The following is a 121522-nucleotide window of genomic DNA, read 5'->3' on the forward strand; positions in this document are numbered from 1 at the left end:
AGGAGAGCGGAGGGAACTCGTCTTGTATTCTACAAACCTCCGGATCAGCACACCAGACCTGAAAATAAAGAACATATTATGGAACATCATATTTAATTAAAACTTTATCAAACCTCAATACAAGTTTATTGTTTCTGCTTTAAGTCTGTCTGTGTTTTATGATTTTCTAGTCTGGTTTCCTTTTAAAATGCAATTTTTTGGCTGTCTCTATCATTTAACTGTCACTAACCATGAATTGAGACTCATTGCCATATTTTATGCATTCCTCCTGAGCTGCACCTGTGTTGGCTTTAAAACACAGTATGAACACCATTTATATTTTGGTTATTGTTCTCTTCTGTTGTTTTTATTCATTCCGTTATACCTCCATAACACAATGAGTGTCATTTGTTTAATTTTGGTTCTACATAAGTTGTATTTCATTTCCAGGGAGGCGGGGTCAGCACGACGGACCGCACGCCCCCAGGCCAGTGCACCAGAGCCCCATCTGGGCTTCAAACTTCACTCACTCCGAACCTAACCCTAACCCTAACCCTAACCCTAACCCTGGACCCTAACTAAGCCCCCTTGAGGCCCTAACCCCAAGTCCTAGGCCCTATTCAAATCTAGTCCCCACTCTGGCTCCAAAATACTGGCCTTAATTTATCTTTAAACCTCAGTGAAGGACATTCTAAGCTCATATAATGGATGAAGCCACTAAATAAAGTAGGCATTTAAATCCCATGGATGAAGTGTAGCCATTAAAGGGAGGCACACATACCCAGTGAACAATGTGTTAATCATAGATATGAACACTATTTAAATTAAAGGCAAAGAATTGGAACCAGAAACAAAGGATTTTAATTTGAAAAAGACATGGGAAATGGCAGTTGGAGAAAGTCACTACAATGGAGGAATAACACGAATTTTCAGAAAGGGAGGGGCTCAGAGTACAAAAGGGAGCAGCGGACATTTTTGAATTCAGTTTAGCACGGCCCTCTGAGGGAGCCACATCTCCCCAGAGGGGCTCATAGTTAGGGATACTCACCTCAACTAAACTAAATACTTACCTCAAATAAATTAAATACTTACCTCAACTTAAAGGAATACTTACCTCAACTAAAGGGGATACTTACCTCAACTAATAGGAATACTTACCTCACTTTAAGGGGATACTTACCTCTAAAATCACAAGAAAACCACCTGTATGTCATGGCAGCCTGAAGAAGTCCCAAGAAGCGGACGAAACGTCGCGAGCGAACGCCACCTGACATACAAGAGAGAGAACATAACATGAGAAAAGGAGGACCCACATATTTATACTTCATATAACAAAGGCGAACCAGTCTAATATAACTCAGATAGTGAGATTATAAAACCTCTTTTGAGAAGATGGGGACGGAGAGCTGGCCATCCACAGTGGTGGCGAGTGCACTTTGGGGGCCTCCACTTAGGTGGAGACCCCCCACCCCAACCCAAACCTAACCAGCCAGGGCCTCCTGTGGATCAATGGTCAGTGCTCCTACCCATGCTAAGCTATAATAAGCTAACCCAGTCTTAATCCCATCTAACCCCAGCCCATATATTTCTGAACTAACCCTAACCAATTGGACCCTAACTAAGCCCCCTTGAGGCCCTAACCCCAAATCCTAGGCCCTATTCAAATCTAGTCCCCACTCTGGCTCCAAAATACTGGCCTTAATTTATCTTTAAACCTCAGTGAAGGACATTCTAAGCTCATATAATGGATGAAGCCACTAAATAAAGTAGGCATTTAAATCCCATGGATGAAGTGTAGCCATTAAAGGGAGGCACACATACCCAGTGAACAATGTGTTAATCATAGATATGAACACTATTTAAATTAAAGGCAAAGAATTGGAACCAGAAACAAAGGATTTTAATTTGAAAAAAGACATGGGAAATGGCAGTTGGAGAAAGTCACTACAATGGAGGAATAACACGAATTTTCAGAAAGGGAGGGGCTCAGAGTACAAAAAGGGAGCAGCGGACATTTTGAATTCAGTTTGGCACGGCCCTCTGAGGGAGCCACATCTCCCCAGAGGGGCTCATAGTTAGGGATACTCACCTCAACTAAACTAAATACTTACCTCAAATAAATTAAATACTTACCTCAACTTAAAGGAATACTTACCTCAACTAAAGGGGATACTTACCTCAACTAATAGGAATACTTACCTCACTTTAAGGGGATACTTACCTCTAAAATCACAAGAAAACCACCTGTATGTCATGGCAGCCTGAAGAAGTCCCAAGAAGCGGACGAAACGTCGCGAGCGAACGCCACCTGACATACAAGAGAGAGAACATAACATGAGAAAAGGAGGACCCACATATTTATACTTCATATAACAAAGGCGAACCAGTCTAATATAACTCAGATAGTGAGATTATAAAACCTCTTTTGAGAAGATGGGGACGGAGAGCTGGCCATCCACAGTGGTGGCGAGTGCACTTTGGGGGCCTCCACTTAGGTGGAGACCCCCACCCCAACCCAAACCTAACCAGCCAGGGCCTCCTGTGGATCAATGGTCAGTGCTCCTACCCATGCTAAGCTATAATAAGCTAACCCAGTCTTAATCCCATCTAACCCCAGCCCATATATTTCTGAACTAACCCTAACCAATTGGACCCTAACTAAGCCCCCTTGAGGCCCTAACCCCAAATCCTAGGCCCTATTCAAATCTAGTCCCCACTCTGGCTCCAAAATACTGGCCTTAATTTATCTTTAAACCTCAGTGAAGGACATTCTAAGCTCATATAATGGATGAAGCCACTAAATAAAGTAGGCATTTAAATCCCATGGATGAAGTGTAGCCATTAAAGGGAGGCACACATACCCAGTGAACAATGTGTTAATCATAGATATGAACACTATTTAAATTAAAGGCAAAGAATTGGAACCAGAAACAAAGGATTTTAATTTGAAAAAGACATGGGAAATGGCAGTTGGAGAAAGTCACTACAATGGAGGAATAACACGAATTTTCAGAAAGGGAGGGGCTCAGAGTACAAAAGGGGAGCAGCGGACATTTTTGAATTCAGTTTGGCACGGCCCTCTGAGGGAGCCACATCTCCCCAGAGGGGCTCATAGTTAGGGATACTCACCTCAACTAAACTAAATACTTACCTCAAATAAATTAAATACTTACCTCAACTTAAAGGAATACTTACCTCAACTAAAGGGGATACTTACCTCAACTAATAGGAATACTTACCTCACTTTAAGGGGATACTTACCTCTAAAATCACAAGAAAACCACCTGTATGTCATGGCAGCCTGAAGAAGTCCCAAGAAGCGGACGAAACGTCGCGAGCGAACGCCACCTGACATACAAGAGAGAGAACATAACATGAGAAAAGGAGGACCCACATATTTATACTTCATATAACAAAGGCGAACCAGTCTAATATAACTCAGATAGTGAGATTATAAAACCTCTTTTGAGAAGATGGGGACGGAGAGCTGGCCATCCACAGTGGTGGCGAGTGCACTTTGGGGGCCTCCACTTAGGTGGAGACCCCCACCCCAACCCAAACCTAACCAGCCAGGGCCTCCTGTGGATCAATGGTCAGTGCTCCTACCCATGCTAAGCTATAATAAGCTAACCCAGTCTTAATCCCATCTAACCCCAGCCCATATATTTCTGAACTAACCCTAACCAATTGGACCCTAACTAAGCCCCCTTGAGGCCCTAACCCCAAATCCTAGGCCCTATTCAAATCTAGTCCCCACTCTGGCTCCAAAATACTGGCCTTAATTTATCTTTAAACCTCAGTGAAGGACATTCTAAGCTCATATAATGGATGAAGCCACTAAATAAAGTAGGCATTTAAATCCCATGGATGAAGTGTAGCCATTAAAGGGAGGCACACATACCCAGTGAACAATGTGTTAATCATAGATATGAACACTATTTAAATTAAAGGCAAAGAATTGGAACCAGAAACAAAGGATTTTAATTTGAAAAAAGACATGGGAAATGGCAGTTGGAGAAAGTCACTACAATGGAGGAATAACACGAATTTTCAGAAAGGGAGGGGCTCAGAGTACAAAAGGGAGCAGCGGACATTTTTGAATTCAGTTTGGCACGGCCCTCTGAGGGAGCCACATCTCCCCAGAGGGGCTCATAGTTAGGGATACTCACCTCAACTAAACTAAATACTTACCTCAAATAAATTAAATACTTACCTCAACTTAAAGGAATACTTACCTCAACTAAAGGGGATACTTACCTCAACTAATAGGAATACTTACCTCACTTTAAGGGGATACTTACCTCTAAAATCACAAGAAAACCACCTGTATGTCATGGCAGCCTGAAGAAGTCCCAAGAAGCGGACGAAACGTCGCGAGCGAACGCCACCTGACATACAAGAGAGAGAACATAACATGAGAAAAGGAGGACCCACATATTTATACTTCATATAACAAAGGCGAACCAGTCTAATATAACTCAGATAGTGAGATTATAAAACCTCTTTGAGAAGATGGGGACGGAGAGCTGGCCATCCACAGTGGTGGCGAGTGCACTTTGGGGGCCTCCACTTAGGTGGAGACCCCCACCCCAACCCAAACCTAACCAGCCAGGGCCTCCTGTGGATCAATGGTCAGTGCTCCTACCCATGCTAAGCTATAATAAGCTAACCCAGTCTTAATCCCATCTAACCCCAGCCCATATATTTCTGAACTAACCCTAACCAATTGGACCCTAACTAAGCCCCCTTGAGGCCCTAACCCCAAATCCTAGGCCCTATTCAAATCTAGTCCCCACTCTGGCTCCAAAATACTGGCCTTAATTTATCTTTAAACCTCAGTGAAGGACATTCTAAGCTCATATAATGGATGAAGCCACTAAATAAAGTAGGCATTTAAATCCCATGGATGAAGTGTAGCCATTAAAGGGAGGCACACATACCCAGTGAACAATGTGTTAATCATAGATATGAACACTATTTAAATTAAAGGCAAAGAATTGGAACCAGAAACAAAGGATTTTAATTTGAAAAAAGACATGGGAAATGGCAGTTGGAGAAAGTCACTACAATGGAGGAATAACACGAATTTTCAGAAAGGGAGGGGCTCAGAGTACAAAAGGGAGCAGCGGACATTTTTGAATTCAGTTTGGCACGGCCCTCTGAGGGAGCCACATCTCCCCAGAGGGGCTCATAGTTAGGGATACTCACCTCAACTAAACTAAATACTTACCTCAAATAAATTAAATACTTACCTCAACTTAAAGGAATACTTACCTCAACTAAAGGGGATACTTACCTCAACTAATAGGAATACTTACCTCACTTTAAGGGGATACTTACCTCTAAAATCACAAGAAAACCACCTGTATGTCATGGCAGCCTGAAGAAGTCCCAAGAAGCGGACGAAACGCCGCGAGCGAACGCCACCTGACATACAAGAGAGAGAACATAACATGAGAAAAGGAGGACCCACATATTTATACTTCATATAACAAAGGCGAACCAGTCTAATATAACTCAGATAGTGAGATTATAAAACCTCTTTTGAGAAGATGGGGACGGAGAGCTGGCCATCCACAGTGGTGGCGAGTGCACTTTGGGGGCCTCCACTTAGGTGGAGACCCCCACCCCAACCCAAACCTAACCAGCCAGGGCCTCCTGTGGATCAATGGTCAGTGCTCCTACCCATGCTAAGCTATAATAAGCTAACCCAGTCTTAATCCCATCTAACCCCAGCCCATATATTTCTGAACTAACCCTAACCAATTGGACCCTAACTAAGCCCCCCTTGAGGCCCTAACCCCAAATCCTAGGCCCTATTCAAATCTAGTCCCCACTCTGGCTCCAAAATACTGGCCTTAATTTATCTTTAAACCTCAGTGAAGGACATTCTAAGCTCATATAATGGATGAAGCCACTAAATAAAGTAGGCATTTAAATCCCATGGATGAAGTGTAGCCATTAAAGGGAGGCACACATACCCAGTGAACAATGTGTTAATCATAGATATGAACACTATTTAAATTAAAGGCAAAGAATTGGAACCAGAAACAAAGGATTTTAATTTGAAAAAAGACATGGGAAATGGCAGTTGGAGAAAGTCACTACAATGGAGGAATAACACGAATTTTCAGAAAGGGAGGGGCTCAGAGTACAAAAGGGAGCAGCGGACATTTTTGAATTCAGTTTGGCACGGCCCTCTGAGGGAGCCACATCTCCCCAGAGGGGCTCATAGTTAGGGGATACTCACCTCAACTAAACTAAATACTTACCTCAAATAAATTAAATACTTACCTCAACTTAAAGGAATACTTACCTCAACTAAAGGGGATACTTACCTCAACTAATAGGAATACTTACCTCACTTTAAGGGGATACTTACCTCTAAAATCACAAGAAAACCACCTGTATGTCATGGCAGCCTGAAGAAGTCCCAAGAAGCGGACGAAACGTCGCGAGCGAACGCCACCTGACATACAAGAGAGAGAACATAACATGAGAAAAGGAGGACCCACATATTTATACTTCATATAACAAAGGCGAACCAGTCTAATATAACTCAGATAGTGAGATTATAAAACCTCTTTTGAGAAGATGGGGACGGAGAGCTGGCCATCCACAGTGGTGGCGAGTGCACTTTGGGGGCCTCCACTTAGGTGGAGACCCCCACCCCAACCCAAACCTAACCAGCCAGGGCCTCCTGTGGATCAATGGTCAGTGCTCCTACCCATGCTAAGCTATAATAAGCTAACCCAGTCTTAATCCCATCTAACCCCAGCCCATATATTTCTGAACTAACCCTAACCAATTGGACCCTAACTAAGCCCCCTTGAGGCCCTAACCCCAAATCCTAGGCCCTATTCAAATCTAGTCCCCACTCTGGCTCCAAAATACTGGCCTTAATTTATCTTTAAACCTCAGTGAAGGACATTCTAAGCTCATATAATGGATGAAGCCACTAAATAAAGTAGGCATTTAAATCCCATGGATGAAGTGTAGCCATTAAAGGGAGGCACACATACCCAGTGAACAATGTGTTAATCATAGATATGAACACTATTTAAATTAAAGGCAAAGAATTGGAACCAGAAACAAAGGATTTTAATTTGAAAAAAAGACATGGGAAATGGCAGTTGGAGAAAGTCACTACAATGGAGGAATAACACGAATTTTCAGAAAGGGAGGGGCTCAGAGTACAAAAGGGAGCAGCGGACATTTTTGAATTCAGTTTGGCACGGCCCCTCTGAGGGAGCCACATCTCCCCAGAGGGGCTCATAGTTAGGGATACTCACCTCAACTAAACTAAATACTTACCTCAAATAAATTAAATACTTACCTCAACTTAAAGGAATACTTACCTCAACTAAAGGGGATACTTACCTCAACTAATAGGAATACTTACCTCACTTTAAGGGGATACTTACCTCTAAAATCACAAGAAAACCACCTGTATGTCATGGCAGCCTGAAGAAGTCCCAAGAAGCGGACGAAACGCCGCGAGCGAACGCCACCTGACATACAAGAGAGAGAACATAACATGAGAAAAGGAGGACCCACATATTTATACTTCATATAACAAAGGCGAACCAGTCTAATATAACTCAGATAGTGAGATTATAAAACCTCTTTTGAGAAGATGGGGACGGAGAGCTGGCCATCCACAGTGGTGGCGAGTGCACTTTGGGGGCCTCCACTTAGGTGGAGACCCCCACCCCAACCCAAACCTAACCAGCCAGGGCCTCCTGTGGATCAATGGTCAGTGCTCCTACCCATGCTAAGCTATAATAAGCTAACCCAGTCTTAATCCCATCTAACCCCAGCCCATATATTTCTGAACTAACCCTAACCAATTGGACCCTAACTAAGCCCCCTTGAGGCCCTAACCCCAAATCCTAGGCCCTATTCAAATCTAGTCCCCACTCTGGCTCCAAAATACTGGCCTTAATTTATCTTTAAACCTCAGTGAAGGACATTCTAAGCTCATATAATGGATGAAGCCACTAAATAAAGTAGGCATTTAAATCCCATGGATGAAGTGTAGCCATTAAAGGGAGGCACACATACCCAGTGAACAATGTGTTAATCATAGATATGAACACTATTTAAATTAAAGGCAAAGAATTGGAACCAGAAACAAAGGATTTTAATTTGAAAAAGACATGGGAAATGGCAGTTGGAGAAAGTCACTACAATGGAGGAATAACACGAATTTTCAGAAAGGGAGGGGCTCAGAGTACAAAAGGGAGCAGCGGACATTTTTGAATTCAGTTTGGCACGGCCCTCTGAGGGAGCCACATCTCCCCAGAGGGGCTCATAGTTAGGGATACTCACCTCAACTAAACTAAATACTTACCTCAAATAAATTAAATACTTACCTCAACTTAAAGGAATACTTACCTCAACTAAAGGGGATACTTACCTCAACTAATAGGAATACTTACCTCACTTTAAGGGGATACTTACCTCTAAAATCACAAGAAAACCACCTGTATGTCATGGCAGCCTGAAGAAGTCCCAAGAAGCGGACGAAACGTCGCGAGCGAACGCCACCTGACATACAAGAGAGAGAACATAACATGAGAAAAGGAGGACCCACATATTTATACTTCATATAACAAAGGCGAACCAGTCTAATATAACTCAGATAGTGAGATTATAAAACCTCTTTGAGAAGATGGGGACGGAGAGCTGGCCATCCACAGTGGTGGCGAGTGCACTTTGGGGGCCTCCACTTAGGTGGAGACCCCCACCCCAACCCAAACCTAACCAGCCAGGGCCTCCTGTGGATCAATGGTCAGTGCTCCTACCCATGCTAAGCTATAATAAGCTAACCCAGTCTTAATCCCATCTAACCCCAGCCCATATATTTCTGAACTAACCCTAACCAATTGGACCCTAACTAAGCCCCCTTGAGGCCCTAACCCCAAATCCTAGGCCCTATTCAAATCTAGTCCCCACTCTGGCTCCAAAATACTGGCCTTAATTTATCTTTAAACCTCAGTGAAGGACATTCTAAGCTCATATAATGGATGAAGCCACTAAATAAAGTAGGCATTTAAATCCCATGGATGAAGTGTAGCCATTAAAGGGAGGCACACATACCCAGTGAACAATGTGTTAATCATAGATATGAACACTATTTAAATTAAAGGCAAAGAATTGGAACCAGAAACAAAGGATTTTAATTTGAAAAAAGACATGGGAAATGGCAGTTGGAGAAAGTCACTACAATGGAGGAATAACACGAATTTTCAGAAAGGGAGGGGCTCAGAGTACAAAAGGGAGCAGCGGACATTTTTGAATTCAGTTTGGCACGGCCCTCTGAGGGAGCCACATCTCCCCAGAGGGGCTCATAGTTAGGGATACTCACCTCAACTAAACTAAATACTTACCTCAAATAAATTAAATACTTACCTCAACTTAAAGGAATACTTACCTCAACTAAAGGGGATACTTACCTCAACTAATAGGAATACTTACCTCACTTTAAGGGGATACTTACCTCTAAAATCACAAGAAAACCACCTGTATGTCATGGCAGCCTGAAGAAGTCCCAAGAAGCGGACGAAACGTCGCGAGCGAACGCCACCTGACATACAAGAGAGAGAACATAACATGAGAAAAGGAGGACCCACATATTTATACTTCATATAACAAAGGCGAACCAGTCTAATATAACTCAGATAGTGAGATTATAAAACCTCTTTTGAGAAGATGGGGACGGAGAGCTGGCCATCCACAGTGGTGGCGAGTGCACTTTGGGGGCCTCCACTTAGGTGGAGACCCCCACCCCAACCCAAACCTAACCAGCCAGGGCCTCCTGTGGATCAATGGTCAGTGCTCCTACCCATGCTAAGCTATAATAAGCTAACCCAGTCTTAATCCCATCTAACCCCAGCCCATATATTTCTGAACTAACCCTAACCAATTGGACCCTAACTAAGCCCCCTTGAGGCCCTAACCCCAAATCCTAGGCCCTATTCAAATCTAGTCCCCACTCTGGCTCCAAAATACTGGCCTTAATTTATCTTTAAACCTCAGTGAAGGACATTCTAAGCTCATATAATGGATGAAGCCACTAAATAAAGTAGGCATTTAAATCCCATGGATGAAGTGTAGCCATTAAAGGGAGGCACACATACCCAGTGAACAATGTGTTAATCATAGATATGAACACTATTTAAATTAAAGGCAAAGAATTGGAACCAGAAACAAAGGATTTTAATTTGAAAAAAGACATGGGAAATGGCAGTTGGAGAAAGTCACTACAATGGAGGAATAACACGAATTTTCAGAAAGGGAGGGGCTCAGAGTACAAAAGGGAGCAGCGGACATTTTTGAATTCAGTTTGGCACGGCCCTCTGAGGGAGCCACATCTCCCCAGAGGGGCTCATAGTTAGGGATACTCACCTCAACTAAACTAAATACTTACCTCAAATAAATTAAATACTTACCTCAACTTAAAGGAATACTTACCTCAACTAAAGGGGATACTTACCTCAACTAATAGGAATACTTACCTCACTTTAAGGGGATACTTACCTCTAAAATCACAAGAAAACCACCTGTATGTCATGGCAGCCTGAAGAAGTCCCAAGAAGCGGACGAAACGCCGCGAGCGAACGCCACCTGACATACAAGAGAGAGAACATAACATGAGAAAAGGAGGACCCACATATTTATACTTCATATAACAAAGGCGAACCAGTCTAATATAACTCAGATAGTGAGATTATAAAACCTCTTTTGAGAAGATGGGGACGGAGAGCTGGCCATCCACAGTGGTGGCGAGTGCACTTTGGGGGCCTCCACTTAGGTGGAGACCCCCACCCCAACCCAAACCTAACCAGCCAGGGCCTCCTGTGGATCAATGGTCAGTGCTCCTACCCATGCTAAGCTATAATAAGCTAACCCAGTCTTAATCCCATCTAACCCCAGCCCATATATTTCTGAACTAACCCTAACCAATTGGACCCTAACTAAGCCCCCTTGAGGCCCTAACCCCAAATCCTAGGCCCTATTCAAATCTAGTCCCCACTCTGGCTCCAAAATACTGGCCTTAATTTATCTTTAAACCTCAGTGAAGGACATTCTAAGCTCATATAATGGATGAAGCCACTAAATAAAGTAGGCATTTAAATCCCATGGATGAAGTGTAGCCATTAAAGGGAGGCACACATACCCAGTGAACAATGTGTTAATCATAGATATGAACACTATTTAAATTAAAGGCAAAGAATTGGAACCAGAAACAAAGGATTTTAATTTGAAAAAAGACATGGGAAATGGCAGTTGGAGAAAGTCACTACAATGGAGGAATAACACGAATTTTCAGAAAGGGAGGGGCTCAGAGTACAAAAGGGAGCAGCGGACATTTTTGAATTCAGTTTGGCACGGCCCTCTGAGGGAGCCACATCTCCCCAGAGGGGCTCATAGTTAGGGATACTCACCTCAACTAAACTAAATACTTACCTCAAATAAATTAAATACTTACCTCAACTTAAAGGAATACTTACCTCAACTAAAGGGGATACTTACCTCAACTAATAGGAATACTTACCTCACTTTAAGGGGATACTTACCTCTAAAATCACAAGAAAACCACCTGTATGTCATGGCAGCCTGAAGAAGTCCCAAGAAGCGGACGAAACGTCGCGAGCGAACGCCACCTGACATACAAGAGAGAGAACATAACATGAGAAAAGGAGGACCCACATATTTATACTTCATATAACAAAGGCGAACCAGTCTAATATAACTCAGATAGTGAGATTATAAAACCTCTTTGAGAAGATGGGGACGGAGAGCTGGCCATCCACAGTGGTGGCGAGTGCACTTTGGGGGCCTCCACTTAGGTGGAGACCCCCACCCCAACCCAAACCTAACCAGCCAGGGCCTCCTGTGGATCAATGGTCAGTGCTCCTACCCATGCTAAGCTATAATAAGCTAACCCAGTCTTAATCCCATCTAACCCCAGCCCATATATTTCTGAACTAACCCTAACCAATTGGACCCTAACTAAGCCCCCTTGAGGCCCTAACCCCAAATCCTAGGCCCTATTCAAATCTAGTCCCCACTCTGGCTCCAAAATACTGGCCTTAATTTATCTTTAAACCTCAGTGAAGGACATTCTAAGCTCATATAATGGATGAAGCCACTAAATAAAGTAGGCATTTAAATCCCATGGATGAAGTGTAGCCATTAAAGGGAGGCACACATACCCAGTGAACAATGTGTTAATCATAGATATGAACACTATTTAAATTAAAGGCAAAGAATTGGAACCAGAAACAAAGGATTTTAATTTGAAAAAAGACATGGGAAATGGCAGTTGGAGAAAGTCACTACAATGGAGGAATAACACGAATTTTCAGAAAGGGAGGGGCTCAGAGTACAAAAAGGGAGCAGCGGACATTTTTGAATTCAGTTTGGCACGGCCCTCTGAGGGAGCCACATCTCCCCAGAGGGGCTCATAGTTAGGGATACTCACCTCAACTAAACTAAATACTTACCTCAAATAAATTAAATACTTACCTCAACTTAAAGGAATACTTACCTCAACTAAAGGGGATACTTACCTCAACTAATAGGAATACTTACCTCACTTTAAGGGGATACTTACCTCTAAAATCACAAGAAAACCACCTGTATGTCATGGCAGCCTGAAGAAGTCCCAAGAAGCGGACGAAACGTCGCGAGCGAACGCCACCTGACATACAAGAGAGAGAACATAACATGAGAAAAGGAGGACCCACATATTTATACTTCATATAACAAAGGCGAACCAGTCTAATATAACTCAGATAGTGAGATTATAAAACCTCTTTTGAGAAGATGGGGACGGAGAGCTGGCCATCCACAGTGGTGGCGAGTGCACTTTGGGGGCCTCCACTTAGGTGGAGACCCCCACCCCAACCCAAACCTAACCAGCCAGGGCCTCCTGTGGATCAATGGTCAGTGCTCCTACCCATGCTAAGCTATAATAAGCTAACCCAGTCTTAATCCCATCTAACCCCAGCCCATATATTTCTGAACTAACCCTAACCAATTGGACCCTAACTAAGCCCCCTTTGAGGCCCTAACCCCAAATCCTAGGCCCTATTCAAATCTAGTCCCCACTCTGGCTCCAAAATACTGGCCTTAATTTATCTTTAAACCTCAGTGAAGGACATTCTAAGCTCATATAATGGATGAAGCCACTAAATAAAGTAGGCATTTAAATCCCATGGATGAAGTGTAGCCATTAAAGGGAGGCACACATACCCAGTGAACAATGTGTTAATCATAGATATGAACACTATTTAAATTAAAGGCAAAGAATTGGAACCAGAAACAAAGGATTTTAATTTGAAAAAAGACATGGGAAATGGCAGTTGGAGAAAGTCACTACAATGGAGGAATAACACGAATTTTCAGAAAGGGAGGGGCTCAGAGTACAAAAGGGAGCAGCGGACATTTTTGAATTCAGTTTGGCACGGCCCTCTGAGGGAGCCACATCTCCCCAGAGGGGCTCATAGTTAGGGATACTCACCTCAACTAAACTAAATACTTACCTCAAATAAATTAAATACTTACCTCAACTTAAAGGAATACTTACCTCAACTAAAGGGGATACTTACCTCAACTAATAGGAATACTTACCTCACTTTAAGGGGATACTTACCTCTAAAATCACAAGAAAACCACCTGTATGTCATGGCAGCCTGAAGAAGTCCCAAGAAGCGGACGAAACGTCGCGAGCGAACGCCACCTGACATACAAGAGAGAGAACATAACATGAGAAAAGGAGGACCCACATATTTATACTTCATATAACAAAGGCGAACCAGTCTAATATAACTCAGATAGTGAGATTATAAAACCTCTTTTGAGAAGATGGGGACGGAGAGCTGGCCATCCACAGTGGTGGCGAGTGCACTTTGGGGGCCTCCACTTAGGTGGAGACCCCCACCCCAACCCAAACCTAACCAGCCAGGGCCTCCTGTGGATCAATGGTCAGTGCTCCTACCCATGCTAAGCTATAATAAGCTAACCCAGTCTTAATCCCATCTAACCCCAGCCCATATATTTCTGAACTAACCCTAACCAATTGGACCCAAACTAAGCCCCCTTTGAGGCCCTAACCCCAAATCCTAGGCCCTATTCAAATCTAGTCCCCACTCTGGCTCCAAAATACTGGCCTTAATTTATCTTTAAACCTCAGTGAAGGACATTCTAAGCTCATATAATGGATGAAGCCACTAAATAAAGTAGGCATTTAAATCCCATGGATGAAGTGTAGCCATTAAAGGGAGGCACACATACCCAGTGAACAATGTGTTAATCATAGATATGAACACTATTTAAATTAAAGGCAAAGAATTGGAACCAGAAACAAAGGATTTTAATTTGAAAAAGACATGGGAAATGGCAGTTGGAGAAAGTCACTACAATGGAGGAATAACACGAATTTTCAGAAAGGGAGGGGCTCAGAGTACAAAAAGGGAGCAGCGGACATTTTTGAATTCAGTTTGGCACGGCCCTCTGAGGGAGCCACATCTCCCCAGAGGGGCTCATAGTTAGGGGATACTCACCTCAACTAAACTAAATACTTACCTCAAATAAATTAAATACTTACCTCAACTTAAAGGAATACTTACCTCAACTAAAGGGGATACTTACCTCAACTAATAGGAATACTTACCTCACTTTAAGGGGATACTTACCTCTAAAATCACAAGAAAACCACCTGTATGTCATGGCAGCCTGAAGAAGTCCCAAGAAGCGGACGAAACGTCGCGAGCGAACGCCACCTGACATACAAGAGAGAGAACATAACATGAGAAAAGGAGGACCCACATATTTATACTTCATATAACAAAGGCGAACCAGTCTAATATAACTCAGATAGTGAGATTATAAAACCTCTTTTGAGAAGATGGGGACGGAGAGCTGGCCATCCACAGTGGTGGCGAGTGCACTTTGGGGGCCTCCACTTAGGTGGAGACCCCCACCCCAACCCAAACCTAACCAGCCAGGGCCTCCTGTGGATCAATGGTCAGTGCTCCTACCCATGCTAAGCTATAATAAGCTAACCCAGTCTTAATCCCATCTAACCCCAGCCCATATATTTCTGAACTAACCCTAACCAATTGGACCCTAACTAAGCCCCCCTTGAGGCCCTAACCCCAAATCCTAGGCCCTATTCAAATCTAGTCCCCACTCTGGCTCCAAAATACTGGCCTTAATTTATCTTTAAACCTCAGTGAAGGACATTCTAAGCTCATATAATGGATGAAGCCACTAAATAAAGTAGGCATTTAAATCCCATGGATGAAGTGTAGCCATTAAAGGGAGGCACACATACCCAGTGAACAATGTGTTAATCATAGATATGAACACTATTTAAATTAAAGGCAAAGAATTGGAACCAGAAACAAAGGATTTTAATTTGAAAAAAGACATGGGAAATGGCAGTTGGAGAAAGTCACTACAATGGAGGAATAACACGAATTTTCAGAAAGGGAGGGGCTCAGAGTACAAAAGGGAGCAGCGGACATTTTTGAATTCAGTTTGGCACGGCCCCTCTGAGGGAGCCACATCTCCCCAGAGGGGCTCATAGTTAGGGATACTCACCTCAACTAAACTAAATACTTACCTCAAATAAATTAAATACTTACCTCAACTTAAAGGAATACTTACCTCAACTAAAGGGGATACTTACCTCAACTAATAGGAATACTTACCTCACTTTAAGGGGATACTTACCTCTAAAATCACAAGAAAACCACCTGTATGTCATGGCAGCCTGAAGAAGTCCCAAGAAGCGGACGAAACGTCGCGAGCGAACGCCACCTGACATACAAGAGAGAGAACATAACATGAGAAAAGGAGGACCCACATATTTATACTTCATATAACAAAGGCGAACCAGTCTAATATAACTCAGATAGTGAGATTATAAAACCTCTTTTGAGAAGATGGGGACGGAGAGCTGGCCATCCACAGTGGTGGCGAGTGCACTTTGGGGGCCTCCACTTAGGTGGAGACCCCCACCCCAACCCAAACCTAACCAGCCAGGGCCTCCTGTGGATCAATGGTCAGTGCTCCTACCCATGCTAAGCTATAATAAGCTAACCCAGTCTTAATCCCATCTAACCCCAGCCCATATATTTCTGAACTAACCCTAACCAATTGGACCCTAACTAAGCCCCCTTGAGGCCCTAACCCCAAATCCTAGGCCCTATTCAAATCTAGTCCCCACTCTGGCTCCAAAATACTGGCCTTAATTTATCTTTAAACCTCAGTGAAGGACATTCTAAGCTCATATAATGGATGAAGCCACTAAATAAAGTAGGCATTTAAATCCCATGGATGAAGTGTAGCCATTAAAGGGAGGCACACATACCCAGTGAACAATGTGTTAATCATAGATATGAACACTATTTAAATTAAAGGCAAAGAATTGGAACCAGAAACAAAGGATTTTAATTTGAAAAAAGACATGGGAAATGGCAGTTGGAGAAAGTCACTACAATGGAGGAATAACACGAATTTTCAGAAAGGGAGGGGCTCAGAGTACAAAAGGGAGCAGCGGACATTTTTGAATTCAGTTTGGCACGGCCCTCTGAGGGAGCCACATCTCCCCAGAGGGGCTCATAGTTAGGGGATACTCACCTCAACTAAACTAAATACTTACCTCAAATAAATTAAATACTTACCTCAACTTAAAGGAATACTTACCTCAACTAAAGGGGATACTTACCTCAACTAATAGGAATACTTACCTCACTTTAAGGGGATACTTACCTCTAAAATCACAAGAAAACCACCTGTATGTCATGGCAGCCTGAAGAAGTCCCAAGAAGCGGACGAAACGTCGCGAGCGAACGCCACCTGACATACAAGAGAGAGAACATAACATGAGAAAAGGAGGACCCACATATTTATACTTCATATAACAAAGGCGAACCAGTCTAATATAACTCAGATAGTGAGATTATAAAACCTCTTTTGAGAAGATGGGGACGGAGAGCTGGCCATCCACAGTGGTGGCGAGTGCACTTTGGGGGCCTCCACTTAGGTGGAGACCCCCACCCCAACCCAAACCTAACCAGCCAGGGCCTCCTGTGGATCAATGGTCAGTGCTCCTACCCATGCTAAGCTATAATAAGCTAACCCAGTCTTAATCCCATCTAACCCCAGCCCATATATTTCTGAACTAACCCTAACCAATTGGACCCTAACTAAGCCCCCTTGAGGCCCTAACCCCAAATCCTAGGCCCTATTCAAATCTAGTCCCCACTCTGGCTCCAAAATACTGGCCTTAATTTATCTTTAAACCTCAGTGAAGGACATTCTAAGCTCATATAATGGATGAAGCCACTAAATAAAGTAGGCATTTAAATCCCATGGATGAAGTGTAGCCATTAAAGGGAGGCACACATACCCAGTGAACAATGTGTTAATCATAGATATGAACACTATTTAAATTAAAGGCAAAGAATTGGAACCAGAAACAAAGGATTTTAATTTGAAAAAAGACATGGGAAATGGCAGTTGGAGAAAGTCACTACAATGGAGGAATAACACGAATTTTCAGAAAGGGAGGGGCTCAGAGTACAAAAGGGAGCAGCGGACATTTTTGAATTCAGTTTGGCACGGCCCTCTGAGGGAGCCACATCTCCCCAGAGGGGCTCATAGTTAGGGATACTCACCTCAACTAAACTAAATACTTACCTCAAATAAATTAAATACTTACCTCAACTTAAAGGAATACTTACCTCAACTAAAGGGGATACTTACCTCAACTAATAGGAATACTTACCTCACTTTAAGGGGATACTTACCTCTAAAATCACAAGAAAACCACCTGTATGTCATGGCAGCCTGAAGAAGTCCCAAGAAGCGGACGAAACGTCGCGAGCGAACGCCACCTGACATACAAGAGAGAGAACATAACATGAGAAAAGGAGGACCCACATATTTATACTTCATATAACAAAGGCGAACCAGTCTAATATAACTCAGATAGTGAGATTATAAAACCTCTTTTGAGAAGATGGGGACGGAGAGCTGGCCATCCACAGTGGTGGCGAGTGCACTTTGGGGGCCTCCACTTAGGTGGAGACCCCCACCCCAACCCAAACCTAACCAGCCAGGGCCTCCTGTGGATCAATGGTCAGTGCTCCTACCCATGCTAAGCTATAATAAGCTAACCCAGTCTTAATCCCATCTAACCCCAGCCCATATATTTCTGAACTAACCCTAACCAATTGGACCCTAACTAAGCCCCCTTGAGGCCCTAACCCCAAATCCTAGGCCCTATTCAAATCTAGTCCCCACTCTGGCTCCAAAATACTGGCCTTAATTTATCTTTAAACCTCAGTGAAGGACATTCTAAGCTCATATAATGGATGAAGCCACTAAATAAAGTAGGCATTTAAATCCCATGGATGAAGTGTAGCCATTAAAGGGAGGCACACATACCCAGTGAACAATGTGTTAATCATAGATATGAACACTATTTAAATTAAAGGCAAAGAATTGGAACCAGAAACAAAGGATTTTAATTTGAAAAAAGACATGGGAAATGGCAGTTGGAGAAAGTCACTACAATGGAGGAATAACACGAATTTTCAGAAAGGGAGGGGCTCAGAGTACAAAAGGGAGCAGCGGACATTTTTGAATTCAGTTTGGCACGGCCCTCTGAGGGAGCCACATCTCCCCAGAGGGGCTCATAGTTAGGGATACTCACCTCAACTAAACTAAATACTTACCTCAAATAAATTAAATACTTACCTCAACTTAAAGGAATACTTACCTCAACTAAAGGGGATACTTACCTCAACTAATAGGAATACTTACCTCACTTTAAGGGGATACTTACCTCTAAAATCACAAGAAAACCACCTGTATGTCATGGCAGCCTGAAGAAGTCCCAAGAAGCGGACGAAACGTCGCGAGCGAACGCCACCTGACATACAAGAGAGAGAACATAACATGAGAAAAGGAGGACCCACATATTTATACTTCATATAACAAAGGCGAACCAGTCTAATATAACTCAGATAGTGAGATTATAAAACCTCTTTTGAGAAGATGGGGACGGAGAGCTGGCCATCCACAGTGGTGGCGAGTGCACTTTGGGGGCCTCCACTTAGGTGGAGACCCCCACCCCAACCCAAACCTAACCAGCCAGGGCCTCCTGTGGATCAATGGTCAGTGCTCCTACCCATGCTAAGCTATAATAAGCTAACCCAGTCTTAATCCCATCTAACCCCAGCCCATATATTTCTGAACTAACCCTAACCAATTGGACCCTAACTAAGCCCCCTTGAGGCCCTAACCCCAAATCCTAGGCCCTATTCAAATCTAGTCCCCACTCTGGCTCCAAAATACTGGCCTTAATTTATCTTTAAACCTCAGTGAAGGACATTCTAAGCTCATATAATGGATGAAGCCACTAAATAAAGTAGGCATTTAAATCCCATGGATGAAGTGTAGCCATTAAAGGGAGGCACACATACCCAGTGAACAATGTGTTAATCATAGATATGAACACTATTTAAATTAAAGGCAAAGAATTGGAACCAGAAACAAAGGATTTTAATTTGAAAAAAGACATGGGAAATGGCAGTTGGAGAAAGTCACTACAATGGAGGAATAACACGAATTTTCAGAAAGGGAGGGGCTCAGAGTACAAAAGGGAGCAGCGGACATTTTTGAATTCAGTTTGGCACGGCCCTCTGAGGGAGCCACATCTCCCCAGAGGGGCTCATAGTTAGGGATACTCACCTCAACTAAACTAAATACTTACCTCAAATAAATTAAATACTTACCTCAACTTAAAGGAATACTTACCTCAACTAAAGGGGATACTTACCTCAACTAATAGGAATACTTACCTCACTTTAAGGGGATACTTACCTCTAAAATCACAAGAAAACCACCTGTATGTCATGGCAGCCTGAAGAAGTCCCAAGAAGCGGACGAAACGTCGCGAGCGAACGCCACCTGACATACAAGAGAGAGAACATAACATGAGAAAAGGAGGACCCACATATTTATACTTCATATAACAAAGGCGAACCAGTCTAATATAACTCAGATAGTGAGATTATAAAACCTCTTTTGAGAAGATGGGGACGGAGAGCTGGCCATCCACAGTGGTGGCGAGTGCACTTTGGGGGCCTCCACTTAGGTGGAGACCCCCACCCCAACCCAAACCTAACCAGCCAGGGCCTCCTGTGGATCAATGGTCAGTGCTCCTACCCATGCTAAGCTATAATAAGCTAACCCAGTCTTAATCCCATCTAACCCCAGCCCATATATTTCTGAACTAACCCTAACCAATTGGACCCTAACTAAGCCCCCTTGAGGCCCTAACCCCAAATCCTAGGCCCTATTCAAATCTAGTCCCCACTCTGGCTCCAAAATACTGGCCTTAATTTATCTTTAAACCTCAGTGAAGGACATTCTAAGCTCATATAATGGATGAAGCCACTAAATAAAGTAGGCATTTAAATCCCATGGATGAAGTGTAGCCATTAAAGGGAGGCACACATACCCAGTGAACAATGTGTTAATCATAGATATGAACACTATTTAAATTAAAGGCAAAGAATTGGAACCAGAAACAAAGGATTTTAATTTGAAAAAGACATGGGAAATGGCAGTTGGAGAAAGTCACTACAATGGAGGAATAACACGAATTTTCAGAAAGGGAGGGGCTCAGAGTACAAAAGGGAGCAGCGGACATTTTTGAATTCAGTTTGGCACGGCCCTCTGAGGGAGCCACATCTCCCCAGAGGGGCTCATAGTTAGGGGATACTCACCTCAACTAAACTAAATACTTACCTCAAATAAATTAAATACTTACCTCAACTTAAAGGAATACTTACCTCAACTAAAGGGGATACTTACCTCAACTAATAGGAATACTTACCTCACTTTAAGGGGATACTTACCTCTAAAATCACAAGAAAACCACCTGTATGTCATGGCAGCCTGAAGAAGTCCCAAGAAGCGGACGAAACGTCGCGAGCGAACGCCACCTGACATACAAGAGAGAGAACATAACATGAGAAAAGGAGGACCCACATATTTATACTTCATATAACAAAGGCGAACCAGTCTAATATAACTCAGATAGTGAGATTATAAAACCTCTTTTGAGAAGATGGGGACGGAGAGCTGGCCATCCACAGTGGTGGCGAGTGCACTTTGGGGGCCTCCACTTAGGTGGAGACCCCCACCCCAACCCAAACCTAACCAGCCAGGGCCTCCTGTGGATCAATGGTCAGTGCTCCTACCCATGCTAAGCTATAATAAGCTAACCCAGTCTTAATCCCATCTAACCCCAGCCCATATATTTCTGAACTAACCCTAACCAATTGGACCCTAACTAAGCCCCCTTGAGGCCCTAACCCCAAATCCTAGGCCCTATTCAAATCTAGTCCCCACTCTGGCTCCAAAATACTGGCCTTAATTTATCTTTAAACCTCAGTGAAGGACATTCTAAGCTCATATAATGGATGAAGCCACTAAATAAAGTAGGCATTTAAATCCCATGGATGAAGTGTAGCCATTAAAGGGAGGCACACATACCCAGTGAACAATGTGTTAATCATAGATATGAACACTATTTAAATTAAAGGCAAAGAATTGGAACCAGAAACAAAGGATTTTAATTTGAAAAAAGACATGGGAAATGGCAGTTGGAGAAAGTCACTACAATGGAGGAATAACACGAATTTTCAGAAAGGGAGGGGCTCAGAGTACAAAAGGGAGCAGCGGACATTTTTGAATTCAGTTTGGCACGGCCCTCTGAGGGAGCCACATCTCCCCAGAGGGGCTCATAGTTAGGGGATACTCACCTCAACTAAACTAAATACTTACCTCAAATAAATTAAATACTTACCTCAACTTAAAGGAATACTTACCTCAACTAAAGGGGATACTTACCTCAACTAATAGGAATACTTACCTCACTTTAAGGGGATACTTACCTCTAAAATCACAAGAAAACCACCTGTATGTCATGGCAGCCTGAAGAAGTCCCAAGAAGCGGACGAAACGTCGCGAGCGAACGCCACCTGACATACAAGAGAGAGAACATAACATGAGAAAAGGAGGACCCACATATTTATACTTCATATAACAAAGGCGAACCAGTCTAATATAACTCAGATAGTGAGATTATAAAACCTCTTTTGAGAAGATGGGGACGGAGAGCTGGCCATCCACAGTGGTGGCGAGTGCACTTTGGGGGCCTCCACTTAGGTGGAGACCCCCACCCCAACCCAAACCTAACCAGCCAGGGCCTCCTGTGGATCAATGGTCAGTGCTCCTACCCATGCTAAGCTATAATAAGCTAACCCAGTCTTAATCCCATCTAACCCCAGCCCATATATTTCTGAACTAACCCTAACCAATTGGACCCTAACTAAGCCCCCCTTGAGGCCCTAACCCCAAATCCTAGGCCCTATTCAAATCTAGTCCCCACTCTGGCTCCAAAATACTGGCCTTAATTTATCTTTAAACCTCAGTGAAGGACATTCTAAGCTCATATAATGGATGAAGCCACTAAATAAAGTAGGCATTTAAATCCCATGGATGAAGTGTAGCCATTAAAGGGAGGCACACATACCCAGTGAACAATGTGTTAATCATAGATATGAACACTATTTAAATTAAAGGCAAAGAATTGGAACCAGAAACAAAGGATTTTAATTTGAAAAAAGACATGGGAAATGGCAGTTGGAGAAAGTCACTACAATGGAGGAATAACACGAATTTTCAGAAAGGGAGGGGCTCAGAGTACAAAAGGGAGCAGCGGACATTTTTGAATTCAGTTTGGCACGGCCCTCTGAGGGAGCCACATCTCCCCAGAGGGGCTCATAGTTAGGGATACTCACCTCAACTAAACTAAATACTTACCTCAAATAAATTAAATACTTACCTCAACTTAAAGGAATACTTACCTCAACTAAAGGGGATACTTACCTCAACTAATAGGAATACTTACCTCACTTTAAGGGGATACTTACCTCTAAAATCACAAGAAAACCACCTGTATGTCATGGCAGCCTGAAGAAGTCCCAAGAAGCGGACGAAACGTCGCGAGCGAACGCCACCTGACATACAAGAGAGAGAACATAACATGAGAAAAGGAGGACCCACATATTTATACTTCATATAACAAAGGCGAACCAGTCTAATATAACTCAGATAGTGAGATTATAAAACCTCTTTTGAGAAGATGGGGACGGAGAGCTGGCCATCCACAGTGGTGGCGAGTGCACTTTGGGGGCCTCCACTTAGGTGGAGACCCCCACCCCAACCCAAACCTAACCAGCCAGGGCCTCCTGTGGATCAATGGTCAGTGCTCCTACCCATGCTAAGCTATAATAAGCTAACCCAGTCTTAATCCCATCTAACCCCAGCCCATATATTTCTGAACTAACCCTAACCAATTGGACCCTAACTAAGCCCCCTTGAGGCCCTAACCCCAAATCCTAGGCCCTATTCAAATCTAGTCCCCACTCTGGCTCCAAAATACTGGCCTTAATTTATCTTTAAACCTCAGTGAAGGACATTCTAAGCTCATATAATGGATGAAGCCACTAAATAAAGTAGGCATTTAAATCCCATGGATGAAGTGTAGCCATTAAAGGGAGGCACACATACCCAGTGAACAATGTGTTAATCATAGATATGAACACTATTTAAATTAAAGGCAAAGAATTGGAACCAGAAACAAAGGATTTTAATTTGAAAAAAGACATGGGAAATGGCAGTTGGAGAAAGTCACTACAATGGAGGAATAACACGAATTTTCAGAAAGGGAGGGGCTCAGAGTACAAAAGGGAGCAGCGGACATTTTTGAATTCAGTTTGGCACGGCCCTCTGAGGGAGCCACATCTCCCCAGAGGGGCTCATAGTTAGGGGATACTCACCTCAACTAAACTAAATACTTACCTCAAATAAATTAAATACTTACCTCAACTTAAAGGAATACTTACCTCAACTAAAGGGGATACTTACCTCAACTAATAGGAATACTTACCTCACTTTAAGGGGATACTTACCTCTAAAATCACAAGAAAACCACCTGTATGTCATGGCAGCCTGAAGAAGTCCCAAGAAGCGGACGAAACGTCGCGAGCGAACGCCACCTGACATACAAGAGAGAGAACATAACATGAGAAAAGGAGGACCCACATATTTATACTTCATATAACAAAGGCGAACCAGTCTAATATAACTCAGATAGTGAGATTATAAAACCTCTTTTGAGAAGATGGGGACGGAGAGCTGGCCATCCACAGTGGTGGCGAGTGCACTTTGGGGGCCTCCACTTAGGTGGAGACCCCCACCCCAACCCAAACCTAACCAGCCAGGGCCTCCTGTGGATCAATGGTCAGTGCTCCTACCCATGCTAAGCTATAATAAGCTAACCCAGTCTTAATCCCATCTAACCCCAGCCCATATATTTCTGAACTAACCCTAACCAATTGGACCCTAACTAAGCCCCCTTGAGGCCCTAACCCCAAATCCTAGGCCCTATTCAAATCTAGTCCCCACTCTGGCTCCAAAATACTGGCCTTAATTTATCTTTAAACCTCAGTGAAGGACATTCTAAGCTCATATAATGGATGAAGCCACTAAATAAAGTAGGCATTTAAATCCCATGGATGAAGTGTAGCCATTAAAGGGAGGCACACATACCCAGTGAACAATGTGTTAATCATAGATATGAACACTATTTAAATTAAAGGCAAAGAATTGGAACCAGAAACAAAGGATTTTAATTTGAAAAAGACATGGGAAATGGCAGTTGGAGAAAGTCACTACAATGGAGGAATAACACGAATTTTCAGAAAGGGAGGGGCTCAGAGTACAAAAGGGAGCAGCGGACATTTTTGAATTCAGTTTGGCACGGCCCTCTGAGGGAGCCACATCTCCCCAGAGGGGCTCATAGTTAGGGGATACTCACCTCAACTAAACTAAATACTTACCTCAAATAAATTAAATACTTACCTCAACTTAAAGGAATACTTACCTCAACTAAAGGGGATACTTACCTCAACTAATAGGAATACTTACCTCACTTTAAGGGGATACTTACCTCTAAAATCACAAGAAAACCACCTGTATGTCATGGCAGCCTGAAGAAGTCCCAAGAAGCGGACGAAACGTCGCGAGCGAACGCCACCTGACATACAAGAGAGAGAACATAACATGAGAAAAGGAGGACCCACATATTTATACTTCATATAACAAAGGCGAACCAGTCTAATATAACTCAGATAGTGAGATTATAAAACCTCTTTTGAGAAGATGGGGACGGAGAGCTGGCCATCCACAGTGGTGGCGAGTGCACTTTGGGGGCCTCCACTTAGGTGGAGACCCCCACCCCAACCCAAACCTAACCAGCCAGGGCCTCCTGTGGATCAATGGTCAGTGCTCCTACCCATGCTAAGCTATAATAAGCTAACCCAGTCTTAATCCCATCTAACCCCAGCCCATATATTTCTGAACTAACCCTAACCAATTGGACCCTAACTAAGCCCCCTTGAGGCCCTAACCCCAAATCCTAGGCCCTATTCAAATCTAGTCCCCACTCTGGCTCCAAAATACTGGCCTTAATTTATCTTTAAACCTCAGTGAAGGACATTCTAAGCTCATATAATGGATGAAGCCACTAAATAAAGTAGGCATTTAAATCCCATGGATGAAGTGTAGCCATTAAAGGGAGGCACACATACCCAGTGAACAATGTGTTAATCATAGATATGAACACTATTTAAATTAAAGGCAAAGAATTGGAACCAGAAACAAAGGATTTTAATTTGAAAAAAGACATGGGAAATGGCAGTTGGAGAAAGTCACTACAATGGAGGAATAACACGAATTTTCAGAAAGGGAGGGGCTCAGAGTACAAAAGGGAGCAGCGGACATTTTTGAATTCAGTTTGGCACGGCCCTCTGAGGGAGCCACATCTCCCCAGAGGGGCTCATAGTTAGGGGATACTCACCTCAACTAAACTAAATACTTACCTCAAATAAATTAAATACTTACCTCAACTTAAAGGAATACTTACCTCAACTAAAGGGGATACTTACCTCAACTAATAGGAATACTTACCTCACTTTAAGGGGATACTTACCTCTAAAATCACAAGAAAACCACCTGTATGTCATGGCAGCCTGAAGAAGTCCCAAGAAGCGGACGAAACGTCGCGAGCGAACGCCACCTGACATACAAGAGAGAGAACATAACATGAGAAAAGGAGGACCCACATATTTATACTTCATATAACAAAGGCGAACCAGTCTAATATAACTCAGATAGTGAGATTATAAAACCTCTTTTGAGAAGATGGGGACGGAGAGCTGGCCATCCACAGTGGTGGCGAGTGCACTTTGGGGGCCTCCACTTAGGTGGAGACCCCCACCCCAACCCAAACCTAACCAGCCAGGGCCTCCTGTGGATCAATGGTCAGTGCTCCTACCCATGCTAAGCTATAATAAGCTAACCCAGTCTTAATCCCATCTAACCCCAGCCCATATATTTCTGAACTAACCCTAACCAATTGGACCCTAACTAAGCCCCCTTGAGGCCCTAACCCCAAATCCTAGGCCCTATTCAAATCTAGTCCCCACTCTGGCTCCAAAATACTGGCCTTAATTTATCTTTAAACCTCAGTGAAGGACATTCTAAGCTCATATAATGGATGAAGCCACTAAATAAAGTAGGCATTTAAATCCCATGGATGAAGTGTAGCCATTAAAGGGAGGCACACATACCCAGTGAACAATGTGTTAATCATAGATATGAACACTATTTAAATTAAAGGCAAAGAATTGGAACCAGAAACAAAGGATTTTAATTTGAAAAAGACATGGGAAATGGCAGTTGGAGAAAGTCACTACAATGGAGGAATAACACGAATTTTCAGAAAGGGAGGGGCTCAGAGTACAAAAGGGAGCAGCGGACATTTTTGAATTCAGTTTGGCACGGCCCTCTGAGGGAGCCACATCTCCCCAGAGGGGCTCATAGTTAGGGATACTCACCTCAACTAAACTAAATACTTACCTCAAATAAATTAAATACTTACCTCAACTTAAAGGAATACTTACCTCAACTAAAGGGGATACTTACCTCAACTAATAGGAATACTTACCTCACTTTAAGGGGATACTTACCTCTAAAATCACAAGAAAACCACCTGTATGTCATGGCAGCCTGAAGAAGTCCCAAGAAGCGGACGAAACGTCGCGAGCGAACGCCACCTGACATACAAGAGAGAGAACATAACATGAGAAAAGGAGGACCCACATATTTATACTTCATATAACAAAGGCGAACCAGTCTAATATAACTCAGATAGTGAGATTATAAAACCTCTTTTGAGAAGATGGGGACGGAGAGCTGGCCATCCACAGTGGTGGCGAGTGCACTTTGGGGGGCCTCCACTTAGGTGGAGACCCCCACCCCAACCCAAACCTAACCCACCTTCCTTTTTTCTTTTCTCCTGCCAGTTCTTGTCATTTTCCTTTTTTACACTCTCCCCGACCCCTTACCCTAAACCTAACCATTCCCCCCTCTGACCTAACCCTAAGCCCCTCTCCCCTACCCCGTGACTGGGCTTGGACCCCTACACAGGCCGGCCCTGGCCATAGTCAGGTCATTTAAAAATTAAAGGGACACCTGGGGCTCAATTAAGAGGTCTGATTTGGACAGGATTGGAGGCAAAGATATGTGTATATAGTTCCAGGTGATTCATACATGATTGATTGTTAATTATTATACATGATTGATTCTTTGTAGTTACATGATTAGGGTTAATTATTTTACATGATTGGAGAAAAAGATGATTTATGAGAGGCTCTCAAACATGATTCACAAAGTATATAAACATATAAACAGTTAATAATTTGTATATATATGATCATTAGTTGACTGCTACTTAATTCAGAAATAGTTTAAGATAAGTAGTTGTAGTTATAGTAGGTTAGAGACTAAAAGAGAGTTGAAACAGCATAAAAAAACTAAAAAACACTTTAAAAACATATATAAAAAATACAAAATCTTTTCAAAAACATAAATAGTTCTTTATTTATTAATACATAGTTCATTACTAGTTCCTAGAGTGTAAATAGAGTTAAAAATAGTTTTTTTGTATTTTATATGGGTGTCCACGAACCTTTAAAAAAATCAATTACTTCTTATTTTACTTTAATTTATGGTTTGACTTTATACCAACTTCAAGTTGACAGTTCACAGGGACACACCTGAACATAATTTAACCCTTTATTTAACTTTAATTAACTTTTATTGCCCATAATTGGCTTATTGAGTTTGTGCATTCAGCATCGAACACGAACCTTACAAAATAAAAGCACGCTCATGTAAATGCTCTTACTGCAGCAGTCAAAACCCAGTTACAGCAGTGGGCGGGTATAAATACGAGTGGAGAGGGGACACAGCTCTCACTCTCACACTGATGTTGGTACGGACAGGAGCTCTGCCAAGTTAGAAAACAAGCCTTTTACATTTCAAAGTGTGTCTAAGCCTGAGGAAGACCTCTGACAGGTCGAAACGTCGCGATTTAGACACACACAATTGGATAAAACTTTTCTAAAAATTATATAAATTTAAAAATAGTTTTTTCTAGACCTTTTGTCTACGCTTTTAGTTCTTTCCTTTAATCCTTTTTAGTTTTAAGATTTTAGTTTTTTTTGACAGTATTATTAGATAACAAAGGCTACATTAATTCATATTATTACATAAATACACCGCTTACCAGCATCATCATAAAACGTGGTGTATATTTTTTATTGTTTCTTGCTGTACAACGTGTACTTGACCCATCAGAAGGTCACATCTGACTGTGCTGTTCAGAGACAGTTTTATTAAAAATTATTTTCATGATCAAGCACATCAGACTGATAAAACACAACTGGGTATACACACACACAGCACGTGACACAGACATGGACTACCACGATGACGGGGAATGGCAGACTGTTAGGAGAGGAAGGAGACAGGATCGCGCTAGAGAGCGTGCTTATCAGAACTATGATGATGATCGCGTGGGAGCGAGGGCCGGACGGAGGATGGACCGCGCACCGCCTCATCCTCATTCAGCGAGGGTGGGGCCTCAGTCCTATTTAAGGACTAATTCCCACATCCTAACCCTAACCCTAACCCTTTCTTTTGAAAAAAATAGAGGGTATAAAAGGAGAAGCCCAAGTGGGAGCTCACTTTTTATTTCTACCTCGAGCTGTTAACATCGCTCACCAGCCTTACTGACCATCATAGTTAATAGTGTGTCCTATTCGCCTGAAGAAGACTTATTTATAGTCGAAACGTTGCTGGGGACACACCTTCCTTAGTTCATTATTTTTATTTTTGACAACATTTTTGTTCATATTTTACATTATTAAAATTTTATTTTTTTACAAAAAAACAAAAAAATACAAAACAAACAAACAAAGACACAAACAAAGACACAAACAAATTAAAAGGACAACAACCATTTCCATGGTTGTTTACCTGGAGGATGATTGGACCCTGGTCCAACGGGATGGCAGACGCGGGCGAGCTCGCCAACCGTATCAGGACCGGGGAGGAAGAGGGTGGAAGGAGAGAGCACCCACTGTTCCCTACAGGGGACAGTCTTCCTTCCCTAGACCTAACCCTAACCCTGGGACCGGGGTTACGGGAGGTCCGAGGGGTTGGATGGACCGTGCACCCTCCTTCCCCTTTCGGAGGGAGACAGTTCCCTTCCCTAACCCTAACCCTAACCCGAGCCGAGAGGACCTGGATTAGGAAATTAGAAACATTACACCCCAAAGGCCTCAACTCCAAATAGAGCTTTCCTGATCTGGAGCAGGATGGCCTGTGCATGGAGCCTCAACACCGCTGCGCGGTGCCGAGACTCATCCACTTCCCTTTATCCTAACCCTAACACTTGCCTACACACAACCAACCACCTCAGACACTCCAAAACAGTCAACATACAAACCTGTCCCAATCCACTCCAAATGGCCCCAAACGTGCTCCTAAACACTTTCTGAAAAATCCCATACTAGGGGTGACACCTTCCTGTGAGGAGAAACATGCTCATTAGACCAATGTCTAATGTTGCACTCATCCCTATTCCCTATCGGGTAACCCTAACCCTAGCTTCCAAATGGCTGGCTGGCTGGCTGGCACACTCTTGACATGTCTATCACTCCAAATAGCACCTTTCCCAGTAGCCTTACCCTGAACCTAACCACTCCCACACTTGCCTACACACAACCAACCACCTCAGACACTCCAAAACAGTCAACATACAAACCTGTCCCAATCCACTCCAAATGGCCCCAAACGTGCTCCTAAACACTTTCTGAAAAATCCCATACTAGGGCTGACACTTTGAAATTTTCCAACAACCCGTCGCCCCATTGGCAATGAATGGACACACTCAAACGGGAATAACTCCGGAACCGAACGTCGCAGACACTTGGAAACGCGCTCCGTCTGCCATAATCCGACCCTTCTGAACACGCAGGACTTGTCCCCGAGTCTCTACGACCTACGGTTGCCGAGATACAAGGATTTTCACCTCTATTTCCGGAATTACGCCCACTTCCGGTTATCACCGGAAGTCGAGACTGACACCCAAAGAAGCGGAAGGAAAAAATGAACAGATTTCTTCTCAAAACCTGAAGAAACCGGGCAAGGAGGACAGTGAGGGCACCGTTGCGTTCGCGCGACCGAGGGCTTTCACGTGGACCGCTTCCCAGGTCTTTACACCCAACCGTTGCAAAGTTTGTTCCAGAAGAGCGCCACCTATACGGCGCTGACATATGTGATACAGCTCTTTGAGAGCTTTCCGACGGTGTCAGTCGCTAATCCCTCACTGCTTCCCTTATAGAGATACAGCACTTAACGAGGTGAAAAATCTCAAACTTTGGCGCCCCCTAGCTCTGCATTGTGTCTGTTTTGGCCACATAAACCCCCCAGGAAGGACTCCAAAATGTGCCCTAAAGTCAGGGGGGTCGCCTGCCTTAAATAGATTGCAATTGGGAACGATAGATGTAAATATGGACACACACACAGACACATGCACACACATAGAAACAGATGCAGACCATGACAAACCCGTTGTTATATATCAGCAATACGTACAGTTAACATTGGACTCTAGAACGCCTCCTAGGTTGACTCTTACTGTGCATAGAGTTAAAGTGACATTCCTTTTAGACTCAGGAGCAGAGGTATCTGTAATCCAAATTCCTGAAGCCCGTAGAACAACAAAACGTCTAAAAACGATAGGTGCATCAGGTATGCCATCATTTGAACCGGTATCTGATCTATTACGATTACAGGGGAGAACATCAATTTCTCCTTTCTGATGTATGCCCAGTGAACCTTCTGGGCAGGGATCTAATGTGTGCTTTGAGTATTGATGTACATTGTAATCCAACAGGGATAAAAGCAACATCAGTTATTGCGGGTCTGTATCATGTTAGGACTGTACATACACACATACATGGAGTCAGACTAATGCCTTTGACAGTTGAAGAGGAAGCATTGTTATCAACAGTACCGGAATGTTTGTGGGCTAAGAGTAAATTTAATTTTGGGGATATAATGGAGCAACCCCTGTTAGAGTACAGGCTAAATCTACTTTTAGACCATGTAAAAGACAATATCCACTTAGTCCAGAAGCTGTTGCGGGCATTGCTCCGGTCATTCAGGCGCTAATAGATGAGGGTGCCATTGTGGAATGCCCTAACTCACCATGCAACTCCCCCATCTTACCTGTTAAGAAACCAAATGGGTCCTGGAGACCAGTTCAAGATCTTAGGGGTATAAATGAAGCTGTGCAACATTTGGCACCAACTGTACCTAATGTTACAACATTGATGTCACAAGTGCCATCAGGGGCTTGTTGGTTTACAGTAATTGATTTGGCTAATGCATATTTCAGTAATCCTGTTCATCCTGACTCACAGTTCTGGTTTGCTTTCACCTTCAATGGCAAGAGGTATATGTGGACGAGTATGCCACAGGGCTATGCTTCAAGTCCAACATTGTTTTCTATAACTGTAGCTGAAAACCTGTCACATTGGCAGCCACCATGTGGAAGTACGCTTGTGCAGTATGTGGATGATTTGCTTGTATGTTCAGCTACAAGGGAGGATTGCCAAAGGGATACAGTGTCATTGTTCTGTTTTCTTGCAGATAATGGTCATAAAGTTTCAAAGGATAAGGTGCAGCTAGTGTCGCAATCAGTGCGTTATCTGGGTCATATAATTACACCAGAGGGTCGCAAATTAGTTCCGGACCGCATTCAAGCTATTTTGGATGTCCCAAAACCAACAACAAAAAAACTAATGATGTCATTTTTAGGTTTAGTAGGCTATTGCCGTCCATGGATTCAGAATTTTGCGGACATCTCCCAACCCCTGTATGACATAACTCACGGGGGTAAACACCTGGCCATGACTGACTGTGTGATTTGGACTTCTGAGGCAGAAAAAGCCTTCACTGACTTAAAACAGACTTTATCTAGTCCTCCTTGTTTAGGACTCCCAGATGCTACCAAACCATTTAATCTGTTTGTGTCTGAGAGGGATGGATTTATGTCAGCAGTCCTGACTCAACCCCATGAGGATAGACAACGACCAGTAGGTTATTATTCCAAACGATTGTCTATTACTGAGAGGGCTATGGTAGCATGTCTAAGAGCTGTAGTAGCCGCTACCGAAGCAGTCTTAGCCACTGCTGACATTGTTGCTATGTGCACACTAACTGTTCATGTTCCACATGCTGTCCATTCACTAATCCTTCAAGCTAAAACAGCTCACTTGACAGCAGCACGAATATTACATTGGCAGAATGTTTTACTAACCAGGGCGCATGTCACTCTAAAGCGCTGTACTGTCCTTAACCCTTCAACCTTACTCCCTACAGCTGATTGTAGGGGATACACTACTTTTTCATTATTATTAGTATTTAATCACTAGTGATTAATAATACACTCGTAAATGGGGCACCATCTCCTTGTTTAGCTACTGGAATAATCCGGAGGAAATTATTCCGCCGATCTAATCAATCAATTTTAAATCAATGTATTAAATTTCAAAATCTATATTTAATCTCATATTTCTGAAGTAGTGATTTCTTTTACACGATTCATCGATTTCCCCGCATCAAATCAAACCTGCACCAACAAGGACATACGGTTATATATGTTTATTAACTAAACTAATGAAGAGTAAATAGCATGAAATGATAAACAAACAAATGACAACAAGTAACAGAATATGTTGCGGCAGTAAGTTTAAAATATTACGAGAGTAAATTTTAGAACTGAGAGGCCCTGATCCAAAATTCTCTTAAACTTAAAAGATGGGAATCAAAGCTTACAGACAGACACCAGCTCTTCTTCATGTGTGTGAATCCGGCCGTGTACCGGAGAGTCAGCCTACTTTGTTTGTAGATGGAACTTGGAAGGATTTCAGGTCCTTGGCTTTCAGCTCAACTGCGGCTTTGCGTCACTGGTCCAACAGGCTGAGGGAAGTTGCGTCTCGTCCCTGGTTCCAGTGGCAATCTCTCCAAAAGGCCCAGCGCGGCGTGTGCGCTAGTGAGCGTTGGGGGCAAGGTGGCTGGAGAATAATGTCTTTATTCGGCTGGAAACGTTTATACGTCTTCTTGAGCAGTCAACTACTGCGACGTCCTTCTGGCTGATGATAAATGTCTTAGAGTGGTTGGTCTTCAGCTTTGACTGTAAACTAATTCAGCTTCTTGTTTGAAAATAACTGGAAGATGAAACGCTGGCCTGGAGAATTCTCCAAGAAAGTCCAAGAAGTTGATTAAATTCACTTTCTGTGAAAAGGCGACAATACTTGACGATAAGACTACAAAAATATAAAAGAAGAAATTCGTTTGTGTCTTTAGCTTTCAAAATAAAAGTACTTGAAAAGTACTTCAGCACGGCAAGTTATTACTTGAGGAAAAATTAACACGTGTCGCAAACGAAGTAAAATAAAGTACGGAAATTAAAGAAAAAGCGAGAATAAATAACGAGTTGATACAAGAGAGAGAAGAAAAGCGAGAGAGAAGAAAGAAGAGGAGAGTGAAGAGTGACCGGAGTCTATCTCTTATATCTTTTATTCTTGAGGCGGAACTGGACGAGAGGAGCTGACCGCGCGCGTCACTTCCTCTGATGATAATTTGATATACGTAACTTTATCAACTTACTCCTATCGTGTTTTAAAGTTTCGAGATCATAATTCACCGTTCACAGAACCCACCATGACTTAATACATAGTTCACATGTTTTAACATAACATAACCGAAATTACTTAATGTAAAAGAAAAGTGGAACTGATTAAAGTCATTAAATCATTAATCATTAAACACGCACATAAAACAGCACTGATGGACTGTACATATTTCGTATAGTGCTAGCTTAATCCTTGTTATAACAAATATGTGTCAGGCATTTACTTATTGTATTACTATACAGTTATCAAACAAAGTTCGTTTTGAAAGTACCTTACGCTATACCAGAACCTTACCAAAAGGTGGCACTGTGGCTCCATCAAACATTCAGAGATTTTACACATGATTTTGTAACTTAGTCCAATCTGATGACAGAAACATCAGACAAACATTACATTTGCGTCCTTCTCATGCTGGATGGCAATCTGTTAATTAGGAGGAGATGAAATTTTACCATAATACTCCAACAGAACTAAATCTATATCTGTGCAACTGCTGTTACTGCTTCCTAGATTGGAATGTCAACTATCAAAAGAAAACATCGTAATTTACACTTTAGAGGAAGGGGTGTCAGAATGCCAGATGTGGATTCCAGAGGAGTTTCTCTCTGGAGGTGGACCTGTCAGACTAAAAGAGATGTAAACACATTTCAGGGATATCTAACCCTGATTTACAATCAAAAAGGCATTTATGTTATCACACACGATCCACTTTAGGTGTAGGGTGTCGTTCTGATCTGTGGAGAAGTCAGTGTTCTGTTAAAGAGGATAAAACATATTGACACCTTAGAGATCCCATCTGAGATTCTGAAAAGAACCAGGCTCTCTGTGCAGGAGACTGTCGGTGCCACAGTCTCACCTCCCCTCCTGGGTCAAAAAGGTCAAAGGGAAAGAGGAGGCCTTGAAAACTCTCCTGGTGGAACAAAATCAAAATAATATGATGATTGTTGAATTAAGAGACAGATAAAGCGTCTCTTGTAGAGGAAGACGAGGACAAGGTCCTACATGATGATGGAGAACCACATGCATGTCTGGAGGTGGTGGACACAGTATCGCAACCAAGAGATGCACTTTTCGACACTCCACTTCCTAACTCTGATTCTGTTTTCTTTGTAGATGGTTCTGGCATGAGGCATCCATCCAATGGATTACCAAGTGTGTCCTGCTGTGTGTAATGAACATGCAATTGTTGAAAGTGCAAGACTGCCTAATAACCTCTCTGCACAGGCAGCTGAATTATTTGCATTAACCCGTGCTTTTATTTTAGGTGCAGGACAAAACATCACAGTGTATACTGACTCCCAGTATGCATTCAATGTGTGCCATAATTTCCATACTTTGTGGAAAAATCGAGGGTTTCTTACTTCCACAGGAAAGCCTATTGCTCATCACACTCTCATCATTAACTTGTTGTCTGCATTGCTACTGCCTGTCTCTGTTGCAGTATGCAAATGCCAGGCACACACAGGAGCGACTGATCCGGTGGCACATGGAAATGCGTCTGCTGATGAAGCAGCAAAGGCTGCTGCTCTTTCGCCTGTCTCCCCTATTTTGCAAATGCCCCTTTCTGTCCAGGATGATGTTTTTTCCCTTAATGATGTCTCGGTGCTTCGAGCAGGAGCTGACGCTGGGGAGAATGCCCTCTGGAAAAGGAAAGGGTGCACTAAACTCATGTCCGGAGTATGGGTAAACCCCAATGGGTTCCCAGTACTGTCGAAGTCTATATTCCCTTTTTTGGCAAAATTGACCCATGGGCCAGATCATGTGTCAAAACGGGGAATGTTAGATATTGTAAATAAATTTTGGTATGCACCAGGGTTTTCTACTTTTGCTGAAAACTTCTGTAAAAAATGTGTTATTTGTGTTACGAACAATGTAGGGAGAGGAATTTCACTACCTCTATCAGCCCATCCTAAACCTGAAGGACCATTTGAACACATGATGATGGACTTTATTGAGCTCACTCCATGCGTGTAAAATCCTCCTCCTCACCTATAAAGCTCTTCATGGTCAGGCCCCTTCATATCTTAAAGAGCTCATAGTACCCTATTACCCCTCTAGAACACTACGTTCTCTGAATGCTGGGCTACTTGTGGTTCCTATAGTCTCTAAAAAGTAGAACAGGAGCCAGAGCCTTCAGTTACCAAGCTCCTCTCCTGTGGAACCAGCTTCCAGTTGTGGTTCGGGAGGCAGACACCCTCACCACATTCAAGAGTAGGCTTAAAACATTCCTCTTTGATAAAGCTTATAGTTAGGGCTGGATCAGGTGAGTCCTGAACCATCCCTTAGTTATGCTGCTATAGGCCTAGACTATCGGGGGATTTCCCATGGTGCACTGAGCTCCTCCCTTCCTCTCTCTTCATGCACTCATTCATGTCCCATTAATGCATGTTACTAACTCCACTTCTTCCCTGGAGTTCTTGTGCTTTCTCGTCCCGCAGGTTCTCATGGATCCTGGTGGAGCCTCCTGCCATGGTCATGCCTGACTGCCATTGCCAATACTGTTGTTGCTGTGCACCTGTCTGTCTGTCTGTCTCTCCCTCTCTCTCTCTCTGCCTCTCTTTCTCTCTCTGCCTCTCTCTCTCTCTCTCTCTCTCTCCCCCCAACTGGTCGAGACAGACGACCACCCACCTAGAGCCGGAGGATCTGTCCTAGGTTTCTGCCTTTTAACAGGCAGTTTTTCCTTGCCCTTGTCGCCAAGTGCTTGCTCATGGTGGTACTGTTGGGTCTCTGTAATTAATGTTAAAGAGTTCGGTCTAGACCTGCTCTATTTGAAAAGTGTCCTGAGATAACTTCTGTTATGAATTGGCGCTATACAAATAAAATTGAATTGAATTGAATTCCAGCAACAAGATGAGAACTGGCAACAAATGGGGTCCAAAAGGTCCCATAAATCCACAACTATACAGGACTCAGAGGGTAGAAGTTGCATTGGCATGTCACCTACGCAGGATCAGGAGATCCCAGAGGAAGATGACATCCTAAGTCTTTATTCTAACTAGATGTAAAACAATGTCCTTGTTTGGATCCTGTAATTAGTCTAGTTCAGTATTTTGCAGACCAGCCAAACATGTACAGATGGATAGGGGGGGTAATTGGAGGAGGAAATTACACCAGTCTATGTGAAAATACCTTTGGAACAAAGTAATGATAGTGAAGAATGTTGTACCATAGCAGATTGGGCCCCAGGAAATCCATACAGTGAAAGTGATGAAGATGAAGTATTGGTATAGTCAGAGTGATATAATGTGTTTTTGATTTTTCTTTTTGTTTCTTTTGTATTGTTTGAGGTTAAAAATTTGTTCATAATAACTTGTAATTTTTAATCATTAGTAATTTTGTTAAAATGTTTAAAGGAAATATTGTGTCTAGTTGACACGTTGTGTCAAAAGGAGGGAATGAGGGAAAGAAACAGGATTTGGGGGTAATAAAATAGATGTGCCCCTGGTCAAAGGGTTGAGTTTTATGATAAGAAGAGCCAGGGGGAAGGCCCAGATGGAAGGACCATTTGGTGAGAGAGACCTGGATTTACAGGAGTAACATTTGCAAGACAAACGGGGTTTCATTGTTTGTAATGTAATGAGATGCACTGAAATGTATATAAGGGAGAGCACTTTGGAAGTCGAGAGAGAACATTCACTATGTGACCTTCTCTCCATGCTGCATGAATTAAAGTGACTTGATTATCACACCAGCTTGAAAGTTCTTCAGAGACTTAGCACCTCTCAACTTTGAGAAGAATTTCCACGACACCTCTCCTCCTCTCTCTTTCTAAGACATTCCTCTTTGATAAAGCTTATAGTTAGGGGTGGATCAGGTGAGTCCCGAACCATCCCTTAGTTATGCTGCTATAGGCCTAGACTATCGGGGGATTTCCCATGGTGCACTGAACTCCTCTCTTCCTCTCTCTTTATGCACTCATTCATGTTCCATTAATGCATGTTACTAACTTCACTTCTTCCCCGGAGTTCTTGTGCTTTCTCGTCTCGCAGGTTCTTATCGATCCTGGTGGAGCAACTGTTGTTGCTGTGCACCTGTCTCTCTCTCTCTCTCTCACCCCAACCGGTCGAGGCAGATGACCACCCACCTAGAGCCGAAGGGTCTGTCCAAGGTTTCTGCCTCTTGAAAAGCAGTTTTTCCTTGCCCTTGTCGCCAAGTGCTTGCTCACGATGGTACTGTTGGGTCTCTGTAAATAATGTTATAAAGAGTTCGGTCTAGACCTGCTCTATTTGAAAAGTGTCCTGAGATAACTTCTGTTATGAATTGGCGCTATACAAATAAAATTGAATTGAATTGAATTGTTATATTCAGATTATAACTGATAGTGCTGAGCAAAACCAGTTGGCTGTCATTTACATCTTTTAAAAGGTGTGAGGTGCCTTCAAGTACATCACATAAGATCTAATCTTAAAGAAGGTTAGATGAAATGGATGATGGGAAGTTTTCTCATGTATATTTACATTTTAATACCTTCTTCATGCTGTTTGTCTTCAGTAATGATAAATATGTGACTGCGAGAGATGTAGGCCATTTGTGACTTTAGACAAGAAAACTAAAGACATGTAATGAATAACACATTGCTGACATGACAGAAAAAGACTGAACAATCAATAAAGGTTTCAGCCAAACAACTGATTATTGATTATCAGAAACTGATCACTGCAGCTCCAGTAGGACAAAATGTTGAGGTAAAAGTAAAGGGTACACTCATTCATTCACTCATGTATTCATTAATTTATTAATTTACTCATTGATTAATTCTTTAACAGTCTCACAGAGGGAGTCTTTCCCAGCATGCACTGCACTAAAGAACATGACAATCTATATAATATAATATTGTATATGTACTGCTACATTATATATCTGGTTAGTAATGTATATGTAAATGCATACATTTACTATGTTATGGTAGTATTACTGTATACAGAGAGTATTAATGTATCACAGACCCATGTGAGGCACAGAGATTGACTGGATCAATAAATGATTAATCAATTAGAGCCGAGTGTCCTTCAGCTCTACAAACAGGAAGTAGAAATCAGTCCGTGTACATGTCTCCGTTCAGGTTTTGGCTGAAAATGTCTCACAAGCTAATAAACTGTCCTTCAAAGCAGAGTCCAATACTCGAGGTAGTGTGTGTGTGTATGTGTATATGTGTGTGTGTTACTGTGCTGTGTGTGTGACTGCGTCTGTCTGTCTGTCTGTCTGTCTGTCTGTGTGATGACATCATTTCTTCATCTTCTTCTGTCGGTCCAGAAACTTTTGTCTTCTTTCTATTGGAATCTCATCCAGACTGATACCATGGTTACTGGCCCTGAGAGTGAGATAGGTTACAGAGATAGAGAGAGACAGGTTAGAGAGACAGTTTAGAAAGAGAGAGACAGGTTATGGAGACAGAGGTTAGCGAGAGAGTTATGAAAAATATGTAAAATATTCAAAGAAACAGTTTTTGACCTCAGAGCAATCAATTTCGTTTCACTAACAATTCTTATCATATTCATGATGTGTTGTAAATGTCTGTGTGTGTCTGTGTGTGTTCTTACCCCCCAATGAGGTCTGGAGGAACAGGAAGAGGTTTATCAAAATCATCTCGACCCATCAGCCAGTACGTGTCCACCGTACCTTTCACCTTCAAAAACGTTTGATCACATTTCAGTTCTGTTCTACAACACATATAAGTGGCCTCTAAATTAAAAATGGCCAATGTCCTGTTGGATTAGGGGTAAAGCTTAGGGGGGTTAGGGTCAAACAGTACAGAACTGTCATTGTACCTGGGCCTTTCTGGTGTCTATGTGGTATCCCAGTTTGAGACTGGTCAGGACCTTCACTGTACTAAGACTGATGTGGATCCTGTAGGCTGGAGACCACAAACACAAAATGATTATTAAATATGAGTCATTGATCTTGACTCATTATTCAAACACCAACAGAAATATTTATGTCAGATTAAACAGTTCCAGTCATTTTCTACAGAATCACTGATTGTAACATACGCAGTCCGCTGGCTTCCATGTGAGAGGCTGTGGTCACTGTGTCTCCAAACAGACAGTACCTGGGCATCGTGAGACCGACTACACCTGCTACCACTGGCCCTAAGGACAGACAGACAGACAGACAGATCATCACCCAGTTGATGACTAAATCTAGCCCTAACCCTAAACTGTCAGGAACTCTTCACAGTTAATAAATCACAACTTTACAGATGAAGGATGAGTGTCTGAATGACAGCACAAAGTCAGTGTTTATCAGTCCCTCCAGAAAAACGCGATTATGAGATCGCATAATTCTATGCATAATCAGCCGCACCTTCGCCGCATAAATTGCGGATTTCCACGCAAAATATGCGGGGCTTGCATGATTTCATAATCCCCGCATTTTCGTGGCAAAAAAGTCACATATATCTTAGCAGAAAGTTGAAAAATGTTGCATTTAGTTCACACAAGAGCAGCCATTATGAAGTGACGTAATTATGCGATGTGAGCGTCATCGAAAAGCTGCAAACCCTGCGATGAAGCCTAGTGAGGAGAGGGTGTTGGGGGAATCACTTTTTTTCCCTCTTTTTCATCAAACCGCAGTTTTTGCAAGTTCTCGCAATTTTTTGCAAGTTCCCACAATTTTTGCAAGTTCCCGCAATTTCATCGCATAAAATTACATAAATATGACGCATATTTCTTCGCATTTTTTAAGAAAACGTGCCACATAATCAAGGATTTTTGCCCGCAACAATCACAAAAAAACGCCACATTTTTCTGGAGGGACTGGTTTATTATTGGTAGTCTGGCCGATGACTGGCTGATGTTTAGCCGATGTTGAACTAATAACTGGTGAAATCTCTACTTTTTTTTTTTACTCACTTTTCAGGGAGCGTTGCTTAAAATCAAAGTATTAAAAACTGTTTGTGTGTACCAGAGTGCAGTCCGATGCGTATTTTGACTTTAATCTCAGGCATGTGTTTGATCTTAAAAGCTCCTATTGAGTGCAGGATGTCCAGAGACATGTTGGCCACTTCAGCTGCATGTCGATTCCCATTTCTGTTGGGAATACCTGAAGCCACCATATAGGCGTCTCCAATAGTTTCCACCTGCAAACAAAACACACAAAACATGTTTATGAAGCGGAGCCTGCGAGCTGGTTCAGGCAGTCAACTCGAGCTGCGCTGATTACACACATGACATGCCCTGTTCCATAATCACCAAACAAGCGCTCCCCTCCAATCTGGCGGTCTATTTAAACTGCCCTGCTCTCCCTCTGCTCTGTCAATGCTGCTGTTGCCCTGCATCCGTATTGCTGCTGCTGCTCTGTAAGCTATTGCAGCCTGCTGCGTTGTAAGCCCCACCACCACCCCAGCATCCACCTGTAGGCTCTGACTGGGGATTAAGGTATTTGCGCATCACTCCCCAATATCTCTATGTAAACATATCTGCGGGGAGTGATGAGGTCGGAGCCTAGATGCCAAAATCTAAATATGCTATACTGCTGTAATAAACATTTCAAACGTGAGTTGGCTGAAATATTATTATTTAGGTTTACAAACATTCAGAGACTTGATCCTGATGGTATTAACAAAAAACCATCGCTGGCATTTAGACATCACAAGAGTTCTACCTACCTTGTAGACATCATGAGTCGCAATGATGGCATCAAACATAGTGTAGAGGTCATTCAGCAGGTCGACAACCTGCACACACACGCACACACACACACACACACAAACACACACATCCAGGTTGATGTAAACAGTGAAGGATACTGGGTATCAGTAGATGTTTCAATAGTTTGTACCTCAATGGGTTCACTGAGAGCTGAAATGGTCGTAAATCCAACGATATCACTGAAGTAAAGTGTGCAGTCTGAATAATGTTCAGGTTGGACTGGTTTACCTTTCTTCAGAGACTGAGCCACAGACCTGAAAAAGACACACACACACACAAACACACACTTATGACAAGACATACTTTTTAAGAGAGTAAAGAATATCATAGATATACATCCATCCAGTCTTTCACTACTATCACTGCATTGTTTCTTCAGATCAGGATGAGAGTAAACCAGAAACAGAAGAAAATGTCTCCTGTCTGACTGAACAGGTGAAATGATGTGTTGTGTTGTCAGGTGGGAATGGAAGTTTTTGGTAATGAAACTGGAGTTCTGCTGCTCTGTGTTTGATGAAAACAGCTGCAGGTCCAGGTGAGGTTCTGCTGGTGTCACTGCTGTACCAAACCTGTACTTAATTATTTCAGTCTGAAGTGAGTCTTACTTTGGTAGGAGCTGTCCGATCAGCTTATCGGTCTTGTTTCTCTCAACCTCCAGTTCATCCGTTCGCTCTCTGATCAGATCCTCCAGGTTTGAACTGTACTGTTCCAACATCCGCAACATGGAGTCGATGATGTTCGCCCTCTTCCCTCTGTTAATGCCCCGAAACTGCAAACACAAAACACTGACATCTGTTCTCGGGAAAAATCTGAAAGAAGTGTTTTTTCTTTGCTCTTAAAACCGGAATAAATGGAAAGTGGGTATCTTATGTGAACTGTTACAAACAAACCATTCTCCACACAAGCCAGCAGGTGGCAGCGCTGCAGCACCACTCACCTGTTTGAAAATGTCATCGAAGCTCGGCCTCTTACTCGGATCTTCATTCCAACCGTCATTCATCAGACTGAGACACTCAGCAGGAGCTTCATCCACCGAAACCAGTGGTCTGCAGACAGGAGGAGGCTGCTTCAGACGCTCCACAATCTCTAAGAGACAGACAGGAACACAGAAAGCTGGTCAGACAGACAGGAACACAGACAGGTGGTCTGCAGAGAGGAGGAGGCTGTTTCAGACGCTCCACGATCTCTGGGAGACAGATAGGGACACAGACAGCTAGTCAGACAGACACAGAGGAACACAGTCAGACAGACAGGTGGTCAGACAGACACAGAGGAACACAGACAGGAAGTCAGACAGACAGACCGTGGGCAGGCATGTCCATCATGGCGTATGGCAGCGATCGTGAGATCACTTCCTGTATGATGATGGAGAAACTGAAGACGTCTCCAGCAAACGAGCCTCCTCGAACCGGATTCCTCAAAAGCTCAGGAGCTGTCCACAGCAGCTCTGACAGACAGACAGGTATGATAGACAGACAGACAGATATGACAAGCCATTAGGAAAAACTTCCTACAGCAGATGTCTATCTGACAGTGCTGTAGCTAAATTTAAGGAGGAGATTCCATCAGTGTTTATTTCAATGCCATGTCTGAATTTAACAGAGTCCTATAATAACTTTAGTCCCTCCGAAATTGATAATCTTGTTGATAGTGCTGCAGGCTCACTACGATCAACATTAGATTCTATCGCTCCTATAAAAAGGAAATTATTAAAACAAAGGAAACTAGCACCGTGGTACAACCATCAACTGTTATCAGTGGCTATCCAAGTTCAGGAACTTTAACTAATGTAAGCTTAGATGTATATTTAGACTGTTTTTCTGCTATCGATCTTCACCAGTTAACTTCAGTAATTTCTATATTGAAGCCATCGACCTGTCTATTGGACCCGATCCCAACTAGGCTGCTTAAAGAAGTCGTACCCTTTATTGGCACTTCTTTACTGGATATGATTAATCTTTCTTTATTATCAGGATATGTACCACAGTCCTTTAAAATAGCTGTAATTAAACCCCTTCTTAAAAAGCCCACTCTTGACCCAGGGATTCTAGCCAACTATAGACCGATTTCTAACCTCCCCTTCCTCTCTAAGATTCTGGAGAAAGTAGTCGCCAAAGAGTTGTGTGACTTTTTACATAACAATAGTTTATTTGAGGTTTTTCAGTCAGGATTTAGAGTTCATCATAGCACAGAGACAGCTCTGGTTAAAGTTAATAATGACCTTTTGATTCCTTCAGACAATGGACTTGTCTCTGTACTTGTATTATTAGATCTTAGTGCTACATTTGACACCATTGACCATAGTATTCTTTTACATAGACTTGAGCAAAAAATTGGCATTAAAGGAACCGCACTAAGCTGGTTTAAGTCATATTTATCAGATCACTCGCAGTTTGTACATGTTAATGATGAATCTTCAATAAATAGTCATGGAGTTCCACAAGGTTCTGTACTTGGACCAATACTATTTACTTTATATATGCTCCCTTTATGCAACATTATTAGGAATCACTCCATTAACTTTCACTGTTATGCAGATGATACGCAGTTATATCTATCAATCAAGCCCGAAGAAATTAATCAATTATCTAAATTACAAACATGTCTTAAGGACATAAAATCCTGGATGAGCTGCAATTTTCTGATGTTAAACTCAGAAAAAAACGAAATTCTTGTCCTTGGCCCCAAAAACCTTAGAGACTCACTGTCTAAAGATATAGTTACTCTAGATGGCATTAACTTGGCCTCTAGCACCACTGTCAGGAATCTTGGAGTTATTCAATTCAATTCAATTCAATTCAATTTTATTTGTATAGCGCCAATTCATAACAGAAGTTATCTCAGGACACTTTTCAAATAGAGCAGGTCTAGACCGAACTCTTTAACATTAATTACAGAGACCCAACAGTACCACCATGAGCAAGCACTTGGCGACAAGGGCAAGGAAAAACTGCCTGTTAAAAGGCAGAAACCTAGGACAGATCCTCCGGCTCTAGGTGGGTGGTCGTCTGTCTCGACCAGTTGGGGTGGAGAGAGAGAGAGAGAGAGAGAGAGAGAGAGAGAGAGAGAGAGAGCGACAGACAGACAGACAGACAGACAGGTGCACAGCAACAACAGTATTGGCAATGGCAGTCAAGCAGGACCATGGCAGGAGGCTCCACCAGGATCCATGAGAACCTGCGAGACGAGAAAGCACAAGAACTCCGGGGAAGAAGTGGAGTTAGTAACATGCATTAAAGGGACATGAATGAGTGCAGAAAGAGAGAGGAAGAGAGTAGCTCAGTGCACCATGGGAAATCCCCCGATAGTCTAGGCCTATAGCAGCATAACTAAGGGATGGTTCAGGACTCACCTGATCCAGCCCTAACTATAAGCTTTATCAAAGAGGAATGTCTTAAGCCTACTCTTGAAAGTGGTGAGGGTGTCTGCCTCCCGAACCACAACTGGAAGCCGGTTCCACAGGAGAGGAGCTTGGTAACTGAAGGCTCTGGCTCCTGTTCTACTTTTAGAGACTATAGGAACCACAAGTAGCCCAGCATTCAGAGAACGTAGTGTTCTAGTGGGGTAATAGGGTACTATGAGCTCTTTAAGATATGAAGGGGCCTGACCATGAAGAGCTTTATAGGTGAGGAGGAGTATTTTAAATTCAATTCTACATTTTATAGGGAGCCAATGCAGAGTAGCTAGTACAGGAGAGATGTGATCTCTTTTCTAGTTCCTGTCAGTACTCGTGCTGCAGCGTTCTGAATTAATTGGAGCGTTTTAATGGACTTATTGGGGCAACCTGATAATAAAGAGTTGCAGTAATCCAGCCTTGAAGTAACAAATGCATGGATTAGTTTTTCTGCATCTGTCTGTGATAGTATGTGTCTAATTTTTCTAATATTACGTAATGAAAGAAGGCAGTCCTAGAGGTCTGCTTTATGTGGGAGTTAAATGACAAATCCTGATCAAAGATAACTCCAAGATTCCTGACAGTGGTGCTAGAGGCCAAGTTAATGCCATCTAGAGTGACTATATCTTTAGACAATGAGTCTCTAAGGTTTTTGGGGCCAAGAACAAGAATTTCGGTTTTTTCTGAGTTTAACATCAGAAAATTGCAGGTCATCCAGGATTTTATGTCCTTAAGACATGTTTGTAATTTAGATAATTGATTAATTTCATTGGGTTTGATTGATAGATATAACTGCGTATCATCTGCATAACAGTGAAAGTTAATGGAGTGATTCCTAATAATGTTGCCTAAAGGGAGCATATATAAAGTAAATAGTATTGGTCCAAGTACAGAACCTTGTGGAACTCCATGACTAACTTTAGTATTTATGGAGGATTCATCGTTAACATGTACAAACTGAGTACGATCTGATAAGTATGACTTAAACCAGGTTAGGGCAGTTCCTTTAATGCCAATTTGATGCTCAAGTCTCTGTAAAGAATATCATGGTCAATGGTGTCAAATGCAGCACTAAGATCTAATAATACAAGTACAGAGACAAGTCCATTGTCAGAAGCAGTCAGAAGGTCATTATTAACTTTAACCAGAGCTGTCTCTGTGCTATGATGAACTCTAAATCCTGACTGAAAATCCTCAAATAAACTATTGTTATGTAGAAAGTCACACAACTCTTTGGCGACTACTTTCTCCAGAATCTTAGAGAGGAACGGGGGTTAGAAATCGGTCTATAGTTGGCTAAAACCCCTGGGTCAGAGTAGACTTTTTAAGAAGGGGTTTAATTACAGCTACTTTAAAGGACTGTGGTACATATCCTGATAATAAGAAAGATTAATCATATCCAGTAAAGAAGTGCCAATTAAGGGAACATCTTTAGGGTTAGGTTAGTTATCTTTGATCAGGATTTGTCATTTAACTCCCACATAAAGCAGACCTCTAGGACCGCCTTCTTTCATTTACATAATATTACAAAAATTAGACACATACTATCACAGACAGATGCAGAAAAACTAATCCATGCATTTGTTACTTCAAGGCTGGATTACTGCAACTCTTTATTATCAGGTTGCCCCAATAAGTCCATTAAAACGCTCCAATTAATTCAGAATGCTGCAGCAAGAGTACTGACAGGAACTAGAAAAAGAGATCACATCTCTCCTGTACTAGCTACTCTGCATTGGCTCCCTGTAAAATGTAGAATTGAATTTAAAATCCTCCTCCTCACCTATAAAGCTCTTCATGGTCAGGCCCCTTCATATCTTAAAGAGCTCATAGTACCCTATTACCCCACTAGAACACTACGTTCTCTGAATGCTGGGCTACTTGTGGTTCCTATAGTCTCTAAAAGTAGAACAGGAGCCAGAGCCTTCAGTTACCAAGCTCCTCTCCTGTGGAACCAGCTTCCAGTTGTGGTTCGGGAGGCAGACACAATCACCACATTCAAGAGTAGGCTTAAGACATTCCTCTTTGATAAAGCTTATAGTTAGGGCTGGATCAGGTGAGTCCTGAACCATCCCTTAGTTATGCTGCTATAGGCCTAGACTATCGGGGGATTTCCCATGGTGCACTGAGCCCCTCCCTTCCTCTCTCTTTATGCACTCATTCATGTCCCATTATTGCATGTTACTAACTTCACTTCTTCCCCGGAGTTCTTGTGCTTTCTCGTCTCGCAGGTTCTTATCGATCCTGGTGGAGCCTCCTGCCATGGTCCTGCTAGATTGCCTTTACCAATACTGTTGTTGCTGTGCGTCTGTCTGTCTGTCTCTCTGTGTTTCTCTCTCTCTCTCTCTCATCCCAACTGGTCGAGACAGACGACCACCCACCTAGAGCTGAAGGATCTGTCCTAGGTTTCTGCCTTTTAACAGGCAGTTTTTCCTTGCCCTTGTCGCCAAGTGCTTGCTCATGGTGGTACTGTTGGGTCTCTGTAAATAATGTTATAAAGAGTTCGGTCTAGACTTGCTCTATTTGAAAAGTGTCCTGATATAACTTCTGTTATGAATTGGCGCTATACAAATAAAATTGAATTGAATTGAATTGATATAATATTTTTTGTCCACTTCAGCAGCAGAAACAAATGTTCAGCTTCCTGTTTCAGTTTTTACCTTGAGGGTCTTCAGGAAGGCTGAGGCTCTGAGAGTGAAGGATCATGGGAAGTCCATAGTCTGTTATTTTGAGAACGAAGCGTCCATCCACTAAACAGTTTGTGGACTTGAGCCGACCATGACTCAGCCCTCGTAGATGGAGGTACTTCATCCCCTGAAACACACAGAAAGCTTTAAATAAAGGTTTCATTTAGAATACAAAAAAAGTCTTTCTCCTCTTTCTAGGCGGGATGGTAGATGAACGCTTGAAGGAACAGTTGTAATATTATCCCAGTACTAGTAGTAGTATCTCACTACTAGTAGTAGTATCTCACTACTAGTAGTATTATCTCAGTACTAGTAGTATTATCCCAGTACTAGTAGTAGTATCTCAGTACTAGTTGTAGTATCCCAGTACTAGTACCCACTAGAACACTACGTTCTCTGAATGCTGGGCTACTTGTGGTTCCTATAGTCTCAAAAAGTAGAACAGGAGCCAGAGCCCTCAGTTACCAAGCTCCTCTCCTGTGGAACCAGCTTTCAGTTGTGGTTCAGGAGGCAGACACCCTCACCACATTCAATAGTAGGCTTAAGACATTCCTCTTTGATAAAGCTTATAGTTAGGGCTGGATCAGGTGAGTCCTGAACCATCCCTTAGTTATGCTGCTATAGGCCTAGACTATCGGGGGATTTCCCATGATACACTGAGCTCCTCTCTTCCTTTCTCTCTTTCTGCACTCATTCATGTCCCATTAATGCATGTGACTAACTTCACTTCTTCCCCGGAGTTCTTGTGCTTTCTCGTCTTGTAGGTTCTCATGGATCCTGGTGGAGCCTCCTGCCATGGTCCTGCTTGACTACAATTGCCAATATCACTGATATTAGTGTTATTATTATTATAAGTATTATTATAGCTACGGTTACTGTTGTTGCTGTTGTCACTGCTCATTGTCCCCCATCGTTGCTGTTGTCATGTTCATCATCAGTCACTACTATTAGTGTAGTTGTTGCTACTGTTGTTGCTGTGCGTCTGTCTGTCTGTCTGTCTCTCTCTCTTTCTCTCTCTGTCTCTCTCTCTCTTTCACCCCGACTGGTCAAGACAGACGACCACCCACCTAGAGCAGAAGGATCTGTCCTAGGTTTCTGCCTTTTAACAGGCAGTTTTTCCTTGCCCTTGTCGCCAAGTGCTTGCTCGTGGTGGTACTGTTGGGTCTCTGTAAATAATGTTATAAGGAGTTCGGTCTACACCTGCTCTATTTGGAAAGTGTCCTGAGATAACTTCTGTTATGAATTGGCGCTATACAAATAAAATTGAATTGAATTAGTAGTAGTATTCCAGTACTAATAATATTATCTCAGTACTAGTAGTATTATCTCAGTACTAGTAGTAGTATCCCAGTACTAGTAGTATTATTTCAGTAGTAGTAGTAGTATCTCAGTACTAGTAGTAATAATAATAGTAACAGTAGTGGTAGTAATATGGTGCTATCCGTTTGTCTTGTAAATCCCCCGCCTGAGTTGCTCTGACGCGAGAACGTAACGTAATTGCCTGGCTTGTACCACTTATAGCATTCCATTTGTCTTTGGGCATTACGAGTCGAAAAGAACATGGACGCCACCAGTGCAGCAGCTGTGTTGTTATTGCTTGTGGCTCATCTAAACAAGCTCAATGTGAAATAATAATGTTTTTCTACAGAAACACTAACATTTCAAGTAATTCCGTTATTGCAAGTCTTACATTTCAATAATATTTTGCCATTTTCGCCTATTTAAATTTCAACAAGTGCACGGTAACAAGCCCGTTTGTCTCGAGCCACCAGGGGCAGTGGCAGGCTAGTGTTATTATTAGCTACATTAGCCTATTTAGCAAACCAGCTAGAAAACAAAACTTTACATTGTATTGCACGCACAGCAACACCGTGCAATGCATAAATTGGTGACCGGACTAAAGCAGCAATGTAAGCAAGTGTGTATGAGCATTTAAAATCGACATTAAAATGACCAACGTAGTACAAATACAAAGAAAATACATCTCAACACCATGAAATATGGGCGCAGGGCACCCGGATAGCTCAGTGGGTAGAGCTGGCGACCCATGTACCAAGGCTGAGTCCTTGTTGCAGTGGCCCAGGGTTCGAATCCGACCTGTGACCCTTTGATGCGTGTCATCCCCTCTCTCTCTGCCCCCCTTTCCTGTCTGTTTTCAGCTGACACTACAATAAAGGCCATAAAAGCCCCAAAAATATACTTTAAAAAAAATATATATATATGGGCGTAGCCATCTTTGTTTTGCGAGTCGTACATTCACCCTCATTTAGCTTGGTGTACCCTGAGGAGCCCCGAGTGTGACGGCTGATATTACGACCAAAAGGGGGTGTGTCTCGGTGAAATGTCGCGAGATAGCTGCGAGATTTACACTTTCCAACTCGGGCGGGGGATTTACGAGACAAATGGATAACACCAATAGTAGTAGTAGTGGTAGTAGTAGCAGTAGTAGTATTAATAGTATGAGTAATAGTAGTAATAGTAATAGTAGTAATAGTACTACCCGCTCCCATTCTCACCACCTTCTACAGAAGAACTATAGAGAGCATCCTGACCAACTGCATCTCAGTCTGGTCGGCGGCCTGTAGTGCCTCTGACTGGAAAAGCCTACAGAGGGTGGTGAGGACAGCGGAGAAATCATTGGGACTTCACTTCCTCCCCTCCAGGACATTGCAAAGAAACGCTGTTTGACCAGGGCTCAAAACATCACCAGTGACCCCTCCCACCCCCACCATGGACTGTTGTCACTGCTGGCCTCTGGAAGGAGGTTCCGCAGCCTGCGGAGCAGAACAGCCAGACTTAACAATAGCTTCTTTCGACATGCCATAAGACTGCTGAACACTGTATAACCATTCCCCCTTCTCTCCCCGTCCTCAACCATACACCTACAAAGGACTAAGCTATCTTATATTTATCTTATTATTAACTTTATATTGCGTTATTTTAATCTTCTTCGTCTTTTATACAAAAGATATATTTATCGTATTTTTCTTATTTGTATTATATACAAAAGTTCTAAAACTGTGCAATATATATTATCTACGGGTTTCTCTTCTCTTTTTTTAATATTAAAAAGTTTAATATTTGGATATCTATTTTTTGACTGTACATACTGCCTCTCCTCTATTCCTGTTGTGCTATGTGCCATTGTAACGAAATTTCACTTTTGATGCAAATCTAAATGACAAAGAAAGTCTAAGTCTAAGTAGTGGTAGTAATAGTAGTAAAAGTAGTAATAGTAATAATAGTAATAGTAGTGGTAGTAATAGTAATAGTAATAATAGTAGTAATAGTAGTAATAATAATAGTTGTAGGCCTAATAGTAATAATAGTAATAATAGTAGTAATAGTAATTCAATTCAATTCAATTCAATTTTATTTGTATAGTGCCAATTCATAACAGAAGTTATCTCAGGACACTTTTCAAACAGAGCAGGTCTAGACCGAACTCTTTAAAACATTAATTACAGAGACCCAACAGTACCACCATGAGCAAGCACTTGGCGACAAGGGCAAGGAAAAACTGCCTGTTAAAAGGCAGAAACCTAGGACAGATCCTTTGGCTCTAGGTGGGTGGTTGTCTGTCTCGACCAGTTGGGGTGAGAGAGAGAGAGAGAGAGAGAGAGAGAGGCAGAGCGAGAGAGAGTGAGTGAGAGAGAGAGGCAGAGAGAGAGAGAGCGAGAGACAGACAGACAGACAGACAGGTGCACAGCAACAACAGTACTGGCAATGGCAATCTGGCAGGACCATGGCAGGAGGCTCCACCAGGATCATAGTAATAGTAATAGTAATAATAGTAATAGTAATAGTAATAATAGTAATAGTAGTATTAGTAGTAATAGTAGTGGTAGTATCAGGAGTATAAACCTTGATCAGGTCCATGAGCAGGGAGGACTTGAACATCCAGTCCAGTCTCACATTGCTGTCGGCCAGCAGGTCGGCCAGACTTCCTCGAGGACAGTGTTCCACCACCAGAGCAAAGATCCCCGAGTCCAGAAACAGACCCAAGTACAGGTTCAGATTCTCATGTCGCATCTCCCTCAACTGGACAGAAGACATAGAAAATATATTATTAAAATGTATTCAGTTTAATTTCTATATATTATTCAATTTAATGTATATATATTTAATTACATTTCTATATATTAATCAGTTCTATTGTCAATATGTGAACTTAATCTAATGTCCATATATGATTTAATGTAAACATGAAAAACATGGGCGCCTGGTTAGCTCAGTCGGTAGAGCTGGTGACCCATGTATGGAGTTGCTGCAGAGGCCTGGGTTCGTATCCGACCTGTGGCCCTTTGCTACGTGTCATCCCCTCTCTCTCTGCCCCCTTTCCTGTCTATCTTCGGCTGTCAGTATCTAATAAAGGCAATAAAAGGCAAAAAAACCCAACATTGCATCCATCCAGCTTCCATTCGTCGTACCTGGCTGAACAGACTCTGGGTTTTTTGATTGATGGCTGTTATTGTCTTTCCAACATGTATCTTCTTCAGCCAAACCCAGTCGCCCTGGTAACAACACAACCAATCAAAGTACAGAGTCAGTAAGTCAGACAGACAGGTACAGGTAAACAGACAGGTATAGGTAAACAGAGAGGTACAGGTACACAGACAGGTACAGGTAAACAGACAGGTATAGGTACAGGTAAACAGACAGGTACAGGTGTACCTCCAGTATTCCAATGTTGGAGCTTTCAGGTGTTGTCAGGATGTAACTTCGAGCAATCGAGCGGATTGGAGTTTTAATTTCCAGAAGACTTCTCATGATTGACTCGTCATTCAGTTTCTATAGAAACAACAACAGAATGAACCAGAATATCAACAAACAACAACAGAAACACATAAGCAGTTCCACCCTAACCCTGGTAGAGGAATGAAAAATAAAGCCTCCACATCCGACTACACTAATGTTCTTGGTGCTCAGGCTACTAAACATAATCAATGAGTAAAACCCACATTGGATATTACATTAAACTCATTTCAAAGCAACGTCCTTATAAACAGTGCTGGTCCTGGATCCTGTTTCCCCTCTGGGATTGTGTTGAAGCCCTTCTCTTCCCAAATTAGATGGCATTTGTAACTTTGTGCTGTATATAAAACTTGACTTCAGTACTAGTATCAGTACAAGCAGTACTGTTAATGGGTAAATTGTTTCTGACCTTCCTGCTGACTTGAGTGTCGATGAAGACAATATCGTCCAGAGTCAGGATGAGTTTGGTGATAGTCGCTGCTCTCTTGTACTTCCTGTAGACACAGATCATTATTATTAGTGCTCAAGGACACTTCAACATGCAGCAGGAGGAGCCGGGAATCAAACCACCAACCTTTTGTTCACATTCCTCGAGGCACAGGCCGAGGAGGTGGAGTGGCAGCCATATATGATTCGAGCGTTTTAATGGACCCTAAACCTAAACTAAATTATAATTCATTTGAAAGCCTTGTTCTTAGTCTTTCTCACCCAAACTGGAAAACACTGCAGCCAGTTCTATTTGTTATAGTGTACCGCGCTCCTGGACCGTACTCTGATTTTATATCTGAATTCTCAGAGTTTTTATCAAGTTTAGTCCTTAAATCAGATAAACTAATTATTGTAGGTGATTTTAATATTCATGTGGATGTTGACAATGACTGCCTTAGTAATGCATTTATATCATTAATAGACTCAATTGGCTTCTGTCAGAGTGTAAATAAACCAACTCATTGTTTTAATCACACTCTTGACCTTGTTTTATCATATGGCATTGAGATTGAACATTTAATCCCACATAATCCTTTTCTATCTGACCATTATTTAATAACTTTTGAATTCATACTATTAGATTATAAGCCATTAGGCAAAACTTCCTACAGCAGATGTCTATCTGACAGTGCTGTAGCTAAATTTAAGGAGGAGATTCCTTCAGTGTTTAATTCAATGCCATGTCTGAATTTAACAGAGTCCTATAACGACTTTAGTCCCTCTGAAATTGATAATCTTGTCGATAGTGCTACAGGCTCACTACGATCAACATTAGACTCTATCGCTCCTATAAAAAGGAAATTATTAAAACATAGGAGACTAGCACCTTGGTATAACCAGCAAACCCGCCAGTTAAAACAAATAGCTAGGAAATCTGAAAGGAAATGGCGCTCTTCCAAATGATCAGAATATCGCTCAAATTGGCAAGATAATCTTAAAATTTATAGAAAGGCCCTCCGTAATGCCAGAGGAGCCTATTACTCAGCACTAATAGAAGAAAATAAGAATAACCCTAGGTACCTCTTCAGCACTGTAGCCAGGCTGACAGAGAGTCACAGCTCTATTGAGCCACATATCCCCATAAACTTAAGTAGCAATGACTTCATGAGCTTCTTCTATAATAAAATTATTACTATTAGAGAAAAAATTAATCACCAACTGCCATCAACAGTTATCAGTGGCTCTCCAAGTTCAGGGACTTCTGTCAATGTAAATTTAGATATATATTTAGACTGTTTTTCTGCTATCGACCTTCATCAGTTAACTTCAATCATTTCTTCATCAAAGCCATCAACCTGTCTATTAGACCCGATCCCAACTAGGCTGCTTAAAGAAGTTGTTCCCTTAATTGGCACTTCTTTACTGGATATGATTAATCTTTCTTTATTATCAGGATATGTACCACAGTCCTTTAAAGTAGCTGTAATTAAACCCCTTCTTAAAAAGTCCACTCTTGACCCAGGGGTTTTAGCCAACTATAGACCGATCTCTAACCTCCCCTTCCTCTCTAAGATTCTGGAGAAAGTAGTCGCCAAAGAGTTGTGTGACTTTCTACATAACAATAGTTTATTTGAGGATTTTCAGTCAGGATTTAGAGTTCATCATAGCACAGAGACAGCTCTGGTTAAAGTTAATAATGACCTTCTGACTGCTTCTGACAATGGACTTGTCTCTGTACTTGTATTATTAGATCTTAGTGCTGCATTTGACACCATTGACCATAATATTCTTTTACAGAGACTTGAGCATCAAATTGGCATTAAAGGAACCGCACTAAGCTGGTTTAAGTCATATTTATCAGATTGTTCGCAGTTTGTACATGTTAACGATGAATCTTTAATAAATACTACAGTTAGTCATGGAGTTCCACAAGGTTCTGTACTTGGACCAATACTATTTACTTTATATATGCTCCCTTTAGGCAACATTATTAGGAATCACTCCATTAACTTTCACTGTTATGCAGATGATACGCAGTTATATCTATCAATCAAACCCAATGAAATTAATCAATTATCTAAATTACAAACATGTCTTACGGACATGAAATCCTGGATGACCTGCAATTTTCTGATGTTAAACTCAGAAAAAAACGAAATTCTTGTTCTTGGTACCAAAAACCTTAGAGACTCATTGTCTAAAGATATAGTCATTCTAGATGGCATTAACTTGGCCTCTAGCACCACTGTCAGGAATCTTGGAGTTATCTTTGATCAGGATTTGTCATTTAACTCCCACATAAAGCAGACCTCTAGGACCGCCTTCTTTCATTTACGTAATATTAGAAAAATTAGACACATCCTATCACAGACAGATGCAGAAAAACTAATCCATGCATTTGTTACTTCAAGGCTGGATTACTGCAACTCTTTATTATCAGGTTGCCCCAATAAGTCCATTAAAACGCTCCAATTAATTCAGAGCGCTGCAGCACGAGTACTGACAGGAACTAGAAAAAGAGATCACATCTCTCCTGTACTAGCTTCTCTGCATTGGCTCCCTGTAAAATGTAGAATTTAATTTAAAATCCTCCTCCTCACCTATAAAGCTCTTCATGGTCAGGCCCCTTCATATCTTAAAGAGCTCATAGTACCCTATTACCCCACTAGAACACTACGTTCTCTGAATGCTGGGCTACTTGTGGTTCCTATAGTCTCTAAAAGTAGAACAGGAGCCAGAGCCTTCAGTTACCAAGCTCCTCTCCTGTGGAACCAGCTTCCAGTTGTGGTTTGGGAGGCAGACACCATCACCACATTCAAGAGTAGGCTTAATACATTCCTCTTTGATAAAGCTTATAGTTAGGGGTGGATCAGGTGAGTCCTGAACCATCCCTTAGTTATGCTGCTATAGGCCTAGACTATCGGGGGATTTTCCATGGTGCACTGAGCTCCTCCCTTCCTCTCTCTTTATGCACTCATTCATGTCCCATTAATGCATGTTACTAACTCCACTTCTTCCCCGGAGTTCTTGTGCTTTCTCATCTCGCAGGTTCTCATGGATCCTGGTGGAGCCTCCTGCCATGGTCCTGCTTGACTGCCATTGCCAATACTGTTGTTGCTGTGCACCTGTCTGTCTGTCTGTCTCTCGCTCTCTCTCTCTCTGCCTCTCTCTCTCGCTCTCTCTCTCTTTCTCTCTCACCCCAACTGGTCGAGACAGACGACCACCCACCTAGAGCCGGAGGATCTGTCCTAGGTTTCTGCCTTTTAACAGGCAGTTTTTCCTTGCCCTTGTCTCCAAGGTCTTGCTCATGGTGGTACGGTTGGGTCTCTGTAATTAATGTTATAAAGAGTTCGGTATAGACCTGCTCTATTTGAAAAGTGTCCTGAGATAACTTCTGTTATGAATTGGCGCTATACAAATAAAATTGAATTGAATTGAAATTGAATTGAATTGAATTGAATTGGACGACCTGCTCTAGAGACACAGCTGCCCTGATCAGGTTACACTTCATTGATTAATAATGGAAATGTTTTGTGTTTGAGTGCAGACAGATTAACTGACTGATAAGAGTAAACAGAGCACAGGAAGTGTGTGTGTGTGTGTGTGTGTGTGTGTGTGATCACCTGATCCAGTAGAAAAAAGCTCCAATCAGAGCACAGAACAACAGGAAGACAAACAACATCGTCACTGTGCTCAAACCTGCAGATTAACACATAAAATAATAATCAGACAAAAGTAAAAACATGTTGAACATCTAACCCTGAAACTGGATCAGATCCAGTGAAAGTTAACTACACACTGTGACTACCTGGATTGTATCACCTGGACTGAAACACCAGTATACACCCCCAGAGACACCATTCACTGAGTTTTAGAGCAGAGCAGGAGAGTTCTAGTCTTTTTAGGAGCAAACTCAATAAGGATTAATAGTGCTCAAATAAACAGTGTATGGTTGTTTTTAATCATTTCATTTCATTTCAATCTGTACCGCCACAAACAGCCTTCCTCCGACCAAAAATTCACTCTGGACCTCTTTCCCCAAACACATCCGAGACTGTACCGATCCATCAACCTTCAAATCACTGATATATATATACATGTAGATTTATGGAAAAGAACATTTTGACTACTTCTGTTTTTGGTGAACTTTGGGACAGTGGAAATTAATATTTTATGTCATTTGGTGTAAGGGTGTACATTTTGATGTGTGTACATCTTTATGGCTGACTATCTTAAATGCTGAGAGGGAGACCTGACACCCCAAACTAAACTACGGAATTAGATAAACAAAGTCATACAGTTTACTCTTTATCAGGATGGTCTGAACACAGCTCAGATCTTCACTTAACGTGGACGTCCTGAACTTTCCCAGCAGAACCTGAACACCCCATCACAGATAAAGTTGACAGAATCTATGTTGAATAAAAAGTCCCACCCTCCCTGAAGGTCAGTGAACACACCCTCAGTGCAGGCCTCCTCTGGACTGAACCAACAGAAACTGGCAGTGGGGGGTTTTCCTCCGGGGAAGTTGAAGGAGTGACTCAGTGGCCTCAGACCTCCGAGCGTCCCATCAGTGTGTGCTGGAGCGAGCGAGTGTGTCGGCACAAGTCGGTCGCCATCGCTGTCCAACACCATGTACCTGGCCTGCAAGCCCCGCCCCTCTTTACCTCCGTACAACACCTGAGAAAGATAGAGGAGAGGAGCTGACATCATCGTGAGGAAGAAAATTCACATTCTCCAAACTTGTTAACAAACCCATTTGTGTCCCTTGATCTTCATATTCTAAATGTGTATTCTTGTTGTCTGCTCTCCCCTTGACCAAACCCCCACACCTACCTTTCCTGCCCTTTGTCTCCATCACATCTGATCACTACCTTTTGTTTTACTTCCCTCTGACTCTGATGTTAATCATGTAACATCTGGTGACTGCCTGATCAATGACTACCATTAATTGAATTGAATTGAATTCAAAACAGAAGTTATCTCAGGACACTTTTCAAATAGAGCAGGTCGAGACCGAAGTCCTTATAACATTATTTACAGAGACCCAACAGTACCACCATGAGCAAGACCTTGGAGACAGCGGAAAGGAAAAACTGCCTTTTAAGAGGCAGAAACCTAGGACAGATCCTTCGGCTCTAGGTGGGTGGTCGTCTGCCTCGACCAGTTGGGGCGAGAGAGACTAGAGTAGTACTTTATACTGCAGTATTAGTACTGTTACTGTAGTGGAGTACTTTATACTGTGGTATTAGTACCGTTACTGTAGTGGAGTTCTTTTTACTGCGGTATTAGTACCGTTACTGTAATGGAGTACTTTATACTGTAATGGAGTACTTTATACTGCAGTATTAGTACTGTTACTGTAGTGGAGTACTTTATACTGTGGTATTAGTACTGTTACTGTAGTGGAGTACTTTATACTGTGGTATTAGTACTGTTACTGCAGTGGAGTACTTTTTACTGCGGTATTAGTACCGTTACTGTAGTGGAGTACTTTATACTGTGGTATTAGTACTGTTACTGCAGTGGAGTACTTTATACTGCGGTATTAGTACTGTTACTGTAGTGGAGTACTTTTTACTGAGGTATTAGTACCGTTACTGTAGTACTTTATACTGAGGTAAGTAAGTAACTAAGTACAACTCTATTTATATAAAACCTTTTTGACACAGAGATCCAAAGTGCTTTCCAAACAATAAATAAACAAACATAACAACACACAAAAACTCAAACATAGAAAGCAAGTAAAAACAAAGGAAGACAAAACAAGAGGGAAGGATAAATTAAGAGACATGACATGATGAGAAAATGAACAAGGAGATCTATAAAAAGGTCTGTAGAATTGGGTTTTGAGCAGCCGCTTAAAACTGTCCACAAATTGAATCTAAGTGAATGGAAGACTATTCCACAATGTTTGGGCTAAAACAGCAACTGGGCTAAAACTAAAGGTCACCTTTAGTTTTACCGTTAGAGCAGGGAATGGAAAAAAGGCAGAGATTTGAGGAGTGGAGTGGCCAAGGAGTGGAATGAGGAACAAGGAGATCTGCAATTTAACTGGGGGTCATGAAGTGCCTTATATGTAATCAGTAAGATCTTATAATTGATTCTAAATTTTACCGGAAGCCAATGAAGGGATGCAAGAACAGGAGTAATGTGGCACTGACGGCTGGTTCTGGTTGAAAGTCTGGTGGCTACATTTAGGACTAAGTGTAATCGGTTTAACGAAGCTTGACTGAGGCACGTGTAGAGGGAGTTACAGTAATCTAGATGGGATAAAATGAAGCTGTGAATTAATTGGTCAAGATCACTGGAGGACAGGAAACTTCAGATTTTTGCTATATTTCGTAGCTGCAGGAAACAGGACTGGACAAGTTTTGTGACATGAAGGTCAAATGTCATATACTGGTCGAAGATGATATCCAGATTCTATGCAGTGGGTTTGATAGTAGTGCGAAATAGTCCAATAAACTGATCAACCGCAGTGACAAAGTTTTCAGGGCCAAATAAAATGATTTCAGTTTTATCAATTCAATTCAATTCAATTCAATTTTATTTGTATAGCGCCAATTCATAACAGAAGTTATCTCCAGACACTAGAGCAGGTCTAGACTGAACTCTTTATAACATTATTTACAGAGACCCAACAGTACCACCATGAGCAAGCACTTGGCGAAAAGGGTAAGGATAAACTGCCTGTTAAAAGGCAGAAACCTAGGACAGATCCTTCGGCTCTAGGTGGGTGGTCGTGTGTCTCGACCAGTTGGGGTGAGAGACAGCAAGAGAGAGAGAGAGGCAGAGAGAGAGAGAGAGAGAGAGAGGCAGAGAGAGAGGTGCACAGCAACAACACTATTGGCAATGGCAGTCAAGCAGGACCATGGCAGGAGGCTCCACCAGGATCCATGAGAACCTGCGAAACGAGAAAGCACAAGAACTTTGGGGAAGAAGTGGAGTTAGTAACATGCATTAATGGGACATGAATGAGTGCAGAAAGAGAGAGGAAGAGAGTAGCTCAGTGCACCATGGGAAATCCCCCGATAGTCTAGGCCTATAGCAGCATAACTAAGGGATGGTTCAGGACTCACCTGATCCAGCCCTAATTATAAGCTTTATCAAAGAGGAATGTCTTAAGCCTACTCTTGAATGTGGTGAGGGTGTCTGCCTCCCGAACCACAACTGGAAGCTGGTTCCACAGGAGCTTGGTAACTGAAGGCTCTGGCTCCTGTTCTACTTTTAGAGACTATAGGAAACCACAAGTAGCCCAGCATTCAGAGAACGTAATGTTCTAGTGGGGTAATACGGTACTATGAGCTCTTTAAGATATGAAGGGGCCTGACCATGAAGAGCTTTATAGGTGAGGAGGAGGATTTTAAATTCAATTCTACATTTTATAGGGAGCCAATGCAGAGTAGCTAGTACAGGAGAGATGTGACCTCTTTTTCTAGTTCCTGTCAGTACTCGTGCTGCAGCGTTCTGAATTAATTGGAGCGTTTTAATGGACTTATTGGGGCAACCTGATAATAAAGAGTTGCAGTAATCCAGCCTTGAAGTAACAAATGCATGGATTAGTTTTTCTGCATCTGTCTGTGATAGTATGTGTCTAATTTTTCTAATATTACGTAAATGAAAGAAGGCGGTCCTAGAGGTCTGCTTTATGTGGGAGTTAAATGACAAATCCTGATCAAAGATAACTCCAAGATTCCTGACAGTGGTTCTAGAGGCCAAGTTAATGCCATCTAGAGTGACTATATCTTTAGACAATGAGTCTCTAAGGTTTTTGGGGCCAAGAACAAGAATTTCGTTTTTTCTGAGTTTAACATCAGAAAATTGCAGGTCATGCAGGATTTTATGTCCATAAGACATGTTTGTAATTTAGATAATTGATTAATTTCATTGGGTTTGATTGATAGATATAACTGCGTATCATCTGCATAACAGTGAAAGTTAATGGAGTGATTCCTAATAATGTTGCCTAAAGGGAGCATATATAAAGTAAATAGTATTGGTCCAAGTACAGAACCTTGTGGAACTCCATGACTAACTTTAGTATTTATGGAGGATTCATCGTTAACATGTACAAACTGAGAACGATCTGATAAGTATGACTTAAACCAGCTTAGGGCAGTTCCTTTAATGCCAATTTGATGCTCGAGTCTCTGTAAAAGAATATCATGGTCAATGGTGTCAAAAACAGCACTAAGATCTAATAATACAAGTACAGAGACAAGTCCATTGTCAGAAGCAGTCAGAAGGTCATTATTAACTTTAACCAGAGCTGTCTCTGTGCTATGATGAACTCTAAATCCTGACTGAAAATCCTCAAATAAACTATTGTAATGTAGAAAGTCACACAACTCTTTGGCGACTACTTTCTCCAGAATCTTAGAGAGGAAGGGGAGGTTAGAAATCGGTCTATAGTTGGCTAAAACCCCAGGGTCAAGAGTGGAATTTTTAAGAAGGGGTTTAATTACAGCTACTTTAAAGGACTGTGGTACATATCCTGATAATAAAAAAAGATTAATCATATCCAGTAAAGAAGTGCCAATTAAGGGAACAACTTCTTTAAGCAGCCTAGTTGGGATCGGGTCTAATAGACAGGTTGAGGGCTTCGATGTAGAAATTATTGAAGTTAACTGATGAAGATTAATAGCAGAAAAACAGTCTAAATATATATCTGAGTTTACATTAGTTAAAGTCCCTGAACTTGGAGAGCCACTGATAACTGTTGATGGCAGTTCGTGATTAATTTTTTCTCTAATAGTAATAATTTTATTATAGAAGAAGCTCATGAAGTCATTGCTACTTAAGTTTATGGGGATATGTGGCTCAATAGAGCTGTGACTCTCTGTCAGCCTGGCTACAGTGCTGAAGAGGAACCTAGGGTTGTTCTTATTTTCTTCTATTAGTGCTGAATAATAGGCTCCTCTGGCATTACGGAGGGCCTTTCTATAGGTTTTAAGATTATCTTGCCAAATTGAGCGATATTCTGATAATTTGGAAGAGCGCCATTTCCTTTCAGATTTCCTAGCTATTTGTTTTAACTGGCGGGTTTGGTGGTTATACCAAGGTGCTAGTCTCCTATGTTTTAATAATTTCCTTTTATAGGAGCGATAGAGTCTAATGTTGATCATAGTGAGCCTGTAGCACTATCGACAAGATTATCAATTTGGGAGGGACTAAAGTTGTTATAGGACTCTGTTAAATTCAGACATGGCATTGAATTAAACACTGAAGGAATCTCCTCCTTAAATTTAGCTACAGCACTGTCAGATAAACATCTGCTGTAGGAAGTTTTGCCTAATGGCTTATAATCTAATAATATGAATTCAAAAGTTATTAAATAATGGTCAGATAGGAAAGGATTATGTGGGAAGACTATTAAATGTTCAATCTCAATGCCATATGATAAAACAAGGTCAAGAGTGTGATTAAAACAATGAGTTGGTTTATTTACACTCTGACAGAAGCCAATTGAGTCTATTAATGATATAAATGCGTTACTAAGGCTGTCATTGTCAACATCCACATGAATATTAAAATCACCTACAATAATTACTTTATCTGATTTAAGGACTAAACTTGATAAAAACTCTGAAAATTCAGATATAAAATCAGAGTACGGTCCAGGAGCACGGTACACTATAACAAATAGAACTGGCTGCAGTGTTTTCCAGTTTGGGTGAGAAAGACTAAGAACAAGGCTTTCGAATGAATTATAATTTAGTTTAGGTTTAGGGTCCATTAAAACGCTCGAATCATATATGGCTGCCACTCCACCTCCTCGGCCTGTGCCTCGAGGAATGTGAGTATTAATATGACTGGGGGGTGGATTCATTTAGGCTAACATACTCCTCGTGGGACAACCAGGTCTCAGTAAGACAAAGTAAATCAATATCATAATCTGATATTAATTCGTTCACTAAAACAGCCTTAGGGGACAGAGACCTGATATTTAACAGCCCACATTTCATTCTCTTATTTTGTGCTACTGAGGAGCTGGTTTTAATTTTTATTAGATTTTTATGTTTAACTCCTCTTGTTTTTATTTCTTTAAATAATTTAGGTGGTCGGGGGACAGACACAGTCTCTATGGGGTTTTGGGTGGGTGACTGTTCTAAAGAAAGCGCAGAGAAGTGTGTAAGACAGCAGCTCTGCTTCCTGGTCCTAACTCTGGACTGTCAGGTTTTAGAGATAAACTTCGCCATATTTCTAGATAAGAGAGCCGCTCCATCCAAAGTGGGATGGATGCCGCTCCTAATCAGACCAGGTTTTCCCCAAAAGGCTTCCAGTTATCAATGAAGCCCACATCGTTTGCTGGACACCACCTCGACAGCCAGCGGTGGAATGACGACATGCGGCTATGTCATCACTGGTCACATTGGGCAGGGGTCAAGAGAAAACTACGGTGTCCGACATTGTCTTAGCATAATTACACACCGACTCCACATTAATCTTCGTGATCTCTTTTCCTAGTTCCTGTCAGTACTCATGCTGCAGCGTTCTGAATTAATTGGAGCGTTTTAATGGACTTATTGGGGCAACCTGATAATAAAGAGTTGCAGTAATTCAGCCTTGAAGTAACAAATGCATGGATTAGTTTTTCTGCATCTGTCTGTGATAGTATGTGTCTAATTTTTGTAATATCACGTAAATGAAAGAAGGCAGTCCTAGAGGTTTGATTTATTTGGGAGTTAAATGACAAATCCTGATCAAAGATAACTCCAAGATTCCTGACAGTGGTGCTACAGGCCAAGGTAATGCCATCTAGAGTAACTATATCTTTAGACAGTGAGTCTCTAAGGTTTTTGGGGCCAAGAACAAGAATTTCGTTTTTTTCTGAGTTTAACATCAGAAAATTGCAGTTCATCCAGGATTTTATGTCCTTAAGACATGTTTGTAATTTAGATAATTAATTTCATCGGGCTTGATCGATAGATATAACTGCGTATCATCTGCATAACAGTGAAAGTTAATGGAGTGATTCCTAATAATGTTGCCTAAAGGGAGCATATATAAAGTAAATAGTATTGGTCCAAGTACAGAACCTTATGGAACTCCATGACTAACTGTAGTATTTATTGAAGATTAATCGTAAACATGTACAAACTGCGAACGATCTGATAAATATGACTTAAACCAGCTTAGTGCGGTTCCTTTAATGCCAATTTGTTGCTCAAGTCTCTGTAAAAAAATATCATGGTCAATGGTGTCAAAGGATTTTTGGGTTAGGGTTAGGGTTAGTCTTTGGTGGCAGCTAACAGTGGATTCAGGTTATTGGGTTTCGCAGAAAAGTAAATCTGTGTATCATCGGCATAACAGTGGTATGACATGTCATGGAAGCGGCTGAACAAATGACCCAGAGGAGGGATGTACAGGGAGAACAGAACCGGACCAAGAACCAACCCCTGAGGGACACCACACAGCAGGGGAGTGGAAGAGGAAACATGATTATTAATGCAGACATAAAAGACTCTATTAGAAAAATAGGAATTAAACCAGTTCAAGGCTGTACCAGAAATGCAAACCCAGTTCTGTAATCTATCCAGTAAAGTGTGATCGGTGGTATCAAAGGCTGCAGTCAGATCAAGAAGAATAAGGATGGAGCTTTCACCTGTGTCAGCATGCATAAGAATGTCATTAGACACTCTCAGTAATGCTGTCTTGGTGAAAACCAGATTGGAATTTGTCAAAGATACTACCTTCTAGCAGCTTCAGGAGCTGGTCCGCAAGCTGGTTTGGAGATAGGTCTATAGCTTTCTAACTGGTCTGGATTGAGAGAGGGTATTTTAAGAAGTGGCTGAACACTGGCACTTTTAAAGAGGTCAGCTATGGACCCTGATGTGAGAGAGGAATTGATGGTAGAAAGCAGGCTAGAACCTAAGACAGGGAGTATGGTTTTTAAAAATGTTGTCGGAACTATGTCACAGTGACTGGAGGAGGGACGCATACTATCGATAATTTAAAAGGATCTGTAGAGAGATAGGAGCAAAATCAGACTAGGACCACTGAAAATTGGAGGGGGAAGAACAGTAAGGGGGAAATGAGACCTTAGACCAGGGGTATCCAAACTTTTTTCACTGAGGGAAGGTGAAGAACAGTGAGGGGGAAATGAGACCTTAGACTAGGGGTGTCCAAACTTTTTTCACTGAGGGCCACATATGGAAAAATATACAAAGGACTGGGCCACTCACTATAGTGAAGTATATCATCTCACCTTTAGTGTAGTGAAATTGGCAAATCAATCAAATGTAGATAAATAATGTTTGATAATTGAATATGCTTAAAAAAAAAAAAAAAACAGCCTACATCACACATCTTTCTATTAATGGGTTTTAATTAATTTATTTTTTTTATTTCGAACATGTGCGAGTAACACAACAAAGTAAACTGACAAACAAACAAATCCAATGAAAATAGTCAAAACAACAATATCAATAGTCAAAACAAAAATAATAATGTGAACCCACATGTCCGAAAAGGAGTAGGATGAAGCATATGCTTATTTAAACCTACCCCTTCTCCACTACTCAATTAACACTCTTTCTCCCCAACATACATATTTACACAAAAGAAAAAAACTAGAAAACAAATAGATTAAATAAACAAATACATAAATCATTTATGAAAACACTCGATTGTTAACCCTTTAAACGCCAAAGTTGCAAAATTGCGACAGGACGCGGTACTGAATCAAACAGCTGTTTTCTCCTAATAGAGTGTTATATCTCATTCATACTCCCCTCCACTAGTTGACAGACATCCCGTACTTAGACCGTAGCTCAGAAAAACGTCATGCTTCAATGCAATGCAAAATGTTCGAGGAAATCCCGTCCAAACTTGACTTTTTTGTCAAAAGCGACTAGCACCAAATCTAGCGACTTGGTTGTGTTATTGGAGACTTTTGTGGTGTTAGGAGACTCTGACGTGAAAGCACGTATCACTCTGCAGTGTGCTCAAAGAGCAGCGGGTGCTGCCGTGAGTCCCTCCCCTGCCCAAAAGCACTCACAGGCGGTCAGTCTCACAGTAGCCCCGCGCAGCAGTCCCAGCCTGCAGACAGAGCAGAGAGGAGACACACACCACTCCACGTCCAGGCTGCAAATGAATCACGCATGCACCGCCGTTCTTGCCCTGGCATACAGAGCGGGGTGTAAATGTAAAAGTTTCTTCACTCTCAGTGTCCATAGGAGAGGTGGACGTGGTAGAGGCAACAGGGGAAGGCAGAACAGGTCTTGAAATGATGACGATGATGATGGTAATGGTGGCTGGGCTAACTTGAGAGATGAGGAAGTATATCAGGAATGGATAAAGTCCTTTGATGAGCAAGTTGGATATCGTGGTGACAGAGAGCTTAGCACTGATTCAAGGCCATTTTTTGTCCCTCTTTCTGACTGATGATTTCTGGAGTCACATTACAATGGAGACAAATCGGTATGCTCATCAGTATTTAGGCTCTCATGAACTAATGCCAAGTTCACGGTTTCATGAATGGTATGATGTCACTGTCCCTGAAATGAAAGCCTTCCTGTCACTCCATTTGAGCATGGGCCTGGTACATAAATCAGAGCTCAAGGATTATTGGGCAGAATTTTGGCCAACTTTTACACCAGGATTTGGGAAAGTGATGTCTAGGAACAATTTGAAATCATCCTGTCTTTCTTCCACTTTGCCAATAATGAGGAGTATGTTGAGAGGGGCCAGCCAGGCTATGATAGACTGTTCAAGGTGCGCCCAATAATTGACCTGATCATTCCACGCTTCTCAGCTGTCTATGGCCCACACAAACAACTGTCACTGGATGAAATGACCATAGCTTTCAAGGGAAAGTCCACCTTGAAAATGTATAATCCGAACAAACCGGACAAATATGGTTATAAGGCATTTGGTTTGAGTGAAGCCAAGTCAGGATACGTTCTGCAGTGGTCTTTGTACACTGGGCAGTATGGTGATGAGGTCACTGATTTAGGTGCCACCCATGTTCTAGTTCGGCAGCTGATGGCCCAGCACGTAGGGAAAGGGCATGAGTTGTACATGGATAGCTACTACACATCACCAGCTGTAGCAACTGAGTTGGCAAATGATGAAACTGGTTTGTGTGGGACAGTCAGTAGCCAAAGGCGAGGTATGCCAAAGGCCCTAAGAAAGACCGAGTTGCCCTTGGCCAGAGGAGATGACCCAGTGTTCATGAGGCATGGCAAAATGTTGGCGTGTGTGTGGCATGACGTAAAGCGTTTCCATTTGTTGTCCACTCTTCATGGGAACTCGTGTGTCCGGAAACAGATCAGGTCCAAACATACAGACAGTGGGTTTAGGGATGTAAACAGACCTGTGTGTGTGGATAGGTACAATTCATTTATGGGGGGAGTAGACACTGCTGATCAGAGGATGAAAACCTACCTCTTTCCACATCGGTCAAAGAAATGGTACAATCGTATAGTGAACGCCATTCTGAGCATAAGTATGGTCAATGCCCATATCATTTACAGCAGCATGACTGCCGGTCCACACAAGCCACTGAAGGCCTTTGTGCAGGACATCATCACTGCTTTGCTTGAGGGCTTCTCCAAGAGAGAAAACAAAGTACGGGGAAGGCGTTCAGCAGAGGGGGGAGAAATGCCACAGAGGCTTACAGAACGCCACTGGCTCCGTGACACTGGTGATCGTCCAGACTGCATAGTTTGCTCCGATCGTACCCACCCTAAAGGTCATCATACAGGTGCAATCAGTGTGGGGTAGGCCTGTGTGCTGTGCCCTGTAATGAGAGGTTCCACACTCTGACAAACTATAAACAGTGTCATCTGGATAGATAGGCATACATTAGGCCTCTGAAGGCACAAAAAAAAATTAAAATTAAAAAAATCATAAAAAACGCCTACTGTTTACATGAGTTTTGTGGTATAGTTCAACTTTACGACTGTTGGCTTACAATTTACTTTTTCCTTGTTCATTTGGTTTGGGACAACATAACAAATAGATGGAGAGGGGTGAATCTGATGAAATAAGTTCAACTCTCTTTCAAAATATCAGGTATTTCATGAAAATTACATAATCCAATATGGCCGCCGCCATATGACGTCATAATATGCAAATTAGACAGGAAAATTTACTCCCTATATAAACTTTAGGTCATTCTCAATATTTGTCTCATTTACACTTTGTCTTTATCTCAAACCACTTTCCAGCCAGAGCCTCCTGAAATTTAGATGTCAAAATCTAGTATTTTTAAAAATAAAACCCGGCGGCTAAAGGGTTAAAGCCCTTCTTCCTCCCTGTACCTTGTGAAAAACATGTGTTTGTAACGCTTTTTAAACTGGATCATGCTTGGACATTGCTTGAGCTCCACAACCAGTCTGTTCCACAACCTCACTCCACAAACTGAAAGACAAAAACTTTTTAATGTTGTACATGCCCACTGATGTTTAAAGTTAAATTTACCCCTCAGATTATAACCCCCAACTCTGTAAAAAAAACAATTTTTGAATATTTCCAGGAAGTAGATGTTTATTGCTTTGTACATGATTTGTGCAGTTTGGAAATTAACCAGGGCAGTGAATTTTAATGTTTTTGATTTTAAGAATAGTGAATTTGTGTGGTCTCTGTGACCAGTATTATGAATTATTCTTATGGCTCTTTTCTGTAGTATGTATAGAGATTGTATTGTACATTTGTAAGTATTGTCCCAAACCTCTGCACAGTATAGTAAATATGGTAAAATCAGTGAACAGTAGAGAATGTGGAGTGATTTGTGGTCCAGATTGTGTTTTGCTTTGCTCAGAACTGAACTTGACAGTTTGCTTTGTACATGTTTTATATGAGACTTCCAGTTTATTTTATCATCAATTGTTACCCCAAGAAACTTGTTTTCATATACTCTTTCAACGTCCACCCCATGTACTTGTACTTCCGATTCTTATTGCATTTGCCGAATAACATGAATTTGGTTTTACTTAAGTTTAACAATAATTTGTTTCTGTCAAACCACATTTTCAGTTTGCAGATTTCAGTGGTGATCCTCCCCAGTAGTTCATGTAAATCCCCCCCAGAACAAAAAATACTAGTGTCATCTGCAAATAATACTAATTTGAATGTTTTTGAAACTTTGCATATATCATTTATGTAAAGTGTTAATAGTTTTGGACCTAATACTGACCCCTGTGGGACACCACAAGCAATGTCCAAGCATGACAATGAATGTTCCCCCAACTTCACAAATTGTTTTCTGTTGCTTAAATAACTTCTCACCCAGTGCAATACTAACCCCCTGATCCCGTACCGTTTATTGATTAATATGTTATGATTAATTGTATCAAAAGCTTTTTTGAGATCTATGAATACTCCAACTGAATGCAGTTTGTGATCTATAGCGTTTGTGATTTCCTCAATTGATTCTGTTAATGCCAGTGATGTTGAGCTGTTTGCTCTAAATCCGTATTGACTGTCTGAAAGTAATTTATGTTTGTTTATGAATTTGTCTTATCTGTTATTGAATACCTTTTCTAGAATTTTGGAAATTTGTGGAAGTAAAGAAATTGGCCTGTAATTTGTGAAGTCGTGTCTATCCCCAGTTTTATACAGCGGCACAACTTAAGCTATTTTCATGTCGTTAGGAAATTTCTGGTTTGGAATGATAAGTTACAGATGTATGTCAGTGGCTCAGAAATCCCCTCTATGACAACTTTCATATCAATTTCATTTGAATCAGTAGATGTTTTGTATTTACATTTATTTACCATATCAATTATTTCTTTTTCTTCCACTGCTGTGAGGAACATTGAACTGGGATTTCTCACTGTGAGGTTATCATTCCAATCCTCAGATAACAATTCAATTCAATTAATCAATTCAATTCAATTTTATTTGTATAGCGCCAATTCATAACAGAAGTTATCTCAGGACACTTTTCAAATAGAGCAGGTCTAGACCGAACTCTTTAACATTAATTACAGAACAATGGATCAGGATATTTTTTTGCCAGGTTTGGTCCAACATTTACAAAGAAATGATTAAAGCTGTTGACCACGGTCCGTGTATGTTTTGGTCATTGGATTTTTTTCAGAAAGAGTATTAAAAACAGAAAACGAGTGGTTATTTGATTTTCGTTTTAAAATACAAAAATTAAAATTGAAATACAAGGGTTTTTTTTCATGGTCAGAAAGGGATGAGCAAATATAAAAATATTGTTTTATTTTCTATTTCATATAACAAAAATAAAATCACTAGAAAACAGAAACGGAGAAAAGACCTGTTGTTTATATTCTGAGACCGGATGTTGTCACTTACGGGACGGTGCTGTGTAGAGAAACAGTAGGCTAGTAGACTGCGGTCAATCCAGCCGTGAGTCCGATCTCCGTGGTCAAATCAGCCGCACTTAATTTCAAGTGTACAAGTATTCTGCATTATGGTAAATGTGGAGAAACAGCGTATTTATTTCTGGTTTTAAATAAAGGTATTTATTTATTTATTTATTTTGAGCTCTGCTGTGTCCATTTGTAGGTAAAGGGAAAATAATTAGTTTTAACTTCAAACACCATTGTACCTACTGTCTCTTCCTCATATATTATTTTTATATTATTCAGTGTGACAGTTGTTGGGTGGTTCCACATACAGTTTACATTTTTACAGTAGCTCAAATATAAGAAAATATGGAATCTGGAGGTATAAATATGGGACTTTTATTCTTATTTCTGCACATTGGTACAGTAAAATGCTTGATATTAAGCATGCTTGTAGTCTTAGATGTGTGAAGTAAGATATACCATCCATAGCCAGGAATTATTGAGCAAAGTGTTTTTACAGTAGCTCAAATATGTGAATATGCCACTTGGAGGTACAAATATGGGACTTTATTGTTGATTTCTCAATTGGTCGTAAAATGCTTGATATTAAGTATGCTTGTAGTATTATATGTGTAAAGTCAAATATACCTCGTGCCGGAAACACTGGCAATTGTTTTTCAGTCCTCAAATATGGTAATTGCAATCCTGGGCTATATGACTTATTTTGCTTCTCCCACTGGTGCGTGGATACTTGTTAAGTTTTTTTTCTCGGGGCGCATGAAACACTTTAATGTAACATATTTTAATTATAGCTACTATACCTTTTTTTGAAACCGGAGTAATACGCTGCTCTTTACTAAAATGCTGGTCTTGTCCTCTAATTTAAGTGCGGCTGATTTGCCACGATCGACTCGGCTGATTGACCGTCTACTTCCTCTTTTTTCTCCCAGCCCGTCCTGTAGTGATCCGTTAATATGAACAGGTTTTTTTGTTTCTTTTTCTTGATTTTATTTTTGTTATATGAATAATGGAAATCATTTTAATTTGTTCCTTTGCCTAAGCGCCTTGTATTCATTTTAATTTTGTATTTTAAACAATCTACACTTTTCTTTTTATACCCTTTAGGAAAATCCAATGACCAAAACATCACACCGACCACATCATCCATATTGTACTTTTTAATATTGTTATCAATAAAATATTGAGGGTAGCTCTGTTGTTTAGCACTATCTTTAATAATACTATTTAATATGTCCCATATTCCTTTAATATTGTTTTTGTTATAATATAATATTTTACTATAGTATTCTTTCCTACATACCCTTATAATATTGGTTAACTTGTTTTTATAGTTTTTATATTTATTTTCTGCCTCTTTAGTCCTTTGTTTAATGAATTCTCTATATAGTGTATTTTTCTTTTTACAGGCATTTAGTAATCCCTTCGTGAACCATGGTCGATCTTCGTATTTTCGTTTTCTGTTGTATCGTTCTATTGGACAATTTTTATCATATAATGATGTGAATATTCTTAAAAAGGTTTCATATGCACTATCAATATCACTTTCATTATATACCTTTTCCCAATTTTGTGCCAGTAAATCATTCTTAAATGTACTCATAGTTTCCTCTGTCCTCACACGTCTGTATTTTAGTTTTTCCTCTGGCTGATTTCTCTGATAGTTGCTGTTATAAACTGTAAACACTGGTAGGTGGTCACTGATGTCGTTAATTAATAGTCCGCTCATTGTATTATTTTCAATATCATTGGTAAATATGTTATCAATTAAAGTGGCACAATGGGATATGATTCTACTAGGTCTGGTGATTTTTGGATATAAACTCATGCTGTACATTGTATTGATAAATTCGTCGGTCATTTTGTGCTTATTTGGATTGAGCAGATCAATATTGAAGTCACCACAGATGAAAACAACTTTTTGATTAGTTTTAGAAAACATTTCCCCTATCCAGTCCTTGAATGCTTCAATACTAGAGCCCGGTGCTCTGTATATACAGCTGATTATTAATTTTTTCTTTTTTTCTTTACATATTTCAATTGTTATACATTCTAATAAGTTATCAAGGACAGTTGTCATATTTTCTACTAATTTATAATTCAAGTTATTATCCACATACACAGCCACTCCTCCTCCACTCTTGTTCTTTCTGTTTACACAGTTAAATTCACATCCCTCCAGTTCAAAATCCATTCCTTTATCTGCATTGATCCATGTTTCTGATATTGCAATTATTTTAAATGTTGTTTTTTTTAAATTGACTTAAATATTCCTTGATGTTATTGAAGTTTGCATACAGAGTTCTGCTATTGAAATGAATTATAGACAATTTGCTGTCCATTTAATGGTCTGATTGTACTGTTCAGCTGTGTAATAGCAGCAGTTGTCACTGATGTTGGAGCACGATATAGACCCGGACAATAACTTCTTCTCTAAGTCCAGTAAATTATGGTCAGTGTATTGAAATGTTCTCAGTTCCAGTTTTTCATGATCAGCAATCCTTTGAATTATATCCCTATTGTCTCCAGTTGTAGATGAATGAGTTCTTTCAGACTGTATCATGGTGGTGTGTTGTGTATGAGTCATCATACCTTAGCCCGGATTGTGATAATCATTTGTGTTTGTCCATTTCCTCGATGTTCCTGATGACCAGCACTTTGGCTTGCTCTGGTGACCCGTTTAGTTTAATGAATACTTTACAGTTTGATGTCTATGTATGTTGAATTTTCCCCTGTTTTTTCATGAGGCGTGCTTTTCTGGCGATATTGGCGTTACGTTTGGTCAGATGCTCATTGATGAATACGTTTGATCCTTTCAGTTTCCTTCCTTGTTTTAACAGTGCGGTTTTGTGTTTTCTGTTGACAAATCTCATGATCACGGCTCGTTTGTCGCCGTCATCTCTCCGGGGCAGAGGGTGGCATGCCTCAACGTTGTTCCAGTCCATTTCAATCCCTTTGGATTGTAGGAAGGCAGCCACCTGTTGCTCTACGGAGCTGACATCCTGCTCACCGGGCTCCCCCCCGTTGTCAACGGTCACCGCCCGGGCATATGACCAGGGTGTGATACGGAGCCTGGTCACAATCACATTATTGACCCTGGTGTACTGCTCCAGCTCCGCCACTCGACTCTCCAGGTTCACCAGACGCCGGTCCTTCTCGGCGTTCCGGATCCGGGGAGCCTTCACTTCCTCCACCACGTCCAGGATGGATTTCTGCTGCAGTTTCACAACTGAAATTTCCTCAGACAAGAAGTCCAGAGACTTCTTGATGTCATCCACCTCTTTGGCTGTCAGAGCCTTCTTCGGACCCATATTGCTAGGTAATGCGAGGTATTAATTAATTTTGTTACAAAAAGGGTGGCAGTTCATTCTTAAAACAGCAGTCTCAGATTGATTCTTAGTCAGGATGGTGATCGCCCTTCACAGCCCTGTATAAAGGGGGGAAATAAGAGGAAAAGGGGAATTAGTATATTTCAAGCTTGTTATGCAAATAAATTATTGATCTTGTTATCACATCAACTTTTTACTTGTGACTTTTGTTAGAAAAATGTTATCAACATAAATTGACTGAATTCATGAAGTTATTGGGCTTATTAACACATGAATACTGTGTAAAATATTTTTAACTCACATAGAATGGTAACAGCATTGCACTCAGTGGGAGCAGTGATGCTGCGTTTTGGACTGAAGGATGGCCGGCAGGTCAGGAGTAAGTTTGGTGGTTGAGATGCGTAGGACATCACAGAGATGGCTGTCGGTCATTTTGGTTCTCAGCTCTTTTGTTCAGAGTTAACAGAGAAAATGTCTGCTCACGTATGTATGTTGAGCCGAACAGACACATCATTCGTTTTCCGTGGCATCTCATCAGAGGAAACCTTTTTCAAGCTCCCGTAGAATTCTGGTAAGCAGAGAAGCTGATGTTGATTCTTCCAAGAATCATCACACTGCTTTTTGATAAGTTCTAATTGCAGACTCTCAGTGCATTTTAACAGCTTCACCTCCACTCTCTTGCACCTTGCTGCACACCATTGAGGTCATTCCTTTGCGCTCGCCTGTCATTGCTGGAGCCCCATCTGTTGTAACTCCACACAGCTTGTTCCATGTTAGTCCTATCTTGTCAATTGCATCTGACACGGCTTAAAAATCTCTTGTTGTTGTGCCCTTTAGACTCCTAAGATCAAGCAGCTCCTCCGTAATGCAAAAGTTATTATCAACTCTGCGCAAAAAAATCACCAGGTGTGCCGTGTCTGTGGGATCTGTGCTCTTGTCCCATGCACTGGAATAAAAATCAAAAGCTTTGTCTGACAGTTGATGTTGACGTTTGTCTTCGATTCGCCACCAACTGTGTTTCTGGGCAGGCTAACATTGTTGAATTATCGCATTTTCTCCGGGCACATTATTCCTGCTACTTTAGTGAGGCACTGCTATGAAGTCACCATGGCCGTGGCCCATTTTGGGCACTCCTTTAGACCATCGTCTTGCCATTGAAAAAGAAGGTTTTCACAGTAGGCATGCACGGAGGGTGGGTAAGTCGGGGTTTATTGCTAACAATCATCATAAATGGCAGCCTGCTTTCCACGCTAGTTTCATTAGCAACACCATATGCTTCTCCCCTTCATCTGCTGCTCTTCTTGCTCAGTTCTTTTAGTTATTCCTCTGCCTCTTTTAGTGATAATGGTACGTGTATTAAATTTAATTTTTTTTAACCCGGGGGGGGGGGCTTAAGAATAAAAGGGACGGCACCCCCCCCCAAAAATTTTATTTAACAAAAAAAACAACCCCCGCCCCCGGCGGCGGGGGGCCGCCCAACCCAACCGGCCATCTGTCCCCCCCCCCCCCCCCCCCCCCGCCGGGCGGAAAACAACCCCCCCCCCCCAAAAAAAAAAAAAAAACCCCCCCCCCACCCCCAAAAAAAAAAAAAAAAAAAAAAAAAAAAAAAAAAAAAAAAAAAAAACCTTATAAAAATTAAAACTAGCACAAAATAAAATAATTAAATGCCGACTGTTAAATATCAGGTCTCTGTCCTAAAGCTGTTTTAGTGAATGAATTAGTCATATTAATACTCACATTCCTCGAGGCACTGGCCGAGGAGGTGCAGTAGCAGCCATATATGATTCGAGTGTTTTAATTGACCCTAAACCTAAACTAAATTATAATTCATTTGAAAGCCTTGTTCTTAGTCTTTCTCACCCAAACTGGAAAACACTGCAGCCAGTTCTATTTGTTATAGTGTACCGCGCTCCTGGACCGTACTTTGATTTTATATCTGAAGTGATTATTGTAGGTGATTTTAATATTCATGTGGATGTTGAAAATGACAGTCTTAGTAACACATTTATATCATTAATAGACTCAATTGGCTTCTGTCAGAGTGTATATAAACCAACTCAGTTTAATCACACTCTTGACCTCGTTCTATCATATGGCATTGATATTGAACATTTAATGTCTTCTTACATAATCCCTTTCTATCTGACCATTGTTTAATAACTTTTGAATTCATATTATTAGATTATAAGCCATTAGGAAAAACTTCCTACAGCAGATGTCTATCTTAGCTGCTGTAGCTAAATTTAAGGAGGAGATTCCATCAGTGTTTAATTCAATGCCATGTCTGAATTTAACAGAGTCCTATAATAACTTTAGTCCCTCCAAAATTGACAATCTTGTTGATAGTGTTGCAGGCTCACTACGAAGAACATTAGACTCTATCGCTCCTATAAAAAGGAAATTATTAAAACATAGGAAACTAGCACCGTGGTACAACCACCAAACCCGCCAGTTAAAGCAAATAGCTAGGAAATCTGAAAGGAAATGGCGCTCTTCGAAATTATTAGAATGTCGCTCAATTTGGCATGATGATCTTAAAACCTATATAAAGGCCCTCCGTAATGCCAGAGGAGCCTATTATTCAGCACTAATAGAAGAAAATAATAACAACTCTAGGTTCCTCTTCAGCACTGTAGCCAGGCTGACAGAGAGTCACATCTCTATTGAGCCACATATCCCCATAAACTTAAGTAGCAATGACTTCATGAGCTTCTTTTATAATAAAATTATTACTATAAGAGAGAAAATTAATCACCAACTGCCATCAACAGCTATCAGTGGCCAAGTTCAGGAACTTAATTGGCACTTCTTTACTGGATATGATTAATCTTTCTTTATTATCAGGATATGTACCACAGTCCTTTAAAGTAGCTGTAATTAAGCCCCTTCTTAAAAAGCACACTCTTGACCCAGGGGTTTTAGCCAATTATAGACTGATTTGTAACCTCCCCTTCCTCTCTAAGATTCTGGATAAAGTAGTCGCCAAAGAGTTGTGTGACTATTTACATAACAACAATTTATTTAAGGATTTTCAGTCAGGAGTTCATCACAGCACAGAGACAACTCTGGTCAAAGTTAATAATTACCTTCTGATTGCTTCTGACGATGGACTCTGTACTAGTATTATTAGATCTTAGTGCTGCATTTGACACCATTGACCATGATATTCTTTTACAGAGACTTGAGCATCAAATTGGGATTAAAGGAACCGCACTGAGTTGGTTTAAGTCATATTTATCAGATCGTTCGCAGTTTGTACATGTTAATGATGAATCTTCAATAAATACTACAGTTAGTCATGGAGTTCCACAAGGTTCTGTACTTGGACCAATACTATTTACTTTATATATGCTTCCTTTAGGCAACATTATTAGGAATCACTCCATTAACTTTCACTGTTATGCAGATGATACGCAGTTATATCTATCAATCAAGCCCGATGGAATTAATCAATTATCTAAATTACAAACATGTCTTAAGGACATAAAATCCTGGATGAGCTGCAATTTTCTGATGTTAAACTCAGAAAAAAACGAAATTCTTGTTCTTGGCCCCAAAAACCTTTGAGACTCACTGTCTAAAGATATAGTTACTCTAGATGGAATTACCTTGGCCTCTAGCACCACTGTCAGGAATCTTGGAGTCATCTTTGATCAGGACATGTAATTTAATTCCCACATACAGCAAACTTCCAGGACTGCCTTCTTTCATTTACGTAATATTACAAAAATTAGACACATCCTTTTAAAGACAGATGCAGAAAAACTACTCCTTGCGTTTGTTAGTTCTAGACTGGATTACTGCAACTCTTTATTATCAGGCTGCCCAAATAAGTCCATTAAAACGCTCCAATTAATTCAGAACGCTGCAGCACGAGTACTGACAGGAACTAGGAAAAGAGATCACATCTCTCCTGTACTAGCTTCTCTGCACTGGCTCCCTGTAAAATTTAGAGTAGAATTTAAAATCCTCCTCGTCACCTATAAAGCTCTTCATGGTCAGGCCCCTTCATATCTTAAAGAGCTCATAGTACCCTATTACCCCTCTAGAACACTACGTTCTCTGAATGCTGGGCTACTTGTGGTTCCTATAGTCTCTAAAAGTAGAACAGGAGCCAGAGCCTTCAGTTACCAAGCTCCTCTCCTGTGGAACCAGCTTCCAGTTGTGGTTCTGGAGGCAGACACCATCACCACATTCAAGAGTAGGCTTAAGACATTCCTCTTAGATAAAGCTTATAGTTAGGGCTGGATCAGGTGAGTCCTGAACCATCCCTTAGTTATGCTGCTATAGGCCTAGACTTTTGGGGGATTTCCCATGGTGCACTGAGCTACTCCCTTCCTCTCTCTTTATGCACTCATTCATGTCCCATTAATGCATGTTACTAACTTCACTTCTTCCCAGGAGTTCTTGTGCTTTCTCATCTCGCAGGTCCTCATGGATCCTGGTGGAGCCTCCTGCCATGGTCCTGCTTGACTGCCATTGCTAATATCACTGATATTAGTGTTATTGTTATTATAAGTATTATTATTGCTACAGTTACTGTTGTCGCTGCTCGTTTTTCCCCCATCGTTGCTGTTGTCGTCGTCATCTTCTTCATATTCATCATCATCAGTCACTACTATTAGTGTAGTTCAGTCAGGACCACTTTCGTCAAAATATCTTATATTCCAAGCAGAATTACATTTGGCGGTATGGCTCTGTTCTGGGACCTCCTTGTCCTTCCTACGTGCCTACGTGGAAAACCTTAAGGCAGGGAGAGCACACCTCCCTGCCCTTCCATGTGCATACATGGAAAAGTTTAAGACAAGGAGAGCGGCAGCAGAGACCCCCAAAGAACCATACCAGGCAACCTCCCTTCCATGAGCTACATGGAAGTGCCAGTAAGAGGAGCCAGCAGCACAAATTTTTGTAAGAAATAAATGACAGTAATAAGCCAATAACTTATGCAGATACTAGTTTAAGTAACTTGGCTGAGGATTAATAAAGAGATCCCAAAGAAGTTATGCTAGAAGAATATTTAAATTAAGCCAGCAAAACATATTTCCCAAACAGTGTGTTATATTTAGTGGTGTGGCTCTGTATGGGACCTCCTTGTCCTTCCACATGCCTACGTGGAAAACCTTAAGGCAGGGAGAGCACATCTCCCTGTCCTTCCATGTGCATTCACGGAAAAGTTTAAAACAAGGAGAGCGGCAGCAGAGACCCCCAAAGAACCACACCAGGCAACCTCCCTTCCATGAGCTACATAGAAGTGCCATTAAGAGGAGCCAGCAGGACTATAAACCAATACGTCTAAGCAGACACTAGTTGAAGTACATGGCTAAGTATGCTAGAGATATCCCCAGAAATTGCTATACATTAATGAATTTAAGCCGGAATTACAGGGCACTCATTGCTTTCTGAGCATCAAGAATTGCTTGGCCTCAGGCCGGAGATATCGTTCGTAAGCAGATAATGAACATTACCCATAGCCTTAGCATCGAGACAGGAGCTACGGATGCTGCATTGTTGCTGCTCCTATGCGAATGAATGGAGGAGTTATTTAATGTAGATTAGCTAAGCCAGATCGCATATACTGAGCAGTAGATAGCCTGTAGGATTGCATGGTTGTGTTTAGTCTAACACGGTTTGAGAAAATGGGGGGCAAGTCAGGCTGGATGGCACTGCCTCCGGGCACAGCTGGTGAAATTCTGCAATTCAAACCAGGCCAAAATCAGCAATTGTTATCCAAGCATGGAATATGAGCTGCTCTAATAATGAGTTTACCCAACATAGATAACCAAGTGAGGCGCCTTACAAATCTATTAATGAATGGAACTGAAGAACGCCCTTGTAAATGATGTTGGCAGTTGCCTCATGTGTCACAAAAACATGATTGTTACCTTGACCAGTGTTTTCCCCACAGAAACATGAAACAACAATTGGTACATTCATTAAAAAGGTAGAAGAGGCATTAGCTGGCAAGGATGACAGTATTTTAGCCATATGTCTGTGAACCACTGATTATTAAAATACCCCCCCAAAACCTACAGAAGGGTGGTTATCATACAGGTCAATCATGCCACTTCTACTGTATGTTTGAATTAATTATATCTCCATTATTTCTGTACACAACACCGAAAACTGTGGATCCATTGCTCTTCCCTAAATTGCCCCTCATGTCTGCTCTCTGTCTTCTAAGCTCAGCAAAGCTGTTCATTAGTGATCTAGTAGATCATAGCAGTCACACTATTAGACCTTGCTGTTGACATAAAGCTCCCAGGGTGAACTGGCACACAGTGTTCGATTTATTTATATGTACTCAATATGCTGCGTCTTTTATAATTAATGGCAAATGATGATTCTAGCTGCTCATTGTAAAATAAGAGATGCCATACCATTATCACACAGAAGAGATCAGGACTGGGGCTCGGATCTGCAGCCCTCATCCAAGCTCACCATATCATGGAGTGCTCTATAAATCGGAGAGGTCCAGAAGCCTGGATATAAGGGAACTTCCCTGGGGAATACACACATGCCAATTTAAGATGTCTAAGCAAGGAGAGCAGTTCTCTTTTGGAAATGACTACTGCCTGCTGCTTTCATTACCTCTCTGATGCGATTTGCATCAGTACACTATCTAGAGTGAAGCCTAGAACTCTAGCCTTACAGGGTCTGATGTTTCTCCTTGGATAGCGGAAGACCTAATGTTTAAAGGTATATTTAAGAGCAAAAATGCATGGTCTGATTTTGAATTGATAGTCAACTAACAGAAAACAGTCTATGAGATGGAGCATGAAAGCAGTTGCAGTTATTAAAAGAATCCAGCAGAGAGCCTCTGACAAGTGTCAAATATGTGGGGCTGCTGTAACAACCAAAGGTGAGCCTAACTGAGAAGTACATTTCTCTTCATTTAAACCGAACAGATGCCAATGTGAAGGTGTAATACATGACTTAAATGCATCTGTGACATCTGCCTTGGCTAGCCATGTGCCTCTACATGCTTCTTTAATCAACTGATGGCATTGTAGATTATAGCATAAAATAAGGAAAAAGTGCCAGAGGATTTAAACTATTATGCCTTAGTTTGCCTTTGCAAGAGCAGATAAATGAATAATTATGTTTATTTATTTTCCCTGAATATTTCCTGGTAGCTATACCTTAATGCTTGTTGAGAAGGCGATTTATGAATGGACCAATATGAACCTTTGTTATCCTTTCTTCAGTAAAGCATCGACTATCTCAGCTCTTCAAAGCAGATTGTAGGTTTTGGCAACCAAGTCAGCCCAGCTAAGAACCATGAAGCAGCCCTATAAGATAATTCACTAACAGTGTTTAGAGGCTTTCTTAGCGCCTTCCCCAGCTCAGGGACGTTTACTGGGGTTGAAGGTTATCTCTCATGCCCCCTTTTTGAGAGGCAGCACGTTCTTCCCTATGGTGATTGGGACTCCACTTCCCAGCATTCTCGGCGGAAATGTGACGCCGTCAAAACAAGCTGCTGTGACGTCATCGTCAAGCGCTGCACCTGTGGGACCATGCGCTCTACCTGCAGACAGCGAAGAGGGAAACAGGCCAACTGCGGACGAAGACTGGCCGGCCTGACGTGCCGAACCGAACCCTGGACCCTTGAACCCATGACGGCAAGCGACAGCCGGATGTTGGACAGAGCTGACAAGCAAGACAGGTGGAGCCGGCCGCTGCGCCTGGGACCCGCGCTCCCCTGGAAGACAGCGCAGCGCCGCGCAGCGCCGGAGCCGGAGCCGGGACCGCAGCGGAGCCGCAGGAGCAATTCCTCCCCCCTTCTGCGGACCCTCCAGAACCAGAGCAGCCGGACACAACTGCGGATGTTGTTCAAAGCGACACTCTCCCCAACAGCCGAGATCGCTGCTGAGACTTCACAATGCAATCGACCCGCCATCATACTCACCGCAGACAGGACAAGTAGAAACAAACGACAAACCACAAGTAACGCACACAACATCCTGGCAAAAAGGCTTGTAGAGGGAGCAGCAGAGATAGGCAGGCAGGCTAAAGCAGCTTAAATAAGGCGCCATGCATGATGTTTGCCAATTGGATGCTTGAGGAAATCAGGTGAGCTGTCAGCTGACTGTGTATGGTATCCAATGGGAAGCTTAGAGGAATCAGCGGATGTATGTTTATGACTAGCTGTGCTCGTATGATATAGCTGTAACTGAAAGCTAAGCCTGACTTCGTGCCCTGCCTGAACTAACGCTATGCTCAATTTGTTGCTACTGTTGTTGCTGTGCACCTGTCTGTCTATTTCTCTCTCTCTCTCTAACCCCAACCGGTCGATTATTTGGGATTCCTCCTAGTGAGATGTCTCATAATGTGTGACTCCCTGTCTCTAGTGATCATTCAACAGAAATACATGCTTCCATCGAGATTGGGAGAGGAGTCTGTCTCTCTCGTTTGTATGTGGATTTAGTGAATGATGATTTTGATAAAACACAGAAAGATGAAGAATCTTTAACCGAGGTGTTAAATGTCAAAGTGCCTCCAGAAGTTAAAAACATTAACAAAAATAATCTCCAAATAGTTCACACATCAGAGGGAAGTTTACCTTTCTTCCCAACATATATAAATATATTGTTTACAGTGTATATGATGACTTCCAAAATGAATCCCAGAAGTCTATTTACATGAGGTTTAACTTTAATATTTATAATTTAAACTTGATATCACTTCTTCTAATTTCAGCCGCTTGTATTTTGAATAATATTTTATTTGTATAGTTAAATGTTAAAATGTTTCTGACCTGATTGAAGCCCTGGAAATTAAAGCCTCCATCAGATTGGAAGAGTTGATTGCCCGCCACCCAGTGCCCGCCGCCCGACTGACGGCGCTCCTCCACCGCCTTAGCAACAAAGTACACCATGTTAAAGATGGTGCCAAAGATCGGTGACACCTGTAGACAAAATTCAGAACAAAATCAGTCAGAAATCAGCAGTAAATTAAATTATCTACACATTGATACTTCTGATGGAGCCAGAGCCTTCAGTTACCAAGCTCCTCTCCTGTGGAACCAGCTTCCAGTTGTGGTTCTGGAGGCAGACACCCTCACCACATTCAAGAGTAGGCTTAAGACATTCCTCTTTGATAAAGCTTATAGTTAGGGCTGGATCAGGTGAGTCCTGAACCATCCCTTAGTTATGCTGCTATAGGCCTAGACTATCGGGGGATTTCCCATGGTGCACTGAGCTCCTCCCTTCCTCTCTCTTTCTGCACTCATTCATGTCCCATTAATGCATGTTACTAACTTTACTTCTTCCCCGGAGTTCTTGTGCTTTCTCGTCTCACAGGTTCTTATCGATCCTGGTGGAGCCTCCTGCCATGGTCCTGCTTGATTGCCATTGCCAATACTGTTGTTGCTGTGCACCTGTCTGTCTGTCTGTCTGTCTGTCTCTCTCTCTCTCTCTCTCTCTCTCTCTCTCACTCTCTCACCCCAACTGGTCGAGACAGACGACCACCCACCTAGAGCCATAGGATCTGTCCTAGGTTTCTGCCTTTTAACAGGCAGTTTTTCCTTGCCCTTGTCTCCAAGGTCTTGCTCATGGTGGTACTGTTGGGTCTCTGTAAATAATGTTTTAAAGAGTTCGGTCTAGACCTGCTCTATTTGAAAAGTGTCCTGAGATAACTTCTGTTATGAATTGGCGCTAGACAAAAAAAATTGAATTGAATTGAATTGATGTCAACATTTTATATTTTCTTTTGTTTTCGTGAGTATTTTTGATAGATAGATAGATAGATAGATAGATAGATAGATAGATAGATATACTTTATTGATCCCAAGCTGGGAAATTTTAGTGTGGCAGCAGCATTACACACAGTTGCAACACAATGAAGTAAAGAGAACAACCTACACATATCAAAAAAGCAATATAAAATGCAATATAAAAAATGTATAAAAATGTATAAATAAGCGGTATAATTGTAGTGCAAAGTAAAAATATAAAGTGCAGTGAACAGATTATGTAAAGACATATAAGGTGCTTGGAGACTGTATTATTATGACCAGAGTTTTAGCTGTTATTGTACAGTGTGATGGCATGTGGCAGGAAAGATTTCCTGTATCTGTCCCTTCGACAGCGGAGCTGGAGCAGCCTGTGAGGGAAGGTGCTCCGCTGTCTGACCACTGTGTGATGGAGAGGGTGCTGAACATTGTCTATGATGGATAACAGTTTATTCAGCGTTCTCCTCTCCACCACGGACTCAAAAGACTCCAGTTGTTGTGTCATTGTTGTTGTGTATTTATTTCAGTTGCAGAAACAGCAAACTGGATCTCTCAGGTGATTTGAGCCTGTGTTGTTGTGTATTTGTTGTTGTTGTTGATGTCTATTGTTGTGTATTATTTGCTGTGTATTTACCTCAGTTGCAGAAACAGCAGAGCGGATCTCTCGGGTCATTTGAGCCTGACGAAAAGCTTCGTAGAAACTCTGGTCGGACGCCATGGTAACGGTCAGAACGGAGCTGTAGGCGTGACGAAGCTGTGTGCTATTGGTCAGCTGAGGGAATACTGTGTCCTGATTGGATGAAGGAGAGAACAGAGTGTAGAAAGAAAATTCTGCTCCTAATGAACTTTATTGTGAAATAGGACTACCTGTTTGAACTCTTTAAAGATCTTTTTTTTTTTTCATCAAATGTGTGAAAAAATATGAGATATATTCTGCTGAGAAATTCAGTTTTTAAACTTAATCTGAACCAAAAGTTATATTTCATCATCTTTATATTTGTATATAAAGTATATTCAGTCATGAACAAAATGCAACAGTGCCTCCTTAGGTCACAGATGGAACTACAGAGAAATTTTTAGAGAAAAATCTGCTGAATTTCAACTAATTAAAGATAAAGTGAAACAGTTTGATGAAGTTATTGATGCACTGTGATTGTTACCTGGTACGGCATGGCGTACAGCAGGGCGTCGTATGGGATAAACACATAACCATCAGAAACCATCCCCATATCCAGAGCAGCCAATAGGAGCTCTCTCTGATCCTCTCCACCAATCAGGACAGAGCTCATGCACATGATGACCACTGCAACCGAAAAATTCAAAAGTTCAACGTTTTTTTAATATTTTAAGTCTGCTGATAAACTGGATGTTAAAATGTGTTGAGATTATAAATCATAACATAATAATAATATATATGATAGATATTTATTAATTATTAATATGGAAAGGAGAACATTAATTCTCTGACTACAGCCTCTGGATGTTTCTAATAATCAATAATACATATGTTAATTATCATTAATTCCTAATAAAATAGTAATTTGTGACATGTTTCACTTTCTTTTTCTCATTTTGAATTTTTTTACACAAACAATCAGCTTTCAGCTCTGACCTTTGACCTTGTCAGCCTCTCTGATCACTCTGAGCGCCTCCTGGGGCCCACCATTTTTCCTTGTTTCCATGGTAACCACTGGACCAATCAGCAGACCCAGAGCTCTGAGCGCAGAGGCTACTTCCTGTCCAGTGCTCTCCCAAAGGTCGGATGGAGCTGATGAGCAAACAGGAAGAGGAATGAGGACATTAAAAATACAGATATTCAATTCAATTTTCTATTTTTATTTATTTTATGTATTTATTTAAACCTTTTATTAATAATCGTGTCATTGATGGGACTGTGATTATACATCATTTTCATTATGTGATTTAATATTTATTTATTTTTCCTGAAGATTTTTACTCTGAATTAAGGTGAAACGAAACCAGCTTTATAAAAGAAAAATAATCAGCTTTAGAAATAATAAATAATAAAAGAGAAATAACAAAATTCACAGCACAGAAACACCCATGAGACTACACCCCCTAACAACAGACCACACCCCCGTAGTGACATCACCCCCCCGCACCTGAGATGACAGCAACATGCGCCCAGCGGAAAAACCTGAATATGGTGAACAAGATTCTGCTGGGTGGTGTGATGGGTGGCAGGTTCGGCCAATCAGCATCCAGACAGCCTGGAGAAGACAGCCCTGCCTCCCAATGCTGAGCCAATAAGGAGGCAGCATGACAGAGGGCGGGGTTAAAAGGGCCAATGTAGGCGTGACCGTAACCCTCCATGTCCCCGAGTTCTGTCAGAGCTGAATTAGAACCAAAGAAGAAGAATGTGGTTCAGGTTTTAATTTTTATATTATCAGTTTTAATCCACATGAATCTTATATTTATTTAATGATTCAGTCTTTATAGAAAACTTCCCCGTAAGTTGATTGGCTAACGAACCTTTGGAGGCGGAGCAGTCCTCATCCAGCAGTTTGACATCATACCAGTATCCTCTGCTTAGGCCACTGTCACTCCGTAGCCGTGACAACGCCAGGTTGGCCGCTGCTGTTGGCATCGCCCGGGAGAACATGGGGTCACATGACCATGGACCAATCAGAGCCAGTTTAAAGGTTGCTGTCCAGACCTCCGTAATACATAGCAACCACAGCCAGGCCCCTAGCAACCACCTGGGAAGCTGCATCCTGACAACCTGCAGGAAGTCAAGGGTCAGGATTATCAATAATAATGGAAATCAATAGAATTGGTCAGGGTTATCAGTAACAGAGTTATCAATAATAACGTAAATCGATGAATGGGTCAGGGTTATCAGTAACAGGGTTATCAATAATAACGTAAATCGATGAATGGGTCAGGGTTATCAGTAACAGGATTATCAATAATAACGTAAATCGATGAATGGGTCAGGGTTATTAGTAACAGGATTATCAATAATAATGTAAATCAATAGAATTGGTCAGGGTTATCAGTAACAGGATTATCAATAATAATGTAAATCAATAGAATTGGTCAGGGTTATCAGTAACAGAGTTATCAATAATAACGTAAATCGATGAATGGGTCAGGGTTATCAGTAACAGGGTTATCAATAATAATTGAAATCAATAAAGAGGGTCAGGGTTATCAATAACAGGGTTATCAGTAAGAATGAAAATCAATAAAAAGAGTCAGGGTTATCAATAAGAATGAAAATCAACAGATGTTTAATGTGAAAGTGTCTTTAAACCATCTTTAATGTAACGTTTAACACATTCTGTAGAAACCAGACAGGACCCTGAACGCACCACCATTAAAACTTGTATTCTGGCTTCAAAGGGAAACACACACACACACACACACACACACACACACACACACACACACACACACACGTGTGAGTGTAGAAAATGTATTGATTATCCACATTGAAAGAGATTTGTTGTTATTTATTATTTAAGAACTTTCTACTTTATTCACATCTTGAGTTTGTCATTTATTTTTCGTACAGAATGATTTATGGATTTATTGTTTTTACTATTGATATTATTCTTATTTTATTTTTATTATGTGACTTACAATTAATACAATTGTAACAAATCAGTCACTGACAGTGTTTCGAAAGAAAGCAATTATGTAAAACTATCATCTGTGAACAAGCTATTCTTTGTGTATCAATAACTATTATCAGACATTGATCAATATACAGTCAAGTAATGATAAATAAATTACATAAAGTGACCAGATTTAGACAGTTATTGACAGATATTCATTATATATCCGTCAATCAACTTCTTCGACCTCTGTTATTGGTCAGAGTCACAGATTGAACCCAGCTGACTGCTGCCTCTGACCTCTAAATCTTCACATGTTAATGCTGACTGACACTATTAGCTTAATGCCAAAGAGCGCTAAGAATAGCAACAATGCTAACACTCTTAACACAAGCTGAGAAGCAGAGGACATGTGGAATGGTAAATGGACCTGTACTTGTATAGTTTCCTTTCTAGTCTTCCAACCACTCAAAGTGCTTTTACACTGCAGCCACATTCACCCTTTCACACACATTCACAGTGATGGCAAAATCCATCGAACAGAAACTAACTCATTCTATTCAATTCAATTTTATTTGTATAGCGCCAATTCATAACAGAAGTTATCTCAGGACACTTTTCAAAAGGAGCAGGTCTAGACCAAACTCCTTAAACATTTGCAGAGACCCAACAGTACCACCATGAGCAAGACCTTGGCGACGGGGGCAAGGAAAAACTGCCTGTTAAGAAGCAGAAACCTAGGTGGATGGTCGCCGCTCTGAGCCACAACCGCCCACATGTCATCAGCAGTCTAAAAGACACCTGAACACCACTCTCACCTGGTGACATCATCCTTCTCTCTGGTGACATCATCCCTAACCTCTCCAATCCCTGACCTCTCCAGTCCCTAACCCTCTCCGTCACTGTGCTTCAGTGGAACAATAATTGATCCATCCTCAGTTCTACCAGATCACTCAAAGCCCAAACCACAAGACAACCACCATCCTTATATAAACATCAATCACAGAACAAAGCTTTGAAAGATAAACTGCCTCTCCAACCTGGACTCCATTTATTACACATTTTAATCTTTTCTTTGATATTACTTCATGACCTGACATAACATCTACAAAGACTGCTCATCGTCACCATCAATGTTACATTAATACTCATCCATTAACTCCTGTAGCTGTCTGTCTGGGCAGGTCTTCCTCGAAAATGAGAGTAAAAGTTAAATAAAAAAATAAAAATAATAATAACCTTAAATATGGATTAAAAAAAAATCAACCCAAACACTGTTGGAGTTAAGAAGCTCCTCCACTGCAGTCTCATTTCTACCTACTGTATCCTAAAAACTCACCCATTCAGAACTGCATACCCCACTTAACTATCTACATTGTCTTTTCTTATCTGTTTCTTATTACTTACTGTTTTTATTTTTTATGCGCTGTACAGTGTCCTCGAGTGCCCAGAGAGGCGCCTTTAAATAAAATGTATTATTATTATTATTATTATTATTTATTCAGTTTAGTTCTGTGTTGCTTTAGGTCGACTTTATAACTTAATACAATAACAGAAGTGACTGATGATGTTTCATAAGAATGACAGGTAAAGCAGGTAGAGGTAATCACAATGCAGAGAAACACAAATAAAAATAAACACAGACATAACAAATCAATTCTCACCGATTATCAGCACGTAGGCACCAGACAAGAAATCATCCACGTTAGGAGGATTCAAACTCTACAGAATAAAGGTCAATGGAGGGGACAGATTTGATCTGATGGTTGCTGTGCCACGGTCAAAGGACAGCAACAATAAAGAGACAGTCCACTATGCTGATTGATACCTTGGTAACCATGGTGATTGTCCGTTTAACAGTGAACCAGCTTTGTGATCCTCTTTGAGACTGAAGTTTAAATAGAGCTGATAACTGACTTCCTGTGTTTTCATGTACAAAGACTTATTTTCTTCACATTTAACAGCTTCAGTTCAAACAACTGTGAACACACTTCTGTCTACTAGGAGGAAGACTGAAGACACAAATTAAAGGGCTCCTTACTTATATTTTAATAATAAATGTGACTGTTTTAATAAATGAGTTTTCAGTGGTGGAATGTAACTAAGTCAATTAAATACTTGACTTGTACTTTACTTTCTACTTGTACCCCACTACATCTCAGAGTATACTACATTATCTGACAGCTTTAGTTACATTAACACATTTTTACAAGGCATGTAAATGTGAGCTGTTGCTAGACTAGATGATGATCTTCGATTAACCAATGTTTCCCTTCATAACCTTATATACTCTAGTAAAGTATGAGAGAAGATGAGAAGAATCATAAAGAATCAAGAAGACAGACAAATAGTTAATACAGTATTTATTATTATATATTCCGTCATTCTTGTAATTGTTATTATTATTATATTAACTTCTGCAAAACTGCAATCTTTAAAAGTAATTTCTATTTCATTTCTGTCGGCAAACCTTTACATTACTTTGTATATATCAGCATTGTACATATATATTTCATTAATTCAATTTCAATTCAGTTTTATTTGTACAGTACCAATTCACAAGTTATCTCAGGACACTTTTCAAATAGAGCAGGTCTAGACTGAACTCCTTATAGGATTATTTACAGAGACCCAACAATTCCCACCATGAGCAAGACCTTGGAGACAGCGGCAAGGAAAAACTTCCTTTTAAGAGGCAGAAACCTTGGACAGACCCCAACTCTAGGTGGGTGGGAGAGAGAGAGAGAGAGAGAGAGAGAGAGAGAGAGAGACAGAGAAATAAAGATGAGGCTGGAGGCTGATCAACTGGCTCTAGCACACTCAGAGAGACACAAAACTGCAGAAAGCAGACAGCTGTGAAATCAAAGTCTGTGTGCAACATTATTATCTTTAATATAACAATCCAAATCAGATCCATAACCTTAACTACTCTACTTAGAGCAAAGTTAGAAGATGTAGTCATGATGAGGGGAGAAGGATTAGGGTTAGGGTTAGATGAGTCAGATCCATGGAGAAGAGACAGCAAACTGGTTTTTACATTTAAAATTCAACAAATTGGACATGCTGCTCCACCAGAAACAGCTCTGAATCTTCAGAGCAGATTATTCTATAACAGTTCTCATTAAAATCTCCTAGCATAAGAAAACCAATCACCATCATCCCTTCAATCGTTGATATGAGATCCAATCACCAATCTGTACCAGATTAATCTGACATCTGCAGACAATCACAGCTGTACAGTCAATACAAGCCTCCTCTGATCTCTCATCATAGATCATAGATTATCTTAAATCTGTAACATTGCAATATGTCCACTGACTGCAGATAAGAAACCATCTGATTCACAGTGAATGGACGACATTCAATCAGCTCAAAGCAACATTCACAATCGCACTGTTGCTCAAAGGCACTTTAACACTCTCTGGAGGATGCGGGGTTGAACTGGGAACCTCGTGAGCCAAAAACGTGTTCATCAGATTTAATCATCAAACTGTGTGAAGGTGAAATCAGAGACGACAACATTCAGCTGACACCTTTGATCTAATCACACAGACACACGGACACACAGACACAGACAGACACACACACACACAACACACACACACACACCAGAACGCTGTTCACTCAGGTTGAGTCACTTCTACTAGTTATTATTTACTAAAACCAGAAATGTTTGTTTGTGTGCTGTTCTGGTTATTATCTGCAGTACACACAGTACACACAGTACACAGTACACACAGTACACAATACACACAGTACACAGTACACACAGTACACAGTACACACAGTACACACAGTACAAAGTACACAATATACAGTATACAGGACACACAGTACACACAGTACACAGTACACACAGTACAGTATACAGGACACACAGTACACACAGTACAGTATTGTCTTCTACTGGACTCTGATAGAAAGAAACAACCTTTAAACAAACACAAACACTCAGTGTACCTTTGTCTCAGAGGTTCATCTGTCCAAACTAACTCCTTCAATTCCAGTCGATGCAAATCCTCAAAGCAACTAACAAACTCTGAACTGGGATCGGGGGGCACAGAGAGAGAGAGACAAACAGAGAGAGGGAGAGACACAGGGAGACAGAGAGAGAGAGAGAGATGGCGAGAGAGAGGCACAGGGAGACAGAGAGAGAGATGGAGCAACAGAGAGAGAAAGAGACAGAGAGAGAGAGACTTTAGTTTAATCTTGTTTCAAGTTAAGGAGGAAGATTGGCTTCATTTTAGTTTGTAATGAGAGGGTGACTTACTGTGTGTCAGAATAAGAATCAGAATCAGAATTATGTTTATTCCCAAGTAGGAATGTGTCCTGGTGCAATTGGTGCATAAAATATACAAATATATAAATCACAAATCATAAATCACAAAAAAATAAAGTACTTTCAAAATATAAATAGATAGATTTCTCCGGGGCCTGATGGCTACCCATCAGAGTTTTTTAAGACATTTTCAGTAGTGTTTGCCCCTCTCCTTATATCCGTCTTCAAGGAGTCACTCTCTTCAAATTCACTTCCTGCAACAATGCAACCATTTCCCTTATTCTAAAGAAAGATACAAATCCCCTCCACTGTAGTTCATATCATCCAAATTCCCTTTTAAATACAGATGTAAAGCTTCTTGCGAAGCTCTTGGTTCAATGTCTTGAGGTAGCTCTTCCTTCAGTTATTTCACCTGACCAGACAGGCTTCATGAAAGACCAATATTCAATTTTAATATTAGATGCCTACTTAATATCCTTTAAAGTCCCTCTCCATCTGACACTCCAGAGATTTTACTATCTCTTGACGCTGAGAAAGCTTTTGATAGAGTGGAGTGGGACTACCCTTTTTACACTGTTGGGAAATTTGGCTTTGGCCCAAAATTTGTGTCTTGGATTAAAGTTCTCTACACCTCTCCAATGGCGGCAGTACGTATCAATAATAACCTCTCTCCCCACTTTAAACTGCAAAGAGGCACTAGACAAGGCTGCCCAATGTCCCTGCTCTTATTTGCTATTGCAATAGAACCGTTAGCATTAGCTAATCGTCAGGATATTAATATTAGGGGAATTGCCCTTAAGGGGGATTAGACTGTAAAGTATCGCTTTATGCAGATGATTTATTGCTGTATATTTCAGATCCTTTGTCAAGCGTCCCTAACCTGCTGGGCACATTGAAAGGTTTTGGCAAAATATCAGGTTATAAAGTGAATTAGTGCCAGTCAACGTATCTGCAGAAAGCATATCTTTTAATTCAACCCCTTTTAAAACAAACGCAAAAAGGCTCAAATATCTGGGAATCTGGGTTACACATAACAAGACCTATATAAGGCTAATTTTCTGCCCCTGTTAGATGATCTTAAACAGGATATTAAACGTTGGGATTTGTTGTCTCTTTCGCTGAGTGGAAGGATCAATACCGTGAAAATGAATGTATTGCCTAAGTTCCTTTATCTGTTTCAGTACCTTCCCATATTTCTGACTAAATTCTTCTTCAGCTCCGTAGATAAACTCATATCAACCTTTATCTGGAACAAAAAAAAAACACACATACGGAAATGCATATTGCATAGACCGCATCTCCAGGGTGGCATGACACTTCCCAATTTTTTGTTTTATTATTGGGCAGCCAACATTAGAGCACTGTTGTTTTGGATGTCAGATATAGGCAACTCAAATATCCCTAAATGGCTAACCTTGGAGCATACTTCCTGCGGACCCTCTTCCTTATCAGCTTTATTGTGCACTGAACTCCCTCTAGTAAAGCCCATCTCTTATTACACCTCTAACCCTGTTGTGGCATATTCGGTAAAAATCTGGAATCAGTTCAGGAGATCATTTGCTCTCAACAGCCTCTCCCTTTTTGCTCCGATAACAAAAAATCACGTTTCCTCCTTCAATGTCGGATGGAGCCTTTGGTGTGTGGTTCAGGAGTGGGATACATTCATTACAGGATCTTTATGTAGACAATAACTTTGCATCTTTTGAACAACAAGTAGATATATTTAATATCCCTAGATCCCACTTCTTTAGATATCTACAATTGCAAAATGTTATAGCCTCACGTTCCAATTGCTTTCCCTTATGCCCCTCAGTATCTTTGTTAGACTCCATTTTCAAGCTGGGGAAAAACTTAAAGCAGGTTATGAGTAAGTTATATGGCCTTCTCAATCTATTTCAATGATCAACTTTAGATTATCTCAAACACAAATGGGAAGAGGATTTAAATGAACAGATTCCAGATGCCGTGTGGCAGAAAGTTATCAGAAGGATCCACACATCATCTATTTGTCAACGACATACTGTTGTACAATTTAAGATTGCACCAACTTCACTGGTCAAAGGTTAGGCTATCTAAAATCGGACCAGAGTTAGACCCTACCTGTAATCGATGTAAGCAAGCTCCTGCAACTCTATTACACGTTTTGGACTCGTCCAACACTACACCACTTCTGGCTGTCCATTTTCAACACTCTCTCTAAAATATTATTGCAGCCAATAGATCCATCCCCTCTTACTGCTCTATTTGGTGTCACTCCACAGGGTGTGAATTTAAGTAATTTTAGGTCCAATGTGGTGGCCTTTAGTACACTACTGGCCAGATGACTGATTCTGTTCAGATGGAAAGACCCTCTTCCTCCTTTGTACTTGCACTGGATTAAAGAGACTATGCAATATCTGAAGCTAGAAAAAATAAGATACTCTCGACAAGGGTCTGTTTTGAAATTGTATGTAACCTGGCAGCTTTTTTGACATTTGTGGATAAAATGGATACCGAAAATGTAACCCTATAATACATGTGAACCTCTTGTGTTGTTACATATGTTGTTGATGTTAGTGTTATTATTAACTACAGTTAATATTATTACTATTGTCACTGCTCATTGTCCCCATCGTTGTTGTCATCGCCATCATAATAAGTCACTATTAGTGTAGTTGTTACTACTGTTACTGCTGTGCACCTGTCTGTCTGTCTCTCTCAACCCAACTGGTCGATGCAGACGACCACCCACCTAGAGTCGGGGTCTGTCCTAGGTTTCATGCCCTTAAAATGAAGTTTTTCCTTGCTGCTGTCTCCAAGGTCTTGCACATGGTGGTACTGTTGGGCCTCTGTAAATAATGTTATAAAGAGTTCGGTCTAGACCTGCTCTATTTGAAAAGTGTCTTGAGATAACTTCTGTTATGAATTGGCGCTATACAAATAAAATTGAACTCAATTTATTGTTCTTTAGGGTTAAGTTCTTTAATGTTCTTTATTGTTCCACCTTTATTTAGTGTTCCAACATGTGGTTGTTGGTTGTGTGTTGAGTGGAGGCTGATCTGTTAATCCTGATCTGGATTAGGTCCATCCTCAGATCACAGGTCCCAGCTGGTCTGCAGCCAGGAATAGAGGCAGGATTAGACCTGCACTAACCTTGAACAGCCTGGAACAGCCTGGAACGGGTCTGTACAGTCTGCTAGAGGACGACGGTGCCAGCTGGGTCAAGGTGCTGTACCGATGGGAATGAGTCACAGTGAGTGCCTGGCTCAACAGCACTCAGGAGACAAACTTACACAGTGTGTAGTTAGTCTGGAACATAAAACACAACATCTGCAGCAAACATTCATTTCCTTTATTTCAGAAACTGAACAGTGAAAAAAAGTTGGACTCTGAATTCATCTCGTCTGTGTTGTATATTTCATCACTTGTTATTTTATCAGACAAATAAACAAAAGATTCACTTTTATTTACACAAACAAACCAAAAACAGTCAAAAATACAAAATCCTCACAGGAGACCAACCCCCCTCCCCCCGATCAGTTTATTGGCGCGTGCGTGTGTCACACACACACACACACACACACACACACACACACACACACACACACACACACACACACACACACACACACACACACACACACACACACACACGCCAATGAGAGAGCAGAGTGTAACAATCTGCATACTGATAAGACAGGAGGACAGTCAGCTGATGGGTTCGTCTTCAGAGGGAAATCTTTGTGTTCCTGAAGCTTGAGTGGTCCCTGAAAAAGAGAACAGGGTCGTCAGAACCTGGTTCTGGTTTCACTTGTAGTCTTAAGTCTGGTCACCCTAAATGTTACCTCCTGATACACAGCTACCTGCTAACTGATTGGTATCTATAATGGACCTTTATTGAACCGATCTTTTCTTTCAGCTGTTTGCAGCTTTCATGCTCAGTGCAGCCATCGTCAACTCTCTGCTGTTCCACAGGAAGCCCCGCCCACTGGGGGCGGAACTACCTGTGCTCAGAGGAGAGACAGCGGTAGAGATCTGACACAACCACATTAAACACGCTGCTGCAAGGACAACAAAAGCCCAGAATAAACAAAAATCCAAATCAGAGTTATTAATGAAGACAAAATATAGTCAGGACAGAAATAATCAGTCAGCATCAAAAACTACCAGAGTACTACTGAGTACTGACAGTACACATTTTACAACAGTCTTTTATAGTAGTACTACAATAGTATTAGTAAGTCTTATACTGCATGATGGTATCTTACAGTAGTACTACAGTAGTAGTAGTAATAAGTGGCAGTAGTAGTAGTAATAGTAACAGTAGTAACAGTAGTAGTAATAATAGTAACTGTAGTAGTAGTAGTAGTAGTAACAGTAGTAGTAGTAGTAGTAGTAACAGTAGTAGTAGTAGTAACAGTAGTAGTAGTAGTAGTAACAGTAGTAGTAGTAGTAGTAACAGTAGTAGTACAGTAGTAGTAATAGTAGTAACAGTAGTAGTAATAGTAGTAGCAGTAGTAGTAGTAGTAGTAGTAGTAGTAGTAGCAGTAGTAGTAGTAGTAGTAGTGGCAGTAGTAGTAACAGTAGTAGTAGTAGTAGTAACTTTTAGTAGTAACAGTAGTAGTAGTAGTAGTAACAGTAGTAGTAATAGTAGTAGCAGTAGTAGTAGTAGTAGCAGTAGTAGTAGTGGCAGTAGTAGTAACAGTAGTAGTAGTAGTAGTAACAGTAGTAGTAGTAGTAGTAGCAGTAGTAGTAGTAGTAGTGGCAGTAGTAGTAGTAGTAGTAGTAATACCTGAGGCTGTCGTTGTGGGTCTTATACTCCATGATGGTGTTGGTTGGAAGGTTCAGGACTCGTCTTAAAGTGTCTCTGATTCTGGACGTCGTTGTTTGGTCGTTGGACGTTCTGTTCCAGATTGACAAGATGTCCTCCTGACAGGGAGACAGGTAGAGACCGAGACAGACAGGTTACTCAGATTATACTCCTGAACCAGGATCCAGATCTAAGGTTCAGTCTTTGTCCACACTACCTGCTGTCTGTGAGGAAAAAGCATCAGTGACCTACTGCTGTATTAGTACTGCAGTAGTATTATTATATTAGTACTGTATTAATATTACAGTATTATAGTACTACTGTATTAGTATTATAGTATTGTAGTAGTACTGTATTAATACTGTAGTAGTACTGTGGTCGTATTATTATATTAGTATTATAGTACTGTAGTAGCAATGACTTCATGAGCTTCTTCTATAATAAAATTATTACTATTAGAGAAAAAATTAACCACCAACTGCCATCAACAGTTATCAGTGGCTCTCCAAGTTCAGGGACTTCTGCCAATGTAAACTCAGATATATATTTAGACTGTTTTTCTACTATCGATCTTCATCAGTTAACTTCAATCATTTCTTCATCGAAGCCATCAACCTGTCTATTAGACCCGATCCCAACTAGGCTGCTTAAAGAAGTTGTTCCCTTAATTGGCACTTCTTTACTGGATATGATTAATCTTTCTTTATTATCAGGATATGTACCACAGTCCTTTAAAGTAGCTGTAATTAAACCCCTTCTTAAAAAGTCCACTCTTGACCCAGGGGTTTTAGCCAACTATAGACCGATTTCTAACCTCCCCTTCCTCTCTAAGATTCTGGAGAAAGTAGTCGCCAAAGAGTTGTGTGACTTTCTACATAACAATAGTTTATTTGAGGATTTTCAGTCAGGATTTAGAGTTCATCATAGCACAGAGACAGCTCTGGTTAAAGTTAATAATGACCTTCTGACTGCTTCTGACAATAAAATTGAATTGAATTGAATTGAATTATTATAGTAGTACTGTATTAGTATTATATTATAGGATTATTATAGTAGTACTGTATTAGTATTATAATATTATATGATTATTATATTAGTATTGTATTAGTATTATATTATTATATTAGTATTATTATATTAATTCAATTCAATTCAATTTCATTTGTATAGCGCCAATTCATAACAGAAGTTATCTCAGGACACTTTTCAAATAGCGAAGGTCTAGACCGAACTCATTATAACATTATTTACAGAGACCCAACAGTACCACCATGAGCAAGCACTTGGCGACAAGGGCAAGGAAACACTGCCTGTTAAAAGGCAGAAACCTAGGACAGATGGGAAATCCCCCGATAGTCTAGGCCTATAGCAGCATAACTAAGGGATGGTTCAGGACTCACCTGATCCAGCCCTAACTATAAGCTTTATCAAAGAGGAATGTCTTAAGCCTACTCTTGAATGTGGTGAGGGTGTCTGCCTCCCGAACCACAACTGGAAGCTGGTTCCACAGGAGAGGAGCTTGGTAACTGAAGGCTCTGGCTCCTGTTCTACTTTTAGAGACTATAGGAACCACAAGTAGCCCAGCATTCAGAGAACGTAGTGTTCTAGAGGGATAATAGGGTACTATGAGCTCTTTAAGATATGAAGGGGCCTGACCATGAAGAGCTTTATAGGTGAGGAGGAGGATTTTAAATTGTATTCTATATTTTACAGGGAGCCAATGCAGAGAAGCTAGTACAGGAGAGATGTGATCTCTTTTTCTGCTGCAGCGTTCTGAATTAATTGGAGCGTTTTAATGGACTTATTGGGGCAACCTGATAATAAAGAGTTGCAGTAATCCAGCCTTGAAGTACCAAATGCATGGATTAGTTTTTCTGCATCTGTCTGTGATAGTATGTGTCTAATTTTTGTAATATTACGTAAATGAAAGAAGGCAGTCCTAGAGGTCTGCTTTATGTGGGAGTTAAATGACAAATCCTGATCAAAGATAACTCCAAGATTCCTGACAGTGGTGCTAGAGGCCAAGTTAATGCCATCTAGAGTAACTATATCTTTAGACAGTGAGTCTCTAAGGTTTTTGGGGCCAAGAACAAGAATTTCGTTTTTTTCTGAGTTTAACATCAGAAAATTGCAGGTCATCCAGGATTTTATGTCGTTAAGACATGTTTGTAATTTAGATAATTGATTAATTTCTTCGGGCTTGATCGATAGATATAACTGCGTATCATCTGCATAACAGTGAAAGTTAATGGAGTGATTCCTAATAATGTTGCATAAAGGGAGCATATATAAAGTAAATAGTATTGGTCCAAGTACAGAACCTTGTGGAACTCCATATTAGTATTATATTATTATATTAGTACTGTATTAATACTGTATGAGTACTGTGGTAGTATTATTATAGTAGTACTGTATTAGCATTATAATATTATAGTATTATTATATTAGTACTGTATTAGTATTATATTATTATTATAGGATTATTATATTAGTACTGTATTAGTATTATATTATTATATTAGTATTCTAATATTATATTAGTACTGTATTAATACTGTATGAGTACTGCGGTAGTATTATTATAGTAGTACCTGGAAGCGTATAGAGACCACAGCTCCACAGATCTCCTCTCCCACCATGAACTGCTCTCCCATCATGGCCAGTATGATGTTCTCCCAGAACCGACTGGCCAAACCTTTACGAAGTCGAATGATCCACTTCCCCCCACTGCGGTTAGACTCATCCTGAGGGGGCAATGAGGCAGACGGGTGAGAGACAGACAGGTGAGACTCTTTTACTTGTTACAGCGATAATTTACCCTCTCAACATTTAAACGTAGACCAGTTCTATTTAAGCACTCGGAGCTTCTTCCTCCTGAATTACAAAGTTGTTCACACACTAGTTACATTAGCATTAGCAGTTAGCATGGCTGCTCCCTCTGCTCTGTCCTGCTCAGTGTGTCAGATGTTCAGTTATTCCTCTGCCTCCTTTAGCGGTAATGGTTCCTGTATTAAATGTAGTTTATTTACTCTACTGGAGGCTCAGTGAACTAGAAGAACCACTGAGAAATCTCTAGCTGCGACAGTTAGCCAGCCCCCAGTAGTTCCCTCCCCAATGTGACCAGTGATGACATGTAGAGCCGCATGTCGTCATTCCACTGCTGGCTGTCGAGGTGGTGTCCAGCAAATGATGTGGGCTTCATTGATAACTGGAAGCTTTTTTGTGGAAAACCTGGTCTGATTAGAGACGGCATCCATCCCACTTTGGATGGAGCGGCTCTCTTATCTAGAAATATGGCGAAGTTTATTTCTAAAACCTGACAGTCCAGAGTTAGGACCAGGAAGCAGAGCTGCTGTCTTACACACTTCTCTGCTCTTTCTTTAGAACAGTCACCCACCCAAAACCCCATAGAGACTGTGTCTGTCCCCCGACCACCTAAATTATTTAAAGAAATAAAAACAAGAGGAGTTCAACATAAAAATCTAATAAAAATGAAAAACTCCTCAGTAGCACAAAATAAGAGAAGTTAAACTTAAGTAGCAATGACTTCTTGAGCTTCTTCTATAATAAAATTATTACTATTAGAGATTAATCACCAACTGCCATCAACAGTTATCAGTGGCTCTCCAAGTTCAGGAACTTTAACTAATGTAAACTTAGATATATATTTAGACTGTTTTTCTGCTATCGATCTTCATCAGTTAACTTCAATCATTTCTACATCGAAGCCATCAACCTGTCTATTAGACCCGATCCCAACTAGGCTGCTTAAAGAAGTTGTTCCCTTAATTGGCACTTCTTTACTGGATATGATTAATCTTTCTTTATTATCAGGATATGTACCACAGTCCTTTAAAGTAGCTGTAATTAAACCCCTTCTTAAAAAGCCCACTCTTGACCCAGGGGTTTTAGCCACATGCCTTGAATTATGAACACACGCAAAAGACAATACACATAACAATCTTATGACGAAAAAGACATAAAAACATACAAAATATTAAAAAAATTATAAATACTTTATATCTTTGATTACGTCAGAAGTTGTTTTAAAGATTTGATGCGGTGAAAGTGAAAAGAAATATTAATATATGACATTTGTGTGACACTTTTATCAGGGACCATTTTGGGTCCCCAGGTTCAAACTTGTAAATTTTTGCAAATAAACTAACACTGCTCCAAAAATAATAATGCATCCAAATCAATGTTGTTATCAATTGTTGACCTAGTCAAGGCTCTAATAACCTCATCCCAAATATTCCACTCTGCACCTCATTTTTGGAAAATAATTATTTTTTGTGTTTTTCCCGTTTTTTCCCGTCACAGGTGTTTTATGACAAAAGGGCATAAAAACAAATTTGTATGTTCATTTTTAAAGCATTACTACAGTATACGTTGTTACCTCCCACATGGGTTTGATTCCCTCCTTGAACAGGTGGAAGTCACTGTGTCCACTTAGATCTCCGGGTCGGACCAGGTGACTGTAAAACCTCCAGAACTGCTCCACCTAAAGACACAGACATACACCTGATTAACTGTTGATTAAACCTGTTGACTGATCAGTAAAGTCACTATTGTACATTACCAATGTATCACCTGCCAACAGGTAACGCTCTGTCTTACTGTGTTACAGTGTGTGTTACAATGTGTGTTACAGTGTGTTACAGTGTGTGTTACAGTGAGTGTGTGTTACAGTGTGTGTTACGGTGAGTGTGTGTTACAGTGTGTGTTACAGTGAGTGTGTGTTACAGTGTGTTACAGTGTGTGTGTTACAGTGTGTGTGTTACAGTGTGTGTGTTACAGTGTGTTAGTGTGTGTGTTACAGTGTGTTACAGTGTGTTACGGTGTGTGTTACAGTGAGTGTGTTACAGTGTGTGTGTTACAGGGTGTGTGTTACAGTGTGTCAGTGTGTGTGTTACTTTAGTGTGTGTGTTACAGTGTGTTACAGTGTTGGTGTGTGTTACAGTGAGTGTGTTACAGTGTGTTACGGTGTGTGTTACAGTGAGTGTGTTACAGTGTGTGTGTTACAGTGAGTGTGTGTTACAGTGTGTGTTACGGTGAGTGTGTTACAGTGAGTGTGTTACAGTGAGTGTGTTACAGTGAGTGTGTGTTACAGTGTGTTACGGTGTGTGTTACAGTGTAAGTGTGTGTTACAGTGTGTTACGGTGTGTGTTACAGTGAGTGTGTTACGGTGTGTGTTACAGTGAGTGTGTGTTACAGTGTGTGTTACGGTGAGTGTTAGGGTTATGTCCGGTTATGTCTGGTATTGTTGTGGACTTCAGGAGAGTGCACACCCAGCATGCTCCACTAACCATCGACGGTGCTGCAGTGGAGAGGGTAAGCAGCACCAAGTTCCTGGGTGTGCCCATCATGCACACCTTCTACAGAGGCACCATTGACAGCATCCTGAAGAGCTGCATCACTGTGTGGTACAGCGCCTGCACCGTGTCCTGTCGCAAGACTCTGCAGCGCATAGTGAGAGCAGCTGAGAGGATCATTGGTATCTCTCTCCCCCCCTTTTGGACATTTATAACACCCACCTCACCGGCAAGGCCATCAGGATTGCAGGTGACCCCACCCACCCATCTCACAGCCTCTTCAGCCTGCTGCCGTAAGGGAGGAGACTGCGCAGTCTCCAGGCCAAATCCAGCAGGCTCAAGGACAGTTTCTTCCACCAGGCTGTCAGGAGACTCAACTCCCTCCCTGCTCTACTGTCACACCCCCCTCTGCCCCCAACACCACTCATACACTCTGAACTCAGGGACTGCACATTTCTTGCACATTTCACTTTCCCCTGTTATTTGCACTACACCAAACTACCTCACCTGTTTAAATACTTATTTATTATCCTATTTTATTTCATCATGTAAATAACCAAGTGCCTTGATTCTGATCCTGATTGTTCATTGTTGTCAAGATTCCATGGAATGGCGCCGGCGACAACGGCAGCCTGTCATGGCAGCTCCTTTCATTGTTGTAGTTTTAGTGTGTTTTCAGTGTGTTTTTGCTATTTTGAACTCTTTTCTTACTTTCTTACTTTCTTACTACTTTGTTCATGTGCCTAAATACTTTTTGGGTTTTTGAGCACTTTTTATTTTTGTTTACGCTGGTTCCATGGCGGCGGGGTCGCATTGTTTTCCGCGACCAGATGATCGCCCTGAGGCCCCTAGCATCCTGACTGGAGAGGAGCCTCCATGCCGGAGGGCTGAGGAGGAGACGGTGAGGCTGCAGAGCGGGGGTTAAACGGAGGATAAAGAAGAGGAGCTTTAAACTCTACATCCCTGCAATCATCGAGCAGATACCGGACTCCATCGTCCCATTCCCGGCTTCCAGCGGTTCGAGCCGACAGGGACACCACCGCGACCGGCATGAAGAAAGGAGGGGGACTGTCCGTGCTCATCAACAACAGGTGGTGTCGCCGGGCACTCTGTGTGAGGCGTCTGCAGCCCGGACATCGGCTCATCGCTGTCGGACTTCGTCCGTGTTGTCTGCCACGGGAACTTTTGTGCCATCCTGTCTATATTCCTCACGTGGTCTTTCATCACCATCACTGTTTACATTTTGATGTCCTATTTTTCTCTGTACAGACTTGGTCAACTTGGTTGTTTTAAAGTGCTTAACAAATAAAGTTGGATTGGATTGGATTGGATTGTTTATTTTATGTCTTTTCTATTTATAGAACATTTATTTTATTGCCTTTTGCACTGTGGGTCCGAGAGGACTGAAATTTCCTTTGTGCTGTATGTCGTGCATGTATAGCACATCTGACAATAAAGCTGACTTGACTTGACTTGAGTGTGTTACAGTGTGTTACAGTGAGTGTGTGTTAGTACCGATGCCACGGTGCCGATCTGTCGGATGTTTTGTTCGTAACTCTGAGAACTGGCAGGACGACTGGGAGTTCTTCTGCTGTACCAGAATGTGTAGTTGTACTGAAGAGGATGTTCTCCTACAGCCGGACACACCGTCTGCACACAGACAGACAGACAGACAGACAGGTTAAAGTTCTCCTACAGCCGGACACACCGTCTGCACACAGACAGACAGACAGACAGACAGACAGGTTAAAGTTCTCCTACAGCCGGACACACCGTCTGCACAGACAGACAGACGGTAAGTTTACAGCCGGACACACCGTCTGCACAGACAGACAGGTTAAAGTTCTCCTACAGCCGGACACACCGTCTGCACAGACAGACAGACAGACAGGTTAAAGTTCTCCTACAGCCGGACACACCGTCTGCACAGACAGACAGACAGACAGGTTAAAGTTCTCCTACAGCCGGACACACCTTCTGCACAGACAGACAGACAGACAGTCTCACCTTGCGTCTGTTGTTGTTGTTGTTGTTGTTGGTCCCATCACTGTTGTCCTGGTGACACTCTGACTCTTCCTGGTCCTCCTCGTCTTTTGGACTGAAACACAGTGTTAGCACTGCAGGTTAGCAGGCTGATCTGATCAATATCCTGATCAGAAGGAGGTGTTCACAGATATTAAGTGACACACAACTAAAGCTTTTAAACAGTTAGTCTCTGTTCACAGTCTCAGTGGAGAGAGTCCATCAGTCTGATAGTCTCAGACGTTAAACTACGTTCAGGAGCTGCTCCTCGTCCCTGGGACCAAAGTATCAGAGGATTGTTGCAACAGGGACCGATTCTCTTGTAACACAGGAAGTCTCTAACCGCTGCACTGCTGCATATGCTAACTGTACTAGCTGCTATTAACAGCTATCAGCGGTATTAATCATTAATAACATTAATAACATTAATAACACAATAAAGCAATAGGAAAGAAGTTTAGAAACAGCAGCCATTCCAGCACACTGTCATTATAAAATAAAGATCTTGATCAGCCAGCATCAATGTGATCCATAGAGATAGTGTATTGATCATAAAGATATACTGTATAGTAACTGTGCCTCTGTTGTAGCTGTGCTCTCTCAATAGGAATCAGAGGAGTTTAACGTTCTGTGAACATGAAGAAAACTATATTGTGTTATTCCATGTTTAATTTTACAGGCTTACAGTATAATATTTCATGTTCATGTATTCACACTCGGGTTGTCTCACATTAGTTAGGATAGAGTTATTCAGTGTGTCATGAGCACATTACAGAGACCAAGGCTGTCTCCTGGAGAGTAGGACATCAGATGTGTTATAACTACTGTTTATCAGACATTAGACGTCACTAATAGACACTCTAGGGGAAAGAGGAATCTCATAGAGTGATTTTCTTTGTTCTGGTTAGTTGATTCTCGAGACAACTTGGTTTGTTTGTTTCCTGTATTAATAAATCTGCATGTGGAGTGAAACGGACAATTCTCTTTGCTTTCTGTGAGTCTGTGTCACCTTTCTGGATACCTTCAGTGGGAGTTTGTGGTCTCTCACTATAGGCAGACAAATAAATAAATGTTTCTATAGTCAGATAAATAAATAAATAAATGTTTCTATAGTCAGATAAATAAATAAATAAATAAATAAATGTTTCTATAGTCAGATAAATAAATAAATAAATAAATGTTTCTATAGTCAGATAAATAAATAAATGTTTCTATAGTCAGATAAATAAATAAATAAATAAATGTTTCTATAATCAGATAAATAAATAAATAAATGTTTCTATAGTCAGATAAATAAATAAATGTTTCTATAGTCAGATAAATAAATAAATGTTTCTATAGTCAGATAAATAAATAAATAAATAAATGTTTCTATAGTCAGATAAATAAATAAATGTTTCTATAGTCAGATAAATAAATAAATGTTTCTATAGTCAGATAAATAAATAAATAAATAAATGTTTCTATAGTCAGATAAATAAATAAATAAATGTTTCTATAGTCAGATAAATAAATAAATAAATAAATGTTTCTATAGTCAGATAAATAAATAAATAAATAAATAAATGTTTCTATAGTCAGATAAATAAATAAATAAATAAATGTTTCTATAGTCAGATAAATAAATAAATGTCTCTATAGTCAGATAAATAAATAAATGTTTCTATAGTCAATAAATAAATAAATGTTTCTATAGTGATAAATAAATAAATAAATAAATAAATTCTCTATAGTCAGATAAATAAATAAATGTTTCTATAGTCAGATAAATAAATAAATAAATAAATGTTTCTATAATCAGATAAATAAATAAATAAATGTTTCTATAGTCAGATAAATAAATAAATAAATAAATGTTTCTATAGTCAGATAAATAAATAAATGTTTCTATAGTCAGATAAATAAATAAATAAATAAATGTTTCTATAGTCAGATAAATAAATAAATAAATAAATGTTTCTATAGTCAGAAAATAAATAAATAAATAAATGTTTCTATAGTCAGATAAATAAATAAATGTTTCTATAGTCAGATAAATAAATAAATAAATAAATGTTTCTATAGTCAGTAATAAATAAATAAATGTTTCTATAGTCAGATAAATAAATAAATAATAATGTTTCTATAATTAAATAGCAGATAAATAAATAAATGTTTCTATAGTCAGATAAATAAATAAATAAATGTTTCTATAGTCAGATAAATAAATAAATAAATGTTTCTATAGTCAGATAAATAAATAAATAAATAAATAAATAAATGTTTCTATAGTCAGATAAATAAATAAATAAATAAATAAATAAATAAATGTTTCTATAGTCAGATAAATAAATAAATAAATAAATAAATGTTTCTATAGTCAGATAAATAAATAAATAAATAAATGTTTCTATAGTCAGATAAATAAATAAAGGTCTCTATAGTCAGATAAATAAATAAATGTTTCTATAGTCAGATAAATAAATAAATGTTTCTATAGTCAGAAAAATAAATAAATAAATAAATAAATAAATGTCTCTATAGTCAGATAAATAAATAAATAAATAAATGTTTCTATAATCAGATAAATAAATAAATAAATAAATGTCTCTATAGTCAGATAAATAAATAAATAAATAAATAAATAAATAAATGTTTCTATAGTCAGATAAATAAATAAATAAATGTCTCTATAGTCAGATAAATAAATAAATAAATAAATAAATAAATGTTTCTATAGTCAGATAAATAAATAAATGTCTCTATAGTCAGATAAATAAATAAATAAATAAATAAATAAATAAATGTCCCTATAGTCAGATAAATAAATAAATAAAGGTTTCTATAGTCAGATAAATAAATAAATAAATAAATAAATGTTTCTATAATCAGATAAATAAATGTTTCTATAGTCAGATAAATAAATAAATGTCTCTATAGTCAGATAAATAAATAAATAAATAAATAAATGTTTCTATAGTCAGATAAATAAATAAATAAATAAATAAATAAATGTTTCTATAGTCAGATAAATAAATAAATAAATAAATAAATAAATAAATAAATGTTTCTATAGTCAGATAAATAAATAAATAAATAAATAAATAAATAAATAAATAAATAAATGTTTCTATAGTCAGATAGTCTCTATTAGCAGTTAGCAGTTAGCAGTTAGCTGTTCCGGCTGTTTACCGGGTATTTCCCGGTCGTTATTTCCCGGTTAAAGATGAGTCTTACCGCTCCAACTGGTTCATCCCTCCTCTGTCGCTCTCTCTTCTCTTTATTCTCACTTTTATTTTCTTTATTTCTTTGTTTTTACTTTAATTTCTTCCTCTACTTCTCCTCGTGCGGCTCCGCTACGCTGTCGTAAGCTATCCGCTTCTATCAGTGCGCATGCGTACAGGAGCAGTGGACGGAAGAGGAGAAGGGACAAATTTAACGGGCGGATTTTACACTGAATGTTTGCGGAATTCATGTACTGAAATATGGTAATGCAGTACAATATAAAGTACTTTTACTCAACTACAGTACAGTATAAAGTACTTTACTCAACTACAGTACAATATAAAGTACTTTTACTCAACTACATTACAATATAAAGTACTTTACTCAACTACAGTACAATATAAAGTACTTTACTCAAATACAGTACAATATAAAGTACTTTTACTCAACTACAGTACAATATAAAGTACTTTTACTCAAATACAGTACAATATAAAGTACTTTACTCAACTACAGTACAATATAAAGTACTTTTACTCAACTACAGTACAGTATAAAGTCCTTTACTCAAATACAGTACAATATAAAGTACTTTACTCAACTACAGTACAATATAAAGTACTTTACTCAAATACAGTACAATATAAAGTACTTTACTCAACTACAGTACAATATAAAGTACTTTACTCAACTACAGTACAGTATAAAGTACTTTTACTCAACTACAGTACAGTATAAAGTACTTTACTCAACTACAGTACAATATAAAGTACTTTTACTCAACTACAGTACAATATAAAGTACTTTTACTCAAATACAGTACAGTATAAAGTACCTTTACTCAACTACAGTACAATATAAAGTACTTTACACAACTAGAGTACTCTAGTACAATATAAAGTACTTTTAATCAACTACAGTACAGTATAAAGTACTTTTACTCAACTACAGTACAGTATAAAGTACTTTTACTCAACTACATTACAATATAAAGTACTTTACTCAACTACAGTACAATATAAAGTACTTTACTCAAATACAGTACAATATAAAGTACTTTTTACTCAACTACATTACAATATAAAGTACTTTCCTCAAATACAGTACAATATAAAGTACTTTTACTCAACTACAGTACAATATAAAGTACTTTACTCAACTACAGTACAATATAAAGTACTTTTACTCAACTACAGTACAGTATAAAGTACTTTACTCAAATACAGTACAATATAAAGTACTTTACTCAACTACAGTACAATATAAAGTACTTTACTCAACTACAGTACAATATAAAGTACTTTTTACTCAACTACAGTACAGTATAAAGTACTTTACTCAACTACAGTACAATATAAAGTACTTTACTCAACTACAGTACAATATAAAGTACTTTTTACTCAACTACAGTACAGTATAAAGTACTTTACTCAACTACAGTACAGTATAAAGTACCTTTACTCAACTACAGTACAATATAAAGTCCTTTACTCAAATACAGTACAATATAAAGTACTTTACTCAAATACAGTACAATATAAAGTACTTTACTCAACTACAGTACAATATAAAGTACTTTACTCAACTACAGTACAGTATAAAGTACTTTTACTCAACTACAGTACAATATAAAGTACTTTACTCAACTACAGTACAATATAAAGTACTTTTACTCAACTACAGTACAATATAAAGTACTTTTACTCAAATACAGTACAGTATAAAGTACCTTTACTCAACTACAGTACAATATAAAGTACTTTACTCAACTAGAGTACTCTAGTACAATATAAAGTACTTTTACTCAACTACAGTACAGTATAAAGTACTTTACTCAACTACAGTACAATATAAAGTACTTTACTCAACTACAGTACAGTATAAAGTACTTTTACTCAACTACAGTACAATATAAAGTACTTTACTCAACTACAGTACAATATAAAGTACTTTTACTCAACTACAGTACAATATAAAGTACTTTTACTCAAATACAGTACAGTATAAAGTACCTTTACTCAACTACAGTACAATATAAAGTACTTTTACTCAACTAGAGTACTCTAGTACAATATAAAGTACTTTTACTCAACTACAGTACAATATAAAGTACTTTACTCAACTACAGTACAGTATAAAGTACTTTTACTCAACTACAGTACAATATAAAGTACTTTACTCAACTACAGTACAATATAAAGTACTTTTACTCAACTACAGTACAATATAAAGTACTTTTACTCAAATACAGTACAGTATAAAGTACCTTTACTCAACTACAGTACAATATAAAGTACTTTACTCAACTAGAGTACTCTAGTACAATATAAAGTACTTTTTACTCAACTACAGTACAATATAAAGTACTTTACTCAACTACAGTACAGTATAAAGTACTTTTACTCAACTACAGTACAATATAAAGTACTTTACTCAACTACAGTACAATATAAAGTACTTTTACTCAACTACAGTACAATATAAAGTACTTTTACTCAAATACAGTACAGTATAAAGTACCTTTACTCAACTACAGTACAATATAAAGTACTTTACTCAACTAGAGTACTCTAGTACAATATAAAGTACTTTTTACTCAACTACAGTACAGTATAAAGTACTTTACTCAACTACAGTACAGTATAAAGTACTTTTACTCAACTACAGTACAGTATAAAGTACTTTTACTCAACTACATTACAATATAAAGTACTTTACTCAACTACAGTACAGTATAAAGTCCTTTACTCAAATACAGTACAATATAAAGTACTTTACTCAACTACAGTACAATATAAAGTACTTTACTCAAATACAGTACAATATAAAGTACTTTACTCAACTACAGTACAATATAAAGTACTTTACTCAACTACAGTACAGTATAAAGTACTTTTACTCAACTACAGTACAATATAAAGTACTTTACTCAACTACAGTACAATATAAAGTACTTTTACTCAACTACAGTACAATATAAAGTACTTTTACTCAAATACAGTACAGTATAAAGTACCTTTACTCAACTACAGTACAATATAAAGTACTTTACTCAACTAGAGTACTCTAGTACAATATAAAGTACTTTTACTCAACTACAGTACAGTATAAAGTACTTTACTCAACTACAGTACAGTATAAAGTACTTTTACTCAACTACAGTACAGTATAAAGTACTTTTACTCAACTACATTACAATATAAAGTACTTTACTCAACTACAGTACAATATAAAGTACTTTACTCAAATACAGTACAATATAAAGTACTTTTACTCAACTACATTACAATATAAAGTACTTTCCTCAAATACAGTACAATATAAAGTACTTTACTCAAATACAGTACAATATAAAGTACTTTACTCAACTACAGTACAATATAAAGTACTTTACTCAACTACAGTACAATATAAAGTACTTTTACTCAACTACAGTACAGTATAAAGTACTTTACTCAAATACAGTACAATATAAAGTACTTTACTCAACTACAGTACAATATAAAGTACTTTACTCAACTACAGTACAATATAAAGTACTTTTACTCAACTACAGTACAGTATAAAGTACTTTACTCAACTACAGTACAATATAAAGTACTTTACTCAACTACAGTACAATATAAAGTACTTTTTACTCAACTACAGTACAGTATAAAGTACTTTACTCAACTACAGTACAATATAAAGTACTTTACTCAACTACAGTACAATATAAAGTACTTTTACTCAAATACAGTACAGTATAAAGTACCTTTACTCAACTACAGTACAATATAAAGTACTTTACTCAACTAGAGTACTCTAGTACAATATAAAGTACTTTTACTCAACTACAGTACAATATAAAGTACTTTACTCAACTACAGTACAATATAAAGTACTTTTACTCAACTACAGTACAATATAAAGTACTTTTACTCAACTACAGTACAGTATAAAGTACTTTACTCAACTACAGTACAATATAAAGTACTTTACTCAACTACAGTACAATATAAAGTACTTTTACTCAAATACAGTACAGTATAAAGTACCTTTACTCAACTACAGTACAATATAAAGTACTTTTACTCAAATACAGTACAGTATAAAGTACCTTTACTCAACTACAGTACAATATAAAGTACTTTACTCAACTAGAGTACTCTAGTACAATATAAAGTACTTTTACTCAACTACAGTACAATATAAAGTACTTTACTCAACTACAGTACAATATAAAGTACTTTACTCAAATACAGTACAATATAAAGTACTTTACTCAACTACAGTACAATATAAAGTACTTTTACTCAACTACAGTACAGTATAAAGTCCTTTACTCAAATACAGTACAATATAAAGTACTTTACTCAACTACAGTACAATATAAAGTACTTTACTCAAATACAGTACAATATAAAGTACTTTACTCAACTACAGTACAATATAAAGTACTTTTACTCAACTACAGTACAGTATAAAGTCCTTTACTCAAATACAGTACAATATAAAGTACTTTACTCAACTACAGTACAATATAAAGTACTTTTTTCAACTACAGTACAATATAAAGTACTTTTACTCAACTACAGTACAGTATAAAGTACTTTACTCAACTACAGTACAATATAAAGTACTTTACTCAACTAGAGTACTCTAGTACAATATAAAGTACTTTTACTCAACTACAGTACAATATAAAGTACTTTACTCAACTACAGTACAATATAAAGTACTTTTACTCAAATACAGTACAATATAAAGTACTTTACTCAACTACAGTACTCTAGTACAATATAAAGTACTTTACTCAACTACAGTACAGTATTAAGTACTTTTACTCAACTACAGTACAATATGAAGTACTTTTTTCAACTACAGTACAATATAAAGTACTTTTACTCAACTACAGTACAGTATAAAGTACTTTACTCAACTACAGTACAGTATAAAGTACTTTACTCAAATACAGTACAATATAAAGTACTTTACTCAACTACAGTACAATATAAAGTACTTTTACTCAACTACAGTACAGTATAAAGTACTTTACTCAAATACAGTAGAATATAAAGTACTTTACTCAAATACAGTACAATATAAAGTACTTTACTCAACTACAGTACAATATAAAGTACTTTACTCAAATACAGTACAGTATAAAGTACTTTTACTCAACTACATTCAAATATAAAGTACTTTACTCAACTACAGTACAATATAAAGTACTTTACTCAAATACAGTACAATATAAAGTACTTTACTCAAATACAGTACAATATAAAGTACTTTACTCAACTACAGTACAATATAAAGTACTTTTACTCAACTACAGTACAGTATAAAGTACTTTACTCAAATACAGTACAATATAAAGTACTTTACTCAACTACAGTACAATATAAAGTACTTTACTCAACTACAGTACAATATAAAGTACTTTTACTCAACTACAGTACAGTATAAAGTACTTTACTCAACTACAGTACAATATAAAGTACTTTACTCAACTACAGTACAATATAAAGTACTTTTACTCAACTACAGTACAATATAAAGTACTTTACTCAACTACAGTACAATATAAAAGTACTTTTACTCAAATACAGTACAGTATAAAGTACCTTTACTCAACTACAGTAAAATATAAAGTACTTTTACTCAAATACAGTACAGTATAAAGTACCTTTACTCAACTACAGTACAATATAAAGTACTTTACTCAACTAGAGTACTCTAGTACAATATAAAGTACTTTTACTCAACTACAGTACAATATAAAGTACTTTACTCAACTACAGTACAATATAAAGTACTTTTACTCAAATACAGTACAGTGTAAAGTACTTTACTCAACTACAGTACTCTAGTACAATATAAAGTACTTTACTCAACTACAGTACAGTATTAAGTACTTTTACTCAACTACAGTACAATATGAAGTACTTTTTTCAACTACAGTACAATATAAAGTACTTTTACTCAACTACAGTACAGTATAAAGTACTTTACTCAACTACAGTACAATATAAAGTACTTTACTCAACTACAGTACTCTAGTACAATATAAAGTACTTTACTCAACTACAGTACAATATAAAGTACTTTACTCAACTACAGTACAATATAAAGTACTTTTACTCAAATACAGTACAGTATAAAGTACCTTTACTCAACTACAGTACAATATAAAGTACTTTTTACTCAAATACAGTACAGTATAAAGTACCTTTACTCAACTACAGTACAATATAAAGTACTTTACTCAACTAGAGTACTCTAGTACAATATAAAGTACTTTTACTCAACTACAGTACAATATAAAGTACTTTACTCAACTACAGTACAATATAAAGTACTTTTACTCAAATACAGTACAATATAAAGTACTTTACTCAACTACAGTACTCTAGTACAATATAAAGTACTTTACTCAACTATATTACAATATAAAGTACTTTACTCAACTACAGTACAATATAAAGTACTTTACTCAAATACAGTACAATATAAAGTACTTTACTCAACTACAGTACAATATAAAGTACTTTTACTCAACTACAGTACAGTATAAAGTCCTTTACTCAAATACAGTACAATATAAAGTACTTTACTCAACTACAGTACAATATAAAGTACTTTACTCAACTACAGTACAATATAAAGTACTTTTACTCAACTACAGTACAGTATAAAGTACTTTACTCAACTACAGTACAATATAAAGTACTTTTACTCAACTACAGTACAATATAAAGTACTTTTACTCAACTACAGTACAGTATAAAGTACTTTACTCAACTACAGTACAATATAAAGTACTTTACTCAACTACAGTACAATATAAAGTACTTTTACTCAAATACAGTACAGTATAAAGTACCTTTACTCAACTACAGTACAATATAAAGTACTTTTACTCAAATACAGTACAGTATAAAGTACCTTTACTCAACTACAGTACAATATAAAGTACTTTACTCAACTAGAGTACTCTAGTACAATATAAAGTACTTTTACTCAACTACAGTACAATATAAAGTACTTTACTCAACTACAGTACAATATAAAGTACTTTTACTCAAATACAGTACAATATAAAGTACTTTTACTCAACTACAGTACTCTAGTACAATATAAAGTACTTTACTCAACTACAGTACAGTATTAAGTACTTTTACTCAACTACAGTACAATATGAAGTACTTTTTTCAACTACAGTACAATATAAAGTACTTTTACTCAACTACAGTGCAATATAAAGTACTTTACTCAACTACAGTACAATATAAAGTACTTTACTCAACTACAGTACAATATAAAGTACTTTACTCAACTACAGTACAATATAAAGTACTTTTACTCAACTACAGTACAGTATAAAGTACTTTACTCAAATACAGTACAATATAAAGTACTTTACTCAAATACAGTACAATATAAAGTACTTTACTCAACTACAGTACAATATAAAGTACTTTACTCAAATACAGTACAGTATAAAGTACTTTTACTCAACTACATTCAAATATAAAGTACTTTACTCAACTACAGTACAATATAAAGTACTTTACTCAAATACAGTACAATATAAAGTACTTTACTCAAATACAGTACAATATAAAGTACTTTACTCAACTACAGTACAATATAAAGTACTTTTACTCAACTACAGTACAGTACAAAGTACTTTACTCAACTACAGTACAATATAAAGTACTTTTACTCAACTACAGTACAGTATAAAGTACTTTTACTCAACTACATTACAATATAAAGTACTTTACTCAAATACAGTACAATATAAAGTACTTTACTCAAATACAGTACAATATAAAGTACTTTACTCAACTACAGTACAATATAAAGTACTTTTACTCAACTACAGTACAGTATAAAGTACTTTACTCAAATACAGTACAATATAAAGTACTTTACTCAACTACAGTACAATATAAAGTACTTTACTCAACTACAGTACAATATAAAGTACTTTTACTCAACTACAGTACAGTATAAAGTACTTTACTCAACTACAGTACAATATAAAGTACTTTACTCAACTACAGTACAATATAAAGTACTTTTACTCAACTACAGTACAGTATAAAGTACTTTACTCAACTACAGTACAATATAAAGTACTTTACTCAACTACAGTACAATATAAAGTACTTTTACTCAAATACAGTACAGTATAAAGTACCTTTACTCAACTACAGTACAATATAAAGTACTTTTACTCAAATACAGTACAGTATAAAGTACCTTTACTCAACTACAGTACAATATAAAGTACTTTACTCAACTAGAGTACTCTAGTACAATATAAAGTACTTTTACTCAACTACAGTACAATATAAAGTACTTTACTCAACTACAGTACAATATAAAGTACTTTTACTCAAATACAGTACAGTGTAAAGTACTTTACTCAACTACAGTACTCTAGTACAATATAAAGTACTTTACTCAACTACAGTACAGTATTAAGTACTTTTACTCAACTACAGTACAATATGAAGTACCTTTACTCAACTACAGTACAATATAAAGTACTTTACTCAACTAGAGTACTCTAGTACAATATAAAGTACTTTTACTCAACTACAGTACAATATAAAGTACTTTACTCAACTACAGTACAATATAAAGTACTTTTACTCAACTACAGTACAGTATAAAGTACTTTACTCAAATACAGTACTCTAGTACAATATAAAGTACTTTACTCAACTACAGTACAGTATTAAGTACTTTTACTCAACTACAGTACAATATGAAGTACTTTTTTTCAACTACAGTACAATATAAAGTACTTTTACTCAACTACAGTACAATATGAAGTACTTTTTTCAACTACAGTACAATATAAAGTACTTTTACTCAACTACAGTACAGTATAAAGTACTTTACTCAACTACAGTACAATATAAAGTACTTTACTCAAATACAGTACAATATAAAGTACTTTACTCAACTACAGTACAATATAAAGTACTTTTACTCAACTACAGTACAGTATAAAGTACTTTACTCAAATACAGTACAATATAAAGTACTTTACTCAAATACAGTACAATATAAAGTACTTTACTCAACTACAGTACAATATAAAGTACTTTACTCAAATACAGTACAGTATAAAGTACTTTTACTCAACTACAGTACAATATAAAGTACTTTACTCAACTAGAGTACTCTAGTACAATATAAAGTACTTTACTCAACTACAGTACAGTATTAAGTACTTTTACTCAACTACAGTACAATATGAAGTACCTTTACTCAACTACAGTACAATATAAAGTACTTTACTCAACTAGAGTACTCTAGTACAATATAAAGTACTTTTACTCAACTACAGTACAATATAAAGTACTTTACTCAACTACAGTACAATATAAAGTACTTTACTCAACTACAGTACAATATAAAGTACTTTTACTCAACTACAGTACAGTATAAAGTACTTTACTCAACTACAGTACAATATAAAGTACTTTACTCAACTACAGTACAATATAAAGTACTTTTACTCAACTACAGTACAGTATAAAGTACTTTACTCAACTACAGTACAATATAAAGTACTTTACTCAACTACAGTACAATATAAAGTACTTTTACTCAAATACAGTACAGCATAAAGTACCTTTACTCAACTACAGTACAATATAAAGTACTTTTACTCAAATACAGTACAGTATAAAGTACCTTTACTCAACTACAGTACAATATAAAGTACTTTACTCAACTAGAGTACTCTAGTACAATATAAAGTACTTTTACTCAACTACAGTACAATATAAAGTACTTTACTCAACTACAGTACAATATAAAGTACTTTTACTCAAATACAGTACAGTATAAAGTACTTTACTCAACTACAGTACTCTAGTACAATATAAAGTACTTTACTCAACTACAGTACAGTATTAAGTACTTTTACTCAACTACAGTACAATATAAAGTACTTTTTTCAACTACAGTACAATATAAAGTACTTTTACTCAACTACAGTACAGTATAAAGTACTTTACTCAACTACAGTACAATATAAAGTACTTTACTCAACTACAGTACTCTAGTACAATATAAAGTACTTTACTCAACTACAGTACAATATAAAGTACTTTACTCAACTACAGTACAATATAAAGTACTTTACTCAAATACAGTACAATATAAAGTACTTTACTCAACTACAGTACAATATAAAGTACTTTACTCAACTACAGTACTCTAGTACAATATAAAGTACTTTACTCAACTACAGTACAGTATAAAGTACTTTTACTCAACTACAGTACAGTATAAAGTACTTTTACTCAACTACAGTACAGTATAAAGTACTTTTACTCAACTACAGTACAGTATAAAGTACTTTACTCAACTACAGTACAATATAAAGTACTTTACTCAACTACAGTACAATATAAAGTACTTTTACTCAACTACAGTGCAATATAAAGTACTTTACTCAACTACAGTACAATATAAAGTACTTTTACTCAACTACAGTACAGTATAAAGTACTTTACTCAACTACAGTACAATATAAAGTACTTTACTCAACTACAGTACAATATAAAGTACTTTTACTCAAATACAGTACAGTATAAAGTACTTTTACTCAACTACAGTACAATATAAAGTACTTTAACTCAAATACAGTACAGTATAAAGTACCTTTACTCAACTACAGTACAGTATTAAGTACTTTTACTCAACTACAGTACAATATGAAGTACTTTTTTCAACTACAGTACAATATAAAGTACTTTTTACTCAAATACAGTAAAATATAAAGTACTTTACTCAACTACAGTACAATATAAAGTACTTTACTCAACTACAGTACTCTAGTACAATATAAAGTACTTTACTCAACTACAGTACAATATAAAGTACTTTACTCAACTACAGTACAATATAAAGTACTTTACTCAACTACAGTACAGTATAAAGTACTTTACTCAAATTCAGTAAAATATAAAGTACTTTACTCAACTACAGTACTATATAAAGTACTTTTACTCGACTACAGTAAAATATAAAGTACTTTACTCAACTACAGTACAATATAAAGTACTTTTACTCGACTACACTACTATATAAAGTACTTTATTCAACTACAGTACAATATAAAGTACTTTAGTCAACTACTGTACAATATAAAGTACTTTACTCAACTACAGTACAATATAAAGTACTTTTACTCAACTACAGTACTATATAAAGTACTTTACTCAACTACAGTACTCTAGTACAATATAAAGTACTTTACTCAACTACAGTACAGTATTAAGTACTTTTACTCAACTACAGTACAATATAAAGTACTTTTACTCGACTACACTACTATATAAAGTACTTTAGTCAACTACTGTACAATATAAAGTACTTTACTCAACTACAGTACTATATAAAGTACTTTACTCAAATACAGTACAATATAAAGTACTTTTACTCAACTACAGTACAATATAAAGTACTTTTACTCGACTACACTACTATATAAAGTACTTTACTCAACTACAGTACAATATAAAGTACTTTACTCAACTACAGTACAATATAAAGTACTTTTACTCAACTCCAGTACAATATAAAGTACTTTACTCAACTACAGTACAATATAAAGTACTTTACTCGACTACAGTACTCTAGTACAATATAAAGTACTTTACTCAAATACAGTACAATATAAAGTACTTTACTCAACTACAGTACAATATAAAGTACTTTTACTCAACTACAGTACAATATAAAGTACTTTACTCAACTACAGTACAATATAAAGTACTTTCCTCAACTACAGTACTCTAGTACAATATAAAGTACTTTACTCAACTACAGTAAAATATAAAGTACTTTACTCAACTACAGTACTCTAGTACAATATAAAGTACTTGACTCAACTACAGTAAAATATAAAGTACTTTACTCAACTACAGTACAATATAATGTACTTTACTCAACTACAGTACAATATAAAGTACTTTATTCAACTACAGTACAATATAAAGTACTTTATTCAACTACAGTACAATATAAAGTACTTTTACTCAACTACAGTACAATATAAAGTACCTTTACTCAACTACAGTACAATATAAAGTACTTTTACTCAACTACAGTACAATATAAAGTACTTTATTCAAATACAGTACAATATAAAGTACTTTACTCAACTACAGTACTCTAGTACAATATAAAGTACTTTCACTCAACTACATACAATATAAAGTACATTATTTTACTACAGTACAATATAAAGTACTTTATTCAACTACAGTACTCTAGTACAATATAAAGTACTTTACTCAACTACAGTACTCTAGTACAATATAAAGTACTTGACTCAACTACAGTAAAATATAAAGTACTTTACTCAACTACAGTACAATATAATGTACTTTACTCAACTACAGTACAATATAAAGTACTTTATTCAACTACAGTACAATATAAAGTACTTTATTCAACTACAGTACAATATAAAGTACTTTTACTCAACTACAGTACAATATAAAGTACCTTTACTCAACTACAGTACAATATAAAGTACTTTACTCAACTACAGTACAATATAAAGTACTTTTACTCAACTACAGTACAATATAAAGTACTTTATTCAAATACAGTACAATATAAAGTACTTTACTCAACTACAGTACAATATAAAGTACTTTACTCAACTACAGTACTCTAGTACAATATAAAGTACTTTCACTCAACTACATACAATATAAAGTACATTATTTTACTACAGTACAATATAAAGTACTTTATTCAAATACAGTACTATAGTACAACTCCTTATAATACCCATCAGTACCACCATGAGCAGAACCAGAAGAACCTGACCCTGTCCTTGAGTCTTTGCTTTAAACCAGGAAGGATTCTGGTTCCCACTAACTGAGGCAGGATCCTGTCTATGTCCCTGTCCCTGCTCCTGGTCCTGGTCCTGTCCCTGTCCCTGCTCCTGGTCCTGATTGCTGTGTTTGGAGCTCAGCAGACTGTCAGTGCTGCCCCCTGCTGGACAGTCTGAACACTGATTCTCTGATGATCTGGACTCTGATACTGAGCTGGTCTGAACCTGATCCAGGACCAACTCCCGCAACACATCATTAATGAATGTCTGAAACATTGCATAGTCCAAAAGGCATGACCAAATACTCATAATGTCCAGTTGGGGTGTTAAATCCTGTCTTCCACTCATCCTCCTTCCCTGATTCTGATGAGATGGTAAGTGTTTCTAAGATCTAGTTTAGTGAAAACTGTGGCTTTTTTTTGGAGCAGTTCAAAAGCAAATGTGATCAATGGGAGAGGGTACCGGTTCTTAACTGTTATGTCATTTAAGGGACTGTAGTCTTCTTTCATTTACGTAATATTAGAAAAATTAGACACATCCTATCACAGACAGATGCAGAAAAACTAATCCATGCATTTGTTACTTCAAGGCTGGATTACTGCAACTCTTTATTATCAGGTTGCCCCAATAAGTCCATTAAAACGCTCCAATTAATTCAGAACGCTGCAGCACGAGTACTGACAGGAACTAGAAAAAGAGATCACATCTCTCCTGTACTAGCTTCTCTGCATTGGCTCCCTGTAAAATGTAGAATAGAATTTAAAATCCTCCTCCTCACCTATAAAGCTCTTCATGGTCAGGCCCCTTCATATCTTAAAGAGCTCATAGTACCCTATTACCCCACTAGAACACTACGTTCTCTGAATGCTGGGCTACTTGTGGTTCCTATAGTCTCTAAAAGTAGAACAGGAGCCAGAGCCTTCAGTTACCAAGCTCCTCTCTTGTGGAACCAGCTTCCAGTTGTGGTTCGGGAGGCAGACACCCTCACCACATTCAAGAGTAGGCTTAAGACATTCCTCTTTGATAAAGCTTATAGTTAGGGCTGGATCAGGTGAGTCCTGAACCATCCCTTAGTTATGCTGCTATAGGCCTAGACTATCGGGGGATTTCCCATGGTGCACTGAGCTCCTCTCTTCCTCCCTCTTTCTGCACTCATTCATGTTCCATTAATGCATGTTACTAACTTCACTTCTTCCCCGGAGTTCTTGTGCTTTCTCGTCTCGCAGGTTCTTATCGATCCTGGTGGAGCCTCCTGCCATGGTCCTGCTAGATTGCCATTATCACTGATATTACTGTTATTATTATAGCTACAGTTACTGCTCATTGTCGCTGTTGTCATGTTCATCATCTCTCTTGCTCTCTCGCTCTCTCGTAAGTTTTGATAAAACTATTCTCTTTTTTTTCGGTGTGAGTGTGTTTATGAGTTATTACTTTATTATTTTCTGTTGAAAGGGCTGTTTGTTTGTGTGTGTGTGTGTGTGTGTGTGTGTGTGTGTGTGTGTGTGTGTGTGTGTGTTTTGTTTGTGTGTGTGTGTGTGTGTGTGTGTGTGTAATTGTTTGTGAGGGCAGCGTGCTCTGTGTGGCACAATGCCGGTGGCGGAGGCTGTACCCGCAGAGTTTGAGAAGCTGACTCGCAGACATGCGATCAAGCTGTTCCTCGCGGTGCAGTGTTCGGTGGAGGAAGTCGGGCTGGCTGTGGGAGAGGTGGTCGGGTATGACTGTGTGAGGTCTGCCTCACGCATGAACGGGGCCATTGTATTGTTTTTAGACAGTACGGCTAAGGTTGCCGAGGTGGTGGAGAGGGGAGTGGTTATCAAAGACACTTTCTCTCCCCTCTCGTTAACCCAGCCACAAAGATCATGATTTCTAACGCTCCCCCGTTCATAAAAAATGAATTGCTGGGGAAGGAGCTGTCTAGATACGGACAACTTGTGTCACCAATTAGGATGGTTT

The 121522-nt window shown here is 39.4% G+C and overlaps 2 protein-coding genes across 3 annotated transcripts; both read right to left on the reverse strand.

Moving 5' to 3' along the window:
- Nucleotides 1–38969: 38969 nt before the first annotated feature.
- Nucleotides 38970–91224, reverse strand: LOC127361315 (retinal guanylyl cyclase 2-like). The gene is made up of 24 exons (XM_051395843.1): nt 91056–91224; nt 86008–86257; nt 85638–85868; nt 85127–85282; nt 84675–84817; nt 84149–84304; nt 82540–82689; nt 57628–57847; nt 56791–56866; nt 53148–53232; nt 52658–52774; nt 52414–52497; nt 51848–52024; nt 47957–48110; nt 43206–43349; nt 42840–42988; nt 42508–42671; nt 42033–42156; nt 41860–41928; nt 41157–41331; nt 40244–40342; nt 40022–40107; nt 39794–39879; nt 38970–39564 (listed from the first exon to the last, which is right to left on the reverse strand). Exons 2-24 carry the CDS (start codon nt 86246–86248, stop codon nt 39477–39479), a joined length of 3174 nt encoding a protein of 1057 aa, XP_051251803.1. The 5' UTR covers nt 86249–86257; nt 91056–91224; the 3' UTR covers nt 38970–39476.
- Nucleotides 91225–94684: 3460 nt separating this feature from the next.
- eif4e2rs1 (eukaryotic translation initiation factor 4E family member 2 related sequence 1) lies at nt 94685–106885 on the reverse strand. Of its 2 annotated transcripts, XM_051395847.1 has the most exons (7): nt 106717–106885; nt 103486–103576; nt 102994–103128; nt 100563–100667; nt 98755–98907; nt 96146–96282; nt 94685–95120 (listed from the first exon to the last, which is right to left on the reverse strand). In XM_051395847.1, the coding sequence occupies exons 1-7, from the start codon at nt 106731–106733 to the stop codon at nt 95081–95083; spliced, it is 678 nt and encodes a 225-aa protein (XP_051251807.1). In that variant the 5' UTR covers nt 106734–106885; the 3' UTR covers nt 94685–95080. The 2 variants fall into 2 exon arrangements, with proteins under 2 accessions (XP_051251807.1, XP_051251809.1); XM_051395849.1 differs by lacking the exon at nt 102994–103128.
- Between the last annotated feature and the right edge of the window lie 14637 nt (nt 106886–121522).

Source organism: Dicentrarchus labrax, unplaced genomic scaffold (assembly GCF_905237075.1).
Source record: "Dicentrarchus labrax unplaced genomic scaffold, dlabrax2021, whole genome shotgun sequence".
NCBI classification, from domain to species: Eukaryota; Metazoa; Chordata; class Actinopteri; family Moronidae; genus Dicentrarchus; species Dicentrarchus labrax.

Coding starts and splice junctions, on each gene's coding strand:
- LOC127361315 (XM_051395843.1), bottom strand. CDS start 86,248: ATGCAGCTTCCCAGGTGGTTGCTAGGGGCCTGGCTGTGGTTGCTATGT. Junction 52,025..52,413: donor CCCAGAGTCTGTTCAGCCAG/GTACGACGAATG, acceptor TCTTCTGTCCAG/TTGAGGGAGATGCGACATGA. Junction 43,350..47,956: donor CCTTCCTGAAGACCCTCAAG/GTAAAAACTGAA, acceptor TCTGTCTGTCAG/AGCTGCTGTGGACAGCTCCT.
- eif4e2rs1 (XM_051395847.1), bottom strand. Junction 100,668..102,993: donor AGATCGGCACCGTGGCATCG/GTACTAACACAC, acceptor CTGTGTCTTTAG/GTGGAGCAGTTCTGGAGGTT. Junction 96,283..98,754: donor TGGTCTCTATACGCTTCCAG/GTACTACTATAA, acceptor TCTCCCTGTCAG/GAGGACATCTTGTCAATCTG.